At 41.6% G+C, this 144,179-nt stretch overlaps 4 protein-coding genes, 2 long non-coding RNA genes and 1 pseudogene across 7 annotated transcripts; 5 read left to right on the top strand and 2 right to left on the bottom strand.

The window, feature by feature from the left end:
* Positions 1-24,165: 24,165 nt before the first annotated feature.
* On the top strand, positions 24,166-35,528 carry LOC133222918 (hyaluronidase-1-like). Its single transcript, XM_061373112.1, has 3 exons — positions 24,166-25,083; positions 31,606-31,695; positions 32,721-35,528. The coding sequence occupies exons 1-3, from the start codon at positions 24,166-24,168 to the stop codon at positions 33,147-33,149; spliced, it is 1,437 nt and encodes a 478-aa protein (XP_061229096.1). The 3' UTR covers positions 33,150-35,528.
* A 15,820-nt stretch (positions 35,529-51,348) lies between these two features.
* Positions 51,349-53,241, top strand: LOC133222917 (hyaluronidase-4-like; annotated as a pseudogene).
* Positions 53,242-61,966: 8,725 nt separating this feature from the next.
* Positions 61,967-77,081, bottom strand: LOC133222852 (uncharacterized). The gene is made up of 3 exons (XR_009728393.1): positions 76,783-77,081; positions 68,757-68,835; positions 61,967-62,564 (listed from the first exon to the last, which is right to left on the bottom strand). It is a non-coding gene; the product is annotated as an uncharacterized LOC133222852 (long non-coding RNA).
* A 20-nt stretch (positions 77,082-77,101) lies between these two features.
* SPAM1 (sperm adhesion molecule 1) lies at positions 77,102-105,164 on the top strand. Of its 2 annotated transcripts, none has more exons than XM_061372962.1 (4): positions 77,102-77,222; positions 99,679-100,862; positions 102,002-102,091; positions 103,927-105,164. In XM_061372962.1, the coding sequence occupies exons 2-4, from the start codon at positions 99,900-99,902 to the stop codon at positions 104,629-104,631; spliced, it is 1,758 nt and encodes a 585-aa protein (XP_061228946.1). In that variant the 5' UTR covers positions 77,102-77,222; positions 99,679-99,899; the 3' UTR covers positions 104,632-105,164. The 2 variants fall into 2 exon arrangements, with proteins under 2 accessions (XP_061228946.1, XP_061228945.1); XM_061372961.1 differs by lacking the exon at positions 77,102-77,222 and adding an exon at positions 84,127-84,607.
* A 6,347-nt stretch (positions 105,165-111,511) lies between these two features.
* Positions 111,512-112,633, bottom strand: LOC133222916 (uncharacterized). The gene is made up of 3 exons (XR_009728412.1): positions 111,910-112,633; positions 111,677-111,806; positions 111,512-111,572 (listed from the first exon to the last, which is right to left on the bottom strand). It is a non-coding gene; the product is annotated as an uncharacterized LOC133222916 (long non-coding RNA).
* A 243-nt stretch (positions 112,634-112,876) lies between these two features.
* LOC133222816 (uncharacterized) lies at positions 112,877-113,248 on the top strand. Its single transcript, XM_061372888.1, has one exon. It carries the CDS (start codon positions 112,877-112,879, stop codon positions 113,246-113,248), a length of 372 nt encoding a protein of 123 aa, XP_061228872.1.
* Positions 113,198-137,560, top strand: LOC133222850 (ADP-ribosylation factor-like protein 8B). Its single transcript, XM_061372959.1, has 7 exons — positions 113,198-113,527; positions 117,747-117,827; positions 130,502-130,575; positions 130,933-131,026; positions 133,123-133,190; positions 135,051-135,121; positions 137,156-137,560. The coding sequence occupies exons 1-7, from the start codon at positions 113,339-113,341 to the stop codon at positions 137,203-137,205; spliced, it is 627 nt and encodes a 208-aa protein (XP_061228943.1). The 5' UTR covers positions 113,198-113,338; the 3' UTR covers positions 137,206-137,560.
* The last annotated feature ends 6,619 nt before the right edge of the window (positions 137,561-144,179 follow it).

Here is a 144,179-nt window from a genome sequence, read left to right as displayed (position 1 = left end):
AGTGCACGATCACACTTCTGTAAAGCTGCCATAAGTCACTGGGCTGGGCTTATGGTGAACCTTTGGACAGACACTCCATGATGGTGTGTAGTTCTCAATAAAGAACACACTACAGTATGATTCCTTTGCCGATAGCTGGTCATGCACGCAATGCTGTGCAAGTCATTTCTTGTTTTCACCTTTCTGCTATCACAATCTCTAGATCGCTTAAGATATGGCACTGGTGTTAGCTTCCTGAGGAAGGGCATCTCAAGGTGATTGCTAGCTATACATGCAGGCACAAACCCTGTACATCTTGGCGCTGTGCTTACCAGAAGAGAGGAGTGTTGAAAGAGAAACGCAGTGAGGCCCTGTCACTGATGTAGAGTACTGCTATTGACACTTTATATCTGGTAGCAATAATTTGGTTCGCCATCTCCACCTCTTTGAATTATTTATTCTTTGTTAATTTAAAGCAAACAGTTGCTTACTGTTAGTGGTCAGCTGGTCTAATTTTCCCTTCTCAAAAATAGTTACTAACAAAAGTTCAACATTTGTGCTTTGCTGTACTTGTTTTTCTCTTGATGAAACTGAATAGCTAAAGTTATGCCAAAAGTTTTAAACAACAAACAAACAAAGCCAAGTAAACAGCCTACACAAGTGGATTGTGTTTCAGCACATGCTTCTGAGCCAGCAATCAGATTTATAGTATTTGGAAACAAAATCGTCTATTAACCAATGCAGTCCATAAAGCTAATCAGCCGTAATACATTCTTTTAAGATCAGCAGTGCTTTTGCAGTGGGGAGTAACCCGTCTCCCCACAGCTAAACAGGCACTTTACAAGTGTGTAACACATCATATCTCATGATAACTCACAATCTGGAAAGCAGCATGTTCATTTACAGTTGGATTCATTAAAATTGCCATGTACTGCAGAGATGGGAGCAATTGTGCATGTGTATATATGCACGTTTATATATATACATATATATATGTATGTATTATTACATATATCATCACTGATTTTTCTTGTCCTGCACTGCCATTCCAACAGGGATGCATCCTGGCTACTCTAGTAAGGGAAAACTCTCCCCAGAGAAGACCTACTTGCCTACAACAGTCTTGAAGAGCATAATTTGTCTTCAGCTTTTGAAATAGTTATTATTGTGGAACTATTGCACCAGCTAAGGCCATTAACTGAAGTTTTGATGGAGCTGTACTGTCTGGATGAGGTTGTATATCCAGGGCTGAGGACAGGCAGGACTTCCAAGAAGGTAGGGATTTTTCTTAGGAAGCTTTGAACATCTTTCCATCACATGGAATTTGAAGTCACTGCTGAAAAACTGCCTGCTCTCAAAGTGCCAATGTGCTTGTGGGATTTTATAAGCAGCTGGCATGTAAATATAAACCTCCTCCTATGGTAAACATTAACGATGAATCAAGGAGATCTGTAGTGGGTGCAAGTTGAGTTCAATAGAGGTATGAGAATGTAAATGCACTGTGAACATGACTGGTTCTCCAGTGTGTAGACTTATCTGCAGTGAAGTAGATGAGAGTTCTACTAATGAAAGGTGTGGGAATAGTGCTGGGATGCCAGTGAGCCATAGCTCAGTGCTCAGCCCTTGTGTAATCTCTTTTCAGTCACTGCCTGTTTTAAAAATTAAAATTCTAAACTATTTTGTGAAAGCCCTTTTTGATGTGTTGCAGTAAAGAATTCTGCCCCTCTTGAGCTTAGTGGCAGAAGTGGAGTTACCGAGACCTGATAATAAATACAAAGAGTTTTTTAGTATATGGTTATTGAATGAAGAAATTCCAAGTTCTCCTGCTTTGCTTGTGTCTTGTGTTATTATCTGATGTTAAATAAATCTTTTTTGATTGATAAATCTTGATGATGATAGATCTGGATGAATCTTTTTATGTCTTCTGTTTCAGCATAATAAATTTATTTCCAGTGTTTCTGATGATCCCTCAGTTTGCCCCACCACAAATGCTGAAAAAGAGAAACTACATTAAGGTGTAGCCCATTCTAATACACGCAGATCAAGGAAGTGCAGAGAACACAAAAGTTAACATGGCAATCGGTATGACAAACAGTAGTGACCAAGCTTTCTGCAATTACAAAACAGGCTCTGGGTTCTTTCAGTCTCACTAGAAGTTTTGTTCAAACTGATGAAGCAAAGTTTAACGTTTAGTGGATTTTCCATTGAAATGATGACTTTTTCTTTCATCTGTGATGATGAGTTGCCAGTGGCAGGAGAAGAGATCTGGGAGCAGGTTCCAACTGCATCACGCTTGCCATTGGTCCTGGAGTGCTGCAGGAGCAGCTTCTACTCTGAGTGACACTTTCAACCCAAGAAGCACAGTAGGAGATGAAAAGGTGGGTGGAGTGGTGAGCATTCAAATGGGCCAGATTGCTCCTAACATCAAAAGAGACTCAGTCCAAGAACTGGCCAAAGGGTCAATCAGATTCTAAGGCACTATTTCCATAATGACTTTGCTCTGTGCAAATGCTTCCTGCAAATGTAGAGCCAGGGAGCCTGGGCAAACTTCTAAATTTGCCAAGGGCTGTGTATTGGGCTAGGAATTGTCCTGTTTCCTCAAACTTTGGACATTCAACTTCTAGACAGTGTGTCTTACCCAAATTGTGTCTATACCATGTTTCTGTCATTTTTTGTTTTTCCTAATATTTGTTCTCAGTTTATAGCACAAGGTTCTGATGTCTTTCCTCATTGGGTGAGTAACCAGGCTGGCGTGCTGTATGGGGCACTTTTAAGCTCTTTTGTTTAATCCCTGGAAATCAGGTAGCTAATTATGATAGAATCATAGAATCATAGAATACTTAGGGTTGGAAAGGACCTTAAGATCATCAAGTTCCAACCCCCCTGCCATGGGCAGGGACACCTTGCTCTAAACCATATTACCCAAGGCCTCGTCCAACCTAGCCTTGAACACTGCCAGGGATAAAGCGTTCACAACCTCCCTGGGCAACCCATTCCAGTGCCTCACTACCCTAACAGGAAAGAATTTCCTCCTTATATCCAATCTAAACTTCCCCTGTTTAAGTTTTAACCCATTACCCTTTGTCCTACCACTACAGTCCCTAATGAAGAGTCCATCCCCAGCATCCCTATATGCCCCCTTCAGATACTGATCTTGCTAAGTAAGACATTGGGGAAGCTTTTCCTTATGATTTGCCTTTACAACTTTATATATATATATGTATATGTCTTTATATTTTTATGCTTCTTCATGATTAAATGCTGCCACTATTTTACAATGTACATCCATGTATTGCCCTGGAGTATCCCTTCTCAAAAGAAGAATAAATCATGGTAAGTAGATCTCAGAGAAGACATATCCATCTGGAATCCCTGTAAGTATTTCCTGAGTCAGCAGTTCCAAACTGGAAACCTTCGTCTCCTTGAGGGTAAGTTGCAGCATAAGGCCCAAATGAATAATCCCCTAGCACCTTAAAGAACTGGAAACTCTGAGAGCTGTGTCCAGAAACATGTGGATATCAGGTGTGTCCAGCCAGCTTGTACCTTGGTTCTGGCAGAGAAACAGAGCTGGTGGTGACAAGGGTGAGAGGCAGAGAGCAGTCTGAGCCCTAGCAGGGTGAAGGTGGAAGCTCTTGGACACTGTCTGTTTTCCTGGGTGAGCTTTGGGCAGCAGAAGGCTCTGTCCTGTGTCACACCAGGAGGATGGACAAGACCTGTCCCACCTCTTCCTCTCACCAGAGATGTTCTCCTCACCTTGCAGGTGTAGGGGAGCTGTTGAGCAGCAAAACTGACCAGCTTTCCCATTTTCTCCCCACACTTCTGGGAGCAGCCAGTCCTGCAATGGGTTGTAGGAAGCAGCTGTACTCAGGTGCTGTGAACTTCAGCCTCCTGTTCAGCAATAGGGAAATGGCCTCTGAGCTTTGCTCACAATGGGTAATGCCAATGCAGGACCATATCCTTTGCATGCGTATCTTGATTTGGAAGGATACTCTTGTGCTAGGTTTTTTGTTTACAGCCCAGATCATACTCTGGCACAGATTCTGAAAAACAGTTGTAATTAACAACAAATATCTTAGGGCTAGCTTGCTTTTCAGTGATTAAAAAGAGCAGTTATTGTTCCTTTGCACAGTAACTTTTGTTAATGCCACTTTGTGTGTTCACTTACCAAAGGCAAAAAGAACTGAAAGCACCTCTGAATGTAAAGCTGTAATCTATAGTTCCTCTCATAGGTTCACCACAAAGGATCACGCCAACCTCCTGACACAGCACGCACAGCCCTATATTAAGCTATTTTAATGGCTCTTAATTCAGTTTTGATCATTAGGGCTTGTTCTTGAAGTCTGTATTTAAGATAGTCACTTGGCGTGCTGGATTAAATATCATCCACAGGCCTTAAAAAAATCTTGACAATGTCATTTCTATGAGGCACAAGAGGTGGGATTTGTTTGACTGTGTGCAGATCGCTCCAGGAGCTATCTACATCTATGCTACATTTATGCTAATCACGTCATTTTCCCTTTATAACCAAAGAAGAGAAATAAGCACTTTAAGGGTATGAGTCAGCTGTTCTATTTCAGATATCTGGTATATGGTGAGATAAAGTGCACCGTAAAAGGAACTATTAATCCTTAGTGACTTGAAAAGGAGCTTTGGTGACCAGTTCAGGTATAGATATATGTACTGGTGGTATAAAGAGAAGTGAATCCCACTGAGATGACTGACAGTAATTATGGACATGCCTTGAAATAAACGAGCTTGAGCACTACACATTTTACTCTTAGCCCTACAGCTGTTTGCATATGAAACAAGCTGGTGATATGCTATCATCAACACTGTTCTTGGTCTTCTCTTTTCTATCTCCACAGTAGGTTGCTGACAAGCTTGACTGGTCCTTTAGAAGTAGAATTTGAGGTATTTAAAAAAGGAAAGACTGAGAAAAATGAGTCTGCATCCTGATAATTCTCAGAGTGAAGGCCTGGCTCTTTGCTTTTAACCAAATTGAAGCCTTCTGTATGTGGGCTTGAATCCCTTTGACTAAAATCTGGGAGTCAGACATTGCCACCGCAAATGTAGCCCTTGTTTTGTTGATAAACGTATTTTACCTTGCCTTGAGGTTTTTTTATTTGTTTTCTGGGGCTGAGCTCTAAAGGGTTTTTCAAAAATCATTCACAGATAACAGCTGATAGCTCCGAAATCTGTGCAGCGTGGTAAATTATCAGCGTGTTGTGCGCTTTTTGTGTAACAGAGCACAGCCCTGCCCTAAAGTCTTCTGAAATAATTATTGGTTTTTAGACTCAAAAGGCTACTCTGTAGAATAATGATAAACAAAAAGGGGGGGGGAGGGGGAAGAAGAGGAATGAGAGAACAGTAAAAAACAACTAAATTTACTGAAAAAATGTACTATAGAAAAAAGACTTCCGTTTTCACCCACAAGATGGTGCCACTTCCTCAAGTTAAAGTTCAAATTCTCTTCAATAGCACTATAAAAGTAACATCAAATTAATCCCCACAAGAAGGGTGATGGAGTGCAGCAGTCCTACTAGTGCCTTTAAAATAGTATTTAAATGGGTTTTAAATGACCTATGGTCCTTGTGCTGTCCCTCTGCACAAGAGTAAGACAGGTCCTGCATGAATTCAGGGACTTGTTCATTAACCTGGGTGACAGAAGCAGCCTTTTAGTGCACACTGTCACTGCTGGCTCTTCAGAGTCACAGCGCTCGGTCAGAGTGGGTTTCTGTTTCTTTCTGCTCATGGTAAAAACAATTATTTAGTGAATGTCAAAGCATTATATCTAAGGCAACGTACTAAAGATGGGTGGTCTGCACAGATATTGCTGCAATTTAAACAGAGCGGGGTTGCCAACATGTGGCTAAGAACGCATCTGAGAGCCTTCATTGCTGGGATGATTAATCGGGTGGAAAGCTCCCCACTCCCAGCTTTCCTTTAGGTTACTGCTGGGTTTACAAAATTGGCAGTTAGAAAAAGAAGACATACCACTTGTAACTTCTAAACTGAACGCATAGAAAGAGTGAAAAACCAGAACATTGTCTTTTTATAGTCACTTCAGAAGATCTTTTGGGGTGGTAGCTGCTGTTTGTTATTTTTACCTCATTACTGGTGAAAACATGACAGAGTAAGAAACAAATGTATGGTTTTATATAACACTTCAGCTGTAAGATTATCATGAAGTTAGATATGGAAAGAGTAGGAGATGGCAAAAGAGGCAGCCCCTTAGTAGCTTTCTGGCCCATCCTGGGCTCCCCTTTGCTCACCCACTTTGGTCCCTGTGGGTGCCCTGGCCTTTGCCCTGACTTTCTCCCATACATACAGCAGAATCCCCTGGTTACTTCCCCTCTCTTCTTCTCATTACACTCATTTAGTAGCTGCTTCCTCTGTGAGGCACCCAAAGAAGTGCAGGGGAGCCAAACAGCATCACCCTGCTTTTCTCTGGGGTTCAAGTATCCCAAAAATAGTGTCTAATGATGCAAAAACGTTGCATCATGGCAAACTTGACCATGTGTCACTACTAGTCTAACACATGATGAGAATATGTTTTCAGTTACTAAGAATAGAAGTGTAATTCTGTGTTTTATCATGCAAATTGTAATCTGTATTTAAGGTGGAAAAATCAACCTTTTATTCAAATGAATCGTGTGCCTGATTCTTACTGAAAGTCAAAACACATAAGCTCCTACATCTCTCAGGCAGTCTTGTGAGTTTTATTTGAGAGCATAGGCCAAAACTGGCTCCATTCACATGGTTAGGAACAGCAGTGTGAATGACTTAAATAGTTTAAAGTATTTTTATTTCTCAATGGACTCTTCTGAAATGTAGAAACCCCAATATGAATAGCTGGATGACAAAGCATGAGTTCATCTCTGATTCACAAAGCAAGTCATTGTCTTAAGGTAACCCTTCATTTGCACCTTGGCTTTTGCCTGGCCCAGGTGATACGGTGTCATCTGTGTGGTAACCCCTAATTCTGTAGGGAACAGGTTATTCACCACCTGAGGCATGTTACTGAGGCATCCTTTGCATTGTGTAAGTAAGCCTGGGGTTTTGCGTGACTCAGGGTGGCTCCACAGAACCATTTGAGAAGGACTTTTAAGATCACTGAGTTCAAGCATTAACCTAGCCACACCTTCCTTGTTTAGGCAACCTGCAAGCCTAAGGATGTGTCCCAGCCTAAGTCACACAGGGTGTTTGTCCGATACCCAAGTAATCTGGTTCCTTGTGGGAGTTCCCCATATGCATACGCAGCCTGTTCTTGGAAAATGAAAATCAGCTCAAAGATGAGACACAAACTCTTATGGAAGATGACTGCACTACTTCCTTGATTTGCACAAAAATCTGGATTTGAGGTGATGTTGCAAGGCCCTTAGTTTTTATTAAATATGTAAGAAGCAAAATTACATTTCACTTTTATTAAAATTTAATGATTTACTTTTTTTTTTAAGAAGATTAATAGAGAGAAGGGAGAAGGAAAACAGAAGCAGCTTCAAAATTAAGGCTAAGATTTTCAAAGAAGTAGATGTAATTTGGGTAAATCTCATTAGAAACCTCAGCACACCATATTTTAAAATAGTTCCACTCTATAATATGGTTTCTTTTCTTTTTTTTTTTTTTTCCCTGTATTTTTAAAGGAAAAGCCCTTTCATTTGGTAGCTTTTTAAGTCATAATTAATGCCTCTTCTGTGGAAAGAAAAAAGAAAAGTGTTGATTTCAGACAGTGGCTTTTGTTCTTCACACTTAAAATTGAATCATATTTCCTTGTAAAAGCAAAAACAAAGCCCTCTGGTAGGAAGGGGAAGGAGGAAGGAACAGCAAAGGCAGGAAAATACAGCTTCTGTATCTGGGTAGCTTTTGGAGCAAATGATCCAAACCATGATCTTCAGGCCAGGAAAAACATTTGCGTTTTTGCTCTTATTTTCCTCTCTACAATTCATGGAAAACTTTTTTCTGAACCAGATCTGATTGTCTGGGACTGTTTGCTCGCTGGCTGTGCTAAGCTAAATGTAGCAGGGCTAAGGCCCTCTGCCTGGCTAAGGTGGGTTCTCGTTCAGACTGAAAGCAGAAAGGATTGCAAAAACATAATACAGAGAAGGAAAAGAAGCTGAGAAGGAAGTTCATTCATTAGAAGGATGCTTGTTAGAAAAGGCTTCTGTCAGAGGCATGAGATGGCTTTCTCCCCACAACTGATTGCTGCTGCCTTTTTGGTGCCAGGGCTGCTGAGCACCTGCACTCCTGCACAGCTGCCACAGGGTGCTATGAACAGCACCCGTTTGCTCTCTGGTTTAGCATGGTGTAATGAAGGGGTGCAGTGCCGGTGGATTCTGGGTGCTGGTTCACAGTTCCCCCACCCTTTTTTGTCTTCAGCACTTTGAGTCCTTCCTCTTTCACTTCTCTGGCACAAAGAGCTTGTAAAAGGCCAAGGGGCATGACCAAAGAAAACACTTCTGCAAATATCTATACTTATCCTATTTCTACTAGCTGACAAACAACTTTCTGACAACATTTAATGAGCCTTAGTGTTCAAGAAAGAAAAAGGCTAAATAATGTCATGAAAGAATATCTCTTGGTTTTATCCATAGCTTATTGTTAGCCTCCCCACTTATCCATGTTATGGTTTACAGTACAGACTTTAGAAAATGCATCTCAAGCATGAAGTAGAGTTTGTTAGCAGTGGGTTTCTGATTGGGATTTCTGTATATATATATATATTTATCACATATGTATGTATATATGTATGTACAGAGATAACCAAGGACTTGTTTTCCACAAACAGTTTTTTCAAGTGTTAATAATTTTTTATTAGATTCCAAAAGTACTTCTTGTAGAAGTGAAAAATCTTCTTCTTCCATATTAACCTGATCTCATGAGTTTTCCACTATCCTGCTTGTTTTCATGCCACGTGAGAAAAATCTATGTAAGTTATGGAGGTACGATTTAGCTACAGGTCCTTCTTGTACAGCTTCTGCTTTCTGCCTGTACAATAGAAACAGAAGAGTTGCCTTGCAGAAGTATGTGGGAAGCCATGGCTGTTCTTTCGCATTCTCTTTAATCAGTATAAACTGATGCTTTTTTCTGCTTATTCATTTATGGCAGGGGGTTGGAACTTGATGATCTTAAGGTCCTTTCCAACCCTAACTATTCTATGATTCTATCTCCTGCTGTTCCTTGAAAATGCTGTCATCTGCACAGGCCTGTGAGTCAGCCACCTCTCTGCATGGAGCTGGACAATAAATTCCATTTCTTCCTCCTTGCACTTTAAATATAGCTTAATTCCCATGAAAGAGGTCTGTTACTTATTCTCTTCCTGTGTGATGAGATTGCCAGCTCCCTTGGGTGTGACAATGCAAATTGATCTATGTTCTGAGAAAAATGAATCCATGTTTTTTTCTACAGGAATGCCAAAATAATGGCAATATCACAAGAAAATAACACAGGAAAAGGCCATTGAGTAAAGTAGCTCTTCAGACAGCAGCATCTCAGACCTGGTGACTCTTATTTTCAAGGAAGTATGTTCAGGGAGTCAGACCGGCTTTTCTGTTTGTAAGTACTAAGAGCTGGAGCCACAGGTCTGATTTTGGGAGTTGTTAATAAAACATTTATCTCTCCAAAACTATGTCCTGAGTGTGATAAGCTTATAAATGCTGCAGGCTTTGAGCTTTAAGCACATTTTTATTCTTGGTATTGCATCTTTGTGTTGTAAACATAACCATTGCTAGAGTAAGATCTCAGCTATGTAGATGCAAAGGCCAAGTATGCTGAGTGTATTCTGAGGAGCTCCTTGCAATAAAGCCTAAAAGCTAGGACTGAACAAACCAGATACATCCAGAGAATGTTACTGAAGTGCACACTTCTTCCATTTACCCATGGAATTAAATATCTGTGGGAATGCAGAAGCGTTGCTTAACATGTTGTGCCTTGAATGGATTTTTAGGTTCTTTGGAAAACCTAAGGAAAATGAATGGGGGTTATCTTTAGTTTCTTATATTTTGCATTAGATTAAGATTCATTAGCTGTTCCTCAGCCTGATTCTCCAACCTTAATGCAAAACTTCCTTATAACATTGTCAAATACCTGATTTTTCTCCCAGTGAAAGCAGATCACTAGTCCAAACTTCACATGGGCATTGGCTGATTTGTAAATGCCTTCATATTCTAAGGACTGGCCTTTATTTCACCCTAAATCTGTGCACATCTACTGTCCTTTCCTGCATGGCAGAAATGCCACTCACACACAGTCTGTCCATATGTTATTCAGAGACACTCCTACTGTGTGTATATATATATATACACACACATATATATACTATATATATATATACACATATATATACGGTTTGACAGTGTGGGTTGTGTTCACAATTCAGCAGCAGGCAGGCTGATGCCTCCTAGCAAAATAAGCGACATAGGTTGGACTTAGCCCCACAGCTTGAGGGAGGTGGATATGACACTGGGTAACAAGCTGAGTGCCGGCAATGGTAGCCAAGCACTTTTTGGCACTAGTGTCCTGAGCACCGTTAACTTGAGCCAAACTTCACTGAAAGCCCGTCACAATGGGATGCTGCTCCCCAAAAAAGGTGCTAGTGATAAACGCTGGCAAAAAGACAGCCAACAGTTGGTACCAGTGTCCCAGACGTGTCCCTGTCCAAACAAAGCAGGCACAGGCAGTTTATTCCGTCTCACAGTTAGCTGGATATTTTTAGGAGTGTTTTATTTTATCTAGTCATAAAATCAAATGTCCAGTATTTATGATTAAATGTGTCCAGAAATGCAAGAGAGAGAGAACTAATCCCTTAACCTTCTAACCCTTGAAGGGGGAGATTTATAAAATTACATAAGGGCTTAAAGTACAGACGACTAATAACATTCTCAAAAGCAATAAGCCTGGTTCAGTGCTATCAGTCTATGCTCAAAGGTAGTAAGTGCCTGACTGCACTGAAATCACCAGTAAACAGCAATTAAATATTTGAATAATTTAACATATATGAGACTTAGTCCTATGAGGCCCAATTGGTTCAACTGCATTTAGCAGTTTCAGTAAATGCCTGTTTGCATCTTTAGGCAATGATGTGACTGAAATCTGGCCACAGGGGCATGAGCCCTCTTACTTCACATTAACCTTAAATAAAATAGATCCTTGGGAGTGGAATTCAGTTCAGGGACACGTACGGACTTGAGGTGAAGCCCATGGCCCACAGGTCTAATCAACTGGGAAACGTTTAGAAATGTTAATCTAACACCGGGTAATTCCCACACCCCTTCTCAGCCTTCTCAGCTGTGGAGCATAAGGAGCTATTCTGTAGGCAGGGTTTAATTTAATTTTTCCTAAAGATCTTCAAAGTAATTTTGTTACTAGATGTATATTCTACATAGAATTGCTATATTAGTCCAGTTTTTTAATCAGACGTGAGGTTTTTAGAAGCATTTATTGTTCAGAATGCATTTGTGACGTGTTGTAGAACCTGTATTTTAATATACATCAAGACTTCATAGTTTTGTTATTGTCTTTAAACACTAATATTAATAACTACTTGATAATTAATTAGGAAACATACATTCAAATATTTTTGTCTGTTATCTGGAAAAAAAAAAGCAACCCAACAAACCAAAACCCAACCAGTTCTGCATTTGAGAACAGACTGTATTTTATTCATGTTGCAACCCATATTCCTAATGTGATTTCCTGAGGCATTTTTCTCTCACTGCATAGGAAGCTGGATTATAATTATCAGGAATGAAATTTGAAATAAAAATGTCATTATTTTTAGATGGGTAATAAGAAGCTGAGCTTCCTTTCAAGCTCTAAACAAATACCACTACATAAAGTATAGCTTTCGTCCTCAAATTCCTTCCATTAAAGATCTTGGTTTCATTTGTAATACACAGAAATCCAAGGCATAAATCCCTCCCTGAATTATTCCCCCAACAGTCTGTCCCTACAGTTCCCTCTCTTCTGCTGTTGTTCCTCCTTCCCACAGGACCTTTTCTGCATGGCTGGGGTGAGGTCTGGTTGCTGAGAAGGAGCAGAACTTGGGAAGGCTCCTGATGTAGATGCCCACCACGTGAGTTCAGGGAGACACAGCAAGGCTGCTCTGGGCTTTCAGATTTAGCTTTGTACTGCACAGGAGAGGTTGGCAGGAGGCAGACTGCAAATCCTGGTGTCATTCTCCTCCTTGTGTCAGAATTACATATATAGGTGGACTGGCACCCCTTTGTCAGATGGCAGGAATTGATAGCTGCTGACTCATGGCTATTGTTGCGCCTCCCTTGTGATCTGCATTTCTCAAATACTGAAGGTAACTACATTGAGTAAAAATAGCAACAGCAACAAAATACCCTGAGGTCTTAGTGCCCACACAAGTGTGGGTGGAACGAAACCCTTTGGTGGGTTGGAGTATTACACTGATTTTTACTAAGTACTAGTACTGCCATCAAGTAGCATTGTAAAACAGACACTGCTTGTTCTCAAACCTGCTTCTTCCAGTCTGGGTTGTTGGGACTGTTTCATGATCCTGAACACACACTTTTTGCCCTTCCTGGCTTTTTCTCCCAGTGGTTGGAGGGGTTCATTTTGCTCCAGCAGCTCAGTGCACTGCCCTCAATGACTTGTGATGCCTTGAAGAAGCAAGTTCCTGAGTTGGCTTTGTTTCCTGTTTATCCTGTAGGATTCACTTCCCTGTGTGCTTCTGAGTAAAACCCTGGAGTAGTATTTTCATAGGTGCCAGCCATTTATGTCGAATGCATTTTTCTTTCCCACTTTAGTCAAAAAATGCAATACTTTCCACTGGCTTATCTGAGCCTTTTTTTTTCCACCCTACCACTCTTAAGTGTGTTCAGGTCTATTTTTACATTACACCAAAGATTTTACCTACATATGTATATAAACCAAATACATGTGCACAGCTTGTATATATTTTACTCTTGCAAACTGGTATTTTTAATAACATTTAATTGAAAAGTTATTTGTCATGTGTTTGAACAGATAAAACAAAGAGAATAATGGAAATCAGTTGCTTTTGAATTATTCCTTTGCTTCATATTGTTCCACCTGAGTGCAGGATAAAAAAAGGAAAATGTTTAGTGGAGTGAAATGGGACTCAGAACAAGAATTAAGGTAAAGAGGAGGTATCACTGCAGGGCTGGCAGGGTAAATGGTATAGTAAGGGGGAGGTGAGCAGCACCTGGGTTAGCAGGCACTGTCCAAGGGAAAGACACAGATAGAAATACCTTGAGAAAGAGGCATTTCACATATGTATCAGTTTGGTCCCCATTCCTGAGCCTACAGACTGAGATAATTGGGCTGAAGAGACCTTTACAAGGGCTTAAAAAGGAAGACAGATGTAAGGCCAAGTATGAGGAGCCATCTGTTTAATGTTACCCTTTGTGCTAGGTTCTATTTTAGGTGAATAAATTGTGCTTTGTTTTGAACAAGTTGGTGCTGAATCCTGGCAGGTGCTCAGGAAGAGCCGTGCTGGGTGGGTGAGCCCGCATGCTATGGGTCCAGGATGGGAACCCTGCACGGCTGGTGAGGGGCGCCTCAGCAGCATGGCATGGCTGGGACAGCTGCTAAATGCACCCTCTAGCATACCTACAGAAGGTGTGGGGCAACAGTCAGTAATGAGAAGTTATTTTAGCCTTTCAGTTGTAGAAGGGATGCCGAAGCATGGTACAGGCACAAGTCTGCCTGTCTGTCTGTGTAATTGCATGTCCTTTCTTCACAGCAAACATCAGGAGGGGCTCAGGTCTCAGAGATCATCTCATCTCTACCCATTGATGGAAACAACCTGCTGAGTAAAAGGCAAGGAAAAAAAGGGAGTCATGCTGCAAGCTGGAACCAGAGCGGGAGAGATCCACTGTACATGCATCAGCCTTGGGAAAACTTAGGTTAGACCTCAGCTAAGGATAACGCACAGGCCCATAGTAAACTTGCCTTTATTATTCCCAGGGCTCAAGGAGCTACTTGTTTCCTATTTAATTCAAATAGCTGTGCAGATTCAGAGACAAATGTGGCAACAACAACGTCTGTATTGTTCCAAAAATTCTCTGTACTTGTTTCCTGTATTTATTTCAAATTTAATACTTAGATGGCACAGTCATGCTTGACAAGATGAGGAAACCCAGGGTTTCCTTCTTTTGCACTTTGCAGTTCCCACACGGGGATATGGATATTTCTGACATCCTTGTCTGCACTGTTGTAATATACAAATGCCTTTGATCATCATACTTCTCTGTGCAGGGACTCCTTCTCTCCTTATACATCTGATGGGGTTTTGACTGATCATTGAGCTAAGATGTAGCTGTTTAAGCTGTTGTCATGCTGAATCATTTTAAAAGCCTCTTTGAGGAGGTGGTCCCTCCTGCCTTGCTTTGGTCACTCACAACATCCTGTGGCACTCAGCTGCTGGTCCCTGGGGTCCACTTGCAGGTGTCATGTTCAGGGACTAGCAAAGACTAAGCATTTCAGGTTAAGTTTTAGGGAGGCATGTGCCTAAATCATAGAATAATAGAATCAATTAGCTTGGAAAAGACCCTTAAGATCATCAAGTCCAACTGTTAACCTAACAGTACCACATCCACCACTAAACCATGTCTCTAAGTGTCACATCTACAGGTCTTTAGACACCTCCCGTGATGGTGCCTCAACCACTTCCCTGGGCAGCCTGTTCCAATGTCTGACAGCCCTTGCGGTGAAGAAATTTTTCCAAACATCTGATCTATACCTCCCCTCACGTAACCGGAGGCCATTTCCTCTTGTTCTATGGCTTGTTGCTTGGGAGAAGAGGCCAACAACCAGCTCTCTACAGCCTCCTTTCAGGCAGCTGTAGAGAGTGATAAGGTCCCCCTTAGCCTCCTTTTCTCCAGATTAAACAACCCCAGTTCCCTCATCTGGGACTTGTGCTCTAGGCCCTTCCCCAACTTCACTCATCTTCTCTGGACATGCTCCAGCACCTCGATGTCTCTCTTGTAGTGAGAGGTCCAGAAATGAACACAGGATTCAAGGTGCAGCCTCACCAGTGCTGAGTACAGGGGGAGGATCCTTTCTCTGGCCTTGCTGCCCACACTACCTCTGATACAAGCCAGGATGCTGTTGGCCTTCTTGGCTGCCTGGACACAAGCTGGCTCATGTTCAGCCACTGTCCACCAACACCTCCAGGTCCTTTTCCACTGAGCATTTTTCCAGCCACTCTTCCCAAAGCCTGTAGCATTGCATGGGGTTGTTGTGACCCAAGTGCAGGACCTGTCACTGAGCATTGCTGAACCTCTCACCATTGGCCAGAGCCCATCGATCCTGCCTGTCCAGATCCCTCTGCAGAGCCTTCCTCCCCTCCAGCAGGTCAGCACTCCTGCCCAACTTGGTGTCATTTGCAAACTTAGTGAGGGTGAACTCAATCCCTCATCCAGAGCATTGATAAAGATATTAAACAGAACCGGCCCCAGTAATGAGCCCTGGGGAACACCACTTGTGACCAGCAGCCAAATTGATTTAACTCTATTCACCACAACTCTTTAGCTCTGGCCATCCAGCCAGTTCTCTAAATAACTCTTCCTGAACCATTTTATGTGCTTGGTTTTGAAAGCATCCCTGCTTCTTCTGCACCACAGAGACCAAGCTGTCCCTGCTGTTAATTCCTGCTGCTGTTGAGTCCAGAGCATGTAACTCTCAAAACACAACTTAATCCTTCCCAAATACCAGTCTGGTAGTTCTCTTATCATGCCATAAATGTAGGCAAGACAAAATTTTTAGAGCAAGAGTCAGGCTGCTTACAAGTAATGCAGCTAACTTTTGAAAGAATTTATTTGCTTATTTTGCAATGACATGGTGAGTTTTTAGGTAAAATTCTGCCCGTATCTTCAGATGCCCTTGGTTTCTCATTAGTTAAAAACCCATTCATTAGGAAGGGCACATTCCTGGGACAAACACATCAGCTGTTGTAAATTGTTCCGCCAAAGTTTTCTGCTGTTCACTGATTTAATAGAGGTAAGTGCCATGTTATCTCCTCAATTAATAATCAGTAAAGACAAAATTTTCAGTTCTGATTATAATCTACCAGTTAAGAAGGCTTTCTGTGGGTTTTTTTTTTCCTGTAGCAAGTCAATTTTGGACTATATATATTTTTTTTCCTGTCAAATTTGGTGCTTTACACTCCAATGTGTAACAGCAATCTTTAATTAGAAAACTGATCTTGAAAAGCTCTCTGTCAATAAAACATACGTTTGAGAAACAAGAGTAATGTTTTGACTTTAAAGGTATTTCAGAATTTGATTACTCAATACTTAAACGCACTGGGTTGTGCATGCAATGCTATACACCTAGAAAGCAGCTAATCATGTGTTGGTTGTGTATTTAATTCCATACGAACGATAAAAAAAATGCTGCTTTCATTATAAGCAAACCATTCTGGACAATTGTTTCAAGATGACTGACAGTAAGGCAGTCCCTCACCTACAAACAGTGTGTTTTAAAAGAATCTCAAAAGGAGCCCAGAGGAGGATGCAGTTAGTTGTTTGGCAATGGGTTCTCTTTGTCGATGATTTGTGTTCATATATTGTGCTGGGTATTTGCAGAGCTAGAGATATTTTTAATTCATTTATTTGAGACAGGGCAGATGCCAGACAAGCTGTGTATTGGCATGCAAATAAAGGCTTTAGTTAATTTCACCTCAAATGCTTTCTGCATAGTTCTCAAATTGTCCTGACTTTCTGTGCGGCAAAGCAATATTCGCTTTATTGTTACCCAAAGAATAGGAATTATTCACTGCAAGCAGAGATTTACAGTGGAAATACACAACTGTTTCAAGCATTTGCCAACATATGAGGGCTTTTTTAAATGACACGTTTTTCCTCTCACAAGATTATAAATGCTTAATAACTTCATTAATTCATCTGGAATATTTCCAGATTTATACCCCGCAATTAATTTCAATTGAATTTTCTTGAATTGCACCATCTGAAAGCAGAATTTATCTTTGAGAGTGTTAAAGTTAATTTAGCTTACAGCATTTTCTCTGGAATAAGCCAAGGCCTGATTGTAGGAATTCTCTGTATTATCAAATTGAGTTAATTTTCTCTCTTATAAGTGCCTCTAATAGCAATAAACCTTTCAGAAAGTGAATGTGTGAATTAAGCAGATGGTGTGAAAGAAGCTAAACTTTAATGCTGTGCAACAATGTAAACTCATGCATTATTTATTGTACAGTATTACCCATTCATACATTCTTATAAACTATTAAAATTACATGCCAGAAGGTAGGATGTATTCCATTAGTGCCAATTGATGTTCATGATCTTCAGTTGAAAGTATGTAGTAATAAATTAAAAGGAAAATCTATAAAACAGTAAGAACTTCTTTTCAGAATACTGTAGGTAGGCACTTTTCACCTGCCAAGGGTCAGAGCCAGAAGAATGGTACACTGCTGAGGACATTAGTCTTAATTATTCAAGGCGTTAAGGCTTTAACAGCCCTGACAATCAATATGGCTCCTCAAGAAGGCAAAAAACCACAATTTATTTCTCCCCTTTATTCTTTGTATATTGGGGAAGAAATAAATATTAAAATTACATAGAAAAAGTTATAGTTTTAACATAAATTTCACAACTTTAAATATTGAGAATATTTTTTCTACGATATATTTGTCTTCAGTTTATAATGCAATACAAGTAGATGGAATGGAACTGAAAATAACAATACATCAGGCTTCTTAATAAAAAAATAGATCTGTGTTTCATACATTAGATATAATCTAAAATCATGTATTAGCTAGGTAAAATGGTTTAATACTCTAGATTTTATATACTTTCATCCACTCAAAAAATACTTATTTTACTCAATCCTTCTGTGATTGAAAAATTCTTTGTGGCACATACACATTTAATCTCCCTCTACTGCACAGACAGATTTAACTATATTACTTTGTATTTCCCTGGTATTCAAAGTGTCATCAATAATCTTCAGTGATTTAAAATGACAGGACAATCTTTTAACTAAAATAGTACTGGGAGCCATGAGCTGTATCTTAATTTTCCCTCTGTCATTGACTCATTAGTAAATCACTGAAAACTTTCAGTATCCCAATAGGGAACGTTTTTCTCTCCAGCGGGAAATTAAGAATTAACATTTGAGAAACACTTTGAGTTCCCTCTGTTAAAGGCAGTAAGGGAGAAGAGCCAGGAGGGAAGGAAATCACAGGCCCTGGCAGCCTCCACTGCCTGTGTGTGAGCACAGAGCAAGGACAAGCTGACGCCCTCACACCCATTTGTGACTGACCAGCTGGTGCCCAGCCTTGAACAGCCAGATCCAAAAGAAGAAGAGGATGCAGGCTCCAAAGATGGGATATGAAGGCATTTGCGACAATTTGCAGAGTTGTTGCAGCACTGGAGCATTGGGCCAGTAGATGTTTAGGGTGCCTAAACTTCACGTGGAAGGGAAAACGTTAAATGTTTTACCAGTGGTGCTTTGGTGACAATGCACAGATGCGGGTGTCTTTACCTGTCTCTGTGAGATCTGGAAGTAATGAGACCCTAAACCTTAACTACATAGACAAAAGAGCTCTTTTGATGGCAAAGCCTTATGCAATGGATGCAGCTGGGTACAGGCTATGCTGAGGGTTTGTTGCTGGTAGCGAGGAGCTGTGATAGCTGGGATAGGTGGGATAGCCTGACCTTCACCATCCCATGCCATTGATTCTCACTTTTAAACACAACTAAAATCTCTGTCATTCTGGAAATGAATGTCAAACTGGAAATGAAAAGTTACAAGTCTCCTGGTTTTACTGAAGGTTATACTGGCTTGAAAGTACCTTAAGGGTGGAATTGTACTTCTATGAGACCAGTCCTACAGCCAAAGGTGAGGTAAAATGCCTTCAGCATTTATTGTGCTGAGTAGCCCTCAGTTTTGTTAGTAGTAGTGCTATGTCTTGGCATAAGAAACAAGGTGCGTAGAAATGTAAGAGTCTGGCCTCTGACAACTATCCAACAAAGATGTTAGACTAGGATAGACCATGACACGTGAAATACTAAAGTGGTTATTGTTAATAGAAGTGAATTATGGGTTCCATGGAAAGAATATCTTCTTAATACCAATGCTTTTCTCCTTTATTCCCAAGCTTCCTGACAGTCTTTTCTCTCAATTTAAGGCATGATGCAAGCTCCACATAGCAGAAACAATAAAGCTAAACAGGAAATGCCTAAGCAGATCTCTGGCCCAAATATGACTTACTGTAAAACTGTGACACACACCCGAGAATGTCCTCTGGCATTTTCCATCTGCTTGAAGGTGAATAATCCACAGTTTACAAAAATGTCACCAGTGATAGCATGGGCCTGAATGCCCATCTCCTTGCTCTCTGAATTTATTCTCATGCATTTTGCACAAAAATAAAGAGATGCTGCACTGTGTCGTGCAACCTGGTGTCTGTGTTCACCTATTGGAAGTGAACTGTAATACAAATTGCTAAAGAAAAAGTCAACTGTATGGGTTTTTTTTTGTATTTTTATTCATTTGTAAAGAAGGCTGCAAGAATAGAATCATAGAATGGTTTGGTTTGGAAGGGACCTTAGGGTTCACCCAGTTCTAAACTCCCTGCCACGGACAGGGACACCTTCCACTAGACCAGGTTGCTCAAAGCCCCATTGTATTGGAATACATGGTGCACAAATATGTCTCTTTAGGGTGTGAGTCTGTATTTTTTACTAATTTTAAGCTCTTTATTTTGGAATCAAAGTGTGCAATTAGGATGTTTAGTTCAGCTGTTATCAACTATTTGGAAATAAAAATACAGTGGAATTCTGACCAATAAACACAGTTGAAATAAAAGTTTGACTAAGTTAACAGCATCTGCTTGGGAAAAGCAAATGTTTGCTTGTTTCTTCTTACAAAAGTAAAGAAAAGAATATGCAGAAACAAACTTGTTTTTACTAGCCAAGAAATACCGAATTTCACCACACTCATCAAAGGATATATTGAAATCCAGCCGTAGCCTGCTTCATGCTAAACTGCATAGCAGAAACTGATGCAAATAGAAAACTGCATGGTTTTTGTGCAGACATGATCCAAAGTTCCCTGAATACAATAAGAAAACCAACCTCATCAACTTAACGGATTTTTGATCAGGCCCTATTTCTTTCACTTATGAAGAATTCATTTTTGTTTTTAGAATATAGAGCAGAAACACTGAGAACAGTTTCTGCTCTGAAAAATTGTAGTGCCTCAGAAAGCTATGTGCATCTTTGGAAAGTTAAATTAACCATGATAAAACGCCATTGAATCAGAAAAATGGGAGAATTTGGATTAAGGTTGATAATATGCTTCAAGAAGGAACTCTTAGTGCCTGTGCTCATTAAAAACCCCAGGGTTTAAAGCAGTCCCAATTAGTGCCAATGCATGAAACTAAAAAGTCCGAAGATACAGCAGTGGAAACAGCGATAAAAGATGTTTTGTTCTTGCTTAGAGGTTCTTTTGTGCATTTGTGAGAGAATGATAATTTTTTTCTCCTCTTTCAGAACTATAGGCTTACCTGCTTCTTTGAAAACTTGTTTCACTTGGCTTCAGGTGGCTTTTTGAAGAAAAAACAAGCAAATAACATCCTCTTTAATGAATTTTGTATATGGGCATATCTCCCGTGTGTAATAGAAAGTAGCAGGAAAAGTGAGATGCTTTAGCCATATAAAAGATAGGCATGTCACCTAGGCAGCTGACGCCTCCTTTTCAAGGTTAATGCAGACAGCTGAGTGACTGCTTCCATATAGTGTTAAATAGGAATTTATAGTAGCTTTGGGAAGTGTCCAGTATTCACTGGAGGCCCCTGAATGGTCCTTGACCAGACCTCTAAATTCTAAATAGCTTAAACGTGATTAGAAAGATTCTTGCCCTTCTTTTTTGTGGGATTCAGCTTGCAGATGCAGACATCTGCATGTCTGCAGTTGAGCAAGGTATCCAGGCTTTTTCATGACTTCAAGGAAGATTTGGTCAATCCATTCAAAAGACCCTTTAGAACTGTTCAACATGTCCTGAGATAAACATTTTCATTTTGTTACTTGTGAAGTACTTGGTCCTGAATACCCAGCTCTAGGTGATCCTGCTTGAGCAGGGGTTTGAACCAGATGTCCCCCAGAGGTCTCTCCCAACCTCAACCATTCTGTGATGCTGTGATTTTAAAACCTTGCCAGAGACAGTGACAAGAATTAGTCAGGAACTAAAAATATAACTTAACATTATCCTGTACTGTTATTTCCTGGCTTATCTTTGCTATGATTTATTATCTGCAATATTGTAATGCTTAGGGCTGTCAGATCTAGGCAAGAACTGTACTGTATTAGTCATTATACCTGACAAAAAAGATGTAATTATATGTACATAATAACACAAGGCTGAGCAGTATCAGCATTTGGATTGTGGGAACAAGCAGCTGGGATATTTTCCCAGATTTTTTTCCTCCATAGGAATTAACTAAAGGTCTTTTCTCTCCCTCCTGGCACTCCTCCCATTTCATCTGAGCTATAGCTTTTTGAGAAAACCTTTGTTTATATTATAAGCTTGTTCTCATGTACTGCAAAGTGATCCAGCCCAAATCATGAAAAAGCCTTTGCAGATGTACAAAGTGAGTTTGCTGCATCAAAGAACGAGTGCAAAGTCCTGTGATGCTTTCATCAGTTTGCATAAAACAGGAAGGAAAAGAGTTTTGGTGGCTTTTGTTTTTTTGTTCTTTGTGTTTTCTCAGCCTATGGTATTACTTAGATGATTATGCAAGACTCTGCAGGAAAACAGAAAAAGATACCAGTTTCAAGCACATGACTTCCTTCCGGCAGATCAGTGAAGTGAAAATAACCTGGCATCCTTTTCCCACAGGCATGCTTGTAGGTAGCACCAGCCTAATGACCTGTAGCAATGGCCCGTTTCACTTAAGGATGTTATCCTTACTAGGATCTAAACGATTGTGTGCAAAGTTTCCAAACTTGGGTGCTAAATATATATTTAGGCAGGCAAAGCAAGCAGCCAGAGAGGAGGCAAGGAAACAGGAACATAAAACCCTAGATTGCTGACAAGGGCTTGCTCCCGGAGGGTTCCTGCCTGGTGGCTTCTTGAAATCCTGCTCTTCACTTTGCTGCCCCTAGACACTGTTTACTGCAGACTGCCTTCCTCCACCTCCTGGGGAGGTTCTCGTGTACCAGGCCACAGGTCAGGAAGACTCAATGCTTTTCTGGAACTGAGGATGGAAAAACACAAGGTTGGGGATAGAGGAGAGAAAGGCAGTTCTATAGGAGACAAAAAGACAAGCGGAGACTTTAGGGAAAGACAGAAGATCGGGAGAGCATCAGCAGATAGAAGAAACATCAAACCCAGAGGATGGAAGAATGGCAAGGAAGGACAAATTACAGGGGGAGTAATACTGGGTTTTAATACTTTTGAAAGCCAACAAATTTTCCAACAGTGAAAAAGTGTTTTTCTTTAATAAGACTGCTGGCAGATTTAGATAAGGGTACCTGCAGCCTTCCTGTGTATCTGGCATCCCATTACAGATTAAAAGATAATATCCAAGGATTACTAAAAAATCTAGTATTTAGAGTGGTGTGTTGACTGCAGTGGTTTGGAAATCAAGAAACCTACAGATCCTAGCTGTGCACTAATGGATGGGTACATGCAAAGAGCCTTCCTTCTCTAGGAACAGTTAGGATATTAACTGGTGTTATCCGAGTGAGAAAATACTAGCAACAAGTGAAGCTAGACTAATTACAGTAAGACTGTTGGGTCTGACTTTACAGGCAAGGAAAGAAGTCAATCAAAATGGATGTAAAGTAAGAAAATGCCCAGTTTCAGGACATTTCAAATTCACATGGCTAGTTCATGAATTGAATCTGCACTGCAGAAAGTGATTGCAGTAGTTTAACATGTGACTAAACTGGAGAAACTTGACAGATATAACAATCGAGAAGATAAACCGTGTTATACCATAGATGTGGTAATATTTGTAACAGCAAGCAATTTTTATCAGCTCTGGATTCAAGCTGATTTATCAACTTGACCCCACTCTGTAGTGTTTGCTCATCAGCTCCAGTAACAGGCACTGTATTTCCCAGCAAAGAGACCTGAATGACAGCCGCAGGACAGGGCTGAGCTGTCCTTCTTTGGGAAGAAGCAGGAGCAGTATTCTGGAGCAGCTGACTGCAGGCAGGGGGTGGACAGCTGCCCCATGTGGTGCAAAGTGGGGCTGGGGTGGCAGAGGTGCCAGCAGCCCTGCCGCTCTTCCTCCTCCCAGAGTACTGATAGTCCCCGAGTGATAACAACACATCCTGAAAGGAATAATTAACGCTAATAGGCCCCTACTGCTACAAACTAGGTCCCTTTTTTTAAAGATGGAGCATGCTTTTTTGGCTAATTCAGATCTACTTAACATAATCGGTTTTCTTTAATATACTGATATTTAATTTGTTTCCAGTATAATCAGTAGCTTAAACCATTAAGTCATTAATAGTATCACCCTCGTAGCCTGAAGACTGGTTATTACTACTGCATTTATTCATTTAGAAAAAATTAAATTCAAGTGTAGGTAACAATACAGTTTTGGTTGGGGTTTTTTTCATATATGCTGAAAATTGCAGCATTTCTGAGTTCCCGATTAATTTGTGTGAGTTACAAGTGTCTGCCTTTTGTTTAAACTACTTTTCCTATTGTGACCATTAGCATATACAGATATTAAAGAAGGCATTAGCCCCACTGTAATGATATTCTAGGCAAGTCTAGACTGTAGCAGACTAGTGGCTTGGAAGCTGAAGTTTCAAATGATCAGCACATTCATCTTCATATTGTTGTTTTTAAGTTATTCTTTCATTAGCTATTTTTTTGCACACATCAGGGAGCAAATAAGTGTTAAGGAAAGGTCTGAATCAGCTGTGGGAGGTGTCTGGGTCAGAGGGAAAGACATAAAAAAGCTGAGCATTAGAACAGACTTCCAGACAGTGAAGTTTATCAAAAAGTCTTTGACAGCACTTGAGAATAGGCTACAAGACTAGTTTTGCACTTTTCTCTCTGCTGGGTATAATGCTGACATAAGCAAATCAAACCAAAAGTCATCCCTTTGCCATCCTATCTGCCTCCAGGGTGGCTACTGCCCTTCTAACATGTCTTGTTTGATTTTTCTTTTCAAAGACACACCATAACAGTTTCCCAGAAAAGCCCCATGCCATGGATGCTTGGGTCAGATGTTTAGCAGTGTCAGTGCTGCTCGCTATGGTTGATGCTCAGCTGCCGAAGCCGGCACGGGCCCCTCTGGGTCTGCACAAGCCTTTCATGGTTGTTTGGAATGCGCCGACCGAGCAGTGCAGGCTGCGGTACAAGGTGGACCTGGATCTCAGTATTTTTGACATTGTATCCAACACCAATGAGACTCTGAGTGGATCCAATGTGACAATCTTCTATCACACGCACCTGGGATACTATCCCTATTACTCAGATAATGGGGATCCTGTCAACGGAGGGGTGCCCCAGAATGAAAGTCTTACCAAACACCTCAATAAAGCAAAGTCTGACATTGACTACTGCATACCCATGAAGAAATTCCAGGGACTTGCAGTCATTGACTGGGAAAACTGGAGGCCCCAGTGGGATAGGAACTGGGGCAACAAAAGCATATATAGAAATAAGTCTCTTGAGATGGTTAGGAGACGGCATCCTCAGTGGTCAGAGGACAGAATTAGGAAAGTGGCTAAAGAGGAATTTGAAGATGCTGGCAAGAGTTTCATGAACAACACCATCCTTCTGGCTGAGCACATGAGACCAAATGGTTTGTGGGGTTACTACCTTTACCCAGACTGCTACAATTACGATTACAAAGAACACCCTCAAACATATACAGGGAAATGCCCAGCCATTGAGTCTGAGCGCAATGACCTCCTGCTCTGGCTGTGGAAGGAAAGCACTGCTCTCTACCCTTCCATATACCTGGATTATGTACTGAAGTCAAGTCCAAATGCACTAAAATTTGTTCACTATCGGGTTAAGGAGGCAATACGTGTTGCCTCAATGGCTAGAAAAGACTATGTTTTACCTGTGTTTGTTTACTCCAGGCCATTTTATGCCTACACTTTTCATGTTTTAACAGAGGTAAGCAGACAATTTTAGAAATGTAGAGAGCAGAAAAAGCCTCTTAAAAAAAATAGCTGCTAAATTTTTTTCTTCTATAACAGCACTTATTAATTTGTTTTTCACATTTAAGGTGGACCCTCTAAAAGGAAGTACTGTACAATCTCTACTGTACAATCTCTACACCTTTCAAGAGTTAATACTGCAGTGCTTTGGTCTACTTCTGTAGGATAATATCATATATTTTTAATGAGGGCAATTTAGAAAGAAAGTACAAATAAAACATTTCCTTAAGGAAGTAATTCATTCCAATATTTTAATTCTTCAGGACAGCTTGTGAAATGAACTTGACAAATTTTCGTGAAGTTTAAAACTAATTAGTGTAATGGAAAGATAAACTTTCATGAGAAAGGAGCCTTAGGGCTTTTTTGTTTATCTGAATGTAAATTCATTCAGTATAGAAATATAGTCTATATTCAAGTATAGTCAAGTAAGGTAGTCTGGCCTGGAGTTCCTAACTCCTGCATGGTGAGCATTGGCCATCTCACTTTTCAGAATTATGACACGTTCAAATATCTTCATGATCCAACATTTAGTGCTAACACTGCAGAGTTAATTTAATAAAGAAACCAAGTTTTTGAGTCATGCAATGTTCCTTCAACCAATGATCAAGTGCAATAAATATACAGTGTTCACAACACTGATGGTAAAAATACACGCTTACAAACACCAGACTTTCTGGGTATGTAATGATTGTGGCTCTGCCTGTTTATGCACATAATAGAGAGGCACAGATGCTTATTAATTTCTCTAGTAGTTGTCCCAAGTTCCAACAGTTTTACTTTGATCTCTATGAATTCCCTAAGAGGGAAGGGAATCTGGGGCAGACTCCTTGACAGCTCAGGGCATCTGGGGGTGCTCCCTCCCTTTGGTTTATGGAGAGCTGTGTGAGAGCTCGCTTCTGCAGCTGATAGAGACAAGTTCTTGACTCAAACCAGAACAGCCAGAGGGAGAGAGGAGTTAAGGGAAAAAGCAAGTCAGTCCAGCAAACCCCAGGCTGCACATGGCTTCAGCCTGGAGCTGGAGCTGGGGAGGTGCAGTGGAGCCCTAGCAACTTGAGAAGTGTTTCAGGCTGACCCCAGGAACCAAATGGTGCACAGAAGCAATCATGAATTCAGTCTGCCTCATTTTTGAGCAACTGGGAACTCTTTGGAGCTATTTTCTGTGTGATGTGGAAACTACAGGTCCTAACTGACTCAGAAAACATGGGATTTCAAATAGGCAAGGCTGCTGCTGAAGGCAAGGGCCCACTGGGGTCAGTGCAGTCAGGATTTCACCCAGAACACCTTCACTGAAGAGCCCAGGCTGTGAAATAATTGAGCACTCTTCAACTGCAGTTTCTAATAGTATATTTTTATAATATAAAATAGTCCTTTGATCGACATAAAAATACCACAGATGTTATTGAGAGGTATGAAAACTAATATGCTGTTACCAGTTATGCTCAAGTTCAAAATCTGTGGTGGTATAAAGTTATTGTTTTACCTAAAGCTATTTTCTGAACAGTACAGCAGTAATGACATTCCTCTTATGTTATACTTTCTAACTCACTGGCCTTTTTTCAGTTGCATGTAGCCATTTACTTTTGGATGCTTTAAAGATCACTTTACAACTCTGCAGCCAAGGAAGATGCCTGCGTAGCCAGAGAAACATCTTTGGGTTATACTCTATTGCATATTTTCTAATAAGGACAGAACCAAGCTCTGCAGTCAGCCATGGGTCAGGGCTTGACGTGTCTCCAGGCTATGTGTGAACAGCCTGGGGACTGCCAGGAACTTGCAGGGTTGCACTTCAGAAAAATCTAAATAGGAATGATAGGAAAATAATGTTCTTGGTTTCCTTCATATCCCTGAAGCCATCAAGGTCTTTTAAATATCAGTTTGTGTGTTCAGATTTTAGACTAGACTGGAGCTTCTCATTTGATCTATGACATGCCCACAAGTGATGCTCACAGACCTACAGACAAGGCACGAAAGCTCTAAGCTCCAGCAATGATGTGCATGAATGTGGCAAGGAAAGGAGACGGTGCAGTACAATAACATCCAGGCTTAATGGCCATATTAAAACTAAGATAGCAGGATAAAAGTTACCTGAGCTCTGACAGGGACTGGGGTCAGGAGAACTGCTGTCCTGTTCCATCAAGTCCCATGAGAACTGTGATATTCTGGTGCAACAGAAATAATTCCTGGCACATTCAAGCTTTGTGTATGAGCTCTTCTGGACACAACATGAAATACACTGAATATCACAGTGGAAGAAAATAGAATGGTTGTGAGTCAAAGTCACTGAGGGAGAGACACTGGTCTAGCAGACCTCCAGAAAGACGTCAGACCCAGGTCCTAAGCAGATGCTGTAGTTATGTGTGCTGTACCTTTCACCCTGCCTGCACCTGGAAATCAGGTGAGTTGAGCATAAGGTGTCTGAGAAATTCATTCTGCTTTTTTTCTTGGAAACAATTTATAAATTCTGAATTGGGATCCTGATCATTATGAAATACAGAGAAGCAGTTTGCCATCTGTAGGGTATATAGAAACTATCTGCCTTGACAATCCACTTAAGTGTGTGGGAGAGGGAAGATAACACAGTAACATCTGTGCTTCCTGAGTAGATGGCTGCAGTCATTAATAGAGCAGGTTGACAACTAACAAATGGTGAATAATGACTAACAGTTCTCTCGCTCACCTACAGATAGTATTCTCTGATTAACAGGTGTGCATGTTTACAGAGGCCATTCCCTGCAACTGCCCCATGCTTGTGCTGCCATTCCTGAATACAGAAAAAGCATGTCTTTAACTAAGACTAGTCAAAATTTAAAGGAAAGATTTATTTCTCTTTCCTCAGCATGCAACTAGAACTGACTGTCCTGCTTCCTCTCGGGCTCTAAAACTGAAATGCCTTAGAGCACCTCCTATTTTTTTACTGTCTAATGCAGTCAGTTGGCTGATCAGAATATGGAGAAGCACTGATAGAAACTAAAGCTTCTTCCTCCCTGCCAAATCAACTCTCTGCTTGGAGATAGCCCAACATAATCTTGAGGATCTTTGGTTGTTGCACACTGCCCCCAAAAGCTTGAATGAGAATGAGCATCAGAAGGGAAGAGGCTTTGTTGACTTTTTTATCACTTGGAGAAATATCAGACACTTCAGTGGCAGCTGACCCATAAAGTTGCCTCCCCAGGACAGTCCTCTAACATGGATGGATGAGTCTGGTACAAGGAGTGAAATAGGATTCTCCACCTAGAAAAATGCCAAGATGCTCATATTTAAAATGATATCTAGCATTTTTTAAACTTGCATGTATTCTTCCATATGAGGTACTTCTTAATCTCAGACAGAAGAGCTGTGCCAATGAGCTCCCAGTAATGCCAAGCTGTGCTGTATGGTAAGCGGTGCTAGGTTCAATCCCAAAATCAGGACTGATGTGTCTGAGGCTGCTGGTAGAGCTCATGTACCTCACTTGGGACTTCACAGAGGTACCTCCCTATCTCTGCTCCCACTCTCACCCATTATGAGAGGCATATTGCTTTCCTTTCCTAAAAATACCCAGATGTGGGTGAAACTTTCATTTTCTAACCCTGTCTGTGGCAGGGGAGGGTGGTGGTGGTGTCACCCTTTTTGGGTGAGTGCTGCCCACCTCTGGTGTGGGAGCTCTTTTCTCCGTTCTCTTCCCAGGCTCATCAGGGTGAATCCAGCACCCAGTGTTGGACACCAGGAAAGAGTTAAGAAATTACCAGACCAAAAGTAACAAGTGTATGAGAGAGCAAAAATAAAGAATGTGGTGTAACCTCCTGTTTATAGATTATTCAGGGAAAAGCCTTTCTGTGATAATGGCTTTTGAGATACCAAACGAGAGTCAGTCATTCAGTAAAAGACATAACTGGGTCTAGAAGTTACAGTCAGAAATATTACTTCTTTCCTTTTGGGCAAGTTACCTAATTATTAAGCTGAATTCATTATAAGTTGTATTCAGGTTCCCACTTGTTTCTTTTGCTCTCCACTGAACCTGTATTGAATTGGAGTAAAGTTAAATGGCATCAGAAAAAGAAATGGCACCCCTCTGAACACTGTGTGTAACCTCACCATGAAAGTAACCCCTGATGGAGGGTTAGCTGGAGATTATGTACCTTTTAAACATAGGGGAAGAAAGAAAAATTCAGCCCATGTCTTTCTAATTCTCTTTCCTCCTGGGGAGGACTCTTAGCACTCAGACTTTGTCTTAAAGGATACAAAAAGTGGACATGTAAGGTGGAAGAAAAGTGTTTATATGACAGCTCATACAGTTTTTGTTTTTCAGTGAGCTGCTGTTCTCACCAGTATCCAAACCTGTGTAGGTGCTACAAGAATCGTTTAAGCATCCCTAGGGGAATATGCATTCCAATCAAATGCCAGATTTTGGCCTTAACCTGAGAAAAGTGCTGAGTTTCTCAGCATTGGCAAAGTGGTGATTCAAGGTGTGGGTTGAAAGTGGAAGTGTAGGTGCCTTGAGAGCTTCAGCTGTGAAATTACCAGTGCCATTGGACTTCACACACCCAGAGGACTAGATGAACTTTAAGGGTCATGCTCTTTTTTGATTATTTTATATCCATATGAATTAGACATGAAGTGCTGAAATCCCTTTGTGGATCTCAGTCAGTAACAAAAGAAAGAGGTGGAACATGAGGGAATAAAAACCGGATTTACTGACTTAGGTCAAGCACCCTAACTCTTATAGCATATTACTTACTTATAAAATCTTTATTTTGGGGCTTGCTCAAGTCTTAGCTCATACATCAGTGCTAAATAGCTATTGATTATTTATTTTGTCTGTCTGAAAAGGTTTCATTAACTTGTTACTGAGATATGAACCATGTTAGTGCTAAATCATTCAACCATCATGTGACTAATGTAGAATCACAGATCAGCCTCTGTAATCTTCATAAAATGCTTACAGATGAGGAAAGCCTGAGAATCCTCATTACCAAGAGGTCAGGCTGTGTTTCTCATTCTCTTAGCATTTAATATTTTGATCCTTAATTCACATACTTTTTTTTAATTGATAAATTAAATTCCCATAGGTAAAACCCCTCACACATAAAAGTAACACCTACAGCCCTCACCACTATCCTTTTATAAAACTAGCATCAGACTGTATACTTCTAAGAGTAATGACATTCTCTAAAAATCAGCTTGGGTGATCAGCAGCAACATGAATTTCAGGCAAGGCCAATTATATCCCTCTGAATCTTACACTAAGAGCCAGGAGAGAAGCTCTACTTTTTCAGACTTCTGCAGGTTTTGCTGTACTCATTTCTCCAACCTTTAGTCAAGGGTCAAGGCCTTCTATTTTTATCTCTCAGGCCATAAATGCTTCAGGAATGGGGACTCCTTAACTATGCACTGGAAAATCAACAGGCCCACTTACAGAGTGAAATAAAGTATTTAGTAGTAATTAACAATAATAACCTGGTTCTTCCACTTTGCCGTTTTGCATTTCTGAGGTGCCACCACCATACTGTGATAATTTTTCTGGTCTTTTGGATTGTATTGTCCTAAAAACAGGTAAAAAGACTATATCAAAGATCATCAGTATCTTTCTAATGGAAATTGCTGTTTCTTCATCAAATACTGTAGTATCTGTCGTTACAAACACTGATCAGGAACTCCTTTGTTGTCCGTTCTTGTAGACAGAAATGGTTTTGGATGTAATTGATCACACTTTGAAATTTGAGGGTGGAAGATCCTTCTTCCATGTTTTCTGAGACTTAATTGCATTTCTCTAGACACAACAGTCATGGTCTCGTGGAATGTCTTTAAGACACTTGTAAGGTATGTTGCTAGGTTGTTGGCAAGGCACCAGTGACTCCTGTTCTACACAGTCTGTGTCTGGTAGAGCTGTGTTACTGCTGTTGCTGCAACTCCACTGCTTATTGGTGCAGCTCTAAAAGTGGACGTGGTTAAGTCGGGTGCAAGTGTTGGCATTGTGTAGCACTGGGAGAGACTTCTTTTTCAAATATATGTTTCCTGGAATAATGGCATTCATGCTGGTAGTAACAGAAGCTCTGTAAATGTATTGGCATGGCTAAAGCAGCACAAGTTAGACTCCTGCCTAGAGCCTATCAACTGCAACTAAACGCTGTAAGGGTACTCCAATGGTGTGTGATCATACTTGTCATCATTTGCCAAAAATGGTGCCTATGTAGGTATGGCAATCATTCAAAGGCTGGTAGATAAAATAGATCATTCAAAACTTACTCTACCAGGTCTGCTGGAGGACCCCTTGTGAATAATTATTTACTAGTCACATTAATGAATGCAACCTATGCAAACTTGTGGAGACACACAGAGGAGCTTGCTAAACTAAACAGTGATTTTATTGTGAAGAATATACCACATGACCAACGTTTCCTTGGGGTGGGTGGGAACTGATACCCATCTCCCAGTTCATTTTTACTTTTATTTTTTTATCTTTGGTTTGATGATGTCTGGTTTTGGCCTCTTTTTTCAGAGGGATCTGGTAAATACCATTGGTGAAAGTGCAGCTTTGGGAGCAGCTGGAGTTGTTCTTTGGGGGAGTATGCAATACGCCAGCTCAAAGGTAGGTCTGTAACAGTTTATTAGTATTTAGGAATCACCTCAATACCTCTTCCTTGCCACCATGCACTCCACAGAACCTACCTATCTTTATTAAAGTCATCAGCTGAGGATCATGGTTTAGTGCTACCTTCAGGTCTCAGCCCTATACTTTCATCAGACTGAGAAATCCCATTGCTTCAGAGAACATTGCTTTGGGCAGGTCCTTTGTAGCATCATGGAATAACGAGTCCAGGTTAGAAGAAAGACATGTTTTGAAACAATAACATAATAATATAAGCACAGTTTGTTTTACCTTGTTCTGCAAGGCCTACCTCCTCCTCCCAGGTTCTTCAAGCTTTCATAAATAATCCTTCTTGAAGTGATGGAGGTGGCAGGAGGCTGCACTGGGGTTCTGCAGAAGCAACGACAGACAAGCCCTTGCTTCTAAACCTGGGCTGGGCTTTGGTGCCTACTCCGCTTTTCATGCAGTCTGCTCTCTTCCTGCTGGAGTCTCTAGAAAAGCACTGCTGACTTGGGCAGAAGAAGAGGAAAATATGAACTGGGACTTTGTAGCTGCAATTGCAGCAACTTCTGTGTTGGTTTCTGAAAATGGCGTGGCTCCTTGGAAACTGAAGGAGTTGGAGAGATCAGGACCAAAGTGGTGGTTCAATATGTGCTTTAAAACCTATCGGTCCCAGGCACTGATCCTTGTTAGCAATTACCAGAAATCTCTACTTAAGGAACTAGGTAGTCTCAGCTTAGCATATAAACTCCTCTCTTTCTGCTTACTGGGACTCCTCCCTAGTCTAATATTGGATGTTTCTATCAAGTATCCAAGTAGAAAAGGTAGTAAAGGTTAATACTTTGTTAATATTACCCATGGAATTAAGCTTGTTTAAACTCCAGTACATAAATCCAATGAGATTTATCTCAACAGATTACTTTAGCCAAGAACAGTTTTTTACTAGCATCTTCTTATTAGATATAATAAATTTGGACATAATGCTAGGTACTGAGAAATGTGTCATGGTCTTTTATTATCTACAGGAGAGCTGTTCAACTGTGAAACGGTACATTGATGGACCCTTAGGACATTATGTTATTAATGTGACATCAGCAGCCAAACTCTGTAGCAAAGTCCTTTGCAAGAAGAATGGAAGATGTATCCGCAAAAACAGTGAATCTTCTGCTTATCTCCATTTGTCACCCACTAATTTCAAGATCCAAGCCCGTCACTCAGAGAGAGGCCTCAAGTTCCAGGTGACTGGTGAACCCAGCCTGGAGAGTATTGAAGCCATGAGGCAGAGATTCATCTGCCAGTGTTACCAGGGCTGGACAGGAATATTTTGTGAATTGCCTGAACAAAGGCTAATGGAGCGCTGGGTTCACATTGTGTTCAGTAGATCAAGAAAACAAAAGCCTTATGTCTTCCTCTTAGCCATCATGCAGCTTATTCTGCTCTGTACTACACACTAGTCTTCTGAGGCAGTGCAAGGAAGTAAGAATGGTGCCACTAAGGGTTCTGTTTCTTAGCCAATTTTTATTGCATGGGCAAAAGGTACTGTTGATTAAACAGTTATTTGTTTTCTTCATCTGCCATTCCTGAAATTGCTTCAGACATTAAGCATTTTGAAAGCAGCTCCCTCTTTTTTACAAGCTCCTTTACTTTTAACTCATGTTTTACTCATGTGTTCAATAGATAAAGCTTCTGCTCTGACAGTGAAAGCTTTACATCAGTAAAAAAGTCAAACTTGTGCTGAGAACCTACAGGAGAGCTTTGCCACTGACCTTTTGCTTTGTCGTGTGTAATGGCAGTGGGTGACAGCAAATGTGAAGGTAAAAAGCTTATTTTTGTGTGGAAGAGAAAGAATTAAAGTTGAGAAAAGCTGACAGTTGTTAAGAACTCTTCCTTTAAACTAAAGCTAGGATGTTTTACCTTTACAAATACTTTTTGATTGTATACATTCTACTTTAGCTCTTTTATTCAGTTCAGAGTTTGCTAAACTTCAAGGGGAACTTACACATACTTTAGTGTATTGAGAGCATAGAAATTATTAGCCCAGTTTTGCTGAGTACCTATCACCAATGTAGGTCTGTGTTTAAACTGGATGCTCCTGATTTGTATTATGGTGTCCTGTATTCTGAAACCAGAGGCAATGTGAAAATGCTGTAACTCTCATTCACTGTGTCAGTGAAATGTGTTTTTAAAATGTTGTGTGTCACTTTTTACAGAGTTTGCATTACTTCTGTAGGCTTATAAGAATAAACTTGTGACTTATATACACAATTTACTTAGATAGCATAAATTCAATTAAACTGACATAAGGCCCTCATCAGCTAAAGTTCTGCAACTCTGGGGGAAGTTTATATAAGCGACAAAAATGCTGTGGGTAAAGCGGTAGCATTCCTGATTCAGTCTGTGGTGTATATTCTCTATTAGGGTACATTGGCAGAGCTTTATTAAAGTCCGTAGGGGTCTGTCAGTTATGTCAGGTGTAAATTTGCCCAACGGCTCTTCTTTAGTCTAGGTTAGCACTTCACGCAGAAGAGCATGAGTGTTTCTGGTAGTGTATCTACCTGGAAACTACGTTTTTTGAGTTTGGCTCAGATATTTCTGTGAAGAACTGAAAGCCCAGTTCTGCACCCTCATTGCCAGGTTGTCTGAAGTAGAATACTAAAATCAGAAATTGGTCTGGGCTTCTTAATAATTATTGAAGGAACCAAGTATCTAAACAAGACATGACAGGGGAGCATATCCATCCAAGGATGTGGTGTACTGCCACGTGAGCTGAGACTCCTTGCAGTGACCAGCCCAGACCTCAGTGCCTCACCATAAATCAAAGCTGGAGTGGGTAAAGGTAGCCTGGAGTGGCCCAGCTCAAAAATGTGGACATTTAACGTGCTTTCTGAAGTCCTCTTCTGCCACTGATTCTTTAAGATGAAAACAGATGAGAAAGGCTTGCTGGCTGAACATAATCATGCGAGCATTTGGGGTTTCATCAGCTTTTCCAAATGCAAAGTTCTCTGCCAGAGTCGGTCTCTTTCTAAAAATGGGAACAATATTGTTATAGAAAAAAGTGCTAACAGCCCTCACAGACAAAACCAAAAGGATGAAATTTCAGAGCCGTTTGGATTTGTAACACCATGCACAACTATGCATGTGTACATTTCTCCTGTTAAAATTCCTTGCTAAGGTAAAAAAAATGTTGCTTAAGTTAAAAGTTATCTTGGTTTTGCACTGAAAGTGTTTGATGTAGACAGTAAATTAAAATTGCACATCATGCATAATAAGAACACATGAATGTTTTTTGCCAAAGAAACTTTGATACCTTTAAGATGCTGTGATAGCCACTTTTTGTTTGTTTATGTTTCAGGAAAAGTAATTTCCTGTCAATCTGGGCCAGACTCAGATAGCAGGAGTATTTGCAAACACAGGTTGCTCTAAAAATAAGTTGGAAATGCTAGTTCTGTACACTTCAACGGATGATACTGGCTGGGAACAGTACAGATTCTCAGAGACTCAAGTCTGATCCTCCAAAAAAACGCAAGTTAAAACAATGCTGTCACGTACTGCTTAATTAGATTAAAGCCCTAATTTGTTCTCATTCAGCAAGGTCACTGTGTGCTTTCCACATACCACAGCACGCAGCAGTAAGGAGCAGTTAGAGGTCACATTCAAGAAGAGGGGAGAGCTCTTTTGGTAGCTTCCCAAAGTAAGTGTGTGTGTTTGACGTTTAACTGTGCTGGTTTTAAGAGTTAAAACACACCGGTTTATTCCTTGTTTAATGTCACCAGAATAATTCCAAGGTAGTATTTTTCTGGCTCAATGAATACCTTGCTTAAGCTGTGATAAGCAAAAGTATAAGCAATATACATAGATATCTGCATGTACAGGTGCACATAAATGAGTGCATTCATTTGTATGTTGCAATATACGCAAGTCTGACCCAGCAGCAGCAGAACAGTTAGGAGAGGTGTGAGGCTTTGTTTTCTGCCTGGAAGGAGCAAGCTCAGGGGCAGTTGTGTAATCTTATAGCTTGGCATGTATGGGCCCTTCTGCCATGTGGATTATGTCCCTTATGTAACCGTGCTTATACAGGAAGCTATCAGCATCTCACAAGCTAAAAATAAGCAGACTTTTATGATTTCAAAAGACAATATTTTAAACTTCACTCATGCAGCTGCTCCTATTTCACCAGTAAATGTGTCTTCTTCAGATATTTCTTTTTTGCGTAGGCTGGTATTTTAACATGCTGGCATCCTCTTTTCTCAGAAAGTCAGAGCTCCTTTCTCATTTTTATTTACAGCAAGAATTCTCCTTGCTTTTATTTCAGTGCTTTCCAATTTCTGAGAAGCAAAGCAGCCCAGAGTATTAGTCCTGCTTTTTCTCCTCCAACAGCCAAGCAGTCTGACATCTGTGGGCAGCTTTTGGAAAAACAACGTTTGTTTCCATGCTAGCAATAACCTTCTCAGTCAATTAGACAGCAGATTATTAACAACATTTTCTATATTGCTCCTTCAGGTCCTGTCTTTTCAGGGTAGAACAAAAAGCATCTATTTTTTTTTTCCCTTTACTGAACTTGCTCCTTTCCTTGGCTTTGCATCCACTCACCCTATGTGCTATGGAAACCCTCGGTCCTCAACTGCAGTACAGTCAGGGGGTCATGTACATAGAGGGCAGCTGGGTTTTCATAAGCCGATACTTGCGTTCACCTTGTGTTGTTACCTTGCCCACTGTGTATGGCTGCTCATGCCCCTCCCCATAGGGAGTGGAAGTGAGCTTCAATACAAGCATTTTAATGCCCAGGGAATCCATCTCTCCACCTCTGCACAGGGCTCCCAATGGGGATGTTAGGATAGGCTCATGCCTCCCCTATATTGGGCTCCCTTGGCTCTGCAGGTGTAAGGAGGACCGACGTGCCAGCAGGGACTGTTTGATACAGGGCTCCCCTACTTGGGGAGCACAGGCGGGTGGCGATGCCAATCATCCTCCTGCCCCTCCTCACCCTCTGAGGGCTACAGTGGGACCTGGGGATGGGGGAGCCCTGCCCCCCCCACCTTGAGGGTACAGGACAGAGGTAGGGCTAGCGTGTGCCACTCCACTGCTCTATCAAAACTGTCATGCAAACAGATCCAAATAAATCCTTGAGTACCTGCAGCGGTAAGTGATGCTGATCACATGGGGTTAGCACAAGCATGAACTAATGACCTTCAGAAACTTTGGACTGCTCATGGACAAGCACTCTTAAGTTTCAGCATCAAAATTTATTGTGTGGAACATTGGACAAATAACATTTTTTTTCTAAACCTAGAAGCCGGGAGGAACAAGACAAGCTCTCCCTGAGCCTCTGCTGGAATTCAGGTCCTGAAGCACCTTGATTTGAAGGAGTAGTGATGTGTAAGCACCATTGTTGCATTCATATCTCAGCAGCAATACCCAGCTCCAAGTATACTTGGATTAAAACCCAGTAGAAAAAAAGATCTGACTGCAATGAAGATGCTAATTTGTGTGGTAAAGCTACCTCTCTTTTGACAGAAAGCAGTTGATTTGTGATTTTCCAGAGTGCAATCTCCTATTTAAATTTTGTTGTGATTTCTCTGCTTTTAAAGGGGCATGACCTCATCTGTTGTAATGGTATATCTTCACTGATTTGCAGTAGCTGAAAAGCAGGCATGAAATATTCACGTTTGCTTTGTTCACCCCTGGATTTTCCCTTTTAGGCTGGCATTATTCCATTAGTTCTCAGCACCCACCAGTTGCTGCAAGGACAGCCAGCAGCGGTTCCTCAAAGTATTCCCTCCATGCTCCCAGAGAAGCAGCTGATCCTATGGCAGCTGGCTGGAGAAAGGCTGTGCTGGGGCATGGCCACTGAGCAAGGCTCATTAGGTTTGTTCAAAGTCTTCTTCCATACATGAGGCTTACCAATGTTTACATGACTCTCGGCTTAAAATAATTGCAATAATCCCTTAGACTGACAACACTGAATTGTTGTGCTTCCTCCAACAATAACATTTAGTTCTAATATAATACTCAGCTGGTGGGGCGGAAAAATCAAATGCTTCTTTTTGTTGTTGTGTTACAGCTATTCTGTAGGAGTGGGAAGAAAGGAATGTCACCCGAAGCTGTGGTGCTGGGTGCAGGCTCTAATCATTCTAGCGCACATGTGGGTGTTCCGCAGTCTGGGGCACGATCTTACCCTAGTACAAATACAAAGTAACTCTGCTGGACTCCCAGCAAAGTTAGTGGGAGGCAAGTCAGCTCCTTTCTATTGTGCAGGCTAACCTTTTATTTAATTTCTATGAGACAAATATGCTCAGAACATCAATTATCACTTGCATAGCTTTCAGTTAGGATTTACCAGACAACTGAACGAAGAAAGTGGACAGAGAGGAAGGCTACTTCTTAAAAGAATAAGTTCAATGCAATTTAAAATGCTATAAGGAATAAGAGCAAGTCAACACTAATCTACTGGTGTTTGTTGTTCTCTCAGGCTCAGAAAAAGGAAGAAAAGAGTGGTAATGACATGCCATGAATTCCATTTCTGGTCCAAAAAATACTCTCCACTGATGCTGCATGGAAGCACCATGTGCTCAGGAGCTCCCTGGAGAGGGAAAGCCGAAGCAGTTCTGATGACTTAAAATGGGCTCCAACCTTTTTCTAATGCAGCCTGAAGTGAGGTGGCTGGCTACACTACAGGGTGATTCTCTAAGCATATCTCCCAAATCTGGCTCTTTGCAGTGTTTTGAACTACAGGTAAACGAGCAATGTGGCAGGGAACATGGGCTTCCTGGGGGGCAGTTTAAGCCCACTCAAACACAGTCTTCATGTCTTGAGGCTCAAAAAATGTGAATCTTCTTGCTTTGCACATGGTGTAGTCTGTATTATTTTCTAATACGTTATCATATGAAGATAATGTGATAGCACTGCAGACCACCTAGGCTATTCTAGGACTCAGGCCATTATGCTTATTCTGTAGTATAAGCATTCAAAATACAGCTCCTAGTGCAAAGACTACTCTCATTGGAAAAGGCAGGGGAGATTGGGGGCGGGGGGTGATGTACTGAAAAACCTTTTAGCTTTTGTGGAAATTGTGGTACAGAGCACTGAGAACTTTGCCAGGTTGGACACAGGCCAAAGCAGCTTTGTGATTATTTCTATCTATGCCATAAAATGACCCAGTCACTGTCACCAAGAGCATTGGGGAAGTACAAGATAAACATAAACACTGATTTTATGGATGTTTCAGTGGGCAGTTAAATCAACTCACCATGCCATCTGCCTTTTCTCTAGCACTAAGCATTGGGTCTAACTCCTCAGACTGACAACTCTCAGGTGTGAATGTCTGCAGATGAGAGACATGTAGGCAGAAAGGGAGGACAGCGAGGCCACACTCGGAGGCGGCTGGGGCGGGAGGCGCCGCGCTCCCCGCGGCTGTGGCCGGGCGGGTGCGGGGGCCGGGGATCAACCGCTGCCCGGCGGCTCCTGTCCCCCCCTTCCGCGCTGCGTGCGAAGGACGCCGTGGCCTTGGGCTGGTCTTTAATCAGAAAAAAAACCCTTTTCTTAAACCGATCTCCACTGCTGCCTGGCTTTTCGGGACCAGCAGCACAGCTCCCGGAGGCTCCACCCCCGTCTTGGCAGCGCCCTTGTAGATCTCAGGACGTGCAGTCTGAACTGCCAGGGACGAGACCTGCAGTTCTTCTGCCAAAATCCCGAGGGCTGCACCAGAAGGAAAGCGAACAGAGCTGAAACCCACCGATCTGCAGAGACCCGCAGGGATCCCCTCCAGACCATGCCAGTCCCAGCATGGGAGGGCGCAGCCGTGACAAACTAATGACGTGGAAACTCTGCCCAGGAACGCAACAAGTGCCCCCGAGCTGTTCCCTGGAGCAGGACAGGGCACGGCAGCTGGCGGCCCAGGCTCTGTCCTGGGCACACACAGCACTACCCCTGCTCACCGTCGCAGGCCTCCTGCAGTATCTCCGCGGGCTGCCGGTCAGGTGCAGCGCTGCCAGCGCTGCGCAGATAGCTCTGTCAGACCAGCTGCTGCCCAGCACGCTCCCGGCAGCACGGCCGGTTTGGCTGCACCCCCCCGTCCCTCAGCAGGGTGACCCCAGGGAAGGGCAGAACCCGAAGGGAGGTGGCACTGAGCAAGGTGCCAGCGAGCCCAGCTGAGGGGGCAGGGTGGAAGAGGAAGGCATAGAGACCCTGGCTGCACAGGCCCTGCACGGGGCAGTCGGGGCTCTGGCAGCCACAGGGCTGCTCCTCGCTGCTAGCGCAGCGGCTTGGACTGAGGCCAGGCTGCCGAAAGAGGGACGGGATGGACCTCACGGCTGCCTCTCGCACGGTGACCTGAGCGTTCCGCAGTTACAGCAGCCTCTGAGGCACGTTATTTTTCAGCTCTTTTCCTGTCCTCCTCCAGCTGCAGAAGGCACGGGGCAGGCACAGACCCTCCCCAGTCGGCCGGACCAATCCCTCTTCCCAACACCCCACACTCACCTTCTGCCTCAGGCCATTTGCGTCTCCCAGCCAGGAGCCCTGTGGGGTTGAGGTTTAGAGACAGTCGGATGCAGAGCCGCGTCTGGAGATGCTGAGAGCCCTCAGTCCCACTCCCAGGGCCTAGATGGGTCTCCCACAACATCCTGAGGGCGGGAGGTGAGACGGGCCTGGACAAGAGCCCTCGGGGGCTCTGTGCCTGAGGGCAGGGAAGGAGGATGCAGCTCCAGGTTGCAGACTGGAGCAGGGCAGGCGAGACATCCCTGCACAGGCGATACCCCATGTCCAGCCTGGAGCTTGTGTTCACAAAACACCTGGCAGTTCTCTATGTCTCCCGTGCCTGCATGTGCCTGTTTACACTTCAGCAGCTTCACAGCAACAAGGAGGGCTTCCTGAGAATCCTGCAGAGGGGACAAGGACTTGGAAGAGTGTGGGGAATGCTGCACAAGAAGCTGTGCCAGCAGACCTCAATTGAGAGCACAAACATCCTGACCCTCATCAGCTGCAAACCAGAGGACTCAAGAGGAATCTAAGTTAAAACACCGAGATATTCTCCAAGAACTGTAGATTTTGAAACAAAGAAGTTACTGCAGACAAAGATACAATGTTGTACCCAGGACTTTCCAGGAGCGAATGAAAGTCTCCAATAGGACTGACGGGACAAAAGAATATATTCAAGGAAAATGGAAAGTAATAATGTAGCAGAAAATAGTAACGAAAAAATGTGCTTATACATCTGGGAACAAACAAGTTGTTCAAGCAAAGGTGCACAGACACTGTACCACATGACATCCTTGTCTCCAAACTGGAGAGACATCAATTTGATAGGTCCACTCTGTGGATAAAGAACTGGCTGGATGGCCGCACACAAAGAGTTGTGGTCAATGGCTTAGTGTCCGGCTGGAGACCAGTAACGAGTGGTGTCCCTCAGGGATCGGTGTTGGGACCGGTCTTGTTCAACATCTTTGTCGCTGACATGGACAGTGGGATTGAGTGCGCCCACAGCAAGTTTGCCAACGACACCAAGCTGTGTGGTTCGGTTGATACACTGGAGGGAAGGAATGCCATCCAGAGGGGCCTTGACATGCTTGTGAGGTGGGCTGATGCCAACCTCATGAAGTTTAACTGTGACAAGTGCAAGGTCCTACCCCTGGGTCGGAGCAATCCCAGGCACAGCTACAGGCTGGTCAGAGAAGAGATTCAGAGCAGCCCTGTGGAGAAGGACTTGGGGGTGCTGGTCGATGAGAAAAGGAACATGAGACTGCTTCAGTGTGTGCTTGCAGCCCAAAAAGCCAACCATATCCTGAGCTGCATCAAAAGGAGTGTGACCAGCAGGTCGAAGGAGGTGATCCTGCCCCTCTACTCTGCTTTCGTGAGACCTCACTTGGAGTATTGTGTGCAGTTCTGGTGTCCTCAACATAAAAAGAACATGGAACTGTTGGCACAAGTCCAGAGGAGGGCCATGAGAATGATCAGGGGACTGGAGCACCTCCCGTATGAAGAAAGGCTGAGAAAGTTGGGGCTGTTCAGCCTGGAGAAGGCTGCGTGGAAACCTCATAGCAGCCTTCCAGTATCTGAAGAGGGCCTATAGGGATGCTGCAGATGGACTCCACATTAGGGACTATAGTGACAGGACAAGGGGTAACGGGTTCAAACTTAAACAGGGGAAGTTTAGATTGGATATAGGGAGGAAATTCTTTCCTGTTAGGGTGGTGAGGCACTGGAATAGGTTGCCCAGGGAGATTGTGAATGCTCCATCCCTGGTGGTGTTCAAGGCCAGGTTGGACAAAGCCTTTGGTGAGATTGTGATAAACACATAAATGTACTAGCTTTTGCAAATCATAGATGTGGTTATGTGGATATAACTGTACGAGTTTACAATAACAGAAAAAGCTCACTAAAGACACAAGACTAGACAAGAAGTCAGAAAGGTTCAGATCTCTTGATCAAAACGGAGTCACATAGCAAAAGAATTTGTAAAGGTAAAAGAAAGAAGGGGGTGGCTTGATATAAGGAAATCTAGTGCCTGGAAAACATAGAGTTAAAGTACTTTTTAGCTTAACTTGGGTTGTAGAAAGAGAACAATGTTTATGTTGTAAACCTATGGAATGTAGTGGCCCCACTAAACATGAGTTAATTGTTTCACACTAGTCTTCTAAAGTAACTTTAGTTTTAAAAAGCAATGTGTTGTAAGTCTGTGGTGAGATAACAGGATTTAGTGGCCCCACTAAACATGAATGAGTTATTTCACACCATCCTTCTACTTACCAGTTAGCTTAGAGCCTCCCAAACATCTGCTAGCTTGGGATACTCCTTGTCTGCCCATCCTGCAAATAATTTTGCAAATAATTTTGCAGGAAGGTCACACTGTTTTAAATCTTTGCTAGTTATCAGAATAATTACAGATATAGCTGGTTGTGTGGTTATTGGGGCGTCCAACTGTGCCAAAGATGAAAAGTACACTGTGAGGAAGACTGATTACTTCATCTTGAAGACCCCTACTCACAAGAGGAATACTGTTTACTTCATCCTCAAGACCCCTGCCCACAATCACCGCAGAGTAGTGCACAGATGCCAAGAGGAGGGGACTTATGATAATAAATTCTTGGAGCTAGTTATAATATCCCCCGCCTATATGTGGGAATTATAAATATGTATGTAACTAACGTAATAGTGAAAGTATATAAACCTGTAAGAAATACTAATCATCCGTGCCTCTGGCTATGGTCATGTGCCCAGTGCTGTTGCTTTTGCTTTATTGACTTTGTCCCTCAATAAAACATTGTTACCTTATTTAGAGGCGTGAGTTGGTATTTCACAAGATGGTTTAGTGTGAGGTGTCCCTGCCCATGGCAGGGGGGTGGAACTAGATGATCTTAAGGTCCTTTCCTACTCTAACTATTCTATGATTCTATGACAATAATGTGATTGGTTGAAAAGGTGCATCATCAGTAATGTCATTGGCTGGGAAAAGCATATGATGTTGTGAAAAGTACTGAAAAGAACCTAACTGATAATTACTAACCACTAAGCAGGGGCCTATAAAAAGCCTGTAAGCTCACTCAATAAACGATTTCGATTGCACCACAACTGAAGTCCATGCCTCCATTGCCACAGGGGAGTTGGGGACAGGGCTTGGTGCCCAAAGCTCTGACCCCAGCACCTGCAGGGACAGCTGAGAAGCCTCTGAGGACTCTGATGTTGAGGGCTTGGTGGCCATGGGCTGCTGCTAATCCCTTCTGGACTGCAAAGGGTAGGTGTGGGAAATGTCCCTGCTAGCTTCTCCATCCTCCCCTGATGCCCAGGACACCCCTGCAGGCTCAGCATGCCCTTCCCTGCACCACTGCTCAGGTTTGGAATCTACCTGGGCCACACTCTCAGTCTCATCACTCATGTGCAACAGAAGTGGGACCAGGCTCCTCCGCACCTTCTTGTATGTTTGCCACTTGTGCTTCCAAACCACCGTGTGCATCAACTCTTTGAAGAGGCAGATGGAGAACTCTTGCACATGGCCAGATTCCTGGTAGGGAGGACAGGAGGACTTCAGCAACAGCTGCTTCCTGAGCAAGGGTCTCAGCATGCCTCAGGGGAGGGGGCTCAGGTCTCCAGAGGCATCAGCGCATCAGGGAGAAGCTGGGCTGGGCTGCAGAGGCCAGAAGCCATCCCCATGAGAGCGCAGGGACGTGAAGAGGGGCACAGCCCTGCCTAAGTGCTGCCACCATGCTGTGCTTGTGGGCAGTTGTCCTCGCAGAGGGCCCATCAGTGGGGCTCAGGCTCCCACAGCAGCCTTGTATCACCAAATAGTTGCTGGAGCTTCTTGGCCAGCTCTTCCTTCTTCATACGACCCATCCCATTTCTGAACACAGGCAGGGCCCACACCTTGTTGTCAATGTGGGCACTCTGCAGAGTCTCCATCATGTCCAGCAGCAGGACCAGCATTTTCCTTGCCTGTATGAAGCACAGAATTTCTTTTTTGTGAAGTGGTGAAAGACCATCCTAGCAAAAATGCTCTGGCCACTAAGCACCAGCCTCCCATCTGACTGCCTGGCCGGTGGCACAGGAATCCCTGCAGCAGCCTCCTGGCAGGCACCACCCATGGGTGCACTGATGGGGCCAGGGCCTGTGAGGGGATGCTGGGGGCATTTGAGGCCACAATTCCTGACTTCCAGTGCAGGTCAAGCCACTGTGTTACCCACTGCCCAGCCCCAGGCTGCCAACACAGCTTCACTTGACTGTGTCCTGCTCACCATGTCAGGTCTCTGGGACAGTGTGACAAGGCCTCTGAGCATCAGTGAGAGCAGCACCGCCCTTGTGTGCAGCAGGGTCCTCTGAACTCTGTACACTCCTGCAAACTTCTCTGCTGTCACATCACCGGAGGCCACCAGCTGAAACAAAGACAGCACTGAGAGGCCTGGAGATCCTGCAGGGCTCCTTGCCTTGTGCAGCTCCTGGGTCCCACTGGCAGCTCAGAGCAAGATCATCGGGGACAGAGAGGATGTCCTGGGGGGCAGTCACCGCACACCAGACGCTTGTCTGTGCTGGCTCCGTGTGTGCTCTGAGATAGGCAGCGTCTTGCTTGCACCCTTCTGAGGATCCATCCAAGAGAAAGAGATAGCACAAAGGAAGTGTCAATGCTTCCTGTGCCCAACCTTGCAGCCGGCTCAGCCTGTAAAGAGGCCACTGGGGTTTGTGCCCTTGCCCCAGCCCTTGTCTTGCCACAGGTCTCCAGTCTGCAGAGTGGGGCAAGAGGATGCAGGCAAGGGGCAAGCAGAGGACTGCCTGGGCAGACAGGGGCTGCCTGGGCTTTGTGCACCCACTCCCAAGCAGTGTAGCATGGCCCTCCATGGCTGGTGCAGGGGAACCTGGTGCTGGGCTGGCCCTAAGGGGTTGTGTCCCTGTGTCCTTGCACAAGCAGGGACTGTTCTGGTTACTCACAGCCAAGTGCTGGGTGCAGGCCTCCTCTGTGCTGGAGCTGAATCTTCTGTGCAACTGCAGGTTCTGGGCCTTGCTGCTCAGGTCCCTCAAGGCCACCTCCCAGGTGTGGGGCTGGGACAGCAGCGCATCCGACATGGCCAGAGCAGCACTGCAGGCCCAGAGCGCTCTGTCAGCAGGGGTGCCTTGCCCACCACACAGTGCATGGGCCAGACCTGCAGCAGCCAGGCTGTCCTAAAGCCTTGGCCCTTCCCAACCCTTTGCTTGGAGTGTCTGGGGCCCTGCCTGGGCAGGCAGAAAGGGGCTGAGATAGTGTTCTCCATGGGGCAGGGAGGAACCTCATAGTGGGGCTCAGGGCTGGCTTGGCCAGCTTTGGATACTGCAGGCCTGGCCAACCCAGACGGGTGTGGTGGGGTGCAGGGCCCTGCTCCCTGGGGGTGTCCTGCAGTTTTCTGTGTGTCTCCAGACCCCTATCCCCCCATGGGACAAGCCCATGAGGGCTGTTGGGGTGAGTCACATGATGGAGAGAGCTTCAGCAGGCTCGTAACCACTTCCCTGGGGCACTGCTCTGTCATCCGGAGGAGCGGCAAGGCCAGGCTGTGCCAGGCTGACGCTGCACTGATGTGCTTCATGTTCTCATAGATGCAGCTCACGTTTGGCACCTGGAGGGCACACGGGTGAGCATGGTGCTGCTACCAGACTGCAGCCATTTCCTCAGCTGCTTCTGAAATGGCCATCCTTCCCATCCTGCTCTGCTGGCCTCAAATGGCTTCAAGGTGCCTGCCTGAGGCACCTGGGAGAGGGAAGGTGGGATGCAGGGAGGAACAACACCTAGAAAGGCTCAAAGGGCAGGGCAGCCACAGTCTGCCTACCTCCATCAAGCAGGAGGTGGGTTCTGTCATGGCCACATCTAGGATGCTACTTGCAGGGGAAACCTGCAGAGCTTTTGAAATCATTTCCTATGCGGGTTAAGTCTGTGTAGTATGTATGTTTTCCTATGGCTGGAAAGACTTCTCAGTTGGTAACTCCAGGTAGGAAAGGGTGGAGGACTTGGTATAAATTTCTGGCTGTTTACATGAGGAAGGTGAAGGAAGGGGGTGCTGTCTCAGCATTTGCAGCAACAGTAGCTCTGATAGAACTATCAAGCCAGGACCAGCTCCATAACTTTCCAGATGAGGAATAATACATGTGGGCAAAGAAGTAACAAACTGACCTGTTAGGTATACTCAAGAGCAGGGTTTCACCTTTAACTCAGTGGTTAATGTGAATGAATGCACATCTTATTAGAATCATTCTGCTTTCAGGCTTTAACATCCTTGTCTTATTCCCCACTGATACTTTTGTTGGCTGACTTTAGAAGATAAAAACATTGCAATATGGCAATGTGTAATGCTGCTGTTCCAGCTATCACTGCACTCCATCTCTTATCAATGTTTTAAGTGCATTTTTATTTAGCTTCCAGGCGCCTTCAGCAGTCGCTTGTCTCTCAGCAATGTGCTGTGCCTGGGCAACCACTGCCTGGAAAGCACGTGGTTTCTTTAGGTGCACTGTAAAGATGTTGTTGGGTTGATCTTGATATATGTCTACCCTACAATATCACAGTGAGGTCACACTGCTCTGTGTTTCAGATGCGACTGTGTCATGGCAGGAGCCTGAGGTTTCATTTCCGCAGTTCTCTTATGTGGCATTTACAGGCTTGTGACTGGGCTGAGTTCAGCTCTGGGGCAGCTGAACACCGAACAGCTACTGACAGGCAGAGGGAAAGACAGATGAGGAGCAGTCTGGGCAGAGAGGAACGTGGATACCACCACTACGTGCGTGTAATAGAAACGGGTGAACAGCAACCACAGCACGCACCTGACCCCCACAACCAAAGGCCGCAATTGACGGCTGGGCGGAGGGCTGGGGCTGGAAGCTTCCTCTTGCGTGCACAGTGAGCAGCAGCCATGGTCGTGCTCGGGCAGGTGAGGGGGTGCGCGGTGAACCCGCTATCCGGCGTCTCCTGGCTGCTTCTTCCGCGCTACGTGTGCAGGACGTGACCTTGGGGTGGTGGTTAGAGGTCAGGCTGCGCAGGGTTCCCAGCACCTTCATCATCAGGGTCAGGAAAGTACTGTACTAAAGCGGTTTGAATCTTGGCTCTGACAAGCCATCAGTGCCCCTGGGTCAGTCAGATAATTGTGAGGTGAGGTCAGGTCCTGCTCCATTTTTATTGTTCATTATGCTGCATAATTAGTCCCCTGCATTTAATAACAGTTATTCTGCAGAATCTTATCGAGGCAAATCTGTAAAAGATGCCCTGGTCTGATAAGTCACCATCCATATGAGGGTAGGTAGAGGATGTATCACGCATCCTCCTTTATCATTCTCCTTGGGGCTGCTGCAGGCTCTGCAGCTCTCATCTCCTTTGTCACCAGCTTCCAAGCATATTGTTTCCAAATCCAGATCCATCACAGAGAGCAAGGTATGCTGCTGACAGCATGACTTCAACTGGACAAAACTTGTTCCAGCCCATCAGACTTCTCAGTGTATCAGCTTTGGTTTTGCTGACAAAAAGTCAACAAAAAGGTTAATTTGTAAGAATCCAGGGATTTTATTTGATCTCTGTGGGTGTGAAAAGTATTTTTTTATTATTTTTTTTTTCAAAAACCATGCATGTCTGATAAGGTATTTGGTGATCGGCTTGCCTGTTGAGACAGCTTGGTTTAAGCCCATAAAGGTGTCACTGCATCAATGTCACATTGTTGCTACAGTGTTAACTAACCAGAATGGAGAAAAGATCATTGTCTTTATTAATAATTTGTAATTTTTCTAGTCCCTTGGTATCAGTAGTGTCACGTCACTGCAGTAGGATTTTTGTTACAAAATAAATGCCAAAGCTTGAAGGCGCATCACATTCCTCAGCTCTAGATTAACTGGGGGAGAGGGTTACAGGGTTTATATTATCTGATGATTGCTTAGTCGTTTTCTTACCCTTCAGACAGTTTTTTTCTTTTCTTTTTTTTTAGCAGTATACTGTGACCTGATTCAAGTACTTCCCTTATGTCTGTTCAACTCGGAACTGCTTGGTTTAAGTCAGTTTTGCTTAGCCTTAGCTAAAGCTCTTTGATGTCTAATAAAGACAAATAGTTTCTGCTTTCTCTCTGTTGGAAGTTGCTGCCCACTGTGCATTTTCACTGTCAGCTGGACACCAACACGGGCTGTCTCTGTGTTGCCTTGGTTTTCAGAGAAAAATAAAATTAGCAGAAGGGATATAACTGGGCACCTACATTCTTTCATTTGTCAACTATGACAGATACATAGGAAACAAATACCTAGCAAAAAAAGGGGAAACAATTTGAAAGGTCTGGAGGGAAAGCAAAATACTGAGCAGAGCTTGGGCATAGGACATCATTTCTGCATGCTGCAGACAAGTGACTTCAGAGCCTGTTCCCAGCTGAGGCATGGGTGTGCTTACATGGTGACTAAATGAGTCATATGGAATAAAATCAGAAGTCAGCAAATCTCAATGATTTGCCCTCACACAGAATAACAATAGAGGAACGACAAATATGTTTCTGCGTTAAGTCGTTCATGGCAGGTTTTTCTCAGGGGGCAGGGCAGTCTGCCACTTCCCTGCAGTCTTCAGTAACCTATAGTGATATTATTGTTGTTATTATTACTATTATTATTATTATTAGCTTGCTGATACTGCATTTCCTGTGTGTGAGCTCAGAGAGTCTTGGGGCAGCAAATCAATATATCCAGCAATCAGTAAAACATCAGGCTAATTACACCAGAGCCCTGCCTGAGGAGGGATGTGCAGACCCATGGCGCAGGGCAGTGCTGACCCGCCCCACTTCCCACCAGCAGGCAGACCCCAGCAGGAGCAAGCTCTGGTGAGTTCCATGGGTTTTGGCACAGCCTGGCTGGGCAGCACTGGCCCTGCCTGCCCCAGGATCCAGTGCCATGAGGTGCACCAGGGCACAGGTGGGCCACTGGTACAGCACTCCCTGAAACCTGAGGTAAATCACCTGTGGGATATCCCCAGCCCAGCTAGTGACAGCTTCTTGAACCAGACTGTGACAGGCATGAGAGCAGAGGGGCTCTAACAGCAGGGGCATGCTTAAGAAGCTGCAATTTAAAATCACATGCTGCAGTATGAAAGAAAAAAATAATTGTAGGAATTTGCTGCCCTCTGGCAGGATTTTCTTACAGCTCTGGTTCTCTGTAAGCTGTGAGAGCAGTGCTCAGTGATGATGCTCCAGCTCAGCAAGGTCTCTGCGTTTCCCAGCTGATTGTCAGCAGAGTAGAACGAACAGCTGGGCACCACTGCTGCTGCCTCCCTGGAACCCTTCTGGAAAGCCATAAGTACATGCAGGGGCTGGTGTAAAATGGCAGAGCTGCTGGGCTGGCAGAAGCACCCTAGTCCTTCTCTCCATCCCTTTGGGGTGATGGGGAAGCAAGCCTGACTTTCTAAAGGTGGTCTTTTCATTGCTTGTCTCCTCACAAGAGAAAGTCCACCATCTTCCAGCTTTGTCTGTACAGCCTTCTAGCAAGAAAATTCATCTTGCTGACAAGCCCTAAATGGCTTTGCTGGTTTGAATTCTTGATATGAATTCTTTCATATACCATGCCAAGATACTCAGCAAATCAGGCTAATTTTCATTAATCCCATTAATGCTGATATGGCACTTGTGGATATATGGGTAGTGGTTTTGAAAACCTGGGTTTCCTCTTCACTAAACACAAAGTATTGTGAAACTCTTGGGGTGAGATTTCTCTGAGGAAATGTTTGAGTTCTACAGTACCTACACCATACTGCATAAGTCCCATGGACTGACTGCCTGCTCAGCAGGAGGAGCAGGCACATCTTAGACACTTCAGAGCACTCTGATGAGTCTCAAACTGTCAGATGTCTGTATCCTAAAAGCATCCATGTCTTATTAAATGTACTGAGGTTGGCTACCTTCCTTAAATGCTGATGTTTTTGCTGCAGGTACCTCAAATTAGGTCATGCTAGTCCTACCCTAAAATAGCAAAGAAATGGGGGAGTGGGGAGTCCATAGAAGTACCTTAGGAGTATAGAGACTCCTGATTGTTTTTCTGTTTTGAGAGAAAGGAAGGGTAACATAGATGCTCTATTCCCATTAGTATATGTAATAGTCTGGCTGCCCATATGACATGCATGAGCCTAACCTCCAGCAGCTCACTACCCCAGGAATGATAAATAGGTAGCCAAGGATTAAGGAGGAAGAACAACAAGGAGGACTCGCATACAAATCCATGATCATCCCTGGTGGCTGGTTGTACAGGTTGATTGTGTGGAATTTCCTCCGGGTTTGGAATGCAGGGCTGAGCCTGGAGTTGGAGGATGTGTAAGGCTCTCTCTTTTACCAGTAATGTAAGTATGTAGGTTTTGCTGTGTATCTGATTTCTTTTCTGCTTAATAAACACATAATGCCAGGGATCTTGTGACTAATGATTTGCTTGTAGCAGTGGCCACTAAGCGTTAGCGTCAAAGTGCAGTGCTATGCAGAGCTGTCAGAGCTGGTCTGGAAGGTGCTAGCTCTGTGTGATAGTGCAGACAGGCTAATAAATAGCTCATGGTTCTGCTTTATTGCTATTGGGGATTTGAACTTGTATCCCTTTATGGTACTGCACAGTGACAATGAAATATGTGTGCTTGTTTAGAGCTATTTGGAGTATCTCTGGCTGGCACTGTACTAGACAGGTCAGGGATGTTCATGAAGCTGTGAAGATGGTGATAAAAGCCAAGGTTTGATTTTATTGTTACCTTTGTTATTATTTTGAAAGCTTGAAGAATAAGGAAACTGTTTCTTCATCAGCCTGTTAACTGTAACAGCCATGGCCTCTAAGACACGCTGGGGCCCCACTGAAGTGATGGCAGTATCCTTGGTGATTTCAGTAAGACCTGGATTGATGAGACATACAGTTGTGGTTCTGCTGACTGCTGACTTCCATAGACTTACACTGATTTACTTCAGCTGGGAATCTTCCCCTTTCTTTGGGTTAGATTGTGCTCACTTGTGTTAGCAAGATAGATACCTTAGAAGTGGCTAATACAAATTCGTATAGCTGTATATGGAATAGGTAATAATGCCTCTTCTGTTATGTTCTACAGACAAACTGGGAGATCCACCTAATGTTGTCTCTTAAGTCATGTAAGTATTTCCTGAAAATGGGACACGGTTTTGCATCGTTCACCCTTCAGTATGACTGCACACTTCACTCATCTGGACTTCCCTTGCTATGAAAACAGCCCAGCCACCAGTGTGAGAGAGCAAACCTTTCTTAGACACTTGGAATGGCCAAAAGACCTGGGCTCTCTGAGGTGCAATGTCATACTGAACCTGAAAATGTTCCGTATGATTGGAAGCCTATTAGCTAAAGCAAGAGGGCAGACACATCACAGGAAGTTCCTGTTAATGGTGGCCTACCCTAGAACTTCAGTTTGCAAACTCATCTGGAAAAAAATGGCCATGATTTTAACTACTACATCCCAGACAAGGACTTCAATGGATAAGTTATTACAGAGTGAGAACACTGGAGACCTCAGTGGGCCCGCAACTGGGATGAAAAAAGAGTACGTAGAAGAAAATCCAGGAAACTCATAACCAAAATGGAAAGGAATATTTCAGCAAATGATATTGAACATTTAGCCAGAGTTTCCTATGAAGAAAGTGCAAAGCTTTTATGAGGGAAACAATTACATAAGGAATGAATGCAAAGCAAAGGGCCTTTGGGGGATACTATTTATGCCCTGACTGTCATAATTACAATTTCCATGATCAGAACTACATGAGTTCCTGTCCAGAGAGTGAAGTTACGAGGAGCAATGAACTTTCCTGGCTCTGGGATAGCAGTGCAGCCCTGTATCCTTCCATTGACATCAAGAAACCCCTTGGAAACAGTCGAAATATTTTACACTTTTCTCAGTTTAGGCTGAATGAATCCATAAAAATTTCCTTTGTGACATCCCAAGATTATGCTTTGCTTGTATTGTGTACACTTGACCAGTTATAGACATGAACCTTTATTATTTCTCTCTATGGTAAGCTTTTGCTGGAACAATGTGGGCTGCATTTTTGCTTTACCCATTCTTACAGATGGTGCATCAGGATGGAAAACCTCCTACTTGAGCCAGCTCTGCTGGTTCATGTTAATTGTCCACATGCTTTAAAGAGCTCAATGTTCTGAAGAAAAAATACAGCCTCAAAAACTGGTGGTTTTTTTTTCTTGTTTTGCTTTGCTTCATCCCTATGCTATACTCAGTCATGCATTTGAATGGATTAAAAGAATTTCAGCATTTTGATGTAGCATGTAGAAGACAGTTAATACATTAATTCTCCCTGATGTACTTTTTCTGCTCAGGTATGCATTCACTAACTAATCCTCAGATAGCTGCCCCTTTTATAGAAAGGAAAATGAGGCACAGATGTTAGCAGCTTGCTCAGTGTTACATCAGAATGAGAAATTGAAACCAGCAGTCTTTCTGCATGCCTCCATCTTAAACACATTTAATTTAGTCCCATACCTACCTGAAGCAGGCAAATGGTGCATCAGAACCACGGAGCTCTGCTCACATCAGCTGAACGCACAGGTATTTTCAAGAAGTACCTTACCTTAGTCCTTCTTCATGTCATTTTGGACATCCTCCCAGAAACTGGGTGAAGACAGTAGGTTTCCTGTGAAAAAACAGCGTAACCTATCTGTCACAGCCCTGGCTTCATCCTCCACGGCAGACTGCACTACCAGCAAGTCTCAATTTCTGTGTTTCAGAGTTTATCAAGTGAGCTGTAGTGCCATTTTAAAGGCTATGTTAAGTCTTTCAGACCACATACAGAGTCTGAAGCTGGCACCTTGTCTGGGAAAGAGCATTAGCTCTCTCCTATTAGGTCCCACTACCTGTTAGCACTGCCATCACCCGCTACACTGCCCACTAAGGGACTGCACTTCTCTCTGTCTTGAAGGCAAATGCTTATTTTTAGGTATTAAAGGAAGTGCAGACACCTGTTGTTACCCACGTCACCCTTCCTTAGCTCTGTAAGAAGAGGATATATGGACATCAATAACTGCTTCAGGCTGGTGTGCATCCCCATTGACATTTTATTCCCAGTTTCCATATCTTTTCCCCTTCAGGCAACTAATCCTGTAAAGTTTTTCTGCTTTGAGTCTTGATGTGTGGTGGCCTTTTGTCATGGTTTCAGCTGGGATAGTTAATTATCTTCCTAGTAGCTGGTGCGGTGCTGTGTTTTGGCTTTAGTATGAGAATAATGCTGATAATACACCAATGTTTTAGTTGTTGCTAAGCAGTATGTACCCTGATCAAAGACTTTGCAGTCTCTCATGCTCTACCAGTGAGGAGGGATACAAGAAACCAGGAGGACACAGAGACAGGACACCTGACCCAAACCAGCCAAAGGGGTATTCCATGCCACAGCACGTCATGCCCAGTATATAAACTAGGGGGAGTTACCTGGAAAGCCCAGATCACTGCTCAGGTCAGGCTGGGTATCAGTCAGTAGGTGGTGAGCAGTTGTATTGTGCATCACTTGGGGGTTTTCCCTTTAAGTTTTAGACCTCTCTCTTCTCACTGTTTATATTGCTGTTGTTATTATTATTATTATTAAATTGTTCTTATCTCAACCCATCGCTTTAACCTTTTTCCAGTTCTCCTCCCCATCTCACTGGGGTTGGGAAGAGGGGACAGAGCCGTAGGCTGAGTTGCCACATGGGGTTAAACCTTGACATCTTCAATCTCTCTTAAATCAATGATGATATCGAGGGAGTCACTTGCATATCAATGGTCTTTCATCTCCAGTGCTTGGGCATAGTAATTTACTTGTTGCTGATCCTTAATCACTGTTTTAGTTAAGGATAAACATCCAAGAACCAAATACCCTCTCCTTACATCTTGCAATATGATGAAAAGGTACAGTGAAAGACATGTCTCTGAAACAAACCTAGGAAGAGCACAAAAGTTAAAACTGAATTTCTTAAGATTCACCAGGTGTTGCATTTTCCCTTTCATGTAAGGCTGTACAATGCTAACACTCTCTTGCCTATAGTGTGTGCCTATTTACAGTCACTTTTTCTAAGGTTTTTGTAAGAATCTCCCAGGGAAAGCAGTGAGAAAAAATGCATGCCTTTGGTATCACAGCTTTCAAACAGAGAGGAACTGGAAAACAGCTGATTGACATAGCAAAATGGCTCTTTTCCTTCCCCTTATCAGCAAAAACAGAACTGAGGGAATGCTGAGGGGAATTCTCATGTTAAAATTCCTCTTTAATGAAAAGATTTTAGTTGCTTCTGGTAACTGATATGAAATAATTTTAATTAAACTTTGCACCAAAGTAAATGAAAACAGTTGGGTTTTTTTCCCCAGTGTTTGTTCACTTGCTTATTACCAACAGCTAAAGCTGTACCTAAGTTTGCAACTTTTGTTTAATAATCTCTGTACTCTAGACAACAAAACTTTAACCACAATAAAATATAGTTCACAGGGACAAGAGTGAAAAGAAAATGTAGTCCTAGGGACAGCCACATAGCAAACTGTTGGATTAGTTTAGAAAGACTGAAATGCTGAATTAGCTTGACAGTGATGCCTTTACTCTTTTCACTGTACCCAGATTTTCTTAACACTATTGGGCAGAATACCCTGGGAACTGAAGGCTTTGTTACTTGATGAGTTATGTATTTAATTTCTTCAGAGTAAGCCTGTGCCTGGTTTAAATGCAGTGTGTGAGATCCTCATTTTATCCTACGAATAGACACTGATGGACTGCACCAGTTATGAATACTTGGTACCAGCAGAGCTGACTACTTAACCAGTCCTTGCTGTCCTGCAGTCAGGATGACCATGGAGCATGGTCAGTTCTTCCTGGCTCAACAAGGTCTTGTGACGCTCACAGGCAATCAGTGGCAGGGTAGGAAACCAATGGCTAATAACAGGGATTTTGGAAGACAGACCCTCAATAGTTATCATCCTGGTCAGATTCCTTTCCAGCTGAATAAAACACTAGGAAATCATCTAGAGCCTGATTAGCATATCAGCAGACCAGATTAGGTGAACCAGTGGTGCCCAATCATTCGTCAGGTTATGGGAGCTCTACGTTCGTGCCTCTGTGTGGGTATCTAAAATAAAGCAGGATGCTGAGATCAGGTGGACAGGCTTTGTATTACATGGTATCAGACCTAGACATATTAAAATCAGTTGACTGATTTCTGAGGCTCCGTCATGTCCTGGAGATTTCAGACACCCAATTGAGGTGCAAACAGCTTTAGCAACTTGTGGTCCCCAGAAAACACCACAGTCTGTGGACCTACAAAGAAGCCATGTAGTATGCTATAAACACAGGTAATGACGGCATGTGCAAGACTGTGTCGGTCCAGAGCTGATGCAGACGCTTCAGGGACTTGCATTTGTGACCTGACTGAGTCTTTTCTCATGGCAAAGTTTGATGTCTGTATCTAGAAAAGGAATAAACAAGTAGCCATAAGACAAATAAGGACTGTTTAAGACCTGTGCTGGGCTCCCTGCTTTTTTTCTGTGTGACCCCCGCAAAGATTTGAAACATACCATCCAGCTTCCACTGTCCTCCATTATTCCTTTTGTGCCAGAACCTTAAAGATCTCATCAGGCTTAGACATTTGTGATTTCACACCTTTTAGCAGACAGCTCTTTAACTGCTAGGAAACTAGAAAATCATCTAGAGCCTAATTAGCACATCAGCAGACCAGATTAGGTGAGCCAGTGATGCCCAGCAATTTGACAGGTTCTGGGAGCTCTGTTTGTGCCTCTGTGTGGGCAACTAAAATGAAGCAGGGTATTGAGATTGTGTGGACAGGCTTTGTATTACATGATATCAGACCTAGCCATATTAAAGAGCAGCCATCTCTTTAACTGACTGCTAAGAGGTGCATTCTTCAAATATATTGGACTCTTCATTAGGGACTGTAGTGGTAGGACAAGGGGTAATGGGTTCAAACTTAAACAGGGGAAGTTTAGATTGGATATAAGGAGGAAATTCTTTCCTGTTAGGGTGGTGAGGCACTGGAATAGGTTGCCCAAGGAGGTTGTGAATGCTTCATCCCTGGCAGTGTTCAAGGCCAGGTTGGACGAGGCCTTGGGTAATATGGTTTAGAGTGAGGTGTCCCTGCCCATGGCAGGGGGGTTGGAACTCGATGAACTTAAGGTCCTTTCCAACCCTAACTATTCTATGATTCTATATGCTATTCATATAATGTATTCAAAATATGCTTCACTCTTCAAATATATGCTATTTACTCTTCAAATACATCCTATTATCCCCATATCTAGCCTCAGTAAGTTATTGCCATAACAATCATTTTATATAAATGATTGTAAGGTGAAAAAAACATCACGTTAATAGAGTTCTGGAAGGGAAGTGAGAAAAACTTTCATTATTTTTTTGACAAAACTCCATTGTAGAAAGAAATATTTTAAATTACATTTAAGGTGGGGAGACTGTGACTACACCACAGCCAATCAATAAGAAATAAATTGAATTTAGAATGATCCTTCTTTAACAGAAAAAATATAAATTTAATTCATGCTATTTCTCTCAAAAATTAGATGTAGGAGACCCACTGAAAATTTTCTAATGCACATTTTTATGGGGAAGGAAACGAGAGATATTTTGGTTGAATTTTGTTTTGGTGGAATGGTTTTCTCAGGAGGATGCAGTTTGTTAAAGGCAAAGTGTGGATTGTGGTGGATTTTCAAGGGAAAGGTGTAAAAATGATTCATTTGACATCCTGCTTGTAATGTAGGACTGAAGTACAAGCTAATATCAAACAAAATATCTCTTAATTTCTTCTGAGCGGCATTGGATTAGATGTTAAGTTTTGAGTCGTCTTGCTGGCTTTGTTACGGTCACATCTTAATGCTCGTAGTAACTAAAAAATGGAAAAGACAACCAATAAAACATAAGATCAAATTTCAGACTCTTCCATGACTATGTTAAATTAGGAACTGTCTGTAATACATTAATGTATCTTGTATAAATGTTTCTTATATATAAATATAATGTATCCTTTATAAATGATATTCCTTCGTACTCAAACATGAATCTAGGTACTCAGGCCCTAATTTTTCCCACCCAGTATATCCATTGAAGTGGGACAACTAAATCAGAAGCTAATGTGTTAGTGGGCTTCTAATGGAGTAGCTCCTGAGAGCAGCTTCTGAGGACCGGTTCAAGTGCAGTAGGGGTTAGCTGGTTTTGAGATAAACAGCAGATTCTGTTTTGGGATTTGGGCAGATTCTGTTGGAGATGGCAGTTCCTATATCCCACCTCAGTATCAACCCATGCACATAAGCCTTGGTTTGAATCTGGGTCACATTTCCTCTTTAGGCAGAGGTGCAATGCCTTTTTATCAAAGCACAAACCAGCTCTGTCATATTGCTTCCTTTCACTGAGAGATACAAGGCTGTGGGGTTTTTTTGCAGTGGCTCAGGCTTTTTTTTTTGGAGTGTTTTCCTGCTATTCTGCATTCAGAGAAAGCTCAAAATCCAGGTTACACTGAGAATTGTAATTTTTAGAGTATTACAGCCCAGGTAAGCAAACAGCAAAGCACAGGCCAGTGCAATGAAACTGAGCTTTCAAATGTTTCAGAAGTATCTATCAAGTTTAAATCTCTCTCAACAGTATTGGCAGGCCAGATGATTTTGTAAGGTTCACGGAGCCAAGATCTGCAGTTTGGCAGAGATGACTTGCGGGGTGATAGAATGAGGAGATACTTCCCAAGCCACAGCATGTTATCCTCCCACAGCAGGGTACCCTGCATGCAGAGTCTGTTCTCATGGGGAAAGCTGAACCAGGTGCTCTTTGTGACTCCTATGCTAGCATCCCTTTCATTTTGAGGCTGGACACTCAGGCTATGTGAAATCTGGTATGAATTTGTGTCAGCTGCTCCTCTAAGATCAAACAGCCTCTCTTCTGTTCTCCTGTGAGCAGCATTTCTGATTTCCAGTTTTATAACTTTTTGGATTTCTATTCTCTTCATTTTTCCTGTTGGCTACATTTCCTGATCCTCAACTGGTGTGCTGGCATTTGCAGATTTCTTTCCTGGGATCTAACTATGATAGAGGATCCTATAAAGAATCAGGCTGCTTAAGCTTCAGACTATTGGTTCCTCTCAGTATCCATATCCTTAAGATTTAGGCATGCCAAAACTGAGCATTATGGTGACCAAATTAATTTATTGATTTCTGTAAGAGTTAGAAACCAAAACAGGCCTGAAAATCTGCACCTGGGCTCTCAGCAGCTGCATGGTTAAAACCATCTGACATGATCTGTAGAACATAATACAGCACTTCATAACAAAACTGATAGTGCAAATAAATATTCTAGCTGTAGGTGGTTTCCCTGCAGAAGATTAAAGTTCAATTTATGTTGTTATACCTGCTAAATGGTGGTGATAAAATTAACTAATCTCTGTACGTCCATGAGAATGGATGTTTTTAAGCATATTAAACATACTTTCTCTTATTATAGTGCAAGTGGTGATTCTTCATGTTTTGTGCGTCTAAATATTTTATAGTAATGTCGTGAAAATAATAATATATGAAACTAAAAATCGGAGGACATGATAAACATAAAAATATTTTACTCATTGCTTTTGATGGTCCTACCAAAGCCATATGAAGTCAATGGTAAGCTTCCCTTGGTTTCAATAGACTTTGAGTCAAGCTGGGGTGCCTCCTAGGGAATTATGCCACAGGGGTCTTGAGACCTTGATAGGGTGCCTCTTCCATGCTAGAACATTCCTAAAATGAATCAGAAGGCATTCATTACAAGCAAAACCAAGTTTTGAAGCAGTTTGTTTAGCTTTTGTGTTTACCTAAACACAAAAGATGACTAAAAAGGATCTAAATGAGCATATTATCTAAGTTGTTAAAGCTTTTGATAAGCTATTAAGCATTCAGATAGCCAATAAATAGTCTATGTGATTTGATGTTTAAGAATATTTATTGGTGTAATGTAGGAGAATAACCTTAAATGTTCTTTCACCTAGCCAAAAGATTAACAAAGTCAGCTAAAAATCTGCATGTATCTTGCTAATAATTGAAACCATGTACAATTTTCAGTACATCTAGTCTTTTAGCAGAGGCAACCAAGGTTATTGAAATGTAGCTCTGGCTGTGAATGAGAACAGGACATAAGGAAAACTGCTCTGACGTTACTACCTGCTGATCACTCTCCTAGGCTCTTCTATAAGTCACTTTGAAATGGAAAAATCTTATACTAATTCTGAATTTCAGGTTATATGGAACTGGTTTGAGCAGTTTTGTGGTATTGACATGTTGTACCACATTTCCTGCTGGCTTTATGTTGACAAAGGTATCTTCTCTTTTTGCTTCCATCCTAGCAAACAACAGATGTTTGAAGCTGGCACTGACTTGCAGTCATACCATGAAGTATCTGTACAATTCATGGCCTTGTTCTTTCATCTAGATCTAATCAGGCAAAACCCATCTGCATGTGTAGCCATTTAGGAGGTACAGATCCAAGTGGCAGCAAGGTTAAGTTAGTGTTTCAAATTAAATCAGAAATTCTGATCTGGTGCAGGCAGCCCTTGTCCCAGTCATCTTAACTTACTCAGCACTAAACTATTTTCCTCCCATTAGCCTCGAGGCAGCCTGAAAGGTAATGCTGCACCATTGTGCTCATTTCTGCTACTTGATCTTACAGACAAGGATTTTTCTTTATCACTCATCCAGTTCCAGATGTCTGGATGTTGTTCTTAATCCCAGACTGGGTCTTTGCTGCAAATCAGTTTGACAGCCAACTGCAAAACAGATTTGCCCTGGCATAATTTGGGTAAAATGATGGTTAAACTCAGCAAGAATATTGTTAAACACTGTACAGATTGAATTGCATATTCATTTTAATAATATTCTGTATTGAAATGGATGTACTTAAGGCTCCTAAGTACGCTTAATGAGTCAGATTAATAGTTAGGAGTTTGTTTGTATTACTCTCATTTTCATGTAGGGGATTTAAGAGTAACTGCCTACCTGAGTTCTGGTACTTTCAGTTATGACATTATTTTATGTTTATAATGAATAATTTATTCACTACTGTCCTTGTTTTGAGAATAGTGGAACAAATTACAGACCTCTTGTATCTTTCTGCATATACTTTCACCTTGTGGTCGACTGGTAGAAGTGTGGGGTATGTAATGTTCTGAAAATTACATAATTACATTTAAATCTATTTATCAAACCCTAACCTGATGAATCAACATAGAATTTTCTATTGGGCTCCCACTTAATTTAGGATTTTCTGAACAAGCCTGTCTTAAAAAAAAAAACCAAACAAACATATTACAAAATACATATTCAGAGGTATTGTGGCTTTCCTCTGCTATGTGAACTTAGCCAGTGGGGTTGCTTACTCAGATAACTTTTCATGGACTGGTATACCCTATGAACTCCCTACAGTAAATGAAGTCTCAGCTACATGTGAATTGCTCAGTATTTAGAAATGAGATATTAAGTGCTGTTACAGACTTCTGTTCTTCCGATGCTTGGGGAATTTGTGTATGTGTTTTGCCTACAAACATGTTTTGAGAGAGTGGGAGAGAAAAAATACATCATAAGCTAGAACAGCTGATAATCACCTATTAATATATGTGTCAGAAGATTTGGATTCAAGTTCTTTCCTTGTTTTGACAGAAGTGTCAAATCATCATCCTATCAAAAAAAAAAAAGATGTTTCAGATGCTTATTCAAACGAGATTTGTAGTTCAGCCCATGCCTCTCTCTGAAAGAAAGATAAGCCTCCCAAAACAGAAACTCAGTATTCCGCTATTCCAAGGGTAGTAAAACTGTGTCTTCATGATGGCAATGAATCTATTTTCTGCTAGTATTCTGGGTCATTTTAGAAAGCTCTTCCTGAAATCTGTGTTTCTGTAAGGATTCTCTCTCAGCAGACAAGGAAGATGATGTTGAAATCTTCTGAGACTGGCTGCAGTTACATCTTAGATGTGTCTGTGGAAAAGGTGGCTCTCTCTTTAACTCTCACCGGATGTGGCTGTTGAAGACTTGAGCACTGATTCTCTGAAGAATTTGTGTAGATCTGGAGCAGCTCTGCAGCTTCCTGCTGCATGGGGACTTTGCTCTTCAGCATAGAGGAGCCTGACCTTTTTCCAAATCTTCAGGCACAGGTCATTGAAATGATCACAGTACTGAAGGTGAAGGCTTTCCTAGTCATCACTGATTCTGCCAGAGCCATCTGTGTTAAGCACATTGAACGCTGGCTTGTATCTCCAAGAAAGTGGGAGGAAGGATTGCAGATGAGCAGTTAGTGAAAAGTCTGTAGTTTAAAAGCTGGATTTCTGAAATGAAAACTACTACATGCCTCTGCTTCCAGGAAAATCACTATTAGAAATCAACACAGACTTAACTGGCATTCAGTTAAGGCAACATGAATACAAATGATTTACTTGTAACTCCTTGGAGAGAAGAAGTGGGTGTTTCTATAGGTAGTAAAATCCTTTTCTCCACTTTCTGAGTATACTGGTTTTATTTTAATAATAGACATTTTCTCACCCTTTTTAGTATTCTGCATTGTGATTTATTATATTATAAATATAAAAAAGGATCTAATTCTATTAAAGTTAGAAAACGCTTTGGTTGTATTTTAAATGAATACAGGGTTAAAGAATATGTGCAATTTACAGTGTGGTCCTGCCTTTATCTAAGTGATTATTAGAGTTTCTGATCGGTAAAATGAAATATCACCACTTTGTATCACATGTATCATGGTCTTGATAGAATATAGACTTCTGTAGCAGTGACTTGCTTACACAGCAGCATAAAGCAGATGGAGAAAATTGAGTATGGCTGTTCTTATCTCTACAAATAAGATGTGTACACTGAAGAGCAGCAGCCCCAAACCCATCCTGCTTCATTAGGCAGCTGAAGGAAACATAGGAAAAATTACAGTCACATTATCAGGTTTACAAAAGTTCTCTAAAATACATAGCTGTTAAAAGTAGACCAATACATCTGACTTGCGTAAAGTTATGAAGCAAGTCCAGGCAATGTTTGTTTGTCTCCTAAGACAAAGTCTTTGTTACCACAGAAAAGACAGATTCTGGGGCTTGCCTTGCCTTCGTTTGCCATGCTAAATCTCCCAAGGCCATTCAGCTCCTGGGCCTTTACTTTCATTAGCACATTTGTCTGGGACACCAACATGCTGAATGTTTTGGGAAGCAGAACTGGAAAAAAAAAAGGAAACAAAAATGCAACAACTGTGCTATGCACATAGGCCATACCCACACCTGCTGGGGAACTGGGCTTCACAAGGGATGCAGTACAGTCCCACTGAGAGCTAGTAAAATCCTTCCAGTCACTTTGACACGCAAACTTCCATCCAAGAGAAGTGCAGGACTCTTAAAACTCAGTTTTGATTCATGAGATAACTAACACACATCTGTAAAGGAAAACAAAAGCTTGAAATGTAAAATTTAGTTCCACAGTTTAACTCTTATTCCTAAAACTTATGTTGATCAGGTCCAAGTGGGGTTTTGTAGTTGGTTTTGGTTGGTTATTTTTAACTTTCAGAATGCTTGCTCTAGGACTTGGATTGATCCATAAGGAATCTGGTCCATAAGGAATACTTAAATTCAAAGAGCAGTACAGAAAATGTGCTACCTTTCTGAATTTTAGCCAGTTGTTTGATGTATAACATTGGCAGTTCAAGGCTCCTGCTAAATTTTTAAGCCGTTTGGAAAATAAATTAGAGACTCCAGTAGGACTTCTCTGATTTACACCAGCTGGGAATTTGACCCTGAGTCTTTTAGAACAGTGTAATAGCCCATCAATAAGAAAACATTTCAGTCGGTATGTGAAAAGTAGCACTCCTCTGCCAGTTCATTCCCTGGCTTTCCTGGTGGAATGTTTGCGAAGAAAATTGTCACAACATTTTTAGTGGCTGCTGAGGTAGCAGTTACAGGTTCTGCTCAAAGCAGCTGCTATAGCTTCACGTATTTTTGGGGACAAAGAGGTAGGAGCCTGGATGTATGTATAAGGGGAAGAAATGGGAATACAGACATATGGGACTTGTATGCTGGGATCATTCTCTCAGCAGATGGGTAGGGAAAGGCAAATGACTGACTGTCAACATGGAGCCAAAGGAAGGAGCCTGATTGTGTCAAACTGATATCCCACATGTCATCCTGGGAACCACTATTAGTCAAAACAGGTCTTACAACAACAGTGTGCCTAAAAGTAGCACCAGCTCTCTGATTCTAACCAGATTCCTAAATATGCATAGGAAGAAGGGCGGTCCAGAAAAGGATGACCTGCATATGATGTTGAGGTATTGATGCTCAGTGTGTTGGCCAAGTATATAACAGATAGCAAAAGTCAAATACCAAACCTGAACAAGTGCTCAGCACAAGTCTGGACAACGTCTGCCCCCACTGAGGGTCCACAGCATTATTCGAGGTGTTGACAATAATCTTCTGAGTAACAGCTTCAAGGGCATTTATAACATTTGCTGCAAATGGTAATAGCATTTGCGCATTTGCTTCTGCTGCCTGTAGTCCTAACATTTTATCTTGCTGACTTGATGGATTAGGTGCGTGATTGCATGGTATTTTTGGGGTGAAACAGAATGTTTAAGGCCAAAGAGAAGACCTAAAATAATCTTAGGCCTAATTTTCTACTTTTCCACAGTGTTTGCATATATGTGGCAGCTGGTAAACTGCTCCTATCAGACAGCCCAAAGCTGATATAGTAACACAGTGTCATGGTTTAAGCCCAGCCGGTAACTCAGAACCATGCATCCACTCGCTCACTTCCCACCACTTCCTTCCCCCTGCTCCCGGAGGGATGGGGAGGAGAATCGAAAGAATGCAACTCCCATGGGTTGAGATAAGAGCAGTCCAGTAACTAAGGTATAACACAAACCACTACTGCTACCACCAGTAATAATAATGGTAAGGGAAATAACAAGGGAAGAGAATACAACTGCTCACCACCCGCTGATCAATACCCAGCCTGACTTCCGGGTAACTGCCCCCAGTTTATATAGTGGGCATGACGTGCTGAGGTATGGAATACCTCTTTGGTCAGGTGTCCTGTCTCTGCTTTCTCCTGGTTTCTTGTACCCCTCCTCCCTGTCAGAGCATGAGACTCAGAAAGTCCTTGGTCGGAGTAAACATTACTGAGCAGTAACTAAAAACATTGGTGTTATCAGCGCTGTTCCCAGGCTGAAAGTCAAAAACACAGCACTGCACCAGCTACTAAGAAGGAAAAAAATGACTGCTACTGCTGAACCCAGGACACACAATAATGTTGTTCATCTGTTCTTGCTAATATTTTTTTTTAGTCACATGAAGAATGGATGGAAAAGGACATTGAAAAGATGGCACATTGGCATCTCCCCATCTTGGATTCCTACCTCTCAGCAGCTTGGCTTGTGCAGCATGTCTGCTGTTCTTGGCTGGGTCTGAAGCAGCAGGCACAAAAATGGCCCAGGTGGAATTAGCTATGTTTAAGCTTATTTCTGTATCAGCAGAAATTGGAAGCTGATATATAACTCCAAAAGAGCATCAAATCTCTGTCAAATCCACTCCCACACTAAGCTCACATCCCATTTCCCTGAAATTAAACCTTCACTCAGAGAAATCAGCTCCAGGTGGATGAATTTCCTAGAATGTACATTCATTAGTTACTACTGGCATAGCACAGTGAAGGTGGAGAGCATTACACAATCAACTAATAATGTCACTAATATGTGCTATTATTAAGGCTATTAAAATAGAATTGGCATTGTAGAAAATATGGTGTCATTAAATACGTATTAGGGCTTTATAATGAACTATCAGCATGACTGGTTCCATGCAGTCTTGGCAGGCAATTTTAGAGGAACACATTCGCTTCCCAGCTTTGTAGTGCCAGGACTGTAATCTGGTGGGATTTGAAGGCAAGAGAGCAAGGGCATCGTGTGAAGCCAGGCCTCAGGCATAGTGCTGCAAGGAGGCTGTGCTCTCTGGGGCTGCCTGCACCCTTGGCTGCTTGCACTGTGGTCTGTCTGCACCCTGAGCTGCGGCACTGCCACCCTCCACATGCCAGTGAGCTCCGGGACAGGGAAAGGAATGGCCGTCACGTGCACTTGAGCTGTGTCCAGATGGAGTGTCTGAACAGTGCAAAGCTCTGGAGAAAAGAGGAAGGTAAGGATGAGATGTGACTGCTGGGACCCAGTCTGCTCTGCAGTGGGTTGAAACACTGGCAGGTGAGTGGCTGGGGTACTTGGTGGTTGCCATCAGATAACTCCTTGTCTGGTTTATTGGCAGCTAGCTTTGCTAGTTCCCACACAATTACCATTGCTTTTCTATACTTGGAGGATTTCCTCCAGTGCTGGCTGGCAGAATATGGAGTACAGAAGAAATAATAGTTTTCATTTCTGAAGGAGAGCATTTGGCTGGGGTTAGTTTGCAAATGGGCTTCTCCAAGCATGCCCACTTTTTCTGGTTGAAAATTTTGTCTGGCATTTCCATTCATGTTCATGGCTACAGATGGGATCAGATAAGTGACATTTGAACACTGAATATAACCATTTGAAGAAATGGCATGTCTGTTTTGTACATGCTACAGATTCAGTGTACCTCAGACACAGCAGATGTTCCCTGCAGATCAGCCATAACACTTCTGCCACAGAAAGCCAGCACTTCCCAGAAGGTGCTGGACCACTGCTCAAGCCACGCTTGGTTTAATCTATGTCGTGTGGAGCAATGATTGAAAACTGATAAAGCTTAATATATAAAACTCATAGAGCTTAATGCCTGTTGCTTTTAATAGTTAACGGCTTTTAAGTCTCTCACATAATGATTCAAATAAACAGATGTTCTTTTATAGCCTGTCCAGCCCGTGAATCTTGAAATGCTATACAAGGGCCATAACCATTTTACAACAGTCAAATTGTAGTCCAGAAAGACAGTCTTGCATCTAGCCGATGGCTGAGCCAAGAACAGAACAAGTGCCTCTGGACCCCAGATGAGGTGCTACCCAAAAAGACAAAGGATGAAGAGGATCCCACCTTACCAGAAAATATGCAACTGTACATAGAATCATAGAATCATAGAATAGTTAGGGTTGGAAAGGACCTTAAGATCATCTAGTTCCAACCCCCATGCCGTGGAGAGGGACACCTCACACTAAGCCATGTCACCCAAGGCTCTGTCCAACCTGGCCTTGAACACCGCCTGCAAAAGACATCCCCAAGCACAGCACAGGGAGGGCCCAATAGCAAATGGTCCTTTCTTTGCCTCAGAAATCTATAACATTTCCTCTGGGGTCTTTCTCATGATTTTTTTCAGTGCTTGAGGTTAAAAGCATTGGCACAGTTCTTGTCAAGTCAGTGTAGTTATGGCAGCGTATATCTGTTGAACTCCTGATGTGATCTGTTCTCAGAAATGCAGCTAAACATGAAGAATGATACCAGACCTATGGTCTATCTCTACTGGGACCTATGGTCTATATCTTCCATTCATTCAAATAAATGAGCAAAACAAAAATCACAGTCAGAATTGCATAAAAAGAACTAACACTGTGAACTGCAATCGGCAGGGTTTGTCAGTTTGCCAAGTAAAGCTCTGAGCAGTTTAACTGTCTTAACTGGTTTAGTTAAACTACTTCATATCCTTTCTTGGATGCTTTTTAACTGATAATGGTAGCTTTAATTCACCAGTGCTGCTCCTGTACAGCCCACGCTGCAGTGGTGGAAACAAAGCCTCCCTTGGTACTCACATTCAGGCGTATGGTACTACTGGGAGAAAAGCTGTGAACCTCCCATGTGTGGTTAGTGTTTATTTAGTTCACAGTATTAAAGCCTGAGGTATAGGTATATAAGCACTGTGAGAACTGTCTTGTCTACTTGCTGAAAATGTTATTGCATATACAGAACTCAACATAAAGGAACCACATTCTATGAAAAGGCATTTCATTACGTTGCCACCAAACCTATGAAATAGAAACCTTCTTTAGCTGTAGCAGATTAGCTTTATTCACATGGTTTGCCTACTTCTTGAACACAATGCAGTACCTGAATTAAAATCTTTAGATTTTTATGCTCTCTATCTTTTTAGGGCTAGGTTAATGAATAATACCCACAATTTTACTTGGTTATCTGAGTGACCTGATCTCTCTGCCCAGATCAATCAAATTCTCTCAAGCAAGCTTCAAGGCAAGTGTTAATGGAGAAAAATGTAAAATTTGCCTTTTAGAATTTTTCTCTCAAATAAAATGTGCTGTTTCCTCAAGAGGTTCTTTCAAGAAAACTTGCTCATTAAAATATTAATTGGAAACAGGCAGAAAAGGGGCACGAACAAAGTCACATATCTGTTGAATTCTGCCTAGAGGAATGTGATTATCTAGTTTCTCAAATAGACTGTAACACTGATTGTAGCACTGATTTCATTGCATTGAAAAACACGGCAAGATAACCTTCCTAATCTTCTCTTTGCTCAGCAGAAGGTCTGGTGGTGTAGAAATGAGCAAATAAAGTGAGAGCTACGACTTTTTTGTATTATTTCCTGGGAAAAGACCACTTCAAAAATAAGGAAAACCTTTCTGGTAATTGAAAACAGAAGAGTGACATCACCTTTACTTATTCCAGACTTCACTATCGAGTGTATATTTTTTACACAATACAATCCAAATCTTTTTCCAGGATGACTCAAGAGACAGGAAAAAAAAAAAGATGTTTTCCTGCTGTTTGCCTTGGTAACTGTGCATCCCATTGCTGGCTTCCGGGGCTCCATGTTCTGAATGGTTCCGAGTCCCTTCCTGTGCTGTGAGCAGGAGCCTGGGCAGCTGGTGAAACAGAACAGCAACAGGAACAACAAACCAAACTCCTCCATATGATTAGCCTGGCCATGCAAGGAGAGGGAATCAGAAATCCAGCCCATTTATACTGGCAGAAGTTATGCTGCTTCTCTCCTGCTCAGGAGCAAAGGACCCCATTCCTGGGTCTGCAGCAGCATACTGGTGTATGGGCAGAGCCTTTGTAGATGTGCTAGAGCTGCCTAAGCTGTAGTATTGCTTGCTGGTGAGCTGTGTCTAGTTTGACTAGGAAGGCCTGGTGCTCTAGTTCAGGAGTCCAGTGAAAAGTACAAACACACTCACTGCAAGCCTCTGTCCGTTGCACTTCTGACTCATGATGATGTTTCAGAAGCGTGCAGATTTTCCAGTGGTGGGTTTCATTCTATTGACATCTCTGATCAGGAACTTCAGTTTTTACATAGCACGGGGTGCTTCCGTCTGCGTACTGAGAGCCTTCACCCCTCCTGATGTCAAACACTGGAGGAGGTTGGGATTGCTTTGTTTGCCGTGCCAAGGAATACATGCTGTAACAAGTGAACGTGGGCATAACTGGTGTGCCATAAACTTCACTCTGTGCCACTTAGGGAAGGACTGGAAGAACTGGATTTCTGCCAGCCAATATAAAGGTAGGGTAGGCTGGGAACAGGCAGTTCTCTCCTGCAGAGCCTTGTAAGCAGCAGATCTCATCAGAACCAGGTAAAAAACCTCTGCATGAATTTGTTTATTTTGGTTTAAGCTTGCTACTGTTTGACCTGGGTCATTCCTGAGCAAAGGGCGGGATTCAAATATATCCCACCTGACCTCCAGCTGCAGTCCCAAAGGGACATGGCACTCCTGTGCATCCTGGGTCATACCTGCCAAGCCCATGGAGATACCTGGAATAGAACAGGGTAGTTATAATGCACTGTACATAGACAGCTAAATCTCAACAAGTGTTTTTACAGCTCTTTGCACTGAGGATTTGGGGGTTTAGTCTGCATAAATTTGCTTTTAGAAAAGAAATGGCTGTGTCCTAGTTCATGGGGACACTCACAAAGATTGTTTTGCTGTGCTTCCTAATACATGTGGACTGGTAGCAACCACACTGAGCTATGATGCTTACACTTAGCATGCAGATGTTACCAACCCCCTAAAAGACTTCTGCTCAGGTATTTCCCAGCACTCCAGGCTGCTACATTCCTTTAGCACGTCAGGCTTTCCCACTAATGTCTCTGCTTCACCCGACCCCTCTTACCAGCTGGCTACGTGGAGACCTATTTCATGGCTACAGTTTGGTGGGATTCTCTGGAAGTCTCATCTATGTGACCAGCTGAGAATGACTTGCCAAGCATCTGTAAAGCATATCTCCTGGATATCTAAGGGAGATACTGATGAACAACATCTCTACTGTATTTTAGTCCACAGCCTGGTATTGTAGGAAATGGATTTGAAAGACCTGTTTGCTGCCTTTGTTTGGGAGTGGAGACTTAAGCCCAGGCCTCCTGCACTTCTGACTAAGCTTGGTGAATCCTTAGGTAATGATGCAAAAAATAAGATCTGCTTTTGGTGAAACATTAGAGTGGAAAAAATAGTGAGCTTTTGTCCCTTGCAGATACAATATGACTGTTTTCGCGGAGCAGTAAGCTAAAGATGAGGGTTCTGGGGCTGAGTGCTAGCTGCTCCAGGAGGGAGGGCCAGCCATGGGTGACCCCAGCACGGGCCTTCCCTTCATCAAAAGGCACAGCCCCTGTAGCCAGGTGCTGGTAATGGGCCCACTGACAGAGCCAGAGGAGATGAGTGATGAGCCAGGTCCAAGGGCTGTCCAGCCCAGTCAAGAGCAGCAGGAGATGGAGCCAGAGATGAGACAACAGTGTGGGCCCAAGGCATCAACCCAGGAAATAGGGCCAGAGATGGGGCTGGAGACAGGCACCCCTCCTGCATTGCTGGGGCAAGGACCAACAGCCCCAGGCTAAGCTGAAATGGGGCTCCAGGGCCACGGGCTGAGCTGGAGGGAGGCCCCAGGGGAGGCTGGGCAGGGACAGAAAGACGATCAGTGCCTTCGGGGGCTGTGGCAGAGAAGTGTTTGAACCCATTGAACAGTCACCAAGACAGCAAAGATAAGGACTCCATGCATGATATTAAGCGTATCCACGACACACAGTCTTTGGACTCTGTGACTTGTAACAACTTAGTGCAGCAAGTAGAAGGCTCAGGTTCCCTAAACTCCCAGTGATGTGCGCTAGCTGGGTGTTTATCTTGAGAAAGGCAGGGCAAAAGAGTTTCTTGAAGCCAACAAATAATACATTTAAAAACAAATCTCTGTAAAGTGAGGGCACTGCAGGCTGTGGAGGAAGTGCTGGATTAAGACATCTTGGAAATGCTCTGGCTTCTGTCTTTACCATCCTTTATGGCCATATGAAAGTCTGTGATTGTTTTTCACCTTCAAAAGGTTTCTTAATTCATCATCTTCATGTGATGTGCTGTAGAAATACTAGCGCCAATTGCTGCTAATACAATTTATTTTTGTGACTGGAATTTACATATTTATTAAAGCATTGTCTGCCTCATTCAACCTTAGGATTGAATAGAGAAAAGACAGGAATATACAGTAATAGAAATATAAGGAAAATGAAAACAGATTTGAGGGATTTTTTTTTAGCAGCAAGCTAAATTAAGCAAAGGTTAGCTCTACCACTCAGATTCTCTGCTGACAAGCTTGGAAAATCCTCCACATCACTTAGCATCTAAAATGCACAATCCACCCCCTTTTTAGCACATTTTAGCACAAAGCTTCTAACTAGCCAGAAAAAAAGAAGCAAGAGCTTTATGGACAGGAATAGCAAGTAACTTAAAATTCACATGGTTCCCTTTGGGAAAAAGATAGTTGACTTCTGTGGGAAGTATCTACTAAAAGCTGTTCTTGGAAGATACTGAGCATCATTTCATAAATATATTGCTCAATCTGTCAAATTTATTTACACGTACACAGACAGGCCTGCTATAAACATTACAGCACTGGTTACTGCTCTTAACAGTGTCAGTGTTGATAACAAGACTGTGTTTGAATTTTATTGTACACAGTAATTCCCACTGGTCTGGCATTGTATATGGGAAAATACGCACTTAACAGACATAAATTTGGGATTCAGTATCAAAAATAACTCTCAGAATCGACACGTGCTCAAGATGTTGCCTTCCTGCTAAATTAATGGCAACAGTAAAGGTAGTGGTATTTCAGAAAGTCACATTCTTCTGTTGGAGAGACACGGGGAAGGAACATAGTGCTGGCAGTTGGACAAATTCTATTGGTGCAAAACGATGGAGCCTGTTAATCTTTGCCAGCTCATGCTAATGGCAATAAAGCAAGTGCTGTCACTTGGAAGTGTTTATCAAAGTACTACAACCATCTTATATGCAATTGAGCTATAAATGAAATAAAACTGGGTTTTGGGCTGTTACTACACCTTCTATTTTTGATGCAAGAGAACATCTTACAGCCTGAGCAGGGCTTGCTGTATCCCTGTTTATCTGCACACTGGGGGGCCACATGTTACGATAAATTTGTGTTTACCATTAGTTCAACTAATAGGTAATATAAAGAAGCAAGATTTTAGAAGTGAGAATGGAAAGGTTTTTTTTTCATAAATCATAGTTTCATCTGTCAAGATACACCTCCATCCTTTTCATAAAGAGATGAGAAACAAAAGGAGAAAAGCACAACAGGTAGGGTAGAAATGCAGGGTTAGGAATTCAGTTGCTTTTCTCCAGGATTAATGCCCTGAAAGGCAAGGCTCTGGCTATGGCATAGCCCCAGCTCAGAGCACCCACCAGCTACAAAGGTGCAAATCCTGTTCCTGCTGCGGGTTGAGGTGTGAGTGCTGTGGGCCAGGTTTGACCTTCAGAGACAGGGCAGCACCAGGACTTCTGAAAGAAACCCACAGGCAAACTCTGGGGGAAAGCAGGAAAATATTTGTAACAACTGTGAGAGATCTTTATTTTCAGCTCCATTTTCCAGCAGTCGTGTCCTCTTATTTCCAAGGGATCCGGCTAATGCAACCCAGGTGCTTCTCTGGCTATCACTTTAAAGACTCCAAAGATTTTTTTCAGTCAGGAAATGAAAAAAATCCTTTTATAGCAGTTTCATTTCAACAAATGATTTTGCCTTCAGCTTTGTAACTTCTAACTAAATATAAAATGAAAATGAAAGTGTCACTTCAAATGGCAAACAAACTTCTTTTCCAAAATCTTTTGATACTGTTGCAACTTTCTCTCCCTTTTCACTGAGATTTTGTGTTGGAGAAAAAGTAAACAATTTCATACATCTCAGATACATGTTTAATTAAAAGTAGTGCCCTTTTTAAATGCAAACCAGTTTTTCTAGCAGCTCTACCTCCTGCACGTCAAATACTAAAGTCAAACTACTCTTTAAAACATTTGCTGGATGTATTCTGCAGAATGCTGGGTATCATTTGTTCATTTCCACATGGGCAAAGGGTGTTTAACTTCTCAAAGCCTGAGACATTTAGAATACAAATAATCAGGCAATGGAGATATTTTTTCTAACATTTAGAGTGCAGACTTTACAATCTGTGTTTAAGAATGTATTTTACCAACTAGTTCCAACTAATTTAAATAGAATTCAGGCTTTGAAATGCTTTAAATACTTAAGTGGCTCTGTGGGCCTAAACTTTACTCTCTCCATTCTAATGGGTATTGATAATGGTGATTCAGGGATTACAACACTGAAAATGGTATGAGAAATACCTTCCAAACTCTAGTAAGAATCACAGCTAGAGAAGAAGGTTGAGGAACAGTCACCTGCAGCTTTCAGTGATCCTTGGCCAAAGCCTAAAGAAAACTAACTTTGAACTCTTAGGAAAAAAAGGAGAGTTTTCTTTCGGCTGTCACAGTCCATGCTCCTTGCAATAATTTCAGGGTTTTTAAACTGGAAATAGAAACAGTAAGAAAATGGCACAAGATAACCTGCTCTGATCCTACCTAAATCAAGAACTGAGAAATTACTGGAAATTGCATTAGAAAACCTCGCCTAGGAAAATTGCCCGGTTCAGAAAACTTCGATGGGTTGCAGTTACAGCTGGACAGCTTTTTTCAAGCTGAACAAAGCTGCTGAATATTCAGGTCTCTGAATTTCCTCTTATTTATGGAAATATTTTTTTAAATATTTATCCTTATGTATGTAAAATCATATTCTATACATTACCCAACCACTGAGGCAATACAGAAGGTCTAGCATGTGAAAAGGACACAAAACCGGGCACTGATTTTTCAGGCTTTGGCTAGAATTGAAGGTTCTTCTTTTTGAGGCTTGAATGCTGTTAGTTTTCTGCACTGCAAAGAGCAAACACATCAAAAAACTTGTCCTCCCAGGGCCACAAGCCAGCTGTTCCCCTCTACCACCACATATAAACTGCAAAACTCAACAAAACACCGCAATCCCCTGCTACTGTTGCATTTGCTACTGCTTCAGCAAAACTGCAAAACTGCAAAACTATTCTTCCCCCTCAGTTTTCTGCTTTACTGCTGCAGGATTTCTCTATATCCCGTATCAGAATGTTATATCCAGCCAAGTTCAATGCTAGACATTCACCCATCGGCCTTGGCTGACATATACCCTGTGAGGTGAGCAGGATAATAAGGCTTTTTCTTGTAACAAAACCTTTGTATGAGTCTGTTCCACATCATCCTGCAGGACTAAGCTAGTTAAGAATATCAACAACAGCTCCAATAGCTAATGGGCTTGTAAGCTGATTTGCATAATGAAAAACCTATATTAACGCTAACTAATTAAATTGGAAAAATGGTGTTTGAAAGAAACTGTATTCTTCTCTTTGGAAAATAGTAAAATATGTGGAAAATTCATATGATCACTTTACTGCCAAAAAGACTGAGTATGAGGCTAAAGGTGGGGGGAAAGATAATATTATTGTATTATAAAACACAGTGATCCAAAAGAAAAATATAGGTCAAATCCTAGGAAAATTTTAGATAGGGTCCAGTAGTACTGTGAATTCTTTGTGTAGAGAGATTTAAACTGTTATTTTCCATAGAGACATGTCAGAGACATGATTGTCAACTATGCAGGGAATTCAGTGTACCCGCATCTGCAGGCTGGATTTTCTGAAGATGGAGGTAGTGCACAGTGAGCGCTGGAGACAGGACAATCAATCCCTTGCAGCAGGACACATGCCAGCTACTCGATACTTGTATTTGAGAGATCTTACACACCAGTGAGCCATCACTTCCCTCCATAAATATAAATCGCACTCTGTTCACCAGTGCACACTAATAGTTGCTATTACTCTTGCAATTGTCCACAAGGGCAAGGATGGAATAATGACAAGATTAGAGGAGGTGTGGAACTGGGAAGGAGGAGTTCAAGCAGGTTTGTAGTGATTCCCTTCAAAATATCTTACACTTTGGGCCCTGAAAACCAGCAAAGAGCAGGGATTTTGGCTGCAGCCCTTTTGCATGTGAATATGTGAGGAAGTGTGGGCTTAACCCTTCTGCCTGCCTGTTCCTCTGAAGGGACAGGAAGGAATGCAGCTACAAGTTAGGTCACACCATATACCCTGGCTACCTCATCTGAGCATCTGGGTCATTAAAACATGGCAGCCAAAAAGGAGAGTGAGTGGCTCTTTGCCTACTGCCCACATTAGTTGTCTCTGAAATTGGTACTCATGGGTCCTGAGTAGCCTCCTCACTGTAATAAAGAAACTTCAAAGAGCATCCTGTCTCCCCACCCAGGAACAGCACTGACTGTTAATGACACCTGAACGTTTGTGGCTTTAGGCATTTTGCTGCCTGACACATCTCATCCTTTACTGACCTAAATTCACATTTTGCAGTTGCTTTAGGGCATTTACGGAAGGCTGACTCCACTTTGAAGATAGAGATGTTATAAATGTCAAACACCCCTATGACTATTTACATGCAAACATACATTGTATCAGTCATTTACATTATAGTGATCAAAATGATAAGGTCAGAATTAAGCAAGAGGTCAGAAGTCAGCATTTGGTGCCTGAAAATAATGTGCCACTGGAAAATGTGACCAACTCTAAGCTGAGCTCAGGTAGAACAACTGATAGAAATCATATATCCTTTCCTTGGCTGTCGGACTCAGAGCTTTCAAAGCTACGATGAAGTTGTTACACACTGCCTTCCTGTGGCTCCTGAAAAGATTTTCACTCCAAGTTTCACCATAAAAATGCATCGCTGCAGACCAGTTGTTCCTGTGGCCCATTTGCAAAGCAACCCCCTCCCTCAGCTCATGGCAATTTGACAGCCCTATTCCACTAAATTCTTTACATTCTCAATCTTCAGGTAACTCAAGAGCCTGGTTCTTCTCATAGCAGAGTCAACGAAAAAAGTACATGAATTTTGATGGCACAGGATCAGATCCTTGGGCAAGGCATTTTAACAGCTTTTTTTCTCAGGATGTTTTTAGAACCAGTAATGAATGCAGTAAATAAATGAATTTGCTTGACCTCCTCAGTCAATATACAGTTATTCTATTTTCTTTGTTCCTTCCTATCAGCAGCCTATAATTGCTTACCATTTGGTTGCCTTTTTTACTCTCCCATCCTATTTCTGATATGCTCTTTAATTCTCCCAGGTAAGGCTGAGTTCTCTTCCTTTCTCCCCTTTATTAAGAAAACTCATGGTATAAGAAGGTGCTGACTCTTTTTAACTTATATTTCCATTCTGCAGGGGGTTGGTTTTACCTTGCATGAACAAATTCAGAGTTATTCACAAATGAAAGCAAGAAAAGATCTACCTGTGCTTGATTTTCCCTTGGAGACAAGAAGAGCCACTGAATAAGTAAATTGTATTTGCTGGGAACCAGAGTACATTTTCTGCATTAGTAGCAGTTCTCAGGAAATTGGCTGTAGTAAATTGTTCAAGTTTCACAGGCCAGTGGGCATAGGGTAACTTAGTGGTAACGATCAGAGAAGGAAAAATCTTTCTCCCTCAAGGAAAGATAGATATTTGGAGAAAAATAATATAAAGGAGTTGTTCAGTGAAAGAGCTGTATAGAGGAACAGCAATGCTGAGAGAGAACAACAAGTCTCAAACTAGCGGCTTCATCTAACAGCAAAAGAATAGCAATTAAGTTTTATGTAGTGGGGGGACATCATCGAGCAGTGTCCCTGCATTTGCAGGGACCCTACCTCAAAAGTATGCTAAGCATTATAAGCAACTTAGATTAAAAGACTATGACCAGGAATTGAAGAGACCACTATATATATTAAAAAAGGATAAAAATGACTGACTACATAGTGATTCCTGGTAAATGAGGACAAAATCATAGACTATAATAAAAATTGCTGGGGATACAAGAAAAGAAAGGATTTCTTTTGTGTGTTGTCAAAGCTTATAAATAAAGACAGCAGATTAAACCTGCAGAAGGAGGGAAAGTCTGATGAATATTAGGTTAAAATGAAAGTTGTAAGATTATCTTGTTCTATGGGAAGTATTTGAAAAGAGTACATGAAGCAGGGGATATACATACTTTTTTAAATAACAGACCAAATGACCTATTAAACTTTATCTCACCTGGAAGATTCTTACAGCTATATTCAGAGAATGAAACGTCATTAACCTCAATATCATTGATACTTTCAATAAAACAAGTTAGTCTGACACCCTGTTCCTGTATTAGAAAAATAGGAAATATTTTATTTAATATGTAAATTATCATTGCCTGAGTTATTTTAGATGTGAACTAAAGGAACTGAAGCATTTTAGGCCATCATAACTCATCCTGCAGTTTTCTAATCCCTGCATGCAGGGACCTTCACTTGCAGCCCTAGCACCATTACGTGCAGAGAGATGCCAGGTTGTTTCATATCATCCATCTGAGTTCTCCCATGTTCCCCTTCTAGAACTGATGGGGAGAATGATGCTCACTGTCAAAGACACTTCAATGTGCTGGGCCAAAGTTAATTACACAGGACTTAGGCTGGTTTATACCTGCTTATGACCCAGTGCATGACAATGCTTGCTGTGTTGGGAAATGAATGGCGACCGCTACCCTACTCACGCATGATGTAACCATTAACTCAAGGGCAGTCACAGAGAAAGCTATAAAGGAAGTAAAATCAGTAGAGCATGGACACTGTTTGCTAAGTGCCAGCTGTTAATCCAGGGTAATGAGTTAATTTTTAAAGGAAGAACTTGCCATGAGAGGGTTATGCATGCTCCCATAGCTCCCAGATGGATTGCACCTTGCTGGGATATGGAACCCGGTCTGGGAGCAATGGTGAGGATGGTGCCAAGCTATTTTTCTTTCTGAGCTAGTCTCTTGTCATTACCTATTTCACTACATTTTATGACTCCTGCTTCCAGATGGCAATTTATAGCTTAGCTGAATAATAATAATAATAAAAGGTAATTTTTCTCCCTGTTTTGCACATACATTCTATAATTGTGATAAACAATGTGTATCACAGCAAATGTATATTGTGTGCTGCTGAGAGGGCATGGGCAGCACACTAGGCTGATTTTTCCCAGGCGCACTTTTACTTATGGTGGTGCAGAGAAGAGACGGAAGGAATACCAGCTGTTTTCTTCCCTCTCCTGCTACACGACTGGCTGATACACCATGTGTTCATTCATGTGTCTGGTGGAAGGGCAGCTGTCCCAGGCAGATCAGGACAGTATTTGTTAGTGGGTTTCTATGGGGCAGTTCCTTTACTTTGGTTTTCTTTAGCACCTGTTTTTGAAAGTAAATTAATTTAAAAGAGTGGCTCCTTTGCTTGTGAAGTATTTTGAGTCAATCTATGGGTAGTCAATCTATAACAGAAACTACTTTTGAACTGTTTCTTTATGTTATGGGGAGATTAATGAGTGGTTGGTGAAAGCACTCATGAAACCCTCAGGATCTGTTAGCATTCCTCATTTTCTAAAACTAGATTTCTAGCCCCACTGCTGTAACTCACAAAGCCAAAGGGTTTGAATGTGTGTGTGCTTGTATGTATGAACTCCTCAAGCTACTGGTGTCTGCATTTGTTCTCTTTGACTCACCGTTATTAAATCTACCCTGGTTGCTGCTCAAACCCTAATGATGACCATACTGATGTCCTATATTTGTTCTTTATAAAAATAACTTGTCCAGTTTATTACTGCAGCAATTTGATAATAATTGTTTATGTAGTGGACATCTTTAGAGCTAATTTGGTACAGGCGATGCTTTGATTAAACTGTCTAATGCTGTATGCTCTTTGGAAAAGTTACTGATACCGATGTTTTCATTTTCCTTTCTCTCTTTTCCTTTTAAGTAGGCAATTATTAGAATTTATATAATTTTATTAAAAACTAGGCTACACATTCAGTATTCAGTTATGCAGTATCTTGAAGAAAATGTAGATGAGCCTGTAAACTAGACGGTCGATGCCCCAATGGGTCCTTAGCATGTCTTCATCCTGCGCACTAACTTCCAGGTTGGATAATTTTGTGTGATGATATTCACATTGTCCTTTATCACATCCTGAGTAGTGCAATATAGTGCAGAAAGTGCTTCCATTTCCTATGGAGACAAATTGCTTTTCATTTTCTGTGTGAATAACTGACTATTTAGGTCTTGAATTCATCTACATACATTTGATGAACTAATTAGAGACCTGCTCTCGTTAGGTACCATCTGCAGGCAATGGAGAAAGAGGCACTTATGCAGGGTGATTCCTCCCCCCTCACCCACCATTCAGGATCTGAGATAAACTCAAGAGGTTCCTGCAGAGTGAGTTTATGACAACCGCATTCCTAAAGCAGGCACCTCAGCTACATGCATGAAGTTGCCTGGGTAAACTGCACTGTGACATTCAGTCCTTATGACTTTAACCACTTACATGTTATGTCTGTGGACCCAGGTATGTGCCTGTAATTTACTCAGTCATTAGAGGGAGAAGGTATCTCCTGGCAAGGATAAATATACTGGACAGATGTTGTACATAGGTGGGAGGAGTCATGCTCTAGGGGTTTCTGTCTCTTTCTGCCAAAGATAAAGAGTATCTTGAATAACTACCTTGGAGCAGATGCCTAACTTTTATATGGCTGAGAAAAATCCCATTGTAAGTGTTTGTCCTGGGTTCAGCAGTAGCAGTCATGCAGTAGCAGTTATGCAACTGCGTGGCTGACTGGGTTTAAACCATGACAGTGTTAAAGGAAAGTATCATCCCAGCAGCTTAATAGTCATCTTTTATCTTACCCGGTAGGATAAAACAGGCAGCAGGATGCGAGCTTCCCTATAATGTTCTGTGAGTATCATCCAAAGTTATTAAGCTCTGATTTGCCTGAAGAGTTAGAAAACAGCTCAGCCTTCATTGTCATTAACTCAGTTACTTTCAGCTGTACGTCAGACTTTACGACAGAGAGCTTAAGTCATTTTACCAATTTATGTGATGCAGCAGGTAGCCAAGATAGTAACTGGATAGGCTGGAACTGAACTTTCAACTTAGTTGTGATGCCATAATAGCAGAGAAATAAAGTAGATTTAACTGTAGATACTCTGACTCCATTAAGAGAAGGGATGGAGAACAGACCACTATTGTTTCAATTGTGGGTTTCAGGAAGATGTTAATGTTCTCACATCATGATGATCATGATTTGATAACAATGCCTGCAATGAATTTTTAGTAGGCTTTTATATCTCATATTTATAGAGTTTAAAATCCTTTTAAAGTCCTAATAATTCAGTAATCATGTTGCATGCAAGAGTGAACAAGTGGCTGCTATACTGGAAAAGTGCTCACAAGGCTACAAAGACCAGCTATGGACAAGTTGCTCAACATTGGCTTGTGCAGTCTTGTATGAGCTCTGCAGTGCAGAAGCAAGATCAAATATGAGTTTAAAGTTTAACTCATTCTAGTTACTGGCTGCAGCATGAAGAAATTCACATTTCTGGTGTGCTTTTGGTCAGAGAGGACATAAATGATGCACCTAATGACATAGATGAGCCCAAACTTGATGTTTTCATATGGGCAGCTGATAAAATATGGGCTCATATTTGTAAACACAGTCAGTAACTGTGTGTGGTGCAGTGTGTAAGTACCTATCTTGAGACTCTACTAGTTAAAAATTCTAAATTAGCCTTACACTGACTGAGGAGCTTTTAATGCTTATGAACACAAATATGCAGCACCAGAAGCTGGGTGGAGTTTACAGAATTACTTTGGTTCTCATATTTCTACACTGGTTCACGGTAAAAATGTGAGCAGCCTTTAAAAGCTTTATCTAGCAAACAATCCTGCAATGTGCCTCATCTCTTGAATCATAACGTTGCCTGTTGTATCTGCAGCCATCAGGTATTGTGTGTCAACCAAACCAAAGAAAAGAATTCCAAGTCAAAGAGATCTTTTAATACTGCAGAAGTCAAAGAATACAATCCTGAAAGGGTCCTCTGGAAATAAGCTGATTCTCACTTGCTTTCCAAAGTTTATAGGATTAATTATATCTAAAACTTCCTTGAAAGATTTACCAACTGTCCTAGACAAAGTATTCTATTGTTTATCTGCTCTTACTGCTACAAAGGTTTCTAATATTCAGGTTAAGTCCTTTTTTTAGTGTGATTGAGATTCATTAGTCCTTGCCTAACCCCTAGTGGACATGGAGAATATAAGAATGTAACGTTCATCCCTTTTCATTCTTTTCCCATTTCATGCCTATAAAAAATATATTACCATGTTTTCCTAATGATGTCCTTTAGAGAAATATCCTTTATTTCTTCAGTCCTATCTTGCTGCATTTCCTAGACTTCTATTGCTTTCCATGTCCTAATGCATCTTCGTGTTCTGCTCAGTTGATTTCTTTTACCTCAGGACAAATTTTTGCATACGTCTCTATTGAGTTGACTCCAAACTTTTCCCTGGTCATTCCTCCCATATGATAGTTATTTCTTTTGCCTCCTAGGCAGACCTGTAGGCTGTCCGTGCTGTAGGCCATGCTCAGCAAAAAATAAACACTTGTCTGAAATGACATTTAAGCCTCTGTTAGGGTTCTGAGGAGGCTGTGCATGCTGAGCTGGCACATAATTTCAGTTCACATCAACACACACATATGAATATATATGACTTTCTGCAACTTTACCTGTGATGCATTTGTGTGCATGTCACACTAACAGAGTCCTATTACTACATGCCTCTAGCAAACAGGTGACTAATTGGGCAACTGGGCATTTCCATTTGGGGGCTTTTTTACATCTTTTTTTACATTTGTGTATTTTCCTGATCATTTTTCTCTATTTTCTTGGTAGCAAATTACTTCAGCATGATATTTTTTTTTCACATCTAACCACTATGAAAACATTAACAAACAAGAAGCAGCTGTTTTATGCCAAAGGAAAGGTATAAATTAATCTTGTAATTCAAAGGAGTGGCATGTTTTGGATTCATGGCAATTATTTCTCTGGCCCAAAGAAGGAGACACAAATTGAGTCTAAAAAAAGTGTATCAATAGCTCTGGACAAGTTCTTATAAAATGGCCATGAGGTAAGACTCAGATTTCTCCCTCTGTTATGGATAGGTGCTGCACGCTTTACCATTAATCACATTAACAATTCCTCCTGTGCAAAGCTGCATCACATATTTAAGGCAAGATCAGAGCAAGATGTACACTGCCTGACTGTAAATTTATACCTGAGATATCTAGCAGTGTTTTATAGATAATTACATGTTATAAAACTGTTTGGAATAGCAAATAAAAGGTGAACTACTAATCATGGCTGCAGAATGGTTGCATATCCTGTGGTAACTGGAAGTGAGTGACTTCTTTGAAATGGCTTTTGAAAATGAATGAATATTTCCCTAAGCTTTTCTTAAAAAATTAGTATGATAAAATCCCAGTTTAAGAAATAGACTGATTATTTTCTAATCCATTATTAAGTTCCTCTTTTATCTGGGAGCATGTGAACTCAGCTGTAATAAAAGAGGAGAGAAAGAGACTCTTAAGATGTTTTCACTGTTGATACAATAGTTAGAGTAGAATTCCCACATTTTTAGGATTTTCCAAGCTTGAAAGATCTTTTCCTTTTTTCAGTAAATTGATAATTTCCTTTATGTTCAGAGAAACATCTGTCCTGGGTGATTTACTCTGTTTGCTCAATGAAGAAGTAAGAAAATAGCAAAATCCCACCATCTAAAACAATCCTACGTAAAGCTTTTGAACTTATTAATCTCCATCTCGCTCTCATATTCTGTTGGTTTCACAATGACCTGATTACATGCGGCTTTGTTAGCAAGTTCAAACACCTGTACTTGGGGTCTGAGAGACAGAGTCGGAAATAAATGATTCACACTGGCAGGTATTCCAGAAGTTCACCTATCATCTTTACAGAAACAGTTTCCAGCTACAGTCAAGCATAGAAGAAACCCTGATGGTTCTCAAATGACTAGTTGAAAAGTATAAAAATATATCCCCCAGAAATTCTATTTCTGTATTACAGAGAATTAAACTACTGAAAATTAAATGCGGTCTAGACATGAAATTCTCATGGAAAGTGCCATTTCCTAAAGGAACAGCTTTAGGAAACGGCACTAACAATACTGGGCAGTGCCATCCTGAAGTGTAGTATAATTTTTATAATGTACAAAAACATTTTAAGACTCTATAAACACATGAACACTGACAGTGCTGCCCAGAACCACCATTTCACTTGTCATGGGTCTTCCTGAGTTTATTTTGGCACTAGTCTTAATGACTCCAAGTAGTTCTTCTTATGTCTTTAATATGTAGATTGCTAGCCTGGGAAGACACTTACCTTTTCTATGCTACTTTGCAAACCAAATGACTGTTACCTCTGCTACTTTGCAATCCAAATGAACTGCTACTTCTGCAGCTTTCAGAAGTTATTTGAATTCGTTTCACAAGCAGGTGAGGCAGTTCAGAGGCAGTTTATAACACAGACTGTCTTTCAGGCCACATTCCAGCTGTGTTAGGTGTGGGAGCTACCCAGTAAGCAACCTCCTACCCTAGTCCCTGTGAAAACCCTTGGCTTTGTTTTCAATTCAAATTCAGGTAGTCGTCTTCACACAGAACATTTATAACCTACTTTAATTAGCACTTTTCTCAGCAGGCTTAGTAAATTGGTCTTTTTGAAGGTAAGAGACATTGGGACCTGTTTTTTCAAGCATTATAATAAACTGAGATACTGATTTATTTCAATTTTTTTTTTTTCAAAATTACTTTAGAAGTGCATAATGTCTTTGTCAGACTGGATTTAGAATTTCTTGTATAATTGCTCTTAATATGGAAATCACAGGCAAAATTCCCTGGCTCTATCACTCTGACAGGAACAAGTAAGGAACAGCCTCTGGTTGTTTATGCAAGATGGACAGACTATTTCTGGGTAGTTCTAGTTAGAAATGGGTACTAATCTATTTCTGATTTCTGCAGAAGTGATATGCGAGCCAGCAACAGGTAAATAAACAAACAAACACATGGAATTGAGAGAGGCCTCTGGAGCCCTCGAACTTCTGGTAAACAGGGCACAGATTGATCATAACCTTTTACTGCTTTACACTTCAGAACTTCCCTCCAGTGCACACGCAGTTACAGCAAAGCTGTAATGAGTTTTTACTCTCCTTGACTTCACAAGCACAGTTGATGGCAGGGAAAAAAAACAAGCAGACTCAGCAGAGAAGTTTTGAATGCTCAGGAGAAAGAGGTAATTTAACTGCAAGAAGGTCTCAGAAGTAGAAAATCCTTGAGATCAAAGTCCAAATCAAGTTCAATACATGCAAAGGTGAAAAGAACAAAACCCTCCCAATCAAACACGCTGTAAATTACTGCTGGATGGGAACTGTTTGATAAAACTATTCTTTTTTTTTTTTTCTTTCCAAAAATGCCAGTCTGTTAAAAAATAAAATAGAAAAAAAAGAAACCAAAGGACCAGCAGAAACCAGCAGGGAATACAGGGTTCTCCAACTCATGTGAGTCCACATTGTGAAATAGAAAAATAGTGTTTTGCATAGTAGGAAACATGTACTTGCAGCAGAAGAGGCACTGCTGCAGTTCAGAGCCTGCTGGGTTCAGGTAACATCCAGCTGAAGGAGATTTTGGCTGCAGAATGCTGCCTGTGTCTGTGTTACCTGTTTCTGCTGCACATGCAGAGAGCTTCTAACTGAGAGATGGGAGGGCAAGAGGGAATTGCAGCACCTTCAGTCACCCCAGCCAGAGCTCATTTCCGAGCCCTCTCCTTCCTCCTCTCTTGTCTGCCTCCTTTTACACAACATGTTGCAAAGCAATAGCCAGGAACCAAGCCTTGTCTCTTGTGAGCCTGGCATTTGTCTTTGCTTGGGGCAGTGTTATGTCCCTGAGTTTGGGGTGAAGGTCAACGTTATATACCAAAGCTGGTTTATTCCTGGACAGTATCGTATGTCATATTTTCATTGTTCTCTCATGGACTATGGTTAATGCAAACATCAGTATTTTAGGAAAATATGGGTGGAGAACATTAACATGGATTTTGCATGTCTACCACATCAATGAAATCCAGGTGGATTACATTGCCATAACAGAAAAGAAAGGTTCTGGCCCATGAGACACGTTCTGCACACAAAAATGAAGTCTGGATAAGAACAAGAAGCAGGATTTCCTGGGATCCAGTGGTCCTGGTATCCTAAATGGAATGATTTCAGAGTACAGGGAAGACTGGTAAGTGCTCCTTGTACTATCCAGTGTTTACAATGGCAAGGATGCAGGGTGGTGCAGTTCCTTTTCTATGCTGTCGTGGTGACTATGTGTGCTTCTCTCTCTTCTCTCCACATGTAATTTGAACCTATGTGGAAAAGAACGTTTTCTAGACATCCACATCAGTGTACATGAATAGGGCAGTGGGCTTACTCTTGCTAAAGGCACAATCCCAAATATCATTGTATTAGTGAATGTGAGCTCATTGGTATAGATCCGCACAGATGCACCAGAGCTACGTTCACTGCATGTGTTTTCACAGTTGAGAATATGGGATTAGATAAACTTCAGAAGCATCCTGTGCTACTGCTGTTGGTTTAAGCTGGAACTTAGTTTCACGAACCTTTTTGCACTTGGGCTGGGTGAGGGAGGGTGTCTCATTACTCTTTGATTAAAGCTGCTGCTTTCAATATGTACACAGGACACACAGAAATGCATCTTTCTTAACACAAAACCATTTCACTCAGATTGCTTTTAGCTTTCCCATTTGAAGATAAAACTTGAAAAGTGCCTTGGCGTAGATTGACATAAAAGACAAGGAGACATAAAAGGCAATCAGGTAAATAAGAAAATTCTTATTTACTAATTTTTACAGGGCCTATTGTCATGGCAGCTCAGCAAGGGATTAGGAAGATTAAAATGTAAATTAGATCTGTCATTATCAAAACTGAGTTTGTTATTCAGAATTGTAGGGGAAAAAAATAAAGGCAAAAGAGCCTTCTGTGTTGCCTTTAAAAGCTTAGATCTGAATCCTGGAAGGCACTGAGTACAAGCCACATGGCAGGAGGCCTCCCAGGGGAGAGCTGTGCTGCCCATGGCAGGATTCCTTTAGCTGGCACAGAGGGGCACAAGTCAGAGGTAGCCTTGCATATGCAACTGTGCCAGAGCAGGAAAAATAACAGTAATAATATAAAAAAAGTAAGATTTACAGATTCTCTAGCACTGAAGTGGCTCCATCAAACAAAAGAGAACAGAGGTGATAGTTGCTTATGATGGCTCACCTCTGTGGGTAGCTGAACCTTCCACCAAATGGGGGATCTTGGTCAAGTTAAGCCATGGTTCTCCAAAAAGCAGTTTGAATCTATAGGCTGGAGTTGACAGATATATAGAAAATCTTGGCTAAAGAGGTGGTAAACTGTAATAGAGTCATATCAAAATGGTGAAAACAAATCTCAGGTGTGCATAGGGCATGCCAAACATACATGGTGCTGTCAAAACTACTGGTGTGACGTCAGCTCTCACAGCTTAACTGCAAGGGGTGTAACACTGCCTGGGTCTGGCTGAGGGCAATGCACAGCAACATCAAGAATCCTGGGAGGGAGTTAGGGAAGTCAGCCCCATATTGTGAAGGGGCGAAGGAAAAGAGCATCCTGAGGGATGTGAATTGGAAGGCAGGCTCTGTCCCATGGGCATGGTGGGTGAGCATACTATGGAGTAGGTCTCTCTGCCTTGGGGATGTGGAGATTAAGATGGGCGCTTTGGAGAAATGAAGGTTGGAGGTGGGGATATCCCAAACTGTGCTGGGACAGAGAAAAAGAACAGGACCACTGTGGAGGGTGGGCTTAGAAGAAGGGGATATGGGGTGTGCAGAGAAGGATCTGACAGGCGTGACTGAGGTTCACAGGATAGCTGCAGAGAAACAGGTTACAGCTGCATTAATACCTTGTTTTGCTGAGAGATGAAGAAGTGCAGGGAGGCAGGATTCATCTCAGTGGAACCAGACTGGCAGGAGAGCAGGTGATGCGAGGGGAGAAGGGAAGGGAGATACCACATCTTCAGCTGAGCCCCCTGCCTCCTTTCACTCCATTCCCTTAGCCTTACACAAAATCACAGTGTTGAGTTTTGCCACTAATTAATAATGGGATCAATTCCTCAATGCTTTGTTCTTGGGGCAGCAGAGTTCAATTTTTCCTACACTGCTGAGAACCTTTGGACCATTTCTGCCTTTGCACCTTAACACAAGTTTTTTTTATTATTATTTGTAGCATTCAATGGTATCAACTGGGTGGTATTTTCATCTTTTTATCAGCTTCTCTTCCCATCTGGGATGACACCGCCTCTCCTTTCAGCTGCCAGCTGTGGCTCCTGTAATTTTTCACCTCCTGCTGCCCCACAGCCAGCAGGAGCACCTTCTAATTTGTATTATATCAAATGGAAGTGAGGAGCCACCCAACAGCCATACTATTATGGCTTAGAGGAGCACAGTAACATTTAGCACCAGGTTATTGGGTTGAATCCAGCTCATTCAGTAGCGACTAAATATTGTCAGTGCCTGCTGATGGGCTGGCAGCTGTGGGGCGTGATACTGGTGGCTTTTCTCCAGTTGCTAATGGACAGATGTCCACATCATAAGAATAGAAATAAAACTAACGCCTTTGCTGGCAGGCTCAGCGGGGGCACTGAGGCTGTTCTTAACGCTGAGCTCTCTAACCCACAGAGAAGACTGAGAGGACTGGGTGAATAATCTGCAGATCACCCACCTGCTGGGTGTGTTTTGGGGATGGGAGCCTTCTGTATCAGTGACTGCAGGTCTTGTTTTGGAAGAAATAGTCTGATGATAGAAGCCACAGGAGATGTTGCTGGAATGAACTGAAATGGAAGTCTTGAGACTGAAACCGATTCCAAAGACAAGACTGGTTTTATGTCGAGGAAGAAAAGGAACAGTTTTTAAATTGCTATATTACAACTATAACAGAGGGGCCACAGCTCAAATCGGCTCTAACCCGTGGCACTGCCTGCCATCCCACTGCTCTGGGAACCCCTCAACACAAACTACAGCATGAGCATAGTCAGAGCTATGAGTTTAACAACAGCGGACGATTGTTTAATTATCTTTATCTGGGGGTTAACAAACTCATCAACACCTGCAAAGGATGCTCTCCTGGTCCTGCCTGAATCTCTGTGGGAGCAGGAAGCTGGCTCAGTGTGTCTCAGTTCAGTGATCTCCAGGCACAGCAGCCTTGCCACTTGCTCACTAGTGAAGGATCTCCTCCTACGATCGCGTGTCCTGCGCAGCGCGGATGCAGTGCCTGGGGGTACTCAACGCTCCGGCCATGCAGGACACAGTTTTGCTTACTCCTCACCCCATTTCTGCATAGCCGTTACTCAAAGCACCACTGCGTCAAAAAGCAAAATTAAGTCAAACTATAAAACAGTTCTTACTTTAGGAAAAAAATAACTCATTCAAAGCATTTTTTTCAGTAGACTATAAAACACGGTGTAAAACCTCTGACAGGTAATGTGTTGTTATACCACTTACTGCAATCAGCTGTGACAGGAAACACCTTTAATCAACTACCCTATAATTATGCTAAGGCTTTCACCAAATACAAATCCCAATTGGCTGGGCCAGAGCCCTGCCCTTCCAGACAGGAATAATTATTTTGTCCACTCACTTGATCATTCACTCCAGCAAGTCCTGACCTGTAGAACCGTGTAGGTGAGTATTTACTGCTTATTTTTATGTTGCTTACATTTTTACTGTTTTGAAATGTAAATCTCAGCCAAGGAAGGTAAATTTCAGTAGGACTTACCAGAAAAGTTGTCAGGAATTGTGAGGTGTAACAACCACTATCCTGAGCCATGTATGGTGCTACCACCCCATTATCTCTCAGACTGTTTTAACTTATTTGCAAAGCAAAGGATACACCGAACCATCGCACACACAGCAGATTACCTATAAGCTGCAGATATGTAGCTCTTGGAGGTATTGAGTAAAACCTGTGTCTCCATACCAACAAAATTGCTAAAGCAACCTAAAAACTTGAAAGAGGTCCTATTTAAAGTAAGATTGTTAGCATACAGTGTGTGGGAATAGAGTTCACTTAGAAGTAAAAGTAGGGATATTTTTGGTTTTTAGGAGTCTACTGGTATAAACTTCTGCCTGGGGAAGTTTAATAAGAAGTTACTTGTCCCTAGTGAATGCTTCTAGTCAGGGGTGAAAGAAAATACACCTGATTGTTTTCAGCCTTTCAACAACTCGGGGAAATGATACGTTGCACTGTAATAGTTATTTTCTATGTGGAGCCACAGGTGGCTAAGGCAATCCACAAAATATCCGAGGTAAGAGGTTTGAGTCAGAGTTGCTCATAAGCAATGGAGCACACAATGGCACAGCTCGCACAGCTGCAGGTTGGCATGGGTCTCTGCTGAAGCCAAGGAGAAACCTGAGAGAGGGTAAGCACCAGGCCTGAATGGCACACATTGTCCCAGCTCCCCTGGCAAGTGGTCTGCAGTCACTCTCTCAACGCGATAGATGTTGAGGTCTCTTACCCTCTAGACTTCATTGTGGCTCTCAGCCTTGCTGTTTAGTCAAAATGTGTAAAGGTATGTAGGTTACTTCAGGTAGAAGAAGACCTGGTGAGGAGGTCAGGTATCCCTGCTGTTCGTAAGGACTGCACCAGCTTGGCCTCCCTAGCAGTGGTAGGTCCAAAGAAAAAGAAATTGCTGTTGGCTCAGAGCCACAAGCCTCTGCTTTCAGCTCCCTCTCTGTAAATCCTTTTCCTTAGGCTTTCTCCAAGGCTTATGTTAATGTGCTTGCTCCGGCAGGTCCAACTGTGCTCCTTTCTTCTTTTCAATTGAAACTGTTAATTCTCTGCATAACTGTCTCTGAAAACAGTGCTAGATAATGCTAATGACTCCTTTATAAATCACCAGTGTTCTGCATAGCTTTGTACTCACCTTCGCTTTGAGCCTTTGACATCTGCTTACCCATCTCTCTTGCTTATCTCCAGGGATGGGTGGTAATTACATTGGCTCCTCAGTATTAGTAAGCTTATCAAAATAACAAAAGGCTATGAGGACTGTGAAGAAACAGCAGGTGAAAAGGGACACAGTAGGAAAGAGAAATTATCTCTGAGAGAAGGTGCATTTCTTCACTGGGGTTTCGTTTTTTTCCCCCGATTGTATTTATTTATACATAGTTGTGTGGAAGAAAGGAGTATGGAATGAATTACAGTCCCAGGAGAGGAAGTTTAGAAAGGGAGAGCATTCAGGCATAGCACTACAGAACTTGAAACACATACTGTGAAGACAGATGTTGCCGTGCAAACTGGTACTGAGGTTAATGATACATATTTATTTCCAAGGATAATTCCCTTTGAGGACCCCCCCCTCCCGTTGCTCTAGCTATGAAGCATTGCTACTGAAAACCCAGGAACAAGTCGATCCATGGAGGCTGGGTTTACTCCAGGGGTATATCTGCTCCCCTGCTTTTAAAAGGGAGCACCACTATCATTTGTTCTTGAAAGAACCGAACCAGTTTCACATTCAGAGCTGGCTGCTGTGTTAATTTTAATGCTGCTTTACTTCCAAGAATTAAGCAAAAGCCTGCTCTCTCTTCCTCAGGTGTTCTCCAGAGCAATCTTACCTCTTTCAAAGACGCAGCTGCTTTTGTACAATGTAGATCATTTTACCATATTAATCCCTAGACCAGGGTAATGATTCGGCTGGGGGAAAATATATTTCTAACACAGATGTGAAATGCAATCTGCTTTGTCCAAACATGGGTTGAAGTTATTTCTGTGCTGCATGAAGGCTTAGAAGAAAAGAACACTGTATATTTTTATGTTCAGTTCAGACTTCTGGTTTTCAAAATAATATTCCCATGGGAGATAATGATCATACATGTTAATAGCATATTATAATCCTCCATAGTATGAGCTCCCTGTGATATTGCCTACACTTGCAGGTAACATTGTCATGTTTGGAAGAGCACACTGATAAGATCTAGTAAAGGAAACCTGTTCTTGTACTGTAACTCCAAGTACACAGTGATCTGCATGACAGCTCTTTGCAAAAATTGCTCTCCAATAGAGTTTTAAGTAATACTGGAATTCAGATATTGCTGAAAAAAAACCTCTGACACTGGACATCTTGGGTCAAATTTCAAAGCATTATCCTGATGAAATTATTCAAAGATTATTTGATTTACTCAGTCGATGTCCCCAGTGGGGGTTGGACCAGATAACCTTTAAAGGGCCCTTCTAACCCGAACCATTCTATGCTTCTACGGAAATTTGTCTACAGCTTTGTCAAGTTGTCAGATGAAGAACAGGTTGAACATAAAGGCTCAACCAAAGAAAATCAGGATTGGATTTTTTGTTTGGTTGTTTTGCGGCTTTTTTGGAAGGCTTCTAATTAGAATTATTCAAGAGGGTTCAATGTAATACAGTGAAAAATATTTGACTAATTACAAACCAAAGAAAACCACTAGTTGCTTTTAAAAACTGGTCTGTGATTTGCTCTATTCTGCATTAGAGTTGTAGTAGTGTAGTGCAGAAATGTGATACAAATATACTCTCAGGTTGATCTGTACTCTAATTAGCTGTAAGCTAATTGATATTAATGGTAGATATGATTTTAAAAAATACTATATTGTCTAGTAATGCATATTTCTTGCTGCAAAAAATGTTTGGACTTGTTTTGCCATAAAGCACTAGAAATTTAGCTGACAGTGAATGTTTTGCAGAATAACCTTCATGAGATGGAATACTCTGCAAAGTGACATGCTGGAGTCTTTTATCTTGTTTGCAATTTCTCTGCAATGGAACTGGCAGGACTCAGACTCTGTAATGACAAGCCTAAGTATGCAGAGTACAGCAAAGGAAATTTTCCAAATACTCTTGGAAATGTGTTCAGGCAGTTTATTTGGCTAACTTGCTAAAAATTAGAACATCAGTAAACAAATCATTAGGGTATTAAGAATTTTTATGAAATTGAGAATTAGAACTTGCAAGAGAAAAAGAAACCAAGAAAGAAGAAGATAGTATTTCCTAACATTTGAAACTAGTCATGGAACACTGCAGTAGTCATTGTAAGACTATAAGACAAAAATAATCGGGATACATTAGTAAAAACATATCATGGACTCGTTTAAATAATTGAATGGCAATTTGACTAAATCTTTTGTATATACATCTTTAAAGGGGGGCTGTCTATAACCTGGATGCGTAGCTCCTGACCTTTACATCATTGGCTTATTTTGATGTCTTCCACAGGCAACAGTCAGGCATGCCATCACAGAAATCTGTTTAGAGGTTTTATCAGACTTCAGGTCCTCGCACACTCATTGCCCTGTACTAGGAAACAGAACTCAAGAATGGGAGTAAGCAATGATGAAAGAGGTGGTTTGGCAGTTCTTGATGATAAGGACAGCCACAACACTGGGGTGTAGTTTGACAACCATGTCTTAAATCAGACATGCTGGCTAAACTAGCCAGTTTTGCTGGTTTGTGTACTTAGTCATAAAACCCCCTTCCTTTCTCTTCTTTTGGCTGAGGTATTTTAAATCTGAACAATTCATTATGTGGCCTCAAAAACAGTTGCCCTAACCCAACTGAGAAGATTACAGTGAAATGAAGGTGGAGTTTAGGAACCACTGTCAAAAGTAAGTGCTTAGAAAATTCTAATTTCACAGAGAAGTGCAGCTTAAATGCATTCATAACAATGAGGTTACTTCATAACAATGAGGTTACATCCTGCTATGCAAAGACCATCCTTCCCATTTAATGTCTCATCGGGTTAAACTTCCCATCAGGTGTGCAGCACTGATGGCTCATACTCCCAGAGGAGGACCTTCATTCTGAGGAGCACCCTATTCCTCACAGATATTAATGTTATCATCGCAACATCAGTGTGTGTTTGGGTTAATTGAATATCAGTGACTTCTCTTTTAGAAATGCCAAAATGGCCCAAGGAGGGAATGCAATATAACTAGAGGGTTATTCTGCATTTCCTCTGTGGTTGTGTCATGACTACGAAACCTCTTTGCAAGGAACAAACAGCCTCTAGCCCAAGGACTGCACCTCATAAAATAAATAAATATATAGCAGGGTTTAAACCCTCTCCAAGCTGAAGTTCCAGCAGTGATACTGTTCTCTTCATCCAGAAGAAGGATTCTGCTTCAAGTTCCAAGTTTGTTAACACTAATTTAACATATCCTTAGTCCATTTCTCAGATCCTAGGAGTCTATTCTACTTCTCCTTAGGATTTGATCAGTTCTGATCTGTTCACAGAAGCTGGAGTCTTTAGATATCTTTCACAACTTTGTTTTCATAGCCTTCAAGATGAAGGAAGATATAAAGCAACTTGACCAAATAACTTACAAAGTTACACTGTCCAGTACCATGTTTTTTCTGTATTGTTGGAAATTATTTTTATACTAACATAATTAGTGTTTATATGAAAATGAAAGAATAGGGACTAAATCCTCAATATTCTGGTCCCATCTGTGTATTTGACCATTGCACCACAGCTTTAGAAGGATTTAAAGACTTAGATTCTTCTGCCCTATCAAAAAAAAAAAAAACAAACCACAAACCAAACCCAAAACAAACCAGTTCCACATGCCAACTCCTGAATTCATATTTTCCTTGGCACAGGAGAAAAGCCCAACCAATTTTTGCATCTGTATTTTCTGTTACTATTTTCTGTTACTAATTAATAGGCAGCAACACATTGTGTGCAATGCAAGAAACAGTCAATAAGCATTTAAACTATGTCATTTATAACCCAAAATTATACTGATAACTTGGGCTTAAAAGTATTTCTACATGCTATTGTTCAACCAGATACCATAGCTCAGTAACACCCATCTTCTCCCTCAGAAGTCATGAGGAGCACCACTGCTTCCTCAGCATTCAAACTAAACCAGGGAAACTGAGATTCCATGGTTTTGGCTTTTTTTTTTTTTTTTCTTGAAATCTGAGCAATGTGGTTAAGATTTATTGAAATCACAGTGTCAGATACTGGTTGTACTTATTGGCTTAAGTTTATTTGTAATGTTAGGTCTGACTTCACTAAGCAATGTCTAATCATTTCAAGGCTAAACATGGACTCTTATGTCTAATTTTCATTTAAAAAAAGCCCAAACCTGAATCCTTCTAATGTTTAGTGGCACTTCTTGAATATAAGCCAAATAACATAATGATTATTTGATGGGATACATCATCTGGTTGTGGTGCATAACATTTGTGTGAAGTCCAAAGGTATGTATAGTATTCCTCTCCCTTTTATTTTCTGTCTGTGGCCAAGTGGGGCACTTTTTTTCAGGGTCCCCTGGCATATATGACTGACTAGCTACCAAAATACAGGCACACACTTGCTGTACTTTCAATTGTGTGTTTCTGCAGTGCAGTTCATGCTGCAAAAAATGATGAAATAATTAAACCATGAAAATTAATATGATTTCCTCTAATACTTAACCTTTACAAATGCCAAATTTGGGAAAATAAAGCAGAAGCTATTTCCTTAGACAAAGGGCATTTAGATCCATCAGTATGTACTTCTAGTCAGGTAGTCCCAGAGCAATTAGTGTTAATATATTGTAAAGATATTGACTTTTTGACAAAAAGGATGGCTTTATGACTCAGCTCATTCAGGCCGATGCTCAAGAAGACCAAAAAGAACAACATCTATCAGAGCTGTCATTGTTAGGTGGGGCTACAGGCAATCCTTTTAACTGGAAATTATTGCATACAATAATGTATTAATTTATACCCTGCAGAGCATATTACAGCAAGATTTGGAGAAGCACCATTTCCCAACAATCAGTTAAATCAAATTTTGCAACATTAGCCAAAAATAAATATGTTCTAGCTAAACCAGCAAATACAGGATTCAAAACAATGCTTTCCTCTTTCCCTCTACATCAAATCAGCATATTGCTGAAATCCACTCATAAAAAAAGCCTGTAGGAAAAAAGAATAAAATGTGTGTCCTGCAGTTTTCTGACTTTGGGTGCAAGAAATCTTTTATAACCAGAGCCAGGGGCAGAGTAAAAGCTGAACCAGTACCACAGCTCCTTTCTGAGGTTATCCCACTTTGTTAGGACAAAACCAATCCCATGAAGGATCGCTGTCCTGGCAAATGCCAGTATATCTCAGCTCTCTATGTGTGATACTATTATTCCATTTTAATAAGATGTATTTACATAAGTAGAAAATACTTTCCCTCAGAATTTCAGTATGGATTTCTTTTAGTTTGTTATTGAAGTCTCAGTCTGTACCATCTTGGGAAATGTCACTTTGGATAAAACAGCAAAGAGTGAGCAAGGGGAAATGCTTTGTTGAACCTTACAGTTACAAACAGGGAGGGTGAAGGTTGGAGGCAGTCTTGGCTGCAGTGATTATGCAATGGTGAAGTTCAGGGTCCCCAAAAGAGGCAAATGGCAAGATCACAACCACTGATTTCAGGAGAGCACACTGATGTCTTTAGGCATCAGCTTGGAAGAATCGCATGGAAGACAGCCCTAGAAAGATGGATCCAGGAGCTGATTGACTTTCAAGAATCACCTTTTCCAAGCTCAAAAATGGTCCACATGTAGGAAATCAAGAAAAAGCAGGAGGATCGCCTGACAAAACTTGGACATAAAAAGGAAGAACACGTGAATGGTAAGCAAGGACAAGTGAACTGGGAGGAATAGACACTGTCTGAGGTGTAAGGGTTGGATTAAGAAAGCCTAAGCCCACTTGGAGTTGAGTCTGGGCAGAGATGTTAAGGGCAACATGAAGGGCTCTACATGTCTGTCAGCAGCAGCAGATGTGGGCCCAACACTGAATGGGGCAGGCAGGAGGTCCAGTGGCAAAGGACTTGGAAGAGGCAGAGGTACTAAATGGCTTTACCACCGCAGTCCTTTCTGGAATGAAAAAATGAGTGGTGGAGGGAAGACTTGCCTTCACTGGAGGAGGATCAGGTTAGGGAACACCTGAACAGACTGGACATACACAAGTCTATGGGGCATGACTTCATGTGTCTATGAGAAGCTGTATGTGTTGAATTGTCTGCCTGATGTCATTGGAAGGCCATTTGTGATAATCTTTGAAAGGCCATGGTTATTGAGTGAGGATTCTGAGAACTGCAAGAAAACAAATTTCACTCATCTTAAAAAAAGCCAAAAAAAGGAGATCCAAAGAACTATAGGCTGGTCAGCCCAGCCCCACCTCAATCCCTGGGAGGCTGACAGAGCAAATAATTCTGGAAAACATTCCCGAACATTAAGCACAAAATGTGATTGGAAGTAGTCAGCATGTATTAAGAAAGAGGAAATCATTCCTGCCCAACCCAACAGCCTTCTACAAAGAGATGACTGGCTTTATGAACAAAGGAAGAGCAGATGATATTGGTTTTATTGCAGATTCTGTTGATTTTAGCAAGACTTTCAACGCTGTCTCTTGTAACATTTTCAATGATGAAGTACAAGCTAGATAAATGGATGGTGAAACTGAAAACTTGCTGAACTGCCAAGCTCAAAGGGCTGTGATCAGTGCCAGGAAGTCCAGCTGGAGGCCCATTTCAAGTGATGTACAATAAGGGCTCATACTGGGTCCAGTACCATTTCACATCTTGATTAATTAGCTGAACAGAGTGCTCCCTTGGCAAGTTTGCAAACAATGCAAACTTGGGAGGAGTGGCTGATGCACTAGAGGGTCATGCTACTGCTTAGAGGGACCTTCACAGGCTGGAGAAACAGGCTGATGGGAACCTCATGAAGTTCAACAAAAGCAAATGCAAAGTCCCACACCTGGCAAGGAATAACCTGAAGAGGAATGTGTTTAATCTCTCTATTTAGAAGTGGTGATGCCACACCTGTAGTGTTGTCTCCACCCCAGTGCCATTTCCCCAGTACAAGAAGGAAATGGACATACTGGAGCAAGTCCAGCAAATTGCTACAAAAATGAATAAGGGATTATAACAGTTGTCATATGAGGAGAGGCTCAAAGCGTTTAGATCAGAGGAGAGATGGCTTTTTCCTGTTGTCATGTCTGGGCAGTTGGGGGAAGTGTGTGAAGCCTTGTTTTCTACAAGACTCATCAAGCAGATCCCATGTAAATGAAGTGTTGCTCTTGGAACAAGCCATACCTTGTTTCCTGGTGATCAGATCTATAATATAAGTCTATCTTATAAAACTGCTTCTTGTCAGGATTTCTTTAGTTATCATATCAGCAGGTGCAGAATGATGAAGTATCTGTAGGAATGTTTAGGCTTCAATGCGTCTGCTATTTCTATACTAAGAACTTGTTTGCCTCCTGTGATTGATAAGGCTTTTTAAGATAAAAGAAGTGGACAATTGAAGACTAGGTGAAGGAATGCAAACACAACTGTGAGAACTCCTGTCTGCTGCTGCTTATTCATCATCCCAAGAGAACTTGACCATGAAGGAGGATTCAAGCTTGTTGAAAGCAATAGGCAGTCACCATACATACCTCTTGATTGTAGGGTCTCAAGTACCTGTTGTTTCACTTTTCCTTTACAGCTCTTGGCCTTCTTGACTGGTAGTCTAGCTTTCAAGGCACTGGTTTCCATTTCTTCCAAAATGTTTATGAAAACTTGACCATTGAAGAACGAACAAAAAGCTTTCCTGTAAGGGAGAAAATAAAAGCTAAGCTAAATAAAGAAGTGCAGAACTACACTGGAGCACAGCTCAGCTCTTTGTGAAAGGTCATGGAGTTCTCTGCAGATATTCACATAGCACCGTGAACACTGGGGGAAAGAGGATGACTGGGCCAAAATCCTAGCTGAAAGTTTGTGCAGGTCTGTGGAAGAGAAGTGCTGATGACACTCCTGGTAGAGAATGTACAATGTGCTTTAAGTTGCTTGATTTATGGTCAGAAATTGGGCTCTAGAGACTAGCAGTGCCACTGGGAAGATGGAGGTGCTATCATGGCTTGTAGGAGGAAGCTGCTGCATCTATAGGTCTGTTGTACTTTGCACCTCGCCACCTATGCTACATTTTGCTTCCCTTCCTTGCCTGTCTTTTGTACATCTGGTAATGAGTTCTGAAGTGATGCTTGAAGATACTGCATGGATGCGCTTTCTGCCCCTTCTACTTGCACTTCCTACTCCAGGACTATAAGGTTCTGCTTTTAAAGAAAAAAAGTCTTTCTCTGCTGCCAAACTGTCTTCCAAGAGCCCTTGCTCTGGGTGCCTATTTGCCAGTTTTTCAGCTGTGCATGCTTATGTCTTTGAGTAGCTGTTTTCATTCACATATCCAGAGAGCTCTAAGACAACAATATTGAAGCAGCTGTTGTTCCCTTCTCAGCCAGGTTGGGGACCCAGCAAAAGGAATGGCTAGCGGCTCTATGCTTCTCCACTGACAAAATGGCCAAGAGCTGGCAATGTGCCCAGGAAGAAAAGGAATAAAAGGGAAAAGATCTCTACTGCCTGTTGGCATCAGAAATGATGGATGAGGAAGAAGCACAGTGAGATCTTCAAAATAGACTTGCTAATCTGGGAGCCTAAGAGTATGGGTTCTGGCATGTCTCGAGGATCCCTCTAATGCATACATCCTCCCTCGTCTGGCAAACTTGACTCCTAGAGATCTCCTCCTCCAGTACAACTTTTTCATTTGTCTTTCATTTCCTCCTAGTCCTCATAAGAGGCAAATTACCTTCAAATTAAGAAGAATCCCAGAATAAACTCCAGAGAGTGTGAAGTCTGTGACCAGGGGCAGGATCTAGTCCATTTGTTGGCATAGGTTCCTTTGTTGTTTTGATCCCCATAGTTCTAGATTTCAGTCATGCTGCTCTGCCTTCTCTCACCCCCCCATAATAGTTCCTTTCATACATGGTTTTCTCTCTCAGACAAAGCAAATCTGTAGTTTTCAGTGGATTCAGATGTGATCAAACAGTGAACACACACAGGGAAACTCTTTGTACTACTACTACAACAATCTCTGCTGTGAACCTGGCTTGAGGCTGGATTTGGGAAGGTTCAAGTCTCTATCAACCTCCCATTAAACTGTCAAACTTTCCTGCTTATGTAACAATTTGATGGATGGAGGCAGTTTGCCATTATACCGAAACACATCAGAAATATAACCATGCAGCCAGAGGGAGGATGAAAAAATGCAAATGGATAATAATTGCAACCTATTGTCTGTATGTGCTGTTGGGGGAAGAGAGATCTAAGATTCTGTGCCCATACAGCTTGTTTTACACTAAGTAAAACACAGGAAAGAGAGGGAAAATTCAGGGTGTAGGAACCAGAGATTTGTGGATTTTCACTCCCAGCTGAATTCAGTAAATGCAAATCAAAATCTTTTTTGGCTTTTTTTTTTTTAATCTCAGAGACTTTACACTGCCAGCCACACTGTGGCCCTCTTCATGGTGGCTCCTATATTTTTGTGCACACTTCTATGTACTCCTTAGATACCCTATGGCCTTGTCATGAGGCTCCTATGGAAAGTGACGGGTCCAAGTTTGAGCTATTTCAAAATCAGGAGGGAAGTGGGTTCAAGTGAGTTACTGCACCGAGGAATGCTTTAGCTCCTGGGCTACTATGTAAAAGTTGATGACTGCACCATGACTGCCACCGCTTCCATGATGTTCTTCAATAAAAGTGTGACTGCTCACTGTGGGTGTATGGACAACTTCAGCTCTCCTAATGAATTACACGTACAAGCAGACTTGGGGTCACTTAATCTGTAGATCTCAAATAGCCTCCAGCAACATAAAGATGGCCGTATACCAAGATGATACATAGCTTCTGAGCCTGTTTAATAGAGCTCTGGACAGAAGATAGAGTACCTATAATATTTCAGATACCTCACCGAGTTAAATGAGTGTACATGGATTGTTTTCTTGCATATATACAGCAGTCCAGATTCCAGTTTTGTGTTATCTTTTAACTTCCCCTAAGTACTCTGTAAAATTAATTAAATAAGAGCTAGGGCTATATTTTGAAATAGGTGAGAAATGGTACATATACATTACTGTTTATTAAGAGAAGATATTGTGAGACTGCTTACAGACTTCAGTCACAGGTACAATCAAGACTACTATTGAGCATACTCATTCAGATACACGACTCGCTGGATACCATTCCACTGTCAGTTTTATACCTACTTTATATATATATACGATTTTATATATATACAATTTATTTACTCTATGATTACATATTATGCTTCTGCTCCATAGGAGAATTTTATTCAAAGATTACAATAAATTCAAAATCACATGCATGTGTTTCATGGTTAGAAATTAAACATTTATCATCTCTTGCTTTATCCACATCTGTCTCTTTTTCTGCATTAGGTTTCAGAAGTTGTTGAAAAGCTTCCTACAGCCTGAAATGATGGAGAGCCTCATATAAAGAACACCCCAATTTTACACCCAAGGAATATTGCTTAATAGGTATTAATCTGAAGTAATATATTGTATGGTAAAGCATTTAACAGAGAGCCAACCTTCTAACACCCAGAGTGCATTTAGTTTTTGTCCAATCAAAACCACCTAATGTCACTGCACATGCTACAATGGAAACTGTAAAACAAAGTTTTGGTATTTGTGTTACCTATACGTATCCTATAGCATCTGGTATGGTATTTGCCACTCTTCTAGTGTGTTGTTGTTCATCTCTGAACATAAGAGCTCGTCCACTTGTTCATAATTCACCCTTCCTTTCTATCTGGAATGCTCCTACAGAGCTTTGTACTGAAAGGACTGGAGTACAGCTGGACATGAATTTTTTTTCCTTCATTGGAAGCACACTGAAGACAGCCACTGGGCAAAACATCACTCTTTTCTACCCAGACAGGCTTGGCTACTATCCTTACAAAAATGAAATCACAGGAGAGGCGTTAAATGGAGGACTCCCTCAACTCTCACTGCTGGAGAATCATTTAAAGAAAGCCAAAGAGGACATCCAGTTCTATATTCCTTCAGATGAGCAATTTGGATTGGCTGTCATTGACTGGGAAAACTGGAGACCTGTATGGATAAGAAACTGGGGATCAAAAGACATTTATAGGCAGGAATCCATTGAACTGGTTCAGCAGAGAGACCTCAGTCTATCAGAAGCCGAAGCCAGGATTATAGCCAAAATGGAATTTGAAGCTGCAGCAAAATCAATTATGTTGGAATCTTTAAAGCTGGGCATAGAAATGAAGCCAAATCGTCTGTGGGGATATTACCTTTATCCAGACTGTTATAACTATGATTACAAACAAAACCCACATAATTACACAGGGACCTGTTTAGATATTGAAATAGAAAGAAATAATGAGCTTAATTGGTTGTGGGAGAAAAGCACAGCACTTTATCCATCTATCTATCTAGAGACAGCCTTAAGATCTTCCAGAAATGCCCAGCTCTTTGTTCGTAACAGAGTTCAAGAAGCCATTAGAATTTCTTATGTCTCTAATGCTACTCATCCTCTTCCAGTTTTTGTATATACACGTCCAGTCTTCACAGATGTCTATGAGGAATATCTCTCCCAGGTGAGTGGAGACAGACCTTAAATAAGGGTTACAAGATAGTGAGAAAATTCTGTCCCTAGTTGTACTCAAGTAGCTTTCTAAATAGTATTTCAGCATCTCATGGGTTAGGCAAGGTTAGGCTCTGATTAAGGTCTAATCATCTTATTGCAGTTATGGCTATACTTTCCTCTTCATATTTTTATATACACTCACGCTATAACAGATGGCACCAATTTGGGGAATCTCTTCCTGGTCATCCAGACCATGAGGAAAGTGAAGCTAGATGTTGTAGTAATGGTGAATGCGTTGTGTCTGTTGTCATCTCACATTCTAGATACAGCATCACCGGGCGTTGTCCCCAGTTCTGTGGATACCTTCAGGGAGCAAGGGGTGCTCTCAGGGTCCCTACTGGGTTCCTAACCAATCACTTAAATCCTGTAATCCTTACATTCTGTCTTTTCATGTGCTGTGTTTTCCCTCTGTTCTTTTTCTTAGTCCTCTCGCAGGCCGGATGAGCTTTAAGATTTTGTTAGGGCTGGGTTAATAGCTGACCCTAAAAGGAGATATGAGCAGAAACAAATTTCCCAGACTAATCTCTGTAAAAGGCCAGAGCCATCCTCTGGAGAAAATTGATTGCTGTTGATGAAAGCTCTTTCTCTTGCTACTTTTCTGCCTTAGCACTTTCTGGTACATGATATGAAGTTTAAAGAAAACACACACACAAAAATAAACAAACCCAAAAACCAAACCAAACAACCAAAACAGCTGTGCTGTCCAGCCTTTGCTTCAGGCAGCATTACTGAAACCAGCTACTACCAACTCTGAGCAGTGTCAAGGCAATGCAGCAAAACATAATTTAAAATGGTTGGAGGAGTGTATGTCATACGCCTAACCACCATCTCAGTTTTACAGCCTTGTTTTTCTAACCAGATGACATACATAAATTGGATATAGTTGGCAACGTTTTCTGGCGTCACCTGTGCAACCCAATCCCAGAATAAAACAGTGTAATTGAGAGCAGAATGTTTGCACAGTGCATAATTACTTGATGTCCTCAAAGTAGTTATTTTGGATATGTAATTTACCATACGCATTATACCCTTTGCACTTGTACAAAGAATCATACTGATGTAAGTAAGCTATAACATGTTTCCCCTCAGGATGACTTGGTAAATACCATCGGAGAATCTGCTGCACTGGGTGCTTCTGGAATTGTGATCTGGGGTGATATGAATTTAACACAAAATAAGGTATGCCAGATTAATTATAACATGACATTTTTAAAGAGCTATAAAGTGAAAAGGACATAAAGCATTATGATTACTTACATAAGATCTTCTACATTTATAATGATGACTCTATATTGCCAGCAGTCTTACTGAGTCAAAAAAGCAAGCACGTTTGAGGCATATGAAGATTGTCACTGACCACACAGAGTAAGAGTACAGTTCTTTAAAGTATTGGTGTTGGATCTGAGTAACTGGACAACTACTGTGGTAACTGTAGGCAAGTTCACACTTAATTTAAGGAAAGAATTCCTATATTTTCATTGCATTGCAGTCTTGAGGTACAGAAAAAAATTACTTGTGCTTGCCCAAAACAAATTTTAAAAGATTCTTCTACTTTTTAAAGTAGTGCATTTAGCAAGATTATTTAAAGCACTAGGAGTCAGTCTGCGAAATTTCAGCGCCAGCCTGTTGTGTGTGTTGGAAGTACTACTTTGATTAATTTCATAGTAAGAAGGATCTGGGTCAGAAAAGGGAAAAAAATCTAGTTTGTTTTAGGAAGGGAAAAAACATAGTTTGAGAAACATTGTTACAAGGATGTTCAAATAAATTTGAACTAGCTCATTCATACACAGGCAAGCTAGATATAATAAACTTCTGTATGGGGAGACTCTTAAAAGTCTTCTAAGAGCAAAGAGCTGAAACTCTAAAGCATTGCTGGGCCTCCTGTCATAGCATAGCCAAATAAACCTCCCAGTTGTTAGGGTCAAACTCCCAAAAGCATCTGATCTTGACTTTATTGTATGTGCCTGCGTTTGAGAAAGGATATCAGTTGCACTTTAAGGGTTTGGTTTTTTTTTCGCCTATTAGTGCAGTATCAGACCACTGATAAGCAACAACTTTTACCGCTTGAATTTTGAGATTCATGTGAGGAAACAGAACTTTCCACAGCCCAGTCAGACTATGCATTTGTGCACTAATCACACCTTCTTTTTTACAGCTATCAGAGTCAGTAGCCTTTCAGCAATGAACTATTACTGTGCGCCTACCTTCTGCAAGAATTGCATCAACCAAAATTTCTAGGCAGGGTTTTTATCTATACCTAAAAGAAAAACAAAAACCCTACCTATACCTCATATTCACCAAAGGGATCTCCACAGGTGTAAATATTAGCTGTATCTATATGTGGTATTAGGCAAATGCCCTAAGAAGACAGTATCAGAAACAAAGAGTTTCCAAAGCCTCTGATTATTAAACTGTGCCAAGCATACACAGAATATATGTCACCTTTGTGATCAATTCAAATACTCAATTCTCTTAGCTTACATCCAATTTGATCATCCTCCCAAAATGCTTTCCATTCAAAAATGCTGTGAAAGCTCCCTTTTCCTGCAGCCAATTCACGTCTGGGCAAAATTGAAGAGAGTCTCATAGAGATGATTTGATAGAAAAATTATTTGTTCAGGCTGAAGAAGTGAGATTTTCTTCCAAGATCCCTTGAAACCATTCAAGACCATAAAAAGGAACTTCGATCCTTCATGTAACTTCTTTAAATGCATCTGATTTAAGAAGCTACATGAAATATACAGATAAAATGAAAGCCTAAAGTTGTCGGCTTTCTGATATAAGTGTTTTTTATCACATCTCCAGCAACTACCCACATAAATTTTCTGAGATCCTTGAACTGTGTAGCAATTTCTCAGATAAACTTGCTTCCAACAACTAGTTGGAACTGTTATCTAATATCAAAACCTCAGAAGAAACATTCATAGATATCCACTACAGTACACTGGTGTTAGAATGACAGCATTTTAATGCTTTCCATACTAAACTATGCAGATATGATATTCTTTTCACAGAACACCTGCAGAACTCTGGACAACTACCTTAGGAGGACCTTGACCCCATACCTCATCAATGTCACAATGGCAGCCAGAATCTGTAGTCAGGTGTTATGCCAAGACTCTGGTGCCTGTGTACGGAAAAAATGGAATTCCAGTGACTATCTTCACTTAAACCCTGACAATATTGTCATTCAAATGACAAAGGATGGAAAATATACTCTACAAGGGCAGCCAGCATTTCAGGATCTGCAAACATTCATAGAAAAATTTGATTGCCGCTGTTATGCAGGGCAGAGTTGTGAACCCAGAGCTGATATAAATGACATCCATTACCTCCATGTTTGCATTTCACAAGATATTTGCATTCAGATATCCTCAAATGCACTTTTTAATATAGAAGACTCTGAAGAAAAGATCCTGTCTAACAGAACCGTATTTTTGTTACCGTCTCAGATTAAGGTGACATTATCTACACATCCTGAAACAGATGATTTCCAATCTACCTTTGGAAATAATATACTCAATGCAACAATTGCAAAACATAGCACTGTCACAGCTGTGACTAGATATGATTTAGAAGCAAATGATACACGTACTTCTAGTAGTTCTTCATCCGATAAGATAACCATGTTTAATCTGTTGAGTTTAATTCTGATTTTCAGAACATTAATACAGATGATCTATGAAAGTGAGAATATTCTTTTCTCTGGCTGTGTTTGAAATTCTGTATGTTTTATTTACGAAGAAAAAAACATTCCTGAAAGGCATATGGTCTTATTTGTATCAGGTAACCTTTTCTATTGCATAGGTGACACTTCAGCTTGAATGTATTTCTTCAGTTTAGTTCTATAAACTAGTATTTGTGCCAAAGGTATACTGATCTGTAGATATGGATTACACCAAAGGACAATCCAGAATTAGGAACTTTTTTTACAGTTTACATTTTTAACAGTTATCTTAAAAAAAAAAAAAGGTAGATAATACCATTTTGTATACTTCAAGTTAAGCAGTTAAATACATCGTAAGCTGGACCTCATTGAGGTCCTCAGGAATCAATAGGTTTGATGCTCTATGCAGGAATTCATTTTATTCCATATGAAAATTAACTGAAAAATATTTGACTTAACTTTAGATCTGTGGGACTTTGCAGCATAACATTTGTCTGATTAATGTAACGTTTCTCCACTTTTCACAATACTTACAGGGACACTGTGGTTTTTCTTTCAATTAAATATATTCATAACTCTTCTAAATATTCTGACTTTCATGTAAATATTCACTTCAAATATTGCAGCTTCATTATTCAGAATATGAGCTGTAGCAGTTTATCCTTCTTTCTTTCCTCTTCTTCTAAGCCCTCCTCTCCTTATCTCAGATGTCCCATCCTTGGCTTTCACTTGTTTTGTCTAGCCAACACAACTCATCTGATCTGCCTTTACATTTCCTATGGGCACTGGTCACCAGCCCTAGTTTCTCCATACAGCCAGTCCTAGCAATGGGATACAGCTGTCTATGCCATTTGGACAAAAGCCTGTGAGCATAGAACTTTCCTGAGCAGTTTCTTTGGTGGCAACCAGTTTGTCCCTCAGGAAGATCCACTGGTGGAGACTGTAAGATGAGTGACACTGAGGGTCTGGGACTCCCTTTCTTCACACCTCCGATGCATGTGATTCCTAACCTCAGGACAAACTTTTTGATGCAGTCTGCTGACAGCTCTAAGGCTATCTGTGTAATGTTATTCCATTGCCAAAAGTAGTGTGAAAGTAGTAGAGATACCTCAGAACAAAACTGCTCCCAGTACCTTATCAGAAGTCTATTTATGATGTATGTATAGCATTTAGAAGCAATTAACAGTTTAAGCATTTAGAAGCAATTAACTGCAGTTTATTTGATAAAATGACCTTTTCAAATTATTGTGTCAGATACTTAATAGGCTGTTGGACTTCTGATGGGTGAAGAGTGGCTGCTGGCATGGATACATTAAAAAGTCTCCCCAGAGCTAGGCATGATCCTCATAAATAAATCACCACCTCCCACACATGCAACCTGCCTCACTAATGGAAATGCCTAAGGTTTCAATTTATAGTAGCCCTTTATTTATAAAAAGTTCATGCCTCAATCTAGCAAAAAGCACATATTCATTGCCTTCGAATTTTCAGGTTGTCAGTCATAACAGACATGCATAAGAATAGATGAAGCCTTTAGATTTAACATGGAGAAATAATGGTTTATGGCTTTTGGCAGCAAGTTATCAAGAGGGGGTGACAATTTTGTCATCACAGTTATGGTGTTGAGTCAAAGCTATTTCTGCCATTAATATTCCAATAGAATCACGGATAAAAAATACATATGTAGCAGACTGTCTGACACACAAAAAAAGCCAGCTGCTTTTGATCACCTCTGTAAAAACATATTTTCACTGCAACTTTGATATTGGTTATTTGATCTTGGGTAAACAAAAGCCATGGTATCGTAATTACTGTACCTGAGGTCCCTCCCCTTTCACACCATGGTTGTGATAACTGGGTTATCAAAGGGTTTCTAAAAATTGGGAACATAAAAAAAAAAAAGCAGGAATGACAAGCTGAAATCACAGAAGAGTTGAGGCACAGCCAAGACCTCCCAGTGGATGCAGAGGAAGTGAACTGCTGAAGCAAAAGAGTGAAGCAGTGGGGAACGTGGACAGACCAGTCTCTTCCCATTCAACAGTTTTTATCTACCTGGCATTTAATACAGCCAGCCTTTCCCTGAGGCCCACTGTAAAGGAACACAGTAACTGATACTGTTAGATTACACCTATCCATCTGATCCCATCTCTTTTTTCTTGAGAACAGCCAAGACCAGCAAAGGGATACGAAAGGAAAGCAGACTATTGCAATAAAATGTCCACAGAAATGTGTCTTCATATAAGTAGCTGTCTGTCTTATGCTCCAATGCACAATCCTTTACAAACCACCTTTCAGATGCTCATTTGGGATATTTATGTTACCTACATATATCTGCAATTCAGGCTTTAAATCCTACAAACTTCTTGCCATAGTGCGAATCAGGCTGGCTACATGCATGTAAAATTACAGTATTTTCCAAATATATTATTTTCTTCTGTATTATATTTGTCTTGCCTATATTCTTTGCTAGAGTCAGATGGAGTCAGAGAGCCTCCATGGAGTCAGGAAGAAGTAAAGAACAAAAAGGGATGCTGTGCCTTGCACTGCTGGTGACTATGTTAGGTTCAAAGTCAATCTTGTATTCTTCCGAAGCGGACTCTACCACCCCCAAATATTCCCCTTCCATTCACTGCACCTCCTGTAATCATTAGTTGTCTCTGTAGCCCTGTAGTTTCCCTTTCTTATGTTTTATTTTTCAAAAGATTAAACAGTAAAGAAACATTCATTTCAGTTTTGATTGACAATCATTATTTTGTATGTCTCCCTTCTAGTAAGCTTTCAGGCTCGCAATACTTAGGGACTGGGAAATGCTAAACTGGTTTTGATGAAACGGTCTAAAAGAAAGTTGTCTGAGTACCTCCAGTGGGCTCCTCCAACATCTAAAAGTTCTGCTAAAATTTCAACTGAAATTCTGGCTCCCTATCTGAAGAATCTGGATCTGGTTTATTGTGTTGCTTATTCTGGGGCACCCAAAGCTATTGCAACTTTTAAGAAAGGTGCCTATTGGCACAGAATCTGAACAGAAGTGAAATCATAGTCTAGTCCTTGCCTTACAGTTTCTTGTTTCTCTGTATTAAAAATAGCAACACGGAGAGAGAGACTGAGATGCAGGCCAGTAAGACCACTTTGTAGACAGCCTAGTATGTGACTAGCATCCCAAGGAACCCAGCTAAATTTGCTTTAATCCCTGCATCACAATATATACATATATATCAGCAAAGAATTGTGTGGAAGATTTCCGACCTGTGCAATATGCACTAGACAGTTCCCAGACACAAATTAGATTTGTGCATCTACCTATCCATCACTTTTCAATACAAACAACAAGACAGCGAGGACAGTACATAATTTTAAAACATATTCAGTTATGGAGCATTGATGACCTTTTTAAGAAGACAACTAAATTCTGTCCTTCAAGCACACACACTTAAAAATTATTTGAAAGGTTTTTCAGTGTGCTTGTGCAAGGCCCTTTGCACTGATACCTATTCTGTCAAAGCAAAACAGCCTGCAAAATTAGGTGCTGAGATTTCAAGACAGACTTATGAGTTCCACTCCAAAGAATAACAAAGATAAAAAACGTTTATTGCATGGCTTAAAAAAATATTATTGCCTCATTTAACAATTTCTTCATCTTTCTTTAATAAATCTCTTTTTTTTTTTTTTTTTGGCAGTTTTTTCCCTGTCCTACTGAAAACCATTGTATAGGTGGCTGGAAGCAGATTGGTCTAACTTCACCCCTTAACACTTCTAAGTGGTTTTGGATATGTGGTTAGCCCAGACCTTTCTGGCTGTTTTTCTGGAAACTCCAATGAAATTTAACCAGGCACCATGGTAATTTTCTTTATGATGTCAGTCATGTAAGCAAACAGTATTCAAGATCAGTCCTAAGTTTTTGTGTATACCAGTCAAGGATCAGGGTCTGTAGAGAGCAGTTCTTTGGTGCAAGAGTTCTGAATCTTTTGCAGCGGCTTTTCGCTGCCAGTAGTACTCAGGACTGTAAAATCTTCTTGCATTTGTTGTCCCCTTGTTACATACAAAAAAGTAATGGGCAAGGAGGTAAAGGGCACCAATCAATATTACCATCTTTAAAGGAACAACATTGTATTTCATTATATTCACTAATGTGTTACCACTATCTTGGTGTATTGATTATAGTTCTCCATGGCTAGTAGTAATCAGATACATTTTCAGTGTATGCTTGTATAACCCTTAGTTTATGACTGATAAGGTATTTATTGATTAGTAATCAGATACAAACAGACAGTATGAAAATTAATGTCAATTGCTACTTTACATATTTAGTCAACATTTTGTTTCTCTGCACACGATTCCAGAACATTGTGTTCAATGCCGTATGTATATGGACATCAGATAATATGCAGTCACCCCTCTCTGCCTTTGTTTTAATCTCAAAAAATGTATTTATTCAATAGCACTTCAAGATCCCTCAGAAGAACTATACCATATGTTGGCAGTGTACTTCTGGCACACACTGCTCCCTCAGGCTACTAGCAGATTGAGGTGAGATGGTAGGTTGCCAGTGTCAAGCGATGATTTCCTAAGGCAGGGACCTAACAACCACCATTTAAAGGGTAAGGGCACCCTACAGTCTCATAAGAACAATATTATTAATGTCACAACAAAGTACCTCACCTCTAGGACTGCTAGTAATTAAGGGCACTGGAATAATAATAATAGACTCAGTCTGTCTTGAAATCCTACGCAGTTTCAGTACGTGCTGCATATACCAAATTTAGATATCCAAAACACAGAGTTCTTAAGTTAAAATATTGAATGTGGCCCACTGAAACAGTGTAACAATCCTTACAGAAATCCTTTTTCACCTCTTCTCTCACTGGAGCATAACGAAAACCAATATAGCTACTAAGGAGTTCCTGACGCTCCAGCCAGCAGAGGGCACTGACGACACAGGCAGACACTGGCGGGTACATTGCATTGCTTTCACCGTAAAGTTCAATCCAATCTCTCTATTCTCTTTGACAAAGCACCTGCTTGACTCTGGCCTACAAACAGAAAACACAACTAGTTTCTCACTAATGCAGTGCCTCATTAGCAGAAAAGATGTGTGGCTTATTCTACGGGTTTTTTTTCCTCAAACACCTGGTATATCAGGACTGAAAATACCAGAGAGAGGCATCACCTCTTCTCATGATCTCCACTGGGGGGGATTTCATTCAGCTGAAGGCTTCTTCTTATTAAGATCTTCATCTGTCACTGAAAACCACCCTAACCCTTAAACTACAGATAATGTGATCTGATCTCTTTGGTACCACTCCAAACTAGAGATGTGGGTCCCAAACATCTTGTTTCTCCCCAGATGTGGAAATATCTGGATAGTCAGTGTTGGTTCAGTCAAGCTTTGCTGAACATGTATTGCATCAACACCGTTGTCACCTGAAATGTAAGATACATTGTTATACTTTTTCATAGCATAAATAAGCCTCTGCAGTGGAGTAAGCTGCTTTACTATCACTTCATCCACAAAGCGCTTGAAAGACTCAATGATCCCATAACACTGCTGAGCTGGTCCTTAAGTGTGTAAATCTCTATAGGCAAGACAGGAAAGTGAAATACTTGATCAATTGTCAAATGTTTCCCAGAGATTAAGTGGCTTGTCTACCGTCACACTGAATAGTGAATTGTGGCCTTCTGTGCTCCAGCTTTTATCTACAAGAACATACATCCTCTGAGCTGCTAATGGTAGCAAGGTAGCAATACTGTATTTTTACATACAATATTATCAAACTGTCTGCAAAGTAAAGAATTGTCCTTCATAATAATTTAGTTTTGCAAAGGATATATCAGATTTTAGATCAATTTAACAGATCTTTTAACTTGGACAAACTCCAAGACTTGTTCATATATTGTATTTTGACCTCCTAGACACTGTAAAAGACTTCATTCAGTGTACAGATGAATTAATGGTTTAGATTTATCAGCCCATCTTCTGCTGGATATGACAGAAATTTATTTTTTCCAGAATATGTTACTGTATCTGCAATATATTGCTTCTTTAAGCTCCTGCCACTAGGAGCCTTCTATTGAAGAATTAAAAACTCTTCAAAAAAGTCTTGGAAAATCAGAGACTGCTCAATTTCATACAAGTTTTCCCCCATTCAGTAATCTGAGCCACTCAGAAACCACTCTCACAAATGGACTGTCTTTATTCTGCACGTTGCCACCTGGGTGACATGTGGAGATGGGAGAAATTATTATATTTTTCAGTTTTTAAGGCACCCAGAAACACTTCACCTATTCACTGAAAATCTATAATTGCTTTGGCTGAAACAAGCTTTTAAAAATAACAAGATTGACAAACAATACTGTGTTGCCAGTGAATTATTTCCTGGTCCTTTTACCCATGCAATCAGAATAATTCATTTCCTCAATGTCAACCTTTTGACCCATGTCTCCACTGATCCCCCAGTTATATTTACCATAAACAGTAACTGGTGAGTAAACTTGTGACCAGTGCCTGAGGATGTATGTATGTAATGAATGGCCATCTGGCTGCTACCAAGAGGCAAGTAAAAGAGCAGAGTTCTGCTACACTCTCTCTCAATGCAGGATCTGATCAGGTTCTTTTTTCAACATGCCACCCATTTGCAAGAAACTTTGAGAGCTCTACCATGCTCTGAAACTGCTGGAGACACCCATCACTGACTCAGTTTTAACACAGACATACAAAATTCTGACTGTAACCCAAACCACCAGTGCTAGGCTATAGCATTAGGACAAAAGGACTACCTGTGTCAAGAGCAGAATCTTATGAAACTAGGGAAAAAAACCCAACCACCCAATTCCTTTTGTTTGTTTGGGCCTGGCTACTTAAATGTGTCTGCTTTCCTCAAGACTTTGTATTAAGAGAAGCAATGAAAAATAACTCCCTTACACTACTGATTAGGTAGCAGTGTCCAATTTCCTTCTGGAAATGTTCAATTAAATTTACAAGAGTAAATAAATGAGTATCTGTAAAAGAAAAAAATTAAAAAAAAAAAAAATCTTAGCATTACCCTATGAGTCACTTTTACTGTATCTACAACGAGAGCATGAAAAAGCATAAAGCTTTTCACTTCTGCAGCTAGCTCAGAACCAATTGCTCTTGACAGCACAGTCACAAGAGCGTCCAGTTTCTGTGACCTGACTGATGTAACCAACTAGGTTTAACACAAATTGCATTCTCCCAAATGCTGAATTATGTCTCTAAAAAGGGCATGAAAAAGTAATTTCAAAATGTTTTGATGAATTTGCTTTGTTTCAATAGTATAAGTATCCATACTAAATTTTTGAATTGCCTTGTTTATACCTCTGTGAAGGTCCTTCATCAAGCAAAACCACCAGCATTGTAATCTTCTAGAGCATCATGTATAATTTCAGTGATGGATCCAGGTTAAATGCTAGCTCTGCAGCTACAGAGAAACACAGCCTTTCTCTTAATGGTGTGTGGCAAGACTGTATGCTAAATGTTCTTTATCTAGTAGGTAGAAGATTCCTGGTGAAGTGGCATGTCCTGTCATTGCCCGCTATACAAAACCACTGTCACAACCATCTCTTGTTGAGGCAAGGAAGCATGCTAATAGAGACTCACCAAAAATTGTTGAAAAAGAACCCAAACAAACCCACAGTAAACCTTGAATGAAACACTTCTCCTATGAGGAAAGGCTGAGAGAGCTGGGGTTGTTCAGCTTGGAGAAGACTACAGGGAGACCTTATTTTGACTTTTCAGTTCTTAAAAGGGGCCTATTAGAAAAATGGGGAAAGATTTCTTAGCAGGGCCTGTTGCGGCAGCATGAGGGGCAATTATTTTAAACTAGAAGAGGGGAGATTCAGGCTGGAAGAGAGGAAGAAATTTTTACAGTGAAGGGGGTAAAACACTGGAGCAGGTTGCCCAGAGAGGTGATGGATGCGCCATCCCTGGAGACATTCAGGGCCAGGCTGGATGTGGTTCTGGACAACCTAGTCTAGTGCAAGATGTCCCTGCTCATTGCAGGCGGTTGGATCAGACGCACTTTGAACTCCCTTCTAAACCAAACCACTCTGTGATTCTGTGATGACCTGTTCCTACACGATAAACCAGTTCAAGAGTATCATAAAGACTGGAGGTCCAGGAGTGTGAGAACTGCCACCACTGCAGGTGAAGGCCCTACAGCACCGATGCTGTCAAGAAGATGTAAATCCCACTAACTCTCTCTCATGAGCCAGCGGTGCACACGTGGCCCTGGCCCAACCGTTGTGTGCACGGTGCTGGACGGACAGCCCACAGCGGCAGACCTATGCCGGGCCACCGCGGCCTGCCACACTCCTGCCAGGGACCAGCTGTTCACCTCACACCGCGCTGCCGGGAGCCACCCCGCTGCTCCCCGGAGACTGCGGTGCCTCCATGCGACCACCTCGGGCCCGTAAGGCCCGTGGGATGCCCCACCGCCCGCTATTCCATGCGAGAGCTGCCTCGCCCGTGTGCACCCCCTGCCCTCGCTGCGAACACGGCCACGGCCACGGCCACGGCCCTTTACCCTGCGGACACCGCCCCACCCGGCCCCGGCCACCTCCCGGCCCTGCCTCACGCTCCCCGCCCCCGGCCGGGCCAAACCCCTCCCCCGTCTGCAGCAAGTGGCAGCGGGAAGGGCGGCGGCGCCATCACGTGAGGGTCGTGCCTGCGCCCGGTCTCCGCGCAGCCTCGCCGCCGTCGACCCCGGCCCGGTCCCCAGCTCCGCCGCGCCTCGCCCCGCGCTCCCATGCCCAGCAGTGAGGCGGTGCCGCTGGGGCTGGGCGCCTGCCGCAGGTCGGGGGCGCTGGGCGGGATGCTGGCGCTGGTGGCGCGGGTGCTGGAGTGGCTGCGGTCGCTGTTCTGGAAGGAGGAGATGGAGCTCACCCTGGTGGGGCTGCAGTACTCGGGCAAGACCACGCTGCTCACCGTGCTGGCGGTACGCGGCCCCCGGGCGCAGGGGCACGGCGGGGGGCACGCAGGGCGGCGGCCCGCGGCGGGGAAACGGTGGCCGTGGGCGGTGAGGCAAGGGCCCGGCGGTGGGGCCTGGCTGGAGGGGGCCGCCCCTCCCACCTCGCTTCGCCTCCGGCAACAAGTGCGGGCTTTGCCCCCGCCGCGGTGCTGCCGCCTGTCGTGAAGCCCCGCGGTGCGCTGCGGGGAGGGGGGCGGCGGGCGTGAGGCAGCTCCCGCATAGCTGGCAGCCTCGGGAATTTCACAGCAGGATCGGGTGCGTGTGAAATAGGAGAGGGGGGGGGAGAAAGAAAATGTCTCCTCTGCTGATCGCAGAGCGTGCCCGTTCTGGGCATGGGCTCTTGCTTGTGATTTAATTGGGTTTCCATGGCCAGTGTATTCCAGAGTAACTCAGAATGTATCCTGCATCCTCCAAGGCCACAACTCCCTTGTCAACTGAATTCTTCCCTCCCATCAGTTGCATCAAGATTAATGCCGCACATGATTCCTTGGTAACTCTTTTCCCAGCATTCCATGTCTGAATTTGGCGTTCCGTTCCCACTGTGGTGATGGCCTTGCAGCCTTGTTCCCCTCTAATGCTGATGCTTCCTATGGCGTTTTTCACTTTATTGCCATTTTTGTTTCTCATCTTTGTTTACTGTGCTCTCTGACCTTCATTTAGGTCCATCCTGAAGATTTACTTTCCATCGGAAAGTGGAAACAGCTATATATGTTAAGTATGGCTCCTATTAGTCAGGAAGCTTAGCACCTACTCTTGCTGCACATCTTGTCTGGTGAGATGTATTGCAGCTTCACCTGCCATGAGATAAAGGTTTCCAGATGTTCTTTAGCCCTTATCCTGAAAAGTTGCTAGGTCACGGATCAGACCAAACTGGGATGTGCATGACCTAAAGCTAAAAAGATTGAGGCGGTGATGACATGAGTATATGGTATTTGTTGTTTGCTTTTGCATATGATTCTGAGTTAAGGGAAAAACAGAAGATTGTAACTCAGTGCAAGTGAAGAGGTAGAGACAGAGTAGGAGATAAAGAAGTGGAGTAGGGAAAGTTTACCGTGAAAGTATGTTTTGGGGGGCATCAGCATTCAATAAGCAGAAAATACCTGGATTTAGTATGTTAGTTTGTTAGACACTCAGCACAGGCCTTATCACTCTTTGTGCCCCTTGGAAGTGTTCATCTCCAAAGGACAGGCTTTGCTGAGTACGGGGGAAAAGGCATGATAAGTTGCATTGCTTCTTGGATTGATTTCATAAATGGAGCAAAGAAGAATACAACACTTCAGAGACCTTGGTTACAGTTGTGTGTAGTGTTAGATTTTGTGCCTGTAACTGCTTGTCCACTCACTTACGTTAGACCACCAGTGGGATGGCATTGTATGTTTGTGTCTCTCTCATGCTAATACCTTGAACAGCCGAGCACTGCTGTTACTACAGGTCTGATTTTGCCAGTATATGTATTATTAAAAGTATTCTGCCAGGCATCCATGTTCTGTGACATCTAGAGTGTCACAGACTGCAGGTTTTGTAGCTTTTGTATTTTTCAGTCTGGAGATGACACACCATGATAATCAACAAAGGTGGTTAAAGAATTTGTGAGTAAACAGTTTAAGATAAGGCAATGGCTAATAGCTTACGCTTGAATACAGTTTTATGGGGATGGCAAATAGACTGGGAACTCTGTGTCTATGTGGCTAGAATGTGTCAAGATGAAACTAACCATTACAAAACAGTGGATACTTAAAATGCAAACTGCAATGGATCATATAAACAAGTGTTAAGAAAATACTGTATTTTTCCACTTTGCAAGTGCATTCAGGGATCTTATCAGACTAACACTGAATAAAAACCCTTTGAGACAGCCTTCTCCCTTAAGAATTTGAAGCATATGTAGTAGTCCTTTGTTACCAGTGGAAACCTTGGATAATGTCCCTGTGTGGTACTATGGCTCTGCACTAATATAATTGAGTAAAATCTGGCGCATGGCTATGGATGTGGTAGAGGGTAATGACAGTATTCATTGTCAAATCAATATTCAGCAACATTGAAAGGGGACAGCGTGTTGTAGCATCAGTTACTTTCATCTGTGTCAGGGTGTAATATCTTTTTTACTGAGATACAACCCTAAACTTGCTTGCACATCTTGAATATTCTCAAAATAGGTAATTTGTCATGTAAAACTTACTTAGCAAGCAAAATGGAACAGATTTCTTACTTTATGGTGCTTACAGCACTTGAAACAAAACACAGTAATTAGAGCTTTTGTACTAATGTGGGCAAAAGATTTGATATATTACTTTGTTTCCTTCATTGTGTGGGGAAAATAAAGAACTGTAAACATAATACTTTCTTTGTTGCTGTTTTCAGTCAACCAGAATGGAAAATTTGTAGAAGAAAAGACTAAAGACCAGTAAAAGGGACACTAATTCTTTGCATTCTGTTGCTGATACCAGAGCAGTTATGAAGGGTTTGGTTTTTTTTCTGATGCCTGTCTTCCAGTTTAGCATGTTACCTATGGTGTATAATTTGCTGACAGAGTGGAATCCTGACTTTCTATGAGTTTAAACAATAGCCTTCTGAGTTGGCTGGCTGTTTTTTGAGGCATTCTTGTGCTTGAGTAATGATGCTACATTCTCAGGGTTTATGTATTTCTATGTGTTTATACATCTGGCCTTCACAAATGTGCTTTATATTTTAAGACATTAAACCAGTGCGTACTACAGGAGATAGTTACTGATTGTCTTTGTCTTACTCCATCCAATTAAGAAGTTGTGTCACTGCTGGCTGCTTGTATTTGTATGAGGCTGCAGGTGCATTTGTCTTCACTGTTTTTTTATATTGCTGTTGACAAGTCACTGAAGCAAGGAAAGAGGAGAAAAAGAAAAAAAGGCTTTCAGAAACAAAAGACGAGGAGCATTGTGCAGAATAGCAAGGAGGTTCCCATAGGTGAGGTTGGACAAGTAACTGGTAGAAGAATCTAATTCTAAACTCCAGAATCTCTGGGGGGCTTAAGTACCTGTCAAAGGTTGTACAGCTTTTAAAATCCCAGATTAAAAATAATTAGTTTGTGAACACAAGCTAGAGGCATTGTGTGTTCTCACTCTGCCATTAACAGGGAAAACTTGCAGAAAGTATATAGAGACCAGCAATAGCACCAGGGTGAATTGGTGGCAGTGTGTGCTCTGTGAGGCCCATAGCTCCTGCAGTGCACAGTGAAGCTATGATCACCTACTTCTCAGATGGGAGAGATGTATTGGAACATGCCCATATTTTCTTCCAAGAAAATGCAAAGCCATGGCATATGGGATGATGAGGTGGCTGAAGGGAATATGGCCAGATATAGATGGAAGAATGCACCATGCCTGGGAGACACAATACCTTGTTAAAAATCCTTTTTGAAAAGAAAGAATGAATTATCCGCTAAGGTCTGAGTTCCACCTTTCTTCTCAAAAGCTGTCTTTTGTAGTGGGTACATGTGTGTAAGGTTCCCATTATAATGATGACAAGCATCTGTCTTGTAAAAACATTTCTTGAAACTGGGGGAGGAGGTAGCAATTTGATTTTATCTTTTGGGTTTATGCTGTGCTGAGTTAGTACCTTGTATTTTTCTATCTTTATGGCATTCTCTTAGCTTCCACAGCAGGATTCCTCTGCTGCCATCTACTTGGAAAGGGTCTGCACATAATACTTTCTACAAGAGTACTCCGTTGTCGTTTATTACACGTGAAGTTAAACCATTGGTAACAGTAGTGAGAAACTATAAGGAAAAATCCTGCCATAGTCAGTTTTATCGTATTTTATCATGTTGGGGGCTGGACTAGATGACCTTTAAAGGTCCTTTTCAAGCCAAACCATTCAATGGTTCTGTGATTCTCTATTTTGACCATGCTGCTTTCTGGCTTGCTGAAGGAGCAGATGAATTATCCAAGGTCTCATGGTTTCTGGGCTGACCTTTGTCACTGAGGAGAATAAAAGATCATTTGAAGGGCTGATATGAAGAGTCTTTCTTGGCGTGACAATGCATTAACATCAGTGCTGGCCGGTGCTCTTGCAGAAAATTAATGTGATATTTTACAGTGTTGTAAGATAAAAATTCTAGATTGCAAATGAGAAACTTATCTGCTGTGTATCAACTGTTTTATAATACTTTGTTCTTTTTCTTGTTTCTTTTTTTTTTTTTTTTGTATTCTAGTCAGGGCAGTTCACAGAAGATATGATTCCTACAGTAGGCTTCAATATGAGAAAAATAACAAAAGGAAATGTTACCATAAAGGTAGGTGTGCATGTTTGAAATAATAACTAATAGAGAAAGTGATTTCAATTTGGAATGTGAAAGGGTAAGAAATTTCTTTTAAGATAGTGGGATTATTTGTTTTTCTAGCTCAGAACTTTTAAAAGGCATATAGTTGTATATTTCTGTGTTAAATGAATCTAGAAATAATGAAATTTGATTTCATTATATCCGTGCCAGGCAGAAACTTTGTTGCACTCTTTTGGGTTAGAAAGGTCAGAACATTCTGGGATATTAAGGGGTTGGAATTGACTCCTGCAGGTGCCTTATTCTCTCTCTCCCCTTCACAACTCTTAAGTGAAGTCTGAAGCAGCTTCACTCCTAACTTACGCATCTCAGTGGAGAGTGCAGTTCAGCTCGCATAATGTTGGCTGTATGGGAATGGAACATCTAATGTAATTCAGTTGTCAGGGAACCAACTCTTAGGCGTCTAGAGAAATACAGATGTTGCCCGTTTGATTGTGATTCATGCCAGAGGTGTCAGATTAGAGATAAGTAACTCCTGTAGTGTTAAGGCTTTGTGTTGTTTGGTTGTGAAGGGAGCCTGGTTGGTTAGTCCAGGTCTTCATAACTTCTATCTAAGATGATGTAAAGGGTATACAGGTTTTTGCCTCTACCTTGACTTTTCTCTCAAAAGGGAAAGTAATTTTCTCTCCTTTCTATCTCAGTTCTAAAGATAGAATTTTTCTTCTGGTTTGGTGTGGCTCCTAAATCTAGGGAGGACTTTCTGAAGTGACCTGTAATGTGAATATAAGCAGTTGTTAACTGTTTGTGCATTATCTCTAAAAAAGTTAGCAGGTAAAGGGTGGTAAAAGGGATCATTTACTCCTGTTGGTTGGGAGATGTTAAAGCTGAACTAGAGAACCCTAAACCTAAAGTTACCATAGTGATGTAAGTGGTGTGAGTGCCTGTTATTTCTGGTTGTAGTATCCTACTGTACTTTTTCAAACTCCTACATGACCATAGGGCCTTCCGCTATACATTCCAATTGTATATCTACTTGCTGTTACAAGCTTGAAGAGTAATCAATGGCTTCCTCTAGGACTGTTTGTATGTTACAGTGTCAAGCAGAATCTTCCTTGTAAGGGGCAGTAAAACCAGCCTCTCTTACAAAAAAGTCGCAAAATAAACTTCTAATGCACCTGCTTTTCTGCCTGTAGTAGCACTTCTAAACTTCCATACGATGTTCCTCATGTAAGGGGCATACTAGATTTACCTTCTGGGAAACCTAGGAGAGAATATCAGGCAAGTCTAGTGTGGGTGGTAGAGATTAAAGGTCAGCTTTTACAATCGGCTGAAGTACATCGTAGTGTGAGGTTTTACATTCTGCTTTAAGCACCCTGCACCCTTGCACCCCTTTTCTGTCTGAACCAGTGATCACATGGTAGATCAGCCAAATTATTTAGATGAAAGCAGTGCCTAAATAAACCCACCCACCAGCCAAACCAAACTTGCCACCATCATGCTGGTTTCTCCACAGTCAGTGCCCAACTAGTGTGCTCCTCAAACAGCTGTGTGATTGCTGGTGCCACCACTGTGTGGGAAAGTGGGATACAGACATGGGCAGAATGATGCATTTTGGGGGCAGCCTGGATAGATTGACTTGGATAGCTGCAAACCACCATATTTAGAGTGCAAAATCTGGACAGGGAGAAAGCAGGGAGAAATTTGGTGAGGAAAAATTAAATTTTCCTTCACCATTCCACTCTGGTAGCTGCAAACTTTTAGGCAGAACTAACACTGCCTGTTGCTAGAGGGCTGCCAGAATTACATGGTCAGTACACACACAGAGACTGCTTGTGGCTTCAGGTGGATCAGTGACAGTATTTAAAAAAGATAAATATTTAGTGCTATATTGTTAGGATTTACAAACTTTGGATGGTGTTATGTGTTCTAGTCCTTACGGTTAATTAATGATTCATATTAGTTATGAAAGAGAATTTATGGAGAAGTCAGTGGGCATTGATATCAAAATAACATTCTGATTGATGTGGTAATTGTATAGATATTCACCCCCAAGATTCTGTTTATTACAATAAATTAACATGTACACTAGCTATGACAGCAAATCAAATAGTGTATTTATGAGAAGAATGTTAGAGGTACTGCCTCTGATAGTATAGCACTCTAAAAATGCAAATGCACTCTAAGGCCATCCCATGCTTTTTTGACCTCTTACACATCAGTAGCAGATATGTAGAACAGGAGCAGTGACAAATTTGTGATAGGACACCTCAAGTGCAGACTTACAAGCAGAAGCTGTTTGTTTCACATTAAGTAGTCAAACTGTCTTCAGTTTCCACTTCAAAAATGTATTTTTTCCTACTGTTCTTTCAGGCATGCAGGTGTTCTTTGTTCTCCTACCTGAGCCTTCCTGTCTCTTTCAGAGGAATACATTTGTACTGAAGCAGTACCTTCCACTTGAGCTTTGGTAATGCTTCCTAATTCATCAGGAGAGGATTCTCTTAATTATTTCTAGATGTCAGTTTCATAAACTTTTCATCTCATCTGCCTTAGATCAAAGAAGATCTGTCAATGATCAAAGAAGTCCATATGTGCAACAGTCAATAAAAAAGTTACTGCATTCAACCATAGTTAATAAATAATACACAGGAATAGGAATTTCCTTTCAGTTCCCTTGTTTTCTGTCTTGCATAGGAACAATAAGGCCATATAGAGAAAGCATAAGGCTAACTGGTTGCTGTACTGATCCTGTGACAGAATTGTCAGATGTGGAAGAAAATGAGAAAGTTATTAATGGTTCATTCGACTAGAGATGCAAATCATTTACAAGTAGACAGTATTCAAAATAAAGTGTTTTTTGAGCCAGGATAGTTCAGGTAAGTGAAGGAAATGACTAATAAGTTTGTACTCAAGTTATCTGCACAAACGGTACTTCAAGATCGCATTCATATAGGGAGGAGGTATGTTAGTTTCTGTGGAACTGTGCCTTATTTTTACCCTTTGATCTCAAAAGTCATGTTACATATAGTTATTATAAGGTTGTAAGAGTAAGGAAACAATGCTAAAGTTATTTATATGTTTACTAGTTTCAAAAGCAATACTTGGTTTGAAAGCCAGTCTGCACAGGAAGCCAGTTCTTGTGATTTTTCTTCTATAACAGCATACAATGAAAGTAAGAGGTATAGGGAAGTATGGCTCTTATGTGTACTTATTTCCTTAAAAGCCTGTCAAGATGAAGTACTTATGCATCGCTATTCCTGTATCTCGGTAAGCTGTTAAAATCTTACAGCCAATTGCTAGGTTGGTTTCCAAAATTATTTTACTGTGAGAATAATGACATCAGTTGTTGATAGGTTGATGGCTGAAGAATGGTGAGGGGGACGCCTCATACTAGAATCATTTGATGAGCTATTTGCAGCCTGTTCAACGAGGATTCAGAGTGGAATTTTCTTTAACCTGTTCGTCCCAACAAAGCAGGTTACCTTTCTCATAAAAATACTATGATATCCAACTGTCAGCTATTATTAAAATTCCTGGATAAAGCATTATGTCACTAACTTTATGAAGTCTTTCAAACATGGTAGGAAGGATCTTCATAGTAAGCAGATAGGCCTTGTGTCTGACCTTTTCCAAAGCTCTCAGGCGACACTGCAAAACAGAAACAGACTTACTGTAACAGTGCGGCTGAGAAACCATCTGGTCAAAAAGTCATCAAGTGAAAAAAAGGCATTCTGGAAATGTAAGACTGATCGCGTTAGGCAAAGTGAGTTGCAACACCAACAAGTGAGTGATACTAATTTTTAGCTGTTTGGTTGGGTCTTTTTTCTGTATTTTGCGGCAGGCCACTAAGAGGAAGCACTGTGTTAGTGCAGTGTCACTGCCTGGTTTCTTCACTACAGCTCTCTCTCTAGGTTCCATACAGTTTCAGCAGGCAACAAGACCTAAGGAGGCCTTGCTCTTTATTTTCTTCTGATTTTGGCAGGCATTCCTGGAAGCCAGTAGATTTGTTCTCATACTTAGTCTCTAATCCTAGTGTGTGAAAATATGGTCACCAGCATCCCTGTGTGTATGAGTATTTATCTGAACCACACTGAAAGGAAAACGTTGATTTATGCAAGGAGAAACATTTTGCACGAAGATGCCAATTTCATGTGCATTTCAGTCCAAGCTGAGGATTATCAGAAACGTAAAGCTGTCAGCTTTAACCATGAATTGTCAAATTTTGGCTTGTGAGTGTGTTTTAATAAAACCTGTCACCTGTTATTTCCAACAAAAGAAGAGGCAAAGAAGGATTGTTGTACTGGGCAGTATTTGAAATCTAAACAGGAAGTTTTATGGATTTTTGAGGTTGTGGTTGAGGTTAAATTACAGGATGGTATCTAGCACTGAAATACCTAATGTACTACAGCTTAGAGATTTGTTAAAACTATTGTGATGAAGTTCATAACAATCCTAATGACTTACCACTTTTTTCTGACAAAAAAAAAAAAAAATCTACTACTGAATCGATTTGGGGTTTTAATTCCAAGCAGGTTTTGCTGCCTGACTGATTTGATTTTGATGGAATCTGTTTTTGAATCAGCTCAGTTTCACTAGTCTTTTTGCTTTGGTGGGATTTACTGTTCAATAAACTGGACAGTAGCTAAAAACTTTATTTGAACAAACTCGGATTTTGAGAGCCTGAGAAGACATGCATCACAAACTGTTGTTTTAAATGACTGAAGCTCCCGCTAACCAATCTTTAACTCTTGCAGTGATAGAATAGACTCGGGTATAAGAAAAGGAAGGGAGCAACACAAGCCATCTGTACGCACAGGCAATGCAGCACCTTCATTTCCCTTGCTCTTGCATTTGGTTTTCTTGACGTAGCACCATCAGCCAGTCTCTGTACCCCATGGACATCGAGGCCGGAGCCGGCCGTCCTGGGCTGTGCTTGGGGACCGGAGCTGCGGAGGTTGGCTGGACTGCGGTCTTCCAGCTGTCACCACTAGAGGCCAGCGTCCTTCCACGGGAGCTGCAGCCCTGTCTGCTGGAGGGGGAGGCCAAGCTTGCTGCTTGCTGTGTGCTCTGATGTCAGAGAGGGAGGAGGAGGAGGACCCCTCTCTGTGTGTTCTTCCAGCTTCCTTAGTTGCAGCACCCCTACGTTCTCTGGAGAGTTGCCAAGTGTCCAAACATCCTGACAGAAACAGAATCCTTCTGCTTTTCAGCAGCAATTAAAAACCACCTTACCTGTCATCATCATCTCATGTATCATGCAGTAGTACCAGCCTCTGTGTGTACTGCCTGTATAACACTAGCAGTGTTTCAGCATGTACAGGCTATTCTGCATGGCTTGGGTCACTTTGAAAAGGCTGTGCTATATCTGGGCTGATTTCAAGTCAAAATGGTCATTTCTATAAAGAAGAATTTTTGTGAGATGTCCCAGTGATTTGTGATAGTTGTGTGTAAGGAAAAAATGTACTGCTGGACTCAAAAGGGCAATGATTCGCAGCAGAAAGCCCAGTTGCTAGTGATACACCCCAGGGATTGTTTAGCCTATTCACTTGGATGATGGGGCAGGTGCTGATGATACAAAACTGGGAGAAGTGGCTGGATAACAGCAGGAAGTTATGCTGCCATTCAGAGGGATCTTGACAGGCTGGGCTGACAGGACCTATATGAAGTTAAAGTTGTGAAAGTACAAAGTCCACTGCAGGTTGACTGACTGAAAAGCAGTGTTGCAGAAAGGAACATGGAACAGGTTGCCCAAGGAAGTTGTGAATGCTTCATCCCTGGCAGTGTTCAAGGCCAGGTTAGACAGGCCCGTGAGTAATCTGGTCCAGTGGGAGGTGCCCCCCCCCCCCCCCAGCAGTGGGCTTGGAACTAGATGATCTTAAGATCCTTTCCACCCTAAACCATGCTGTGACTCTGTGACCTGGGGGTCCTGGTGGATACCAAGTTGGCCATTGGCGAGCAGTGTATCTTTGCAACAGAGACCAGCAAACATCCTGGGCTACATTAGGAGAAGCTTTGACAGCTGGTCAAGGGAGGTAATTCCTCCCTTTTACTCAGTGCAGATAAGGCCATACCTGAAGTATAAGAGTGATGTGGAGCTACTGGAGAGTACAGTAGAGAGCCATGAAGATAATTAAGGGACTGGATTATCTCTCGTGTGGGGATGCTGAGATAGCTGAAACTGTTTAGCCTAGAGGAAGAGAAGGTTCAGGGGGATCTCATCAATGTAGCCAGAAAATGTAGTCAAACTTCTCCGTGGTGCCCAGTGACAGGACAAGTGGCAATGGGCACAAACTGAACTATGGAAAATTCCATTTAAACCATAAGAAAAAGTATTTTTACTGTGACAGCAATCAAACACTGAAACAGGTTGACCAGCCAAGTTCTGGAATCTCTGTCCTTGGAGCAGTCTGTTGTAGGTGATGCTGCTTTGACCAGGGTGAGTTGGACTATAGAGTCTCCAAAGGCCCCCACTAGCCTCAGTGGTGTTGTGATTCTGTGAAAAAGAGTTAAATAATGGTTAGAAAGTGTCTCAGAAAATAAGTATGGAGCATACTCAGAATTACTCGGTGGTCAGCTAAGAAGGAAAAGTATGAAAGCACTGTCCCATCTCATAGTTTGGGAAGAGAAGCACTGTATCTGTGCTGTGAGTTGTGTGCTGCAGAGTGTGAGTCAGCATCATGACTTTCGATAGGAACCTCTGCAGTGGCTGGGACAAACGCATGGAGCCAGAAGGCAGTGTCCTGAGTCAGAACAGGCAGTGATGAATTTCTCACCAGTGATTCAGAGTAACTGTTAGGACTGCTGAAAATGAGAACCAAAAGTTGATCTCAGGGAATCATCTAAACCAAACTCGTGTTTTGAGGTGAATCAGATATTTACCCAAATATCTTGGGTAACTGTTTCTTAAAATCTGTTCTTCCATGAAGAAGCTTCTACAATGTCTGTTGTTTTGTACAGTGTTCTTTCACTCTAAGTGTTAGAAAGCTTTTTTTCTAATATGGGATATGGGTTGCTGTCATCACAAATTGAGCTGTTTTTCTTCTATATGTGGCAGCCATTTTTCTGGAAAGCATGATGGGTTTGCTCCCACGTCCCCTCTTTATAGGTCATATTTTCAAAATCTCACCCTTTCTTTTCTCATCTGGACTTTTGTGTCTGCTCTACAGACTGATGCTCTGAGACACTGAGGACAGGGCAGTACATACTTCTAAAATCATACATAACATGCTTCTGTTCTAGTACAGGCTCATTAAGGTTTGCAACACTGTTGAAAATTTAGTTTGTGAACTGCTTAAGCTTTATGTCCTTCACCTCTACTTGGCTGCTTCCACTTCGTGCTGGTGCACTTGGTTCCCTCTGTCCAAATGGACTGTTCTGAGCTTCTGTGTGTTGAATTTCAGCCACCTTATTTCAGACCACTCCTCTAGTTGCTTTAGGATTCTAATCTTTTCTTTTTATCCACTCTCAGCATGAAGTTACCTATAGTTCATATAAACATGTTCAATTCCACATCCTGTTAGGACACCTGGGAACCATAAATGCTGCCCCTGGTTAGCACTGTTCTTGTCAACTTTGTCTGATTAATGTTGGGAATCTGTCGGGATTCCTCAGACTTGAGAGGCAGCACAAGGAGAACACATGAGGAGAATGCCAGAAAGTTGCTCTGTGGGTTTAAATCTCTCATGAGAGAATGTCCTTTACTAATCCAGCAGTATTAGATTACTTTTTCACAGCATATACACTGTTGCACATCTTCCTGACTTCTCTGTGCTGTTGAGCAAATAGTAATTTTTGCTTTCATGGCTGTATGTTCTTCAAGGACAAGCAAAATTAATCACTACATTAGTATTGATCATCTCTTTTGAGCTATCAGAGCCCTTGCTTCTGGTCTCCTTGCCATCAGTCTTCCAAGTGCAAGTTCTGCCTATAATTTACATGCCTACTTTCACCAGAATATCTTGGATTTTGGTGTCTGTAGAATACGTGGAAAGAGGGTGCAAAGAACTGCACATGGTCATGCAGAATAAAGGCTTCCTGCTTTAGGGACAACACAATATTGAAGATAGGATGGGTTGGCTCTTCTGCTTAGATGTGTGCTACATCTTGATTGAGAAGATTACAGTCTTCCGTATAAAGCTGCATTCCCTGGAACTCTTCTGCCTTAGAACACAACATGGGAGTAAGCAGCATAAGGTTCAAAAAGCAGTTTCTGAGAACAAACTTTCCTTTTGTGTCCTGTTTAAAGTCCACGTGTTGATCCTTCCAACATTGTATCTTGTGTCTCTGATAAAATGTCAGGTACACCCTGATCATTGAGAAATACCCCTTCCCATTAAAAATGCCTCTGTGCTTGTTCTCAGGAGTTGAATACTCAACCGTTTTGTGTTGCAAGTCTAAATCCATTTCCAGTTCTTCAGTGAAAGTGCTATGATTAAATTAACAAATTATAAGCTGTGAAACGTGCATATAGGGGGTTGTTGTTTTTTTTTTTTTCCTGATTCTACTAAAATAAAATACCCAGTTGAAAAAAAATGCTTAAAACTTGGACTTTATCACCAGTGAGGAGTAACAACAGGGTTCTTAAAGGACCAAGACTGATTTCAAAGAACATGGTATTCTGGGAACAATTGCCCACAGAAAATGTAACCATGTGGGGTTTTTGTGGGTTGTTTTGTTTTTTTTTTGGGTTTTTTTTCAGCTTTAAGAGCAACTGTAAAGGCATTTCTGAAATACAGGATAGTAGGCGGATAGTAAGTATTCTAAAGTAGTAAGGTATTATAGCTTCCGTAATAGGTTACGTGGCTAGTACTCGTAGTAAGGCTCTAGAGTTATGTGTCCACAAGGCGATTTATAAAAAAATTTAGGTCTATTTGGTTTAGCTTTTTATGTTTTCCCTTTATTAGATGGGGAAGCTGAACATTACTGATTGAAGACTCTAGTCTAGTATAAATGGCTGTTTCAGATTTGTCTCCCTGGAATTTAGCCAGTTGAAAGAGGAGAAAGCCAGCCTGAGCCAGATTATCTGAACTCAGTGGAGAGCAGTGGGTGCTTTGCAGGAATGCTTCATCTAGTAGGCAAGGTAAGACAGATGCAATCATTAGAATTTCCTCACTTCTTTGTTCAGGGTAGGTTTTATGGCTGATATTTTCTGAATACTTCCAAGCAGAAGGATACATTTCTGAGTTCCAAGTATTTGTAGTATTGGATTCATCTTGTAAATTAAGATGTCTGAATGTAAACAGCTATACATCCTCAGTGAGGGTTAAGCTCCTTTAACAGTAGTCAGAGGAGCTCTAGTCAGTACTGTCAAGCCTAACGAAGATGTTGCATCTGGTCAGCTGAATGGCTGTCTAGGCTTCACTGACTGCTGTGAGATCCTGGGTACTGAACCCATGCAATGACATTGAGATACAGACGTGTCATTGTACACATTTCTGCCCACAAGAAATACCTACCCAGCATGTCTGAAAAAAGCCATGTGAACTGACATCTAGAAAGTAATTTTTCCTGAAACTGTCTGATTAACCAACAAGCCTTCCCACAATATAAGCTGATTAGCAGAAACACAAATAGACTTTTAATGAGCCTCCCTGTAACTGAAACCCTTCAAAAACCTTTGAACCTATTCCCCAGCTGCATTTTTGCTCAACTGTCATAATACACTTCTGTACAAAGGAAAAGGATTTGCTCCTCAGTGTACTTGATAGGTGTGGTCTTAAGAAGGAGCCTTCTAGCCACAGAAAGAAATTGAAGAGACATATCCAGAGAGATTCCTGTCTTAGGAGAATTTGATTTAACAAGTATGTATAAGCACTAAGGTAAATGATGATTCCAAAGTATGGTGATTAATCTAGTTTAAAAATTAAAACATTGCATTATTTTATGATAGTGTATACCTGCAAGCACAATTAGAAGTACTACTTTATAGGAATAGACAGGAACAATTATGTTTTACAAAATGCAGTAGAAATGAGATGTATGCCTTTGAGACAGCCTAAACGATAACACCTTGATCTTAATTTCCTGTGGGACAGTGGGACTGGCTATTAAGGAAACCTTTTCTCTCTTTAGTTTGGTCATTCTGTAGGTATTTTCTGATTCTTAAAATCATCTATCTTCTAGGGATAAAATTCTCTTAAACATTATAAAAATCTTATTGCCCAGGGACCAATGAAAGCCATGGGAGAAATTTGAAGTCATGTCACCCAGACAAAATAAACTTCTTTTTATACCTGTTTATTCTGCTTTTAAGGTGTAGTCACCTGCCTTTCTCAGTTCACACCCAGAATATACTTTTTACCTGTGTATTAAATACTGCGATACAAAAATAGGTGATTTACAAAACATGAAAGGCTCACACAAGCTTTAACATTAAGGACTCTCTCCCTTCCTTCCTGGGTGCCACTTGTATTCTCGCAGTTCTGTCTGTTCTGTGATGTACAGTGGAAATGGTTTTGGGCAGAGATTTGTGTTTTGAATAAATTAGTCAACTGTCACTAGTTATGCAATGCAGTAAAGAGGATTAGAAAGTTGATACTGTCACCATCATAATTTCATAGGCAAAGAGGTGAAAATTGTTTAGAATTTATTTCATGCATTTATTTTTTCCCTTTTTCAGATTATTATCATTTAATATATTAAGGTAAAATGGGTTCCCAAGCACTGTTAAAAACACCTAGTCTATGTGGTGTCCTCCATGTTGTACTTTAATGAATAGCTGTAAGCCTTTTTAGGGAAACTGATTGGAAATTACTTACTTTTCCATTGTTTTGAGGTGACTTTTTCTGTTAATGTTAATCATACTTGCAATTTAATGTATAAATATAGTATATCATCAAATAAGGACAAAATCAGTATTTTTCTGTCTTGTATTATTTATGTTGTGATTGGTCCAGGCCAAATCATCTTGTAGATTTTTGTGGCTACCAGGAGTAATTGTCATCAGTCTCCAAGAATCTAATCTTACTACTGGCCTTCCCTGTCCTCTTTCCCCTTCTTTCTTCTCTAATCTACCAAGAAAATAATTTAGTTTCTTTTTCCAGACACCCAGATGTGCAGCAGATGGTTACTGATAGTTTCAAGGTCCTGATGAGTTATGGGTGTAGTGTTGGTGTGAGGTTTGTCATCTAACTATCATACTGAACTGTGTACTCAAGTTTTTAAAATAAAAGGTTTATTTTATTAATACTTTTAATATAGCACTTTAAATGTCAGTGCAGGTGGTATTTGGTACCCAGTTCATGGTCAGAAGTTCGCAGCCAGAAGTTCACTCAAACCTCTTTCATATGTAAAATTCTTGATCTTATAAAGGGGATCAGAGGCAGTCCGCATGTAGGTGACATACTAATTTTATGCCAGAAGAAGCGGTAAGATCAGTCAGGAAATTATTTTAATGGTGAACTGGGAAATACTTCTTTCTAAAATGTGAAGATAAGGTGATGAAAATTATAGAGAAATTAATACCTAAATATGATTTATGAATTGTGGAATTAAAAATAAAGTTCACAATTTTAGTTGAAAAAGGCCTTATCCCAAGAGTCTGTTAAGTCTTTGCGCAAGTCTTTGTTGTCACAGCAGGTTTAATATGTCTGGATTTATAAAGTAGAAATATGGAAACAACTCAAGAAAATTTTGCTTCTGTGTATGTTACTTCCAAGTTTAGTTTGTACTGTAGTGGATATGCCTCCTAGATCTGCTATATGGTACATAATGTTTTCCTAGCTAAATCTGATTAAAATAGGAAATGATTGCTTATCTTTATCCTTAATATATGAACAGTTCAGTTCCTTCTATTTTTCAGTGTTCATCACTATTTTGATAGGTGTGCCACTAGTAACACAACTGTCTACATCATCACGTAGCCCTTGCCTGCATAGTTTGAATCCTTTCCCTGGTATTTTGATCTTGGAAATAGTTTTGAAACCCAAAATACTGATTTTCTGCAAGCAAAGGAGAATAAGTAACTCCTATACAGATAAATAGTGTGTTAGCCTTTTAACCATAAAGGATTCAGTAGGATTGCCGGATACTAATAGCATGCTTAAGTATTGCAGGATTGGAGCTTTATAAAATCTCAAGCAGAATTTAAGCTTTCTGAAGATTTACTGATTAATCTTTCAGACCTACCGTATACTATTGTTTCCTTTCTGGTTCTGGTCAGTTAATCCACATGTCTTTTAAAGCACATTTGATGAACAAATGTGAGATCTGTGGAGATATCGGAGCACCCTAGAGTATATTATCCTTTTCGTGGATTTAATCTGCTCTCTGGTCAACTCTTTACTCAATTCTTTATTTACTTAATATCTTATAGGTCTCCCTAGACCCATAAAAAATGCAACTTCATAACTGTTTTCATACAATGGTACTATTCTTTCTGGGTTTTAAATTGTGTATTTGCAATAATTCACTTAGGTATCTGAGAAAGACTTTTCTTGGAGTGGGAACGGCAGCATTCTCTAAATGGATGTTTGGAGCTGCTATTGTCACAGAACTGACTTGCCCTGTGAATGTGCCTGTCCCATTCCATTGTCGGGAAGGGGCTGAGAAGACCAGTCTCTTGAGGAAGGTTGCTTGGAAAACTGCCTTCATCTAGGCATTGTCAATGCAATCTGCCTGCTGCATGTAAGAGTTCTGCTGTTACTGCTGTGTAGTTCAAAAACATTGTGGGGTTGAGGTATTCTTACCCTTTCCAGGTATGGGACATTGGAGGGCAGCCAAGGTTTCGAAGTATGTGGGAGCGTTACTGCAGAGGAGTCAATGCAGTTGTGTAAGTTTCCTTCTGTATGCCTATACAAAATATGTTTTAAAATATATATTATTTATATAGCTGTGCTTTTCTTTTTGTCCACATCTATCACATAGGAAGACCCAACATGATAAAAGTAGTGTGTTTTACACATCCAGCAACCCAGATGCATAAGTAATAGCATGTTCCAGGCATTTTTTTCCCCATGGCCTGTATTTGATTCTGTATCTTTGTGTTTTAATAAATCCAAGCCTTATACAACTCGGGACTGTTCTAATGCTATTGTCAATGTAACCGTACTTGTCAAATTTCAGATGTTTTAATGCAGCTTTCTGCACGGAATGGTCAATATCATAAATAACTATATTCCCATTGCAGTTACATGGTGGATGCAGCAGACTTAGAAAAAGTAGAAGCTTCAAAGAATGAGCTACACAGTTTGATAGATAAACCACAATTGCATGGAATTCCAGTAAGTGTTTTGATTATTATTCCTACCTGATTGTAAACAGTGTAGCCTAAATCCTCATGAATTGGTTCCTCTAGACTCTTAAAAATACTAGCGTCAGTATGATGCAGCCTGGATGTATTGAGTGCTGTTACAAAACCGATTGTGATATTTTTTCAGCCATCTGAGCCATCTTATCAGTGCTGCAGTGTGGTTGTAGGTTTTCTTGTCTAAAGGTCGGAATAGATTTGGAAAAAGATCATTTTCATATGTGGCATTATTGGACAGTAATTACTTCCAGTCAGTCCCCTTGTTGGCTGGGTTTGAACCAGTGACCCAGATATATTTCTGGCAGTATCTTAAGTCATAAGAGGTTTGTCTTTCTGAAGGTTGGCAGATGCATTAGATAATGTCATCTGCTTCCAGAGACTATGGAGGAGTTTGACTTTTTACGTGTCTCGACTTGTTCTTGACTGTTTAGCTTTTCAAACCACGTGGAAAAAAAATGCAGATATACATCTGTTCTCCAACAGGAAGTGCCAAAGAACAGTATATTCTGCTGAACTTCTAGTGAGGAACTATGAAGTTGGAAACTAGCTGGTTGGTTAAATATAATCTGCCAGTTTAGACTAGAAGGAATCCATCAGGTTAGCACTGATCTTTGCTGGTATCACCAAGCAAGTGTTTGTAGCTTTGATTATAAAAAGGAAAACAATGGTATGTACAAATCAGGAAGAAGGTACAACTTGCTGGCTGCTGCTTGGCCCCTTTTTTATAAGCAAATATTGGGAGATGTGGCCAGTGCATGTGATCAAAGTCAACTGAGAATGAGTAGACAGCCAGCCAACATGAAATCATTGTGACAAAAAGGTTCTTGCACATCCATCCTTGAAAAAGAATTTTTCAAGTGACTCCCCATAATTTTTATAAGGCTTGCTATTACTGTTGTGTTTCCGTATGCTAAGTGTATATTGAATATATCCTGCAGAACTGTATAGTCACGCTATTCATGGCGAGTGACATTGTCCTTTGTGCTGTCTTCACATCCTGTTTTACTTCTCCCTTTTCCTTCCTGAAATGATAGGTCTTTCATATCTTCAGAAGTATTTAATTAAGTTCCTTTCCTTTTATATGTTATAATACCACATTCCAATTACCCAGCCTGACCAGCACAGTAATTTCCAAGATGTAGTAATGTGTTTTTTACTTACTTCTATTTCATAGGTAGTACCTAGTATTGAACTTCGTCCAATTTATTGTATGCAGGCTTTAGCATTATAGATTTTAAAGTAGTCTGCAAGTAATGAGTTTTAATGTGTTCCAGATTAATGGAAAATAGTGGGACAGTCTTGACTCGGAGTTGTAACACATCTGGAAAACAATAATGCAGTCATAATTAGAAAAGCCTTCCATTGCTTACTTTATCTTACAGTGTGCTCAACCCATTTATCTGACCTTAATTTATACTTGAAGCCTTAAGCATTTTGTAGCTACTCTTAAGTTCCAACACCTATTCAGTAATTTTTCTGCATTTCTCAGACTTAATTCCAAATGGCTGCCTTTCTGATTTCTACCATGGATGCTCAAAGTGGAGGGCAAGTAATCAGTCATATTGCTGGTGCTTTGATGATACAGGGTTTGGTTACCTGACTGTTTAGTATGTCAGTCTTAAGATTCTCTAGAGAGAATCCTGTCTGGGTCTCAAAGACCCAGCCTCTATTGCTGGGGTCCTACTTTTGATTAACATTAGTCTGATCTTGTGAATTGAATGTCTGTTGATGGCTTGAGTGCACCCAGGGCATGATCTCTGCAAGGTTTAGTTGCATTCAATCTGACACTATACCATAATGCCATTCAGAAAGGAGATTCACTTCCAAAGGAGACTTCTGGTACTGATACAGCCAGAAATAATTGGATCCAGAGAGTGAGCATGCGGTATCTGACCTGGGTGAGAAGCAGGATTTCCATGATGCTTCCACAGTCATTAGTCATTTTGAATATGTGTGCTGTTGCAGAACTGCTTAGGTGCAAGATCCACAATAATGCAAACAAATGGTTAAAGACAAAAATAAACTTTCATTGCTCTTGACTTTAACATGCATATGAATGATTTCTTTCAGGTGTTAGTCCTTGGAAATAAAAGAGACCTCCCAGGTGCACTGGATGAAAAGCAGTTAATTGAGAAATTGTAAGTAGCTGTAAAAAGCTGCAACACTGTGAAATTTGATATGTAAGAAAAAATCACTAGTAGTATATGGCAATAACCAGCTATAACAGATTCGGTTTTACATTCTCACATACTCCAAGCTCTGCTGGCAACTGAAATAGCAATCTAGGATGATGTCTGACTGCAGTAAATTTGAACCTCTCTTGATTATTATTTCACTTGTATAAAGTTGTTTCAGGTAATCCTGTTTTCCCATCACTGAAGATACAGCTGCTATACATAGCAATAGGCTTACTTGCACTTTTCAGACTACATTGCTCAGTAATGCTGTCATGGTTTAAACCTGAGCAGACAGCTTATTCACTGTCCCCCCTCTCCTAGCCCTTCCGGGTAACTCCCACTTACCTCCTGGGCATGACATGCTGTGGTATGGAATACCTCTTTGGTCAGTTTGGGTCAGGTGTCCTGTCTCTGCTTCTTCCCGGCTTCCCTTCCTCCCTGGCAGAGCATGAGACTCACCAAGTCCTTGGCCAAACCAAAACATATGGCATTAGAACAGAGCCATTTCAAACTACTGCCTGTAAATTTAAGCAATTCAGATATTTTGGGCTCATATCCAAAGCATATACTTAGGGATTACTGAAACTATAATTTGATGCATTGCAAGGGTAATTGTAAAGGAAATAAAAAATTTTGTAAAAATGGCCAATATAGCACTATTTTTGCAGAATAAGGTTCTGCATCTCAAATCACAGAATTTTAATCAGTAGGCAGTGAAGTTTGAGTATAGAAGGCTGGGGAGGCCTGTCAGAAATCTGGAGAGGGACTTTTTACAAGGACATGTAGAGATAGGACAGAGGGTGATGTCTTTAAACTGAAAGAGAGGAGATTTAAGTTGGATACTAGGAAGAAGTTGTTTATTTCAAGGGTAGTGAGACACTGGCACAGGTCGCCCAGAGAACCTGTGGCTGCCCTATGCCTGGCAGTGTTCAAGGCCAGATTGGATGGGGCTTTGTGTAACCTGGTCTAGTGGAAGGTGTCTCTGCTCATGGCAGGGGAATTGGAACAAGATGATTTTTAAGGTCCCTTCCAACCTAAACCATTCTGTAATTTTGTGGTCCAAAGGCTAAGCAACTAAACTGGGACTTAGGAAACATAATGGCTAAGGTTGGAAGGAACCTCCTTGTCCATCCACCTGCTCAAGCAGAGCCATCTAGAGCTGATTGCCCTGGACTGTGTCCGGACAGCTTTTGAGTATCTTAAAGTGTGGAGACTTTATAACCTCTGTGGGCAACCTGTGCTAGTGCTCGGTCACCCTCAGAAGTAAAAAGTGTTTCTTTATGTTCAGAGGGGGCCTCTTGTGTTTCAGTTTGCGACCATTGCCTCTTACCCTGTCACTGGGCTTCGTCTTACTTACAGCCTGCTTTCAGATACTTGTACACGTTAATAAGATCCCCTCTCAGCCTTTTCTTCTCTAGGCTGGAGTCCCAGTTCTCTCAGCCTTTCCTGATACATGAGATGCTCCACTGCCTCTGGTTTTGTGGCCCTTCACAGGACTCTCCAGTAGCTTCAAACCAGTCTTGTACTGGGTAGCTCAGAACTGCCTGCAGCACTCAATTATAACCTTACCAGAGCTAAGTAGAAGGGAAGGATCACCTCTGTTGACCTGCTGGCAACAAGGGAAAAGAGTAGAAGATGAACGCTAAGTTAAAGAGATGTGGGGGGTTTTGTGTGCAGTAGCATATTTTAAAAATTTAATATCCGAGGATAGATTTGAACCTACTGAGTAAAAAGCAGGAAGCATGTAATTTAATGGAAATTTCTATTGTCAGTTTTTGTGGAGTTGCAGTACTGCTTATTTTATTGTTTCTGTTTCTGCAGAAACCTTTCAGCAATTCAAGACAGAGAAATCTGCTGCTACTCTATTTCCTGTAAAGAGAAGGATAACATTGGTAAGCTTTGTTTTTTTACAGCATCATTACTGTATATTTTGTACTTTGGTTCAGATGTTAAAAATGTTAATGAGATTTTAATACCTAACTCCAACATGTAACTGAAGATCTCTCTTTACTTTGTAAGATTTGTTTGCAAATATTGCATGCAGTTGTATCTGTTTTGATATAGAACTATGTGTAATTTTAAAGTCACTTGTAGAGCTATTTAGTTCCATGAGAAGTTAAGAAATTAATTTGACAGGAGCCTTGGAAAAGCACACCTAAACTCCAAAGTATTTGAATCCCGCACAAAATAGTAACTGGATATGAAGGCCTTCCAGTTCTTAGCTGATAACCTAGAAGATTTTAATTGTTTTGTTCCATGTGTGGTTTTACTTTGTAAGTGGGTTTTACATGCATGTGGCTGTATGGCAGTGTTCCTCAAACTGAGGGACTAGTGCTTTTGTCCTATTGGAGACTCAAAGAGTGTATCCTGAAGTCAGGATAAGTGAAGGGCAGCAAAGGTGATTGAGATTTAGAAATGCAGTGCTTGATCCTCATCGAATTGGCAAGGCTGCAGTGAAGGATCTCAAGAGTTCTATTGAGACTAGAAGTTGGTAAAAAACAGCTTCATTTCTGAAAGGATCCTGGAGAGAATAGGTTTTGATCCTGGCTCATTTGTATGGGTGGCCTGGAGGAGAAAAGCATGCAAAAAAGACATGCTAAAATTTGCAAATAGGAAAATAGTGAAAAGAATGGTTGCTAATTCAGAGGGATGTTGATCACTTACTTGTGGAAGTCCTGGGACTCCAATCCTAATGGACTCAAATCCTAATGGAGAATCACTCAAGTATCTTTCAGTGTAACATTGTGCCTAGAAAGGCTAGTTCCTGACTATTTGTCCAAAGAACTAACAGATGGGATCAGACTACATATATCACATGTGATTGGAACTGTGTGGGCATTACTGGAGTGCTTGTGTGCTGTCTTTTGAGAAAGACCTTGAGAAACTGAAAAGAGGTTGGGCAAAAACCTAGGGAGATCAAAAGACTGAAAAATATAATTTATAGTGAAAAACTAGAATGAAAATATATTTAGCTTATTAGTGATGAAACTACTAGGCTGTTAAAAAGACTGGCAGCTGTCTTCTGCTGCATTTTTGATTGATGTTGTTGCAGTTGAATGAGATGATAGTGCAAATTGCAGGCTAATGGGTCTCATCAGGAAGTGTAGGTATAAGGCTGCCAGTTACTGTGTCCGGAGAGATAGAAACTGTATGAAGATGAATATATAGTTATTAGCTTTGGTTTTGATTCTGTGGGATGCTTCTCTCTGCAGTCTTGGTGCCTGAGCTGGTCTGACAGAATATTCATGGAATGCTGTCTGGGATTTTGGACAGATGTGGCAACAAATTTAAATTTGGGGCTAGAGCTGTTGCTTCCCCCTGACATTCTTCCTACCTCCCTGACAGATGTTACTGCCTTGAGGCAAAAACATCTAAGCTGCTCATGAATCAGTTTGTGGACTGCTGCCGTTTTCAGCCCAATGCATTAGATTGTATCAGGAGGGTTACCAATTTCAGCTATCAAATTTGAGTCCAGTGTTGCATGTCTTTCAGAGACCTTGGACTCATACTACCTGCCTTAATGGCTTTTTAATGCTTTGTCAGATGTTTGTTCTTCTCTTCAGTTCTGGTTGTGTATTTCTGCCTTTGTTCCCACACTGCATTTCATTTTAGTCTGGATTTTACTGTTCCTTTTATGGTAATTTTAAATCTTTGCTTTTCCAGCAGTTCTTCATCTGTAGGTTAGAGAACTTGATGTCAGTCATTGTATTTCAAGGATACAAAATAAATATAATTTAAAAACAAACAAGAAGATTAAAAACCCCTTACCTGGAGTTTTCAATACTGAATTTTTAATGAGGTGTAAATGAGAGCCTGTGGTTTCTGGGGTTTTGTTTGTTTGTATTAACCTGCTGGTGTTCTGTTGTCCTTTTACATTCTGCAAACAGGCTGTTGAGTTTTTCATTTTGTTTTATCTGTCCTGGCAGACATAACACTACAGTGGCTTATTCAGCACTCCAAATCAAGACACTGTTGAAGAAACTTTTTCCTGAGGATAACTCCCAATCACTTTGACTCCTATCAGCTACACACAACTGAAAAGATAAAGAATACAACTGTGTATTACCAGGACTCACCGTGGTCGTATTTGTTAACAGAAGTAAAACTGAGTTATAGCTTGTCTCTTTATTTTGGTTCTTTTTATTGTTTTTGGTTGGTTTTTTTTTTAACCAGATATTTGTCTGTCTAGGTGAAACTCCTGAATGCCTTAATACAAGACTGAAAGAAATCAGTACTTTTCGGGGCTGAAATGTTTAAGTTTTATGCATGTGAATTGTCAAATACTTAGTAATTTTTTCTAATTTGAAACTGAATAAACTGCACAGTGGAAATACGACTGATTTTTTTGAGCACATCATATAATTATTCATACACATTTTCCCTGCAAACATCTGTAGTTAAGTATCAATAATAAATTAAAACCACTATTAAAAATATCTTATTCATACAAAATGCTGTTCATCAGAACACTTCCAAATATGCTCATTGGTAAGAAGTTCTTTCCAGAGTTGGGTATCTGTAGTTATATAATTTTTCAGGTTAATAATGTTTATTATTTGTATGAATATTTTTTTGGAATTGACATGTAAACCAAACTCCAGGCTATTCTGTTCTCTGCTGATAGAGGAAAGAGTCTAGAGTTGCAGCGGATATTTTTCTCTCCTAAACACAGAATGAAATAGAGAGAGCAGATCATAGAATCATAGAATGGGTAGGAGGAAAGGATCTTGAGATCATCTAGTTCCAACCCCCTGCCATGGGCAGGGACACCTCACACTAGACCATGTCACCCAAGGCTCTGTCCATTCTGACCTTGAACACAGCCAGGGAGGGAGCTTTTACCACTTCTTTGGGCAACCTGTTCTAGTGCCTTACCACCCTGACAGTAAAGAACTTCTTCCTTATGTCTGACCTAATGATGAGGTCATATGCATCTTTTCTGAAATTATTACCCCCCAAAATTAATGGATTTTTCTAAGCATTTTTATTGTGAATGAAATAATTTTCACAGTGCTTCTGGACTACTCTTTCCATTCCTCAACTATGCAGAATTTTTGAGCATACACCATAGCATAGCTAGGCTCTGAAGTAGGATTATTTATTTTGAAACAGATTAAAGGAGTAATTCACTTTATAAATCTTGATGCTTTGCTAATATCTTACAGGTACCTGCTTCCAAGTGCTTCGCTTAAAGGCACTATGATAGGAATTCTGCAAGCTTGGAAATTCTATTAAATATGGAAAGTTCATGTCAAGAAGCAGTAGAGAAAACTTGCACAGGATAGATATTCAGTGGCCAAGTGTTTCAAGGACACTTGCAGATCTAGGAGGGAGAAGTTCTGTGATGCTGGTCTAAAGATGTGGTAAATCAAGTGATTGCTACAGTATTAAAAAGGGTATAAATCATTTATGCAGTTCTTCCACTTAAGTACATGAACTGTAAAAACAGCGACTTTTTCTGTCGTGTCTAAGGATGCTTTTAGGCTGGTGGCTCTGATAAGCTGCTTAAAACATGTACTGCACAGATATGATAAAGTCTTTCTCGAGTGTTACAGGATTGCTACTATGAGCATGGTGGTCAGGTGGCACTTGTTCAGAAATGTCTGCAGTATTGTCTACAAAAGTCTGGCCCCAAATTTTCTACGGTTGCATGAAAATAATTTGACTATACGTGTTGAGTGCTCAGTAAGTAAATAAATTAAATAGTGGATGTTCCTGAAATGGAGTGTTGGAAATGACCCTCCAAAATCTGCCATTTAATCCATCTAGTGATATTTTGTATGCCGAAAATCCAGTATTAGTTGGCTAAGGTGATGAATTTTGAACACTCTTATTTCTCATGGACTTCTAAAGTAGTAGAGCTGTTGCAAAATGCACTGGAATTGCAAGCATTATGATACAACAGAAGAGCCATTTCTATACCAGTGGTCTCGATACCCTTCATGTAGTTGTGCTTTTTGATGGTGGTGCCTCATTCTTCCAACCTACTGTCCTGGCATGCAAGGCCATGTTTCTGGCATAGGAGCTCCCCAGGGTATCTTACTGCATCAGTCCTTGATCCAGACCATTCTTGCCCCTTTGCTGCAGAAGGTTTGTGGGAGCTGACACAACCTCTTTGCAAATTGTTTGGAACCAGTTAGTTTTCCACCACTGTGTTGATAAGAAAAATGGTGCTGGCTCCTATCCTTCCCTCGCTGTATTCAGTGTAGTGTTTCCTTGGGGAATGACCAAAGAGGTTAACTTCCAGTATGTAGTACACACATCACCAAGTACCAAAGCAAGCTAAAGATAACCTGTGGCTGGAGGACATTAGGTTCTAGGTTGGCTGAATGAACCTCTCTGAATAAGACATGGAAATGAGCAATTCTGTTATTAAAATTATCTCATTATACAGAATATGCTGAATTTTTTTCTCATTTCTCCTACTGTGGGACCTTGTATCTGAACCTAAGGTGAATCAGCATAGGCGCTGGCCTCACTGCTCCCATTTGAAACAGCCTGTCTGTGCTTCAGCATCTTGCCCTCAAGTAATTTTTCAAAATGGGCTTAGCCGAAGATGAGAGTTTACTGTCACACTGTGCAGCGTTGTGGGGGAGATTAATTGTAGCTGACTGACAGCTCTGACATACTGCTTCTGAGAATCTGTATGGCCATGAACTGTTAGATCTAGACCACTGGAGACAGGATTGCAGCAACGTTGTTTGGAGAGGTCACAGGCTTTCTCTGTGAAGGAGCCTCTGTGCAGGGAGTCTCTCCTTGCTCAGACAGCAGCACATAACGCAGCGCCTTGCATGAATCCTCATCAGGTGTGTTTCAGAAGCAGGGAGGGCCTGGAGATAGGTGGGGTGGCCACACTGTGATTGCTTTCTGCTTCTCAGCACACCTGAGAAGCTGACTGCAAGGCAGAGCAGTAGAGGCTGCTCTGGCTTTGCCTGGGAGATGGTCAGTGCCATCCTGTGCTCAGATGTCCTGATCCCTAGGCATGCATGAATCATAGTGGTCATCTGGCCTACAGGCACAACATCCTCCAGGCTATGGGAAGGAGCAGTGTTGGGGAATGTGGGTAGCCGAGGAACTAGGGCTAACCTTCAGTCCAGGCACTGCTCGTAACCCCAGACACCACAGCGTCAAGATCCCTAAAATAGCACAAGTGCAACAATGATACAGACTTGTTTCCCTTCCCTTTTTTCCTTCTCCAAGCGTAGGAACAGCTTAGCTGCCACCCAGGGCCATACAGAACCACCGAGCACTGACCATCTGTTTTAACTGCAGCACATTTTTTTTTTTTTTGCTGCCAGCCATGTATTTTCCCCTTTTTTTTTTCTCTATTTGCATTGTGTATTGTAGAAATAAATCACAAGTGTAAAATTTTAGTTAAATGATATAAAAAACCCAAATCAAAGTCCAATTTTTATAAAATGTGCTATAAAACTTTCTACATTTATTGCAGAGAGCACTGGCGTACGTCATTTGCTCCTGAGTGACCTCTTTTGTAAAGGCAGGTACTTCAGTCACCTGAGCAGCATACAAAATGGAATGTCTGCTCTGTGCTTCAGGACATGGTGTATGTACTGGCTGTCAGGAGACTTTTGAGTGGAATGGTGGAACATACACAAGAATTATGTATAGAGATCCCAAAATGTTGAAGCAGAACAGGCCGTACCCTTGGCTGGCATCTCCACCAAGGCCCTCCTGCATCTTGCTATGGCACAGTCTGGTCTGTGGCACTCACGCTGTGATCCTGCAAGGGCCTGCTTCCAAACTGCCTAGTTCAGGACACATCATCATAGCTTAAAAGGGACCTGAGGGTCCTGATGGACAACAAGCTTAGTATGAATGAACAGTGTGCTGCTGCAGCAAAGAAAGCCAACAGGGTGCTACATGACATCAAGGGCATAGCCAGGAGAAATAAAGATGTCATTATCCCACCCTGCTTGTCAGGCCACACCTGGAATATTGTGTCCAGTTTTGGTTTCCACTGTACAAAAAAATATATGGACAGGCTGGAGAGGGTCCAGAGAAGGGCCACAGAGATGATTCAAGGACTGGGAAGCCTCCGATATGAGTAAAGGCTGAGAGAATAGGGTAGGTTCATACTAGAGAAGACTCAGGGAAGAGCATTTAAAGGGTGGCTACAGAGAAGGTGGGAGATTCCCTGTTTATAAGGAGTCACATGGAAAAGACAAGGGGTGATGAGTATAAGTTACTTTTGTGGAGATTCTGGTTGGAGACAAGAGGAAAACTTTCCACAGTGAGAACAGTCAACCACTAGAGTAATCTCTGCATGGAAGTGGTGGTTCCCTAACACTGGGTACTTTTAAGGTTCAACTGGACAGGGTGCTGGGCCATCTTGTATAGGCGGTGCTTTTGCCAGGAAAAGTTGGACCAGATGGTCCTTGAGATCCCTTCCAACCTCGTATTCTATGCTCATGTAAGGGCAGTGGGATATGGGTGAAGGGTTGATTTTTAGCTATTACTTTTGTGCGCCATGGTTTCCAGACCAGTTCACGCCTTGGAGTCAGTATGTGGCAGTCCATAGAATATGTCTATGCAGTACTTCTTCCTATGCGTTTGTCTTACTCAAATGCCTTCAAAGAGCAGGACGCATTTATACATTTTCCCTCAAAGATCCTGGGGTACAGTGACAGGAGCCACAGTATCTCTGCATTACGGTTTTGTGCTTGGGACATAGGACACTAACACACTGTCTTATGTGGAGTGCCTACAAACCTGTCCGAGAGCCAGAGGTCATCAGCATGGAGTGATGCAGTGCAACGTACTGAAAGCAAAGAAGTGTGAGGAGAGCTGTCCTTGCATCCTCCTCACTTACGGAGAAGGATGGTTTCAAGATCTGTGGGGCAATGAATGAAAACAAGATCATGTGTCACCTTCTCTTGCAACTCAGGCAAGCAACCTCACACTTGCCCATTCTGGCCTCACACTTCAGCCCTTGTCAGCAGCTGTTTGCAGTGCTGGCAGTATCCAGTGTATTTCACATGGCTTGGCTTGTGTTATACCAGCAGAGACATTACTTTTACCAGCCCCCTGTTTTCCCAGGACTATTGATCTGTCTCATGGCATGCCCTGCAGCATTTATGCCCTCTCTCAGAACATGACCGTTGTGCAGGAAAGGTCATTACATGAGCATCTTGCAGATATACCTACCATGGAATAATGTGAAGACTGGACAGGCAACAAATGCTGTTTTAATAGCACTGTTCTGTCACAACAATCTCAAGATGGATGAGCAGGAGCAATGCAGCTGACCCATGACATAAACTGATGATTATGGATGTTCTCAGCCTGAATATAGAGCATTTTATCTGTTTTGCTTTGGTCAGCATGGTCAGTTGGGTTAGAAAGTACATTTCAAGAGCTATCCATGCAATAAGAGCATTTGAAAGCTGAGTGTCCAAATGTTCCTTAGAAAGTAGACTTTCCATGGAGAAAGTCTTATAAATCAGCCTGGGGTGTGGATGAGTGAGGTGTGAGGCAGGTGTGAGGCAGCAAGCAGAATGTTTGAGGTGAAGCAGTGTCTTGCGCTGATTCCCATCTCCCGAGTTCCTTTAAAAAAGGGGCATAAAGCCATTCCTGATGACCCAAACTGTTCTGCCCTCTTTTTCTGATATGGTCTGAAGTAGCACTTCTGTGAGGGTTGTTCATGGTCATGGTCTGTGGAGCCAGTGCCCAGCATGTCAGCAGCTTTGGCTTGAAGGAGAACAGTGGCTCTGGCAAATGCTGCCTCTCTCGCCTTTCCAGGTGTGGATGCCAAGCTGGTCTCTGCTGGTTGGAGAGGAAGGGAAGAAAGCTCATGCCACCACAGCCATATGGCAGCTAAGAGGACAGGGGCCAGCTGGCCCTCCAAGGGTCAATGCTTTGCCAAGCCTGAATGATTTTCAAGACATCAATGCTTTTTCAAACCTTGATGGCTTAAAAAGGCAAAAGGAGAGGAGATGCGCAGTTCACAGCAGCCATCTCTGCTCTTCACTTGGCATGGGGGGGAGCAGGACAAAAAAGTCCCCATGTATATTTCCCTCTGACCCCACGGAAAGCTGGATGCCAGGCTGTCTGTGGCATGGTCTGGTTGTTCTCCTTGCAGGCATCTGTTGCTGGATGGGAGCACACTTGGGGTGATGAAGGAAGGGGCTGGGATCACTGCTTGTGCCCAAGAGATTTTGAAGAAGCACAGCTTTTAAGAGAGGGGCAGGCAGTTCTGTCCATCCAGTGGTACAGGCTCTGCCCTGCTGCTGCTGAGTGTGATTCATGGCCTTGGCCACTTTGGAGTGGGCTGTGTCTGCTTCAGCATTTAAATTTGCTTTGAGAAAACCATTGAGATGGGTTGGCCCCCTCTGTGTAGATTTTCTCAGTGTGGACAAGGTATGGGGCCTTGGAGCAGCTCAAGTATTTCTGGGCACCTAAGCCCTTGATTGAGGATTCTGCTTTTCATGGGCTTGCCACGTCGTGTCCAGCACATCCTGGGAAGGAGTCAAAGCTCTGCACTCAGGAGCTGTAGAAAGAGGGAGGCGATTTCTCTGTCATGTCTGTAAACCTAATCCTTGCTGGTGACAACTCCTCCCTAGGGCCTACAGATAAGCATTTACAAAATGCTTCTGTTTTATGACTGAGTGGACCAGATTGCACCTAGTGCATATAATTTTGCAAAATGGTCCCCAAGGAGAGTAGCTCATCTGCCTTCCAGTTTCACAAATTGAAGCACTATGATACATCTACATAGGCAGTGCACTTTTTCAGGAGCAAGGTATTTACAGATAAGTGCACTTAAAGTAAATGGGTTTGTTAAGCAGCGTTGCCTGACTCTTTGCTCACTGTTATCCATAGATTGCATGGCAACTGTTCTCACTGAAGTAGAAAAGAGTCAATACGTTTCCCTAATTCACCCTCCAGTGTAAAAGCAGGCACATGCGCTGCTGGTGTTTATTTACCGGTTAA

The sequence above is a fragment of the Neopsephotus bourkii genome, unplaced genomic scaffold, assembly GCF_033783945.1.
Source record: "Neopsephotus bourkii isolate Nb327-2 ecotype Australia unplaced genomic scaffold, CSIRO-AGI_Nbou_v1 NB_1624, whole genome shotgun sequence".
NCBI classification, from domain to species: Eukaryota; Metazoa; Chordata; class Aves; order Psittaciformes; family Psittacidae; genus Neopsephotus; species Neopsephotus bourkii.
The sequence above is the reverse complement of the archived record's forward strand: the minus strand, read 5'-3'. Positions and strand labels throughout refer to the sequence as shown.

What these genes read in the sequence shown, in the direction of transcription:
- LOC133222918 (XM_061373112.1), top strand. Translation starts at nt 24,166, where the DNA reads ATGGATGCTTGGGTCAGATGTTTAGCAGTGTCAGTGCTGCTCGCTATG. An exon ending in CTTTTCATGTTTTAACAGAG is followed by an intron (nt 25,084 to 31,605) that starts GTAAGCAGACAA and finishes CTCTTTTTTCAG; the next exon opens with AGGGATCTGGTAAATACCAT. An exon ending in TGCAATACGCCAGCTCAAAG is followed by an intron (nt 31,696 to 32,720) that starts GTAGGTCTGTAA and finishes TATTATCTACAG; the next exon opens with GAGAGCTGTTCAACTGTGAA.
- SPAM1 (XM_061372962.1), top strand. Translation starts at nt 99,900, where the DNA reads ATGGAAACTGTAAAACAAAGTTTTGGTATTTGTGTTACCTATACGTAT. An exon ending in ATGAGGAATATCTCTCCCAG is followed by an intron (nt 100,863 to 102,001) that starts GTGAGTGGAGAC and finishes GTTTCCCCTCAG; the next exon opens with GATGACTTGGTAAATACCAT. An exon ending in TGAATTTAACACAAAATAAG is followed by an intron (nt 102,092 to 103,926) that starts GTATGCCAGATT and finishes TTCTTTTCACAG; the next exon opens with AACACCTGCAGAACTCTGGA.
- LOC133222816 (XM_061372888.1), top strand. Translation starts at nt 112,877, where the DNA reads ATGCCGGGCCACCGCGGCCTGCCACACTCCTGCCAGGGACCAGCTGTT.
- LOC133222850 (XM_061372959.1), top strand. Translation starts at nt 113,339, where the DNA reads ATGCCCAGCAGTGAGGCGGTGCCGCTGGGGCTGGGCGCCTGCCGCAGG. An exon ending in CGCTGCTCACCGTGCTGGCG is followed by an intron (nt 113,528 to 117,746) that starts GTACGCGGCCCC and finishes TTTGTATTCTAG; the next exon opens with TCAGGGCAGTTCACAGAAGA. An exon ending in TAAAGAGAAGGATAACATTG is followed by an intron (nt 135,122 to 137,155) that starts GTAAGCTTTGTT and finishes CTGTCCTGGCAG; the next exon opens with ACATAACACTACAGTGGCTT.